At 32.9% G+C, this 102,554-nt stretch overlaps 1 protein-coding gene and 1 pseudogene across 2 annotated transcripts; one reads left to right on the plus strand and one right to left on the minus strand.

Annotated features, from left to right (window-relative positions):
• Nucleotides 1-373: 373 nt before the first annotated feature.
• On the minus strand, nucleotides 374-59,653 carry LOC143250427 (putative ATP-dependent RNA helicase DDX60). Its single transcript, XM_076500903.1, is given in 10 exon segments — nucleotides 374-1,057; nucleotides 3,921-4,054; nucleotides 5,891-6,038; nucleotides 10,603-10,761; nucleotides 24,394-24,531; nucleotides 29,123-29,228; nucleotides 34,358-37,856; nucleotides 37,859-38,431; nucleotides 52,682-52,859; nucleotides 59,532-59,653. Coding segments are annotated over 9 exon segments (5,205 nt in total). The 5' UTR covers nucleotides 52,842-52,859; nucleotides 59,532-59,653; the 3' UTR covers nucleotides 374-769.
• Nucleotides 59,654-63,211: 3,558 nt separating this feature from the next.
• On the plus strand, nucleotides 63,212-100,259 carry LOC143250428 (protein FAM76A-like; annotated as a pseudogene). Its single transcript, XR_013028186.1, has 10 exons — nucleotides 63,212-63,436; nucleotides 64,028-64,111; nucleotides 84,041-84,105; nucleotides 84,381-84,459; nucleotides 84,794-84,949; nucleotides 85,077-85,250; nucleotides 85,551-85,625; nucleotides 85,968-86,103; nucleotides 94,103-94,204; nucleotides 99,228-100,259. The product of XR_013028186.1 is annotated as a protein FAM76A-like (transcript).
• Nucleotides 100,260-102,554: the final 2,295 nt, after the last annotated feature.

Genomic DNA, 102,554 nt, shown 5'->3' on the forward strand with positions numbered 1-102,554 from the left:
TTTTGTTGAAACTATAAAGTCCTTATAAAAAAAAAAAAACTCAACATGTTTGGGTTCATTCTCGTAATCTTTTAACTTGTTTCTGTAAATTATGTTGAAAAGAAAATCTAACTTTACAGTTATATAAATATCACTTGCTAGCTTTTTTAGAAAATATACAATATTTGAAAATAATCATGTAACATGGGTGAAGTGCCCTAACTTTAGTGATTTCTACTGATTTGGTCCATTTAACCAAGCTATTATATACAATACCTACGAATTAGTAAACATACATCCTCTCCAAGAATAATGAACTGTCATTAGAAGATGAACAAATCTAAACCATATTTAAGGTGCAAACTTGCATACATATCTCAAAGTAAGGATGGCTGTGAATTCAATCCTTTTATAATTATTTCAAAATATACCTATTCAGCTACAGCAATAAATCCTTTTCAAATTGACAACAATGTCTACTTCAACTTTAGACACAAACTCTTTCACCCTGGTAATAATAATAAACATCTTTAGACTGATGACAATTAGGAAAGTGTCACCATTATAAAAACTTAGAATACTTCATCTTGGTAAAGAAACCAGTAAGTGTAACACCTTACTCAACAGATACTATATACATCAGAATAATGTGAAAATTAACATTATACATAAGTTTTATAAACAACAGTATAATCAGATACATTTTTAAAATAATCATAACATTAAAGACCCACATTATTACACATCAGTGATTCTTAAGCAACCGTTGAAATGGTTACTCATTCCACATTTATTGAGGGAATTCTTTTTTAAACTTCTCAGAATATTCTTCATCTAACTGAGCAAAAGCTTTAACAACATCATCGTTCACCATATCATCTGCAAGTTCACTTAGGGCTATACTGATGGACTTTATAGTGAGGTTGAAGTCTTTAAGCAAAGTCCAAACAACTCCTTCCATTATTCCATTTTCTCTGATAATGCATTTTTTTGATCCATGAAGAAAAAAATCAGAAGCATAAGCATTTAAGATGCAATCGTCTTTGAAGATTGGCAGTGTTTTGCTGTCAGTATATATCTGTAAGGAACAAATAATACAGGTAATTATATAACAAAATGAGTGAAATCAAGTCTTAAAAAACTGTTATTAGGTTTAGCTGATTTTGAAGATTGGCAGTGTTTTGCTGTCAGTATATATCTGTAAGGAACAAATAATGCAGGTAATTATACAACAAAATGAGTGAAATCAAGTCTTAAAAAAACTGTTATTAGGTTTAACTGATTTTGAAGTAGAGGTATAGGAATAGATAGTAAAATTGGGTGAAAGAAAAAAGGTTATCAAAATCCTTGTGGACACAGAAAGGTTTGGCATGGTTAGGTGAAGCAGGTTGAATAATATGGTAAGTCTCATAGCCATTAAGTTCATGGTGAAGTTAACACTACGTGTAGCTTTGTGAGTGTGTTAGTATAAGATATGACCTGCAAAGTGGTCACATGTACCTTGGAATTTGTCATGTAACAATAAGTCATCAAACACAACTGTCTGATGAAAAAATGAGAAACTGGAAAAATAAATCATCAGAAAATTTGATGAAATTTTTTTGATGAAACTTTTGGAAAAAATAAAACAAATACACTTATAAATTAACATTAAAATTGATTTATGTTGAACAGAAACCTTAATTGAAGAGCACAAAAAATGTCTTGACACGAGTATTGCAAACAAACAGTGATAGTTTTGTAGAATCAAATTGTAGGAGTCACTTATGTCAGGAGTGTGTACCACACTCCCATTGGTCAAGGGTTGTCACGTCATGATTTAAATATGAGACACAGTTGAACAATTTGATTGTAAGGTATGGAAAAGTTCAGAGCTTGTAGTAAGTTAAAAACCTTTTGTTTCTAGATGGAAGCACTAAATAAGAATAGCTATTCTTGTCACATGATTGAGGGTAATGAACCATATTAGAAAATAGTTTTGTATTTAGGTGACACAGGAAAAACATGATCTCAGATAATTTGGTTGTAAAAAGTATATGTAATACAGCTTGAAACCAGTTCCTTATATGTAATACACTTAAAATCCAGTTCTTTATATGTGATACAGCTTGAAACCAGAAAGCTTGTAATACAGCCTGATATCAGTTCTTATTTATATCCAATACAGCCTGAAATCAGTTCTTTATTATAAAATACAGCTTGAAACCAGTTCTTTATATGTAATACAGCCTAACACCAGTTTTTATGGTATTGTTAATAAAATATACTGTGATGTCTTGAAGTTTCATGAAGTTTGGGTTTCAAGTATTACTGTCTTAAATTAGAGATAAATATATGAACCACCAGAGTGAATGTGTGAAGGATTATTTGTAAATATATGAACCACCAGAGTGAATGTGTGAAGGATTATTTGTAAATATATGAGCCACCAGAGTGAATGTGTGAAGGATTACTTGTAAATATATGAACCACCAGAGTGAATGTGTGAAGGATTATTTGTAAATATATGAACCACCAGAGTGAATGTGTGAAGGATTATTTGTAAATATATGAACCACCAGAGTGAATGTGTGAAGGATTATTTGGACAATGAGCCAGAGAATAACTGAGTTAAACTGAATTAATTAATTCACTGAGTTTACTAACTAGTTACTAAGTCAGTGAATATGTTACCATGTTAGTGATTGATCACTGACATGTCATTTGATTTATGTTGTAATTACAAAAGAAACTTTTGTAATTGATTTGAGGTTATTGTTTGAATTACACATATCACTAGTTTTAAAATTTTATTGAAAAAGTATTTGTAAGGTCATACCTATCAGTAAGTGAAGCCTCAAAAAATTGTACCTTACAGCAGAAAAAATAAATGGTTTATTAATTGGAATGGATTTGTCATTATTTTTAATGATTTGTAATAAAAATGAAGTAGCCCAGTGACAGAAACCATTAAAATACTATAATGGATGGTAACTGTCTGCTCAAGAAACAGAAGATTTTTAAATGTCATCCTCTGCACTTGTGTTTCTAAAACAAGCAGCTGTTGTCTGTTCACCAAATTTCATCATGAATATTCAGCCTAAACAATCTATCATATTTACTGACATGTTTTAGAAAACCAGTACCATGAAAGAAACAAACGTTTGGATGAAGTGCTTGGTCTTAGGAACACAAGTTTTGAAACAATCCATAAAACACAGCAGTTTGTGTATACTGAATGTATCTAATTAAAATAAAGATTGAAACATAAACACTTTCATAAGAACATTTCAAAGTTTTCATAAAAGAAACCAGTAATTTATAAAATATTCAATCTGCTCTGATTAACCTAATATTCAAAAATAACAGTTGGTCAACAGTAAATGATCAGAGTTTATATAATAACGGGTCATCAGTAAACATGTTTGGATTTAATGTTAAAGAAAAATCGTTATCTACATGTGTAAAACATTTTTTTCAATTTTTATTTATGAAAAATTATGTAACAGTTTTCAAAAGAATGTTAATAAGATTATATTTATTTACAGTTAGCAAAAATGTTAGGTCTGGTAAGAAGGTAAAGTCCTAAACCCACTGACCATTTGAGAAATCCAAAAATCACATGATTTTTTGTATACACAGTCACAGTTTTGTTTCTTTTCTTTACATTTTGTACCAAGCTACAGGAGAGCTATGGGAACTCATTCACAGATTTTCCTCAGAACAACAAATCAGACGTTTTTGTTAAATACTAAAAACTAGTTTTTATCAGTTATGTACTTATCTTTTATTGTAACTTGTTAACAATGTTTTCAAAGCCACACAGACTATTATCAGGATATTCTGATGTATAAACAAAACCAGAATAAAATTTTATCAGGGTTTTCTCATACATCAACAACAACAAAGCTGACTTATTCTAACTGCTATGAACAAATAACTTTATTGAAGTGACTACATACCCTCTGTTGTAGTTTACTAACAGTGTTTTCATGATCGTATAGATTTTCATCATTATGTCCTGATGTAGCAACAAAAGCAGAACAAACTTTGTTCTGGTAAGCACTGCGAACTAACTCTCCTTCAATTGTTTCATCTGAAAGGAATGAAATAGTAACACAATATACATATATTGAATCTTGGTTAATAGAGGATTTCAAATTTTCAAAAACAGTTAATACCTGTATTTATGTGAACTTACATAAAACAATCAAATTTGTTTATTAAATGGAAGACAGACCAATTTCAAGTTCAGTTTAAAAACATAAAATATTTATTTCTAATTTATATTATTTTTGAAATGCATTCATTTATAAAAGGTTTCCTAAAACTGTAATACTTAAGAAACAGTTAGGGGTATGGTAAATCCAAAAAATAATCTCAGAAATTCTTAATTAAGATAATTACAAATTATAATAAAAAATAATATTCAGGAGGAAAGAAAGAGTTCTATTGTCCTTCATCAAAGGGCATACAAGGATGTCAGTTGTAACAGAACACAAAAAAAAACTTGTTACTCAGCAAATACCAAGCAACTAATGACCCTAAAGAGAACAAAAACAACTCTATGTACCTTGAGGCTCTGAAGTCTAACATAGCACAGCAACAAAAACACAATTAAATACATCTTTTTGGGCTCTTTACTCTAACACATTGGACAAATCAACACACCATGTGCCCTCTTGTAGTAGATTCCAACGTTTTAAACAATCAACAAAAGCTGGTATCTAGAAGACCATTACAAACATATTTGTAACAGAACAACCATACAATAAAAAGTAACAACTCTAAAATAGGTATAAATAATGTGTAAACACAAAAAAACAAAACACAACACTCAGTTCTAAACATAGAAGTCAGGAAAAAACTGGATATTCCTTTTGAAGTAATTGAAATATTTGGCTAATTCAATTCTTAATGAGGAGACCCTAGCTATATGTATAGTACACCAGTCTTTCTACCAGTAGGTACATGATAAACACATTACTGTACTTACTACCATACACAGGCCTCACCTGCAGTTACATCAAAACAGTATCAGTGTAAAAACTGAGGTGAAAGACATAAACCACTTGGTAATAAGTGCCAAGTTACCAAATACATGTAGAGTCCTCATCAGTATTTACATGTGAACATTATCAGTTTGACAAGTGAGATGTAAGACAAAACCCACTTGGTAGTAAGTGTCCAGTTACCCAATACATGTACAGTCCTCATCAGTATTTACATGTGAGCATTATCAGTTTAACAAGTGAGATGTAAGACAAAACCCACTTGGTAGTAAGTGTCTATTTACCAAATACATGTACAGTCCTCATCAGTACTTACATCTGAATATTATCAGTTTAACAAGTGAGATGTAAGACAAAACCTACTTGGTAGTTATTGTCTAGTTACCAAATACATGTACAGTCCTCATCAGTATTTACATCTGAATATTATCAGTTTAACAAGTGAGGTGTAAGACAAAACTCACTTGGTAGTAAGTGTCTTGTTACCAAATACATGTACAGTCCTCATCAGTATTTACATGTGAACATTATCAGTTTAACAAGTGAGATGTAAGACAAAACCCACTTGGAAGTTAGTGTTTAGTTACCCAATACATAAACAGACCTCATCAGTATTTACATCTAAACAATATCAGTTTAATAACTGGAGTGCAGGATATAAAGCACTTCGTAGTTAGTGTGTATTTACCCAATAAAGATACAGGCATCATCAGTACTTACGTCAAGAGAGTATTAGTTTAACAAGTGAAATACTGAGTATTTAGCCAAGGAACAAAACTTATTAATTCTCTAAAGGTTAGACGAAGGTGACTGTGTTCAGTAGTAGTTACAACATATCCGGTGTAGACCTAACACATGTACTGAAGACAAGTTTATTATGTCTTTTCTTGAAGGTTATTATAGAAGTACTTTAAATTTACCATCCTCTCCAATATTTTCTTCTCCATCAAAAATCACTCGTGAAAGTGGTAACATTATATCTTCTTCTGTTTCAGTTAGGCAGGATCCAATATTTCTTAGATACATATCAAAAACATTTAGAACACGCTTGTTGTATTCATCTTTAAGCTAGAAAAAATATATATATATATATATATATATGTACACACACACTCACATATATAGCAATGAAGAAACAAATACAGTGTTCAAGTTTTAATATTTCTAACTGATTTCATAGAAAAATCATGAAATTCTACTGTTATTATAATTATGATAAACATGAAACATTTAAAATAATTATATCTATATTGTTTCATCAGTATTAAAATAGCAGAACAATTACATAAACACTGTTCAAGTTCACCTTCAATAAACGTAAACACTGTTCAAGTTCACCTTCAATAAACATAAACACTGTTCAAGTTCACCTTCAATAACCATAAACACACTGTTCAAGTTCACCTTCAATAAACATAAACACACTGTTCAAGTTCATGTTGAAGCAACAAATATAGTGTTCAAGTTTACCTTCAATAAACAAATACACTGTTCAAGTTCACCTTCAATAAACATGTACACTGTTCAAGTTCACCTTCAATAAACATATATAGTGTTCAAGTTCACCTTCAATAAACATAAACACTGTTCAAGTTCACTTTCAATAAACATACATAGTGTTCAAGTTCACCTTCAATAAACATAAACACACTGTTCAAGTTCACCTTCAATAAACATGAACACACTGTTCAAGTTCACCTTCAATAAACATAAACACTGTTCAAGTTCACTTTCAATAAACATAAACACTGTTCAAGTTCACCTTCAAAAAACATAAACACTGTTCAAGTTCACTTTCAATAAACATATATAGTGTTCAAGTTCACCTTCAATAAACATAAACACTGTTCAAGTTCACTTTCAATAAACATATATAGTGTTCAAGTTCACCTTCAATAAACATATATAGTGTTCAAGTTCACCTTCAATAAACATAAACACTGTTCAAGTTCACTTTCAATAAACATAAACACTGTTCAAGTTCACTTTCAATAAACATATTTAGTGTTCAAGTTCACCTTCAATAAACATACATAGTGTTCAAGTTCACCTTCAATAAACATATATAGTGTTCAAGTTCACCTTCAATAAACAAACACTGTTCAAGTTCACCTTCAATAAACATAAACACTGTTCAAGTTCACCTTCAATAAACATAAACACTGTTCAAGTTCACTTTCAATAAACATATATAGTGTTCAAGTTCACCTTCAATAAACAAAGACTGTTCAAGTTCACCTTCAATAAACATATATAGTGTTCAAGTTCACCTTCAATAAACATAAACACACTGTTCAAGTTCACCTTCAGTAAACAAATACACTGTTCAAGTTCACCATCAATAAACAAATAGTGTTCAAGTTTACCTTCAATAAACAAATACACTGTTCAAGTTCACCTTCAATAAACAAGTACATTGTTCAAGTTCACCTTCAATAAACAAATACACTGTTCAAGTCCACCTTCAATAAACAAGTACACTGTTCAAGTTCACCATCAATAAACAAATAGTGTTCAAGTTTACCTTCAATAAACAAATACACTGTTCAAGTTCACCTTCAATAAACAAATACACTGTTCAAGTTCACCTTCAATAAACAAATACACTGTTCAAGTTCACCTTCAATAAACAAGTACACTGTTCAAGTTCACCTTCAATAAACAAATACACTGTTCAAGTTCACCTTCAATAAACAAATACACTGTTCAAGTTCACCTTCAATAAACAAGTACACTGTTCAAGTTCACCATCAATAAACAAATAGTGTTCAAGTTTACCTTGAAACACAAGCAATCAACACAACATTATATTAACCACTATACTGGTACAGATATGTAGATGACACGGTTGCGGGATTCACATCTACAGAACACATACTTAATTTTTCTATCACATCAACTCTATATATCCCAACATTAACTTCACATGTAAACAGGAAGAAAGCAATCAAATATCATTTCTTAATCTCAAAATTACAAGAACCGATACACAATTTAAACAGAAATCCACTGAAAAGTCACCCATACTGGACTCTACATTCCTTGGGACTCAGCACATGAAACAAAACAAAAACTCAACATACTAAGAAACCAAATAAACACAGCCATAAAACTATGCTCACCAGATAAAAATTAATGATGCATTAGACAAAATAAAACAATACTTCATCAACATCAACAGGTTTCCTCCACAAATTGTAGAAAACATTATATGCACAAACCTAGACAAAAAGAAAAATCAATTAACAAAAGTAAATATACCCCATGATTTAAAAAATCACGAAACCATATACTGCTGCAAACCATATATTCCTGACATCAGCAGAAAAATAACCAACATTTGGCAAAAACTAGAAACAAAGTATGACTTTGTTAATATCCAGTTAATGTCAAAAATATTCAAATCCCAGGCACAAAACTAAGGTCTATACTGTGTGAAAACTACACTGACAAACACAACAACAACATTATTTATAAAATACAATGTGGTAACTGCCACAACTTCTATACTGGAGAAACAAGTAGAAAAATGGAAACCAGATTCAAAGAACATAAAAAGTCACCTTCACATGTTTTCTAACACTGCAAGTCAAACAAACACAACCATAGAAAACACCGAAATACTAAATAAAGAAACAAACATAAACAAATGCAAATTTAAAGAAGTTTTCCTAGTACAACAACTCAAGCCAAAAATAAACCAATACAAAGGAACACCTTTATACCTATATTAATAAACATAATCCAACATCTGAGCATGCCCTCTACATTCCTACACTGAATTGCACAACTGCCTTCAAACATGTGGTCAGCTACTGGTCAGTAACCCTTTCTTTATGAACATGATGATGACTGAAGAATTTTGAAATGTTGTTCGCTCCTCTACATAGTGCTTTCTCTATCCATACCAGCTGTTTTTATATATAAACAAATATAGTGTTACATTTAATCTAAATATAAAGAAAGAGCATCCTTCTTAGAGCCAGCAACACCTAAAACCTTAATATTGTCTGCACATTTAATGTTGTTTTGACAATTCCTTCATCTATGTCACCGATATAAATGAAGAAATTTGTAAGAATGAGTCCTGGTTATTGTTAACTTTATTGTTGAATTTTACGCAAAGCTACTTCTGGGTTATATGTACCCAGCATCCCAAATGTGAAGAGGCAGACTAGAGTAAATAAATCTAGTAAATACCACCCTTGGTAAATTCTTTTATTGACAAATACTGGTATCAACTGTAACATTTTATGGGGCCTACATGGCTGAACAGAAAAGATCATTCAAGAAAGAGACTGAAATTTGAGACACATGGATTACTAATCAAGTGCCATAGCCAACAGGTAATTCCAAGCCCAGATATTTATATATTTCTTTAACCTACCAGTTATTATCAGAAATAATGTGATCTTCTTGTTTCCATCTAGCTGTTGTTTAGTATCAGTAATATTACTTAAATCTTCATTTGTAAAAGTTGAAGAAAAATTAGAACTTAAAGAAGATATTATTCCAACTCTAAAATTAGAACTTAATTAAGGCATTATTCCAGCTCTGAAATTAGAACTTAATGAAGGTATTATTTCAGCTCTAAAATTAGAACATAATGAAGGCATTATTCCAACTTTAAAATTAGAATTTAATCAAGGCATTATTCAAGGTCTAAAATTAGAATTTAATTAAGGTATTATTCCAGCTCTAAAATAAGAACATAATGAAGGCATTATTCAACCTCTAGAATTAGACCTTAATGAAGGTATTATTCCAGCTCTGAAATTAGAACTTAAAGAAGGCATTATTCCAACTCCAAAATTAGAGCATAATGAAGGCATTATTCCAATTCTAAAATTAGAACTTAATGAAGGCATTATTCCAGCTGTAAAATTAGATCATAATGAAGGCATTATTCCAATTCTAAAATTAGAACTTAATGAAGGCATTATTCCAGCTCTAAAATAAGAGCATTATGAAGGCATTATTCCACCTCTGACGTTTTACTCATTCTTAATGTAGATAAACATATCTTTAAGTTCATTTAACATTTTAAAAAACATTTTCATTATTTTCTAGATCAAAGCAGTCAATTTAAACTTCTTAAATTTATAAAATTTTTACCCTTTACACAATTTGTGAGCCAAGCTGCTTCTTTCACTTCTAGTAACCACTTGTTTATTTAAAAAATAACATTTAATCAGTATTTTCAATAAGATCAGTTACTCAATAGTGTATAGATAATTCTTGTAACATCCATTTAAATTTTAAACATCATAACTCATATGTAATCATTACTGATCCTCTTACACTGTAAAACCTGCAGGATGAATTATCTTGCTCCCCACTTGAGTCATTTTTGTCATAGAAGTGAATAATAAGTGTAGGTTTTCTGAGCAGTTGGTAAAGAAAAACCATCCTGAATGGGTTTTAATCTGAACATTGAAATTGAAATTCACGGTATATAAGATATCATCATTTTCATCTAGTCTCCTTCCACTTTATCCACTGATTGAAAACTAAATGGATTCAATCTCCTTCGTATTATTGTGTTTGATGTTTTCAACTTTAACAAGATGTAACTGTGTAAGGACTCTCTAATTCTGTCTAATAAGTGAGCTGATTTTATGTGACCACATACCTGTCTGAATGGCTCTGGCAATTCATCAAGCACAACCTTTGAACTTGGAGTATACAGATGCTTTAGTCGGTTTTGATAGACAGGAACATTGGTAAAAAGATGACACAGTATCAGAACAAGTTCTTTCATACATTCTGAACTATACTTTCCTGATTTTTTCTGAAATGAGAGTTAACATTTCAGTTAGTTTACAAAATGTCATTAAAGATAATTTTAGCAGTTTGGTGAGATGCAAAAAATACATTTAACACACGATTTAAAATATTTCAACACGTTTTACCACACGATTTAACACTTCCTGTCCTACTTTCTCTCTTTTTTCATAGTATACATGTTTCTTTTATAAGTAGTTAAAACAGTGTAAACAACATATTTGTTTCTGTTACAAGTAGCTAAACCAGTGTAAACAACATATTTGTTTCTGTTATAAGTAGTTAAAACAGTGCAAACAACATTTGTCTCAGTTACAAGTAGTTTAAACAGTGTAGACAACATTTGTTTCTGTTACAAGTAGTTAAAACAGTGCAGACAACATATTTGTTTCTGTTATAAGTAGTTAAAACATTGTAAACAACATATTTGTTTCTGTTACAAGCATTTAAACCGTGTAAACATTTCTTTTTGTTACAAGTAGTTAAAAGTGTAAAAAAACATTTGTTTCTTTTGCAAGTACTTAAAAGTACAAACATATTTGTTTCTGCTAAACGTAGTTAAAACAGTGTAGGCAACATATTTCTTTCTCTTATAAGCAGATAAAACAGTGTAAACAACATTTGATTCTGTTACAAATAGTTAAAACACTGTAGAAACATGTCTCTGTTATAAGTAGTTAAAACAGTGTACACAATATATTTGTTTGTTATAAGTAGTTAAAACACTGAAAACATCATGTTTGTTTCTGATACAAGTAGTTAAAACAGTGTAAACACCATTTGTTTCTGTTACAAGTAGTTAAAACAGTGTAAACAAGTTATTTGTTTTTGTGACAAGAAGTCAAAACACTGTAAACAGCATACTCTCTTTCCATTACAAGTAGTTAAAACAGTGTAAACAACATTTGTTTCTGTTAAAAGTAGTTAAAACAGTGTAAACATCATTTGTTTCTGTTACAAGTAGTTAAAACAGTAAACTACATATTTGTTTCTCTTATAAATTGTTAAAAGAGTAAAGATATTTGTTTCTGTTACAAGTAGTTAAAACAGTGTAAACAACATTGTTTCTGTTACAAGCAGTTAAAATAGTGTAAAGAACATTTGTTTCTGATTACAAGCAGTTTAAACGTTTGTTTCTGTCATAAGTGGTTAAAACAGTGTAAAGAACATATTTGTTTCTGTTACAAACTGTGTAAACAACATAATTTGTTTCCGTTACAACTAGTTAAAACAGTTTAAACATTTGTTTTGTTACAAGGAATTAAAACAGTTTAAAAAAATTGTTTTGTTATAAATAGTTAAAACAGTTTAAATAACATTTGCTTTTGTTACAAGTAGTTAAAACAGTGTAAACAACATATTTGTTTCTCTTAAAAGTAGTTAAACCAGTTTAAACAACATTTGTTTTTCTTACAAGTAGTTAAAACAGTGTAAACAACATATTCGTTTCTGTTAGAACATTTAAAACAGTGTAAACAACATATTTGTTTCTCTTAGTAGTAGTAAAAACAGTGTAGACAACACATGTTTCTCTTACAAGTAGTTAAAACAGTATAAACAACATACATGTTTCTGTTATAAGTAGTTAAAACAATGTAAAGAACATTTGTTTCTGTTGCAAGTAGTTAAAACAGTAAAAAGAACATTTGTTTCTGTTACAAGTAGTTAAAACAGTGTAAACAACATTTCTTTCTGATACAAGTAGTTAAAACAGTGAAAAAACCATGTTTCTGTTACAATTGTTCAAACAGTGTAAACAACATTTATTTCTGTTACCATTAGTTAAAACAGTGTAGACAACATATTTGTTTCTGCTATAAGTCATTAAAAGTGTAGATAACATATTTGTTTCTGTTACAAACAGTTAAAACAGTGTAAACAACATATTTCTTTGTGTTGCAAGTAATTAAAACTGTGCAGACAACATATTTCTTTCTGTGATAAGTAGTTAAAACAATGTAAACACCCCTTGGTGTGGAATTCTGTACATCCACCCACATGTCTGTCATGTGTGGCAGCCTGTGAAGTGGAGAAGAGGATCCTGCTGTTTGAGGGGTCCAACCCTAACACACAACTTTTGCCTTCAGTTCCTGTAGAGGAACTGCCTTGGGGTGGCCCCACTTGGGCCAGAGTCAACAAAGTACCAATGTTTGATGTTCTCAGCAGGTATTGTGGGCATTGTATCTGATGCTCGTGTTTGGGTATAGTGCTCACAAAACTCTAGCGTTGCTGTAGGGTCCTTGTTTGACATTGTTGTGCGTCCTCTCATAGGGCTCCATGGTAGGGCCAGTGGGCACTGAAATTTCTCCTTCTTTGTTATGGATACTCCAATTAAAAATCTTAATAAAATAGTGAAAAAACAGTCTATAGGTAAATGACCACATCTTTAAGATTCTGAGCAGTAATCCTCACCATCTGTACCACCTGTTGTACCTCATTTCTTATTTTGCATTCACTTTCAGACAAACCTTTAGGGCAAATGTCTCCCTTTTTTATTCATAAGGGACCAGAGGAACTTGCTGACTATCCAAAGTCAGTATAGAAACTTCGATTTGGTGACATATTGGTGGAAACATCCACATCTCAATACAGTGAATTCCTCTTGCATTCAAAGGCAATTAGGAATACACCTATTGAGGTTACACCTCATGCTACTTTGAATTCATCACAAGGAGTTATTGTTGAGAGGGATTTGAAGAACAGAGATTCTCACTGGTTTCTCCACTGTAGGAGTTTCTACAGTGAGGTATATATCCACTCACAAAGGTAGAATTGCAATGCTGCCAACATCTTCATTCTGACATTCACATCACCACGTCCACCTGCCACCACCACCATCAGAGCAGGTTATCTTAATTGCAGGGAACGGCCATACATTCCAAAACCTCTCCAATGTTTCCGGTATCAGTGATTCAGTCACTCAAAGTCATCATGTCTTGGTTCCTTGATGTATGCTCGTTACAGTAGCAAGGACCACAATGTCTGTAAGTGTAAAAATGACCCTCATTGCATCAATTGCAACAGCTCTCATCCATCCTACTTTTCTTCTTGCCCTGAACTGTGGAAGAGAAAGAGGTGAGGCTCATAATTTTCTGTCCACCACTTCATCTCAGATGTACGCTGCTGCACTTCATTCCACTACTACAGAGGGAATGCAGACAGATCTCTCTGTGCTTCCAAATGAATCTTTCTCAAACCAGCTAAAAAGTGTTTTGACCCTCATGGTTAACAAAGTTGATGAATCAACGTCAACACCCATCTCTGCCCCTAACATACATTCCAGCAAGCTCCAAGATCCACTTCCTTTGATTCCAGGTATGGGCATTTCCTTGAGTACATCTTCTTCTCTAAACCCCAAGATGTGAAACGATCATTCATTCACGTCCCCAGTTGCTGAAATCCTCATCCCACAGCAAAGACCTGCCCAATTGACCCAGGGCAAGATACATGGAGGGCAACACACCTCCCTTGAATAAAGACAGTAAAGAAAAAAAGATGTGGTCATAAACAGAAGGACTCTCTGCCCAATTTGCCTACACATAAAAATGTCTGCCTTGATACAGTGGAACTGCTGAGGTTTACATTCTAATCTGGATGGCATCAAAACACTGATTGCTTCCTACCATCCTGTTTGTCTTTCCTTACATGAAACATTTCTGAAACCTGCCAACAGTCATCTTTCATCAGTTTTCTTTGTACAGAACTGGCAGGCTCTGTGATGGAGGGGTGGTACTGTTGGTTGATCAGTATGTGCCCACCCTGTCTTTGCCACTCGATACACCTTTGGAAGCTATAGCTGACCGTGTTTTTTGGGTTATACCATCACTGTTTGTTCTCTCTACCTGTCACTTGGAGACACCTACGATCAATCAGACCTTGATCCTCTCATTGAACAGTTGCCGTCTCCCTTTTTATTCCTGTGGGACTTTAATGGACATCATCCCCTCTGGGGAAGTGCTGATATTGGAAGGAGGGGTCAATCTGTAGAGCATATGCTCTCTGATCACAACCTCTCTTTTCAATACTAGTTCTTCTACTTATTTTCATGCACCTTGAACACACTGTGCTGTGTTCGTTAAGGGTATCGGAACCCATTTTTTTTCTTTTGGTTATTTTAGCCTTAAGACTTACTGCTGGGACACTCGAGGACGGTCATGAGCAATATGTTTGTGTACAATTGATAACATGAGTTAGAATTTAATAATATATATCCCTTTACTGTGACTTAACAACTATTACTTCTTATTACATCGACCACAAGAAATTGTTTATCAATTAAATATCTAGTACTAAACTATTCATAAGGTAAATTATTTTAGGTTTATTACCTTTGTATATATATATATTTGTATATATATATATACAAAGTCCTTTACTGCTATTGATCTCTCACTTTGCTCCCCTTCATTATTTTCCCATTTTTCATGGAGAGTTGACAATAACCCACGAGGCAGTGAGAGTGAGCATTTTCATATAATTTTGATAGATACTGGCCATGGTCGATACCACCCAACCCACATGCACCGGTGGAAGATGGATCAAGCAAACTGGCCCTTTTTCACTGCTCTTGCAGAACATGATCCTGCCATTGTCTGTAAGCCATTAATAGATGACTGTGTGGCAGCAATAACTGACTTTATAATACAAGAATCTGCTCAATGTATTCCTAAAACCTTGACACGTTTTCCATGATATCCTCATCCGTAGTGGAATCCTGCCTGCCACATGGCACAGAAGTCTCAAAAACGGGCCTGGAATACTTTCCATAGATATCCAAAATTCTTCAACTGCATCGCTTCCAGCAGGCTCACACAAATGCTCTGTGGGCAAGACGTCAAAGCCAGAAGAAATCTAGGATTAAGTTCACACCCAGCATATCTTCTTCCACCAGTTCCAAAGTCATATGAGATAAGATTTGAAAGATCCGTGAATATAATTTTGTCCCTCTTTTGAACTTGGTCTCTGATGGAGAAGAAGTAGCTGATACCCAGAGCATTACTGATACAATAGGTGAAAGCTTTTGATGGATATCATGTACTTCTGCTTCTTCCTTTACCTTCACATCCATCAAGACTCGAGCAAAGGGATCACCTCTTTCCTTTCAAGCTGATCATCCCTTTACACTAGTGGAACTCAAACTGGCCCTTCATCGGTCTGGCAGTACATTGGTTGGACCTGATGATCTACGCTATGACATGCTGTACTATATATCTCTTGCTATCCTTCTAATTATCTTTAACCAGATCTGGCAGGAGAATGCTTTTCCTGATGCCTGGCACCAGGCTATTGTCCAACCTTTCTCTTTGTCTGAGAAGGATCCTAAGATTCCTTGTAACTACCATCGAATTGCTTTGATGAGTTGTCTCTGTAAGACCTTAAGGAGGATAATTAATGTTTGTCTTGCTTGGTTCCTCAAATCAAACAACCTCCTCTGTGGGTTCTGAAGACACAACAACATCTTGTATCAATATTCTTTGACATTGAGAACGCTTATGATACTATGGAGGTATGGCATTTTGCGAGACCTCCATATATATCGGTAATGTGGCCATTTACCCAGGTTTATTAAAAATTTTTTAATGGAGAGGAGATTCAAAGTTTGTGTGGGTCCGACACTTTCCTGTTCTTTTCTACAGGAACTTGCAGTACCTCCGGACTGTGTTTTGAGTGTCACACTTTTCAGTATAAAATTAATGCCATCACTGAACAACTCCCTCTTACTGTTGCAAACTGGCTATATGTCAACTACTTTCACATCTCATGTCAGTCGTCAAACAAGAGGTATATTGAGTGGCAGCTACAGACTGCTCTCAATCGTTTACTGAAGGGAACCACAGCAAATGGCTTTAACTTCTCTCTCTCTAAAACAGTTTGCATGCACTTTTGCCATCAGCAGGGTATTCACCTTGATTGTGAACTCTATGTTGGTGAAATTGTAGTGCCAGTGGTCCTTGAGACAAAATCCTTAGGGCTTATCTTTGACCACAGGCTGAACTTTATACCACACACAAAGCAGGTACGGGACAAATGTACAAGAGTACTGAACATCATCCGTGTTCTCTCTTCCACCACTTGGAGAGCAGATTGATGTTCTAAACTAAAAACATATCGTGCTCTTATTTGATTGAAACTTGACTATGGATCACTGGTCTATGGCTCTGTCAGGATCTCAGCCTTAAAGATGTTGGACCCCATTCATCATCAAGGACTTTGGTTCTGCACTGTGGCTTTCTGCACTTCCCCAGTTCAGAGCTTATACATAGAGTCTCAGGAACTTTCTTTGCACCTTTGCCATTTGCAACTGTCTTCACTATATGCTTTGAAACTTCATTCCTTATCAAACCATCCTACATGGTGTTGTGTTTTTCTTCTTTGGTGGGTGATACTTTTTCAGAATAGATGATCTGCCATTGCACCTTTTGGACTTTGTATCCAGGCACAGTTGAATGAATTTGGTCTGTTTTTGGATAACATTGCTCTATGCACTGGTCAGCCCATCTCACCATGACTTACAGTTCCCAAATGTGACCTATCTTTAAGTCATCTGAGAAAAGGAGACACTCCTGGTTGGAAATACAGTCTGTTGTTTGCTGAATTTCTTTCAAACCATCCTTCCATTCCTTTTTACACAGATGGTTCAAAATCAGGTAACTCTGTGGGCTCTGCCATGGTTTGTTGTGGTTTGGTGGTAGCTTGTAGAATTCCCTCTACAGCCTCTGTGTTCACTGCTGAACTATACGCCATATCTCTTGTCCTGGATCATATTGAAGCAAAGCAGTACTCAAACTGCACTATTTATACTGAATTACTTAGTTCTCTACTGACCCCAGACTCGCTTCACGTTGGTTCACGCCCTGTTCTCACCGATAGTTAAAAGTAACTTGCCCATTTCTCTTTAGCATCTACTTCTATCAAGTGTTTCTGAATACCGGACCACATTGGTATTTCCGGGAATAAGCTCACCACACTGCAGCTAAATCTATTTGCTCTGGCACAACCACAGCTGTGTCTGTTCCATACATGGACTTTGGTCCTGTATTCAAGACTCGGCTCCGTGCCAGCTGGCAGTCGACTTGGAATGAGTAATGCGAAAACAAGCTTTTCCAAATAAAACCCTATATTGGATTTTGGCCGTCTTGCTTCCGTAAGGATCATAAAGAAGAAGTTGTTCTAACTAGATTATGCATTGGTCAGTATTTTAACTCACTGTTTTCTTTTATCTGGAACTGATGCATCAGTGTGTAATCTGTGTAACACTCAGTTCACAATAAGCTGCATTTTACTTTCTTGTCATCGTTACAACTCTCAATGACGACACCATTTTAAACATGTTCTGTCCCAAGGTTTGTTCATAACATTAGACAGTGTTATTGGTGATGGTGAAACTGTCCACCTTGGTAATGTTTTTAGTTTTTAATGGCCATTAATCTTTTTCATGCCATTTAAGTTTTTTAATTTATACATTACACCTTTTTAATGTGGCTCCCTTTTAAAAATCACAGTTCATCTAGTTTGATTTGAAATTAGAACCTGGCCATAACATTAAAAAATTTGAAACCAGAACTGGAAAGACCAACTTCAGGTGACTGATGGTGGTTATTTTACTTACCTGTTAGTCTTCCTGGCAAGTTATTATAATTACAGTTATACCTCAGAAAGCACTTTACAACTAGTATTACTGTAGTTTTTCTCTTAACATTATAGACTAGATGTAAGCATTGGTTTTATGCTATTTATGTGTTTTTTAATCTTTGTTTAAACTTAATTTCTAATTTCCTTTTATGAATTTTATTAAATTTACTTTAATTTTAACTTTTTAACAGATGTTTGGCATAGATAGCTTAGCTGCTTTGTGTCATAAAACACCAAATCAACCAACCAGTGTAAACAACATATTTGTTTCTGTTATAAGTAGTTAAGACAGTGTAAACAACAAAGGAGTTGGATATGCTTTTAAGCTGCACATCCAAGTACTTTATTAACTTTGTACCATGTATCAAGTACAAATAATCAGTGTAACAGAGTATGAATCAGTGGATCAAGAACAAATATTAAGTGTAACAGAGTAGGGATCATTGGGTCAAAAACAAATAAACAGTGTAAGAGAGTATCAATCAGTGGATAAAGAACAAATAATCAATGTAACAGAGTATGGATCAGTTGGTCAAGAACAATAATCAATGTAACAAAGTATGGATCAATTGGTCAAGAATAAGTAATCAATGAAACAAGAGTATGGATCAATTGGTGAAGAAGAAATAATTAATGAAAGAAGAGTATGGATCAATTGGTCAAGAACAAATAATCAGTGTAACAGAGTATGGATCAATTGGTCAAGAACAAATAATCAATGTAATAAGAGTATGGATTAATTGGTCAAGAACAAATAATCAATGTAATAAGAATATGGATCAATTGGTCAAGAACAAATAATCAATGAAACAAGAATATAAATCAGTTGGTTGACAACAAATAATCAATGTAACAAGAGTATGGATCAATTGGTCAAGAACAAATAATCAATGAAACAAGAGAATGGATCAATTGGTCGAGAACAAATAATTAATGAAACAAGAGTATGGATTAGTTGTTCAAGAACAAATAATCAGTGTAATAGAGTATGGATCAGTGGATTAAGAACTTATATTCAGTGTAACAGAGTATGGATCAGTTGATCAAAAACAAATAATCAGTGTAACAAAGTTTGAATCAGTGGATCAAGAACAAATAATCAATGAAACAAGAATATGGATCAGTTAGTCAAGAACAAATAATTAATGAAACAAGAGTATGGATCAATTGGTCGAGAAGAAATAATCAGTGCAGCAAAGTATGGATTAGTGGATCAAAAACAAATAATCAATGTAACAGTACATGGATCAGTAGATCAAGAACAAATAATCAGTGTCACAGAGTATGGATCAGTGGATTAAGAACTTATAATCAGTGTAACAGAGTATGGATCAGTGGATTAAGAACTTATAATCAGTGTAACAGAGTATGGATCAGTGGATCGAGAACAAATAACTAGTGTAACAGAGTATGGATCAGTGGATGAGAAACAAATAACTAGTGTAACAGAGTATCAATCAGTGAATCAGAAACAAATAATCAATGTAACAAGAGAATGGATCAATTGGTCAAGAACAAATAATTAATGAAACAATAGTATGGATCAATTGGTCGAGAAGAAATAATCAGTATAACAGAGTATAAATCAATGGACCAAAAACTTAAAATCAGTGTAACAGTATGGATCATTGGATCAAGGACATATAATCCATGTAAAAAAGTATGGATCATTGGATAAAGAACAAATAATCATTGTAACAGAGTATGAGTCAGTGGATCAAAAACAAATTATCAGTGTAACAGAGTATGGATCAATTGGTCAAGAACAAATAATCAATGAAACAAAAGTGTGGATCAGTGGGTGAAGAACTTATAATCAGCATAACAGAGTATGGATCAAGAACTTATAATCAGTGTAACAGGATCTTATCCAGGAGACACTGATTGGTAGTCTCGTAATGTAATTCTTACCTACAGGATCTTATCCAGGAGACAATGATTGGTAGTCTCGGAATGTAATTCTTACCTACAGGATCTTATCCAGGAGACACTAATTGGTAGTCACGTAATGTAATTCTTACCTACAGGATCTTATCCAGGAGACAATGATTGGTAGTCACGTAATGTAATTCTTACCTACAGGATCTTATCCAGGAGACACTGATTGGTAGTCACGTAATGTAATTCTTACCTACAGGATCTTATCCAGGAGTCACTGATTGGTAGTCACAGAATGTAATTCTTACCTACAGGATCTTATCCAGGAGACACTGATTGGTAGTCACGTAATGTAATTCTTACCTACAGGATCTTATCCAGGAGACAATGATTGGTAGTCACGTAATGTAATTCTTACCTACAGGATCTTATCCAGGAGACACTGATTGGTAGTCACGTAATGTAATTCTTACCTACAGGATCTTATCCAGGAGACACTGATTGGTAGTCACGTAATGTAATTCTTACCTACAGGATCTTATCCAGGAGACACTGATTGGTAGTCACGTAATGTAATTCTTACCTACAGGATCTTATCCAGGAGACACTGATTGGTAGTCACGTAATGTAATTCTTACCTACAGGATCTTATCCAGGAGACACTGATTGGTAGTCACGTAATGTAATTCTTACCTACAGGATCTTATCCAGGAGACACTGATTGGTAGTCACGTAATGTAATTCTTACCTACAGGATCTTATCCAGGAGACACTGATTGGTAGTCACGTAATGTAATTCTTACCTACAGGATCTTATCCAGGAGACACTGATTGGTAGTCACGTAATGTAATTCTTACCTACAGGATCTTATCCAGGAGACACTGATTGGTAGTCACGTAATGTAATTCTTACCTACAGGATCTTATCCAGGAGACACTGATTGGTAGTCACGTAATGTAATTCTTACCTACAGGATCTTATCCAGGAGACACTGATTGGTAGTCACGTAATGTAATTCTTACCTACAGGATCTTATCCAGGAGACACTGATTGGTAGTCACGTAATGTAATTCTTACCTACAGGATCTTATCCAGGATTCTTACTGATTGGTAGTCACGTAATGTAATTCTTACCTACAGGATCTTATCCAGGAGACACTGATTGGTAGTCACGTAATGTAATTCTTACCTACAGGATCTTATCCAGGAGACACTGATTGGTAGTCACGTAATGTAATTCTTACCTACAGGATCTTATCCAGGAGACACTGATTGGTAGTCACGTAATGTAATTCTTACCTACAGGATCTTATCCAGGAGACACTGATTGGTAGTCACGTAATGTAATTCTTACCTACAGGATCTTATCCAGGAGACACTGATTGGTAGTCACGTAATGTAATTCTTACCTACAGGATCTTATCCAGGAGACACTGATTGGTAGTCACGTAATGTAATTCTTACCTACAGGATCTTATCCAGAAGAAACTGATTGGTAGTCACGCAATGTAATTCTTATCTACAGGATCTTATCCAGACACTGATTGGTAGTCACGTAATGCAATTCTTACCTACAGGATCTTATCCAGAAGAAACTGATTGGTAATCACGCAATGTAATTCTTATCTACAGGATCTTATGCAGGAGATTCTGATTGGTAGTCACATGATGTACTTTTCACCTGCAGGATCTTATCCAGCAGAGACTGATTGCCAGTCATGTTACATACTTTTCACCTATTGTCTACCATAATGGAACAAACAAGCCAGTTGAGTCACTTCCTGATAACATCCAGTAAAGAGTGAAAGTATATATATCTCTAGAATGACAGGGATCCATGACTTGAAAAGATAACTTTGAAAACATCGAAACAGAGCTGTATGAGATATGTAAAATATAATAATGAAACATGAGATTCTATTCAGACCCCAGGCTTTTGATAGACAGAATGGGGAAGTAAATAATGTAAGGATTTTAAAGTCATGATAGCATTGTCTGGTACTTGATCATTAGCTGATCAACTGATGTATCCATTCTCCTCATGATAGCATCGTCTGGTATGTGATCATTAGCTGATATAACCATTCTCATCATGATAGCATCGTCTGGTATGTGATCATTAGCTGATAAATCCATTCTCATCATGATAGCATCATCTGGTATGTGATCATTAGCTGATATATCCATTCTCATCATGATAGCATCGTCTGGTATGTGATCATTAGCTGATAAATCCATTCTCATCATGATAGCATCATCTGGTATGTGATCATTAGCTGATATATCCATTCTCATCATGATAGCATTGTCTGGAATGTGATCATTAGCTGATGTATCCATTCTCATCATGATAGCATCGTCTGCTATGTGTTCATTAGCTGATATAACCGTTCTCATCATGACAGCATCATCTGGTATGTGATCATTAGCTGATAAATCCATTCTCATCATGATAGCATCGTCTGGTATGTGATCATTAGCTGATATATCCATTCTTATCATGATAGCATCATCTGGTATGTGATCATTAGCTGATATATCCATTCTCATCATGATAGCATTGTCTGGTATGTGATCATTAGCTGATGTATCCATTCTCATCATGATAGCATCGTCTGCTATGTGTTCATTAGCTGATATAATCGTTCTCATCATGATAGCATCGTCTGCTATGTGATCATTAGCTGATGTATTCATTCTTATCATGATAGCATTGTCTGGTATGTGATCATTAGCTGATAAATCCATTGTCATCATGATAGCATCATCTGGTATGTGATCATTAGCTGATAAATCCATTCTCATCATGATAGCATCGTCTGGTATGTGATCATTAGCTGATAAATCCATTCTCATCATGAGAACATCGTCTGGTATGTGATCATTAGCTGATATATCCATTCTCATCATGATAGCATCGTCTGGTATGAGATTATTAGCTGATATAACCATTCTCATCATGATAGCATCGTCTGGTATGTGATCATTAGCTGATAAATCCTTTCTCATCATGATAGCATTGTCTGGTGTGTGATCATTAGCTGATAAATCCATTCTTATCATGATAGCATCATCTGGTATGTGATCATTAGCTGATATATCCATTCTCATCATGATAGCATCGTCTGCTATGTGATCATTAGCTGATATATCCATTCTCATCATGATAGCATTGTCTGGAATGTGATCATTAGCTGATGTATCCGTTCTCATCATGATAGCATCGTCTGCTATGTGTTCATTAGCTGATATAACCGTTCTCATCATGACAGCATTGTCTAGTATGTGATCATTAGCTGATATATCCATTCTCATCATGATAGCATCATCTGGTATGTGATCATTAGCTGATATATCCATTCTCATCATGATAGCATCGTCTGGTACGTGATCATTACCTGATATATCCATTCTCATCACGATAGCATCGTCTGGTATGTGATCATTAGCTGATATATCCATTCTCATCACCATCTTGATTATCACCAGTTTTTTTTAAATTCAGTAGCTAAATCTACTTAGTTTTTATTTAGTGATGTTTTCCTTTATATTCGTGTGTGTGTATGTATATATATATATATATCAATGATATAAAATAAACAGCAACTGACAAGGGTAGAAAATTTAAGAAACATGGAAGGAGACATGTTATGAGTCTGTTTAATATTCAGACATATACATATACATCTCTAGGTAATCACTCAGTGTAGCCATGCACATATACAAAGCAACACTCACCACTCAATGTAGCCACACATAAACATCTCTAGATCATCACTCAGTGTAGCCATGCACATATACAAAGCAACACTCATCACTCAGTGTAGCCATGCACATATACATCTCTAGATCATTACTCAGTGTAGCCGAGCACATATACAAAGCAACACTCATCACTCAGTGTAGCCATGCACATATACAAAGGAACACTCATCACTCAGTGTAGCCGTGCACATATACAAAGCAACACTGATCACTTAGTGTAGCCATGCACATATACAAAGGAACACTCATCTCTCAGTGTAGTCATGCACGTATACATCTCTAGATAATCACTCAGTGTAGCCATGTACATATACAAACAACACCCATATTTCTCTTCTTCTCATTCTAATAGAGTCCACATACCTTACTATTCTTGCAGAGTGTGTGTAGAGCTTTTGACTTCAGAAAATACACAAACAAAAAATTCCCAGGTTCCTTGTAATGTAGATGAATTGCTAGTCTTGCTAAACCCTGAGGTACACCTTTAGAATCCAGCAGGCACTAAATCATATGAATTCAGGGTTCAGTACTTGCTACTAAAAGCATGCTACAATTTTAAACCAAAGTGTACACAGACTAGAACTACATAAATACAAAACTGTACACAGATAAGAAATATATAAATACAAAACTATACACAGAACAACCTATATAAATACAAAACTGTAAACAGATAGAACAAGATAAATACAAAACTGTACACAGATAAGAAATATATAAATACAAAACTATACACAGAACAACCTATATAAATACAAAACTGTAAACAGATAGAACAAGATAAATACAAAACTGTACACAGATAAGAAATATATAAATACAAAACTATACACAGAACAACCTAGATAAATACAAAACTGTAAACAGATAGAACAAGATAAATACAAAACTGTAAACAGATCGCAACAAGATAAAAAACTGTAGACAGTTAGGAACAAGATAAATACAAAACTGTAGACAGATAGAAACTAGATAAATAAAAAACTATACACAGATCAAACCTAGATAAATACAAATTGTAAACAGATAGGAACTAGATAAATACAAAACTGAAAACAGAAAGTAGATAAATACAAAACTGTACACAGAAAGAAACTAGATAAATACAAAACTGCAGACAGATAGGAACTAGATAAATACAAAACTCTGCACAGACTGGAACTAGATAAATACAAAAGTGTACACAGATAGGAACAAGATAAATACAAATCTGTACACAGATAGAAACTTGAGAAATGCGAAACTGTAGACAGAAAGCAACTAGATAAATACAAAACTGTAAAAGATTGGAACTAGATAAATACAAAACTATATACAGATAGAACAAGGTAAATATAAAACTGTACACAGATAGAACTAGATAAATACAAAACTGTAAAAAGATAAGAATTAGATAAATACAAAACTGTACACAGATTCCAGCAAGATAAATACTAACTGTACACAGATATAAACCAGATAAATACTAAACTGTACACAGATTCAAGCAAGATAAATACAAATCTGTACACAGATAGGAACTAGATAAATATCTACTGTACACAGATAAGAACTACATAAATGCTCAACTGTACACAGATAGGAACGAGATAGATACAAAACTGTAAACAGATAGGAACTTGATAAATACAAAACTGTTCACATATAGGAACTAGATAAATACAAAACTGTACACAGAAAGGAACTAGATAAATTGTAAACAGATAGGAACTAGATAAATACAAAACTGTAAAGAGACAGGAATTAGATAAATACAAAACTGTAAAAAGATAGGAATTAGAGAAATACAAAATGGTACACAGATTCGAGCAAGATAAATACAAATGTGTACACAGATAGGAACTAAATCAATACAAAACTGTACACATGGAAACTAAATTAAAACTAAACTGTACACAGTTAGGATCAAGATAAATACAATACTGTACACAGATAGGAAAGAGATAAATACAAAACTTTAAGCAGATAGGAACTAGATAAATACTAAACTGTAGACAGATAGGAACTAGATAAATACAAAACTGCACACAGAAAGGAACTAGATGAATACAAAACCATACACAGATAGGAACTAGATAAATACAAAAGTGTACACAGATAGGAACAAGATAAATACAAATCTGTACACAGATAGAAACTTGAGAAATGCAAAACTGTAGACAGAAAGCAACTAGATAAATACAAAACTGTAAACAGATTGGAACTAGATAAATACTAAACTGTAGACAGATAGAACTAGATAAATACAAAACTGCACACAGAAAGGAACTAGATAAATACAAAACCATACACAGATAGGAACTAGATAAATACAAAAGTGTACACAGATAGGAACAAGATAAATACAAATCTGTACACAGATAGAAACTTGAGAAATGCAAAACTGTAGACAGAAAGCAACTAGATAAATACAAAACTGTAAACAGATTGGAACTAGATAAATACTAAACTGTAGACAGATAGGAACTAGATAAATACAAAACTGCACACAGAAAGGAACTAGATAAATACAAAACCATACACAGATAGGAACTAGATAAATACAAAAGTGTACACAGATAGGAACAAGATAAATACAAATCTGTACACAGATAGAAACTTGAGAAATGCAAAACTGTAGACAGAAAGCAACTAGATAAATACAAAACTGTAAACAGATTGGAACTAGATAAATACAAAACTGAACACAGATATGAACTTGATAAATACAAAATCCTACACAGACTGAAACTAGATAAATACTAAACTTTACACAGATAGGAATTAGATAAATACAAAACTGTAAACAGATAGGAACTAGATAAATACAAAACTGTAAACAGATAGGAATTAGATAAATACAAAATTGTAAACAGATATGAAATAGATAAATACAAAATTGTAAACAGATAGGAAATAGATAAATACAAAACTGTAGACAGATTTGAACTAGATAAATACAAATCTGTACACAGATAGGGATAAGATAAATACAGAATTGTAAACAGATAAGTACATAAGTACAAAACTCTACACAGACTGGAACTAGATAAATACAAATTTGTACACACACTGGGTGTGAGAAATTCAACACTGTACACAGATTGGTACCAGATAAATGACAAAATTAGAAGAGTGTTACGGAATGTTTCTTTTCTTCTATAAAACAATTTATTCTCATATTAATTGGAAAACTAACAAAACTAAACAAACATTTAAATATTACAAATTTTTAAATATAACTATTTTTTTAAATATAACAAATGTTTTAAATATAAGAAACATTTAAATATGAGAAATATTTAAATATAACAAACTTTTAAATGTAACAATTTTTTAAATATAACAAACTTTTCACTCAGTGAAAATTAATAAAATAAATCCAGAAAGAAAATTTTCTAATCCTAGACAACAAACTATTTAAACTTGTTAAAAAGTTTCCTAATACTATAAAACAATTAACTTAGATAACATTGTACTTGTTTATCTCACATGTTATTATTGAAAACTGATGTTTTAGGCTCATTGTATTAAAATTACTGTTACAAAAACCTGAACAATTATCTCTACACTATGATACTAACAGACCAATATTACTACACCACAGTATTTACAAAACAATTATCCCTACACCGCAATTTTTAAAGACTAAAATTACTAGACTGCTGTGTTTACAGAACAACTATCTCTACACCGTGATACTTACAGACCAATATTATTACATCACCTTGTCTACAGAACGACTATCACTTCACCATGATATTTACAGACCAATGATACAACACTACCATGTTTATATACCAATATTACAACACTACCATGTTTATATACCAATATTACAACACTACCATGTTTATATACTAATATTACAACACTACCATGTTTATGTACTAATATTATTACACTACCATACTTATATACCAATATCACTACCCTACCACGTTTATACACCAATATCACTACACTAACATGTTTATATGCCAATATCACTACACTAACATGTTTATGTACCAATATTACTACATTAACATGTTTATATACCAATATTACTACACTAACATGTTTACACACCAATATCACTACACTAACATGTTTATATACCAATATTACTACATTACCATGTTTATATACCAATATCACTACTGCATTTTACACTTATAGATATAGACTATATTAAGGGTATAAAATGTGAGGGGCACTTGAAGGGTGATATCTGATCATTATGGGAAAGCTGTGATATTAAATAATATTTTTCCTTCAGTTTTTACTTTTGAAACTAAAGCATTATTCTTCATTGTGAACAGTTGATATCACAAGACTAGACAACAAGGTCTTATTAACTCTGATGTTGTTTTGAAAAATTAAATTTAATTGAATAATATGGCTCTTGTGCTGAATACTATTTACCAGTATGTTTTGAGAAAACCTGGACAACAAACATATAAGATAATGTTTCAGGATGTCAAAACCTAGCTGTTGGTCCATCTTGCCACTTCATCCTCTAAATGAAACTAAAAATATTAACTAATACATTTTTAAAAAATCTTAAAATCACATTTTTTCCCATAATTTATTATCAAACATTCTATTAAACTAAATTAAATTTACTGTTTTCACAGCCCATTCTTAAGGACAACTATCCTGTTTTAACAATAAAAACACTTAGCTGAAGATGAATCCGACATTTCTAAAATTTGTGTTGGTGGTCTCAATATTAGGAATTAGGAATAATTCTCATTATTAAAACTACATATAAACGTTGTCCTTTATTTTTACAATTATAAGAACAGGTTTATTGAAAACTACATAAATCCTTATATTTTTCTTTAACTTACAGATATACATCTGATAGATGATTTAATTAATACAAATAATACTGAAATAAATGATGTTAATAACACTATTTACCCTGTAGCTAAAACTATTAAAAAAACAGAGAATTGTTGTTCAGTTGTTTTTCTATATTTGATGATATTTCTGTTAACTTCCCTAAAAAACAACTGAACAGAAAACACAAATAATGTTTCATTGTTTTCATATGAGCAAAAATTCCTATTAATTCCTATTAATGTTGTTTAACTGTTTGTTTACATGGGCAAAAATTCCTGCTTACCTCCCTTATCAAGAACTGTACAGAAAACATGAAATGTTGTTTAAGCTGTTCCTTTAGCTGTGAATTACTCTGACAAATAAGTGGATGCTTCAGCAGGTTGAGAGCTCTACAAAAAAAATATTTCAACAACAATATTAATTCAAACACATTACATATACCAAACAAAAGACCATGCTTACTGTAATTCTACTAGCTTGCAAAATAAGTTTTCAGTTTCAAACACTGAAAATGCAACATATAATAAATTTAACAATTTTTTGTCTTGTGTGTAAGTATGCTAATATAACAGGGTAAGGACTTCTTAGTAAAACTCACATATAGAAAATATTTTGAATAAAACCAATTTTTCCAAAAACATAATGAAGAAAAACGATAATCTTAACAGTTCCATTTCTTGGACACTTCAAAACAGCAATAAATCAAATACTAGTTTTAATTACATGACATTTCTCAAGGCTGATACATTAATGAATATATTAATTAATAGAGTACATCAATTTCAAATATTATGTAACCAACAACATAAAATATCGAATATGACAATCTATCAGGGTATAAAAAAATTACACCTCCTTCATACAATAACAGTATCTTTCTCCATACAATAATATCAACAGCACTCTTCTCTCTACAATAACAACAACAGTACCCTTCTCTTTACAATAACAAGAACAGTACTATTACCTGTACAGTAACTAGAACAGTATCCTTCTTGGTACAATAACTAAAACAGTACCCTTCTCAGTACAATAAAAAAGCAGTACTCTTCTCTGTACAATACTCTTTACAATTACAAGAAGAGTACTCTATTCTCTACAACAACAAGAACAGAACAATTATCTGTAAAATAACAAGTACTCTTATCTCTACAACAACAAGAACAGCACCCATCTCTCTACAATAACAAGAGTATACTTATCTGTACAATAATAAGAAAAGAACTCTTATCTGTGCAATAATAAGAACAGTACCATTCTCTCTACAATAACAACAGTACTCTTCTCTCAATAATAACAAGAAGAGCATCTTTCTCACTACAATAACAACAGTATCCTTCTCTGTACAGTAAAAATAACAGTACCCGTTTCTGAACAATAACTAAAACAGTACTTTTAACCGTAGAATAACAACAGTGCTTTTTTCTATACAACAAGAATAGTACCATTCTCTGTACAATACAGGAGTACATTTGTCTATACTGTAAAAAGAACAGTATTCTTCTCTGCACAAGAACAAAAAAGTACCCTTTTCTGTACAATAACAAGAACAGTTCTCTTATCTGTACAATAACTAAAACAGTACCCTTCTCTCTACAGTAAGAAGAACAGTACTCTTCTCTGTGCAATAATAACAGTAATCTTATCTGTACAATAGCAAGAACAGTAGATTTCTCTGAACTATAACAACAGTAACCATCCCCACAAGAAATAAAACAGTACTATTCTCTCTATAATAATAATAAGAGCATCCTAGTCTCTACAATAACAACAGTACTCTTCTCTGTACAATAACAAGAACAGTATCCTTTTCTGTACAATAACAACATTACACTTTTTTGTACAATAACAAGAACAGTACTCTTTTCTCTACAATAACATAAACAGTATCATCCTCTGTAGAATAACAAGAACAAAACTCATCTGTACAATAACTAGAACAATACCCTTCTCAATTTGATAACATGAACAGCACTCTTCTTTCTACAATAACAACAATACTCTTATATGTACAATAACTAAAACAGTACTCATCTCTGTACAACAACTGGAACAGTCCAATTCACTGTAAACAACATGAACAGTACATTTATCTGAAGTATAACAGGAACAGTACCCTTCTGTCTACAATAACAACAGTGCTATTCTCTCTTTTACAACAAAAACAGTATCCTGTTTTCTACAATAACAACAACAGTATCTTTCTCTGTACAGTAACAAGAACAGTACTCTACTCTCTGCAATAACAAGGACAGTACCCTTCTCTCTGCAATAATAAAAACAATAAACTTCTCTCTACATTAATATAAACAGTACCCTTCTCTGTACAATAACAAGAACAGAGGCATTCTCTCTATAATAACAAGAACAATACTCTGTTCAATAACAAGAAGAGTACTCTTATCTTTACAATAACTAAAACAGTACTCTTCTCTGTGCAATAACTATATCAGTACCATTCACTGTTCAATAACGAGAATGGTACCCTTCACTGTACAATAACAATAACAGTACCCTTCTCTCTACAGTAACAAGAACAGTATTCTTCTCTGTACAATAACAAAAACAGTACCCTTCTTTCTACTATAACAATAGTACTCTTATCTGTATAATAACAAAAACAATACTGTTATCTCTACAATAACCAGAACAGTACTCTTCTCTGTACAGTAGTTATAACAGAACCATTCTTTCTATAATAACAACAGTATCCTTCTCTCTACAATAACAAGACAGTACTCTTATCTGTGATATAAAAAGAACAGTATCCTTCTCTGTACAATAATAGGAACAGTACCCTTTCTGTACAGTAACTAAAACAATACTTTTCTTTGTACAATAACAAAAAAGTACCCTTTTCTGTACTGTAACAAAAACAGTACTCTTTTTGTATAATAACTAAAACACTACCCTTCACTGTACATTAACAAGAACAGTGCCATTCTCTTTCACAACAAGAACAGTTTCCTTATCTCTACAATAACAAGAACAGTATCCTTCTCTGTGCAATAAAAATAACAGTACCCATTTCTGTATAATAACTAAAACAGTACCCTTCACTGTACATTAACAAGAACAGTGCCATTCTCTTTCACAACAAGAACAGTATCCTTATCTCTACAATAACAAGAACAGTACTCTTATCTGTGATATAACAAGAACAGTATCCTCCTCTGTGCAATAAAAATAACAGTACCCATTTCTGTATAATAACTAAAACAGTACCCTTAACTGTAGAATAACAACAACAGCATTTTTCTCTGTACAATAACAAAAGCAGTACCCTTTTCTGTACAATAACTAGAACAGTATCTTTCACAGTACAATAACAACAGTACTCTTATCTGTACAATAAGAATAGTACCATTCTCAGTACAACAAGAACAGTACATTTATCTGAAGTACAACAGGAACAGTACCCTTCTGTCTACAATAACAACAGTGCTATTCTCTGTATAACAACAAGAACAGTATCCTTTTCTCTACAATAACAACAACAGTATTCTTCTCAGTGCGATAACAAGAACAGTGTCCTTTTCTCTACAATAACAAGAACAGTATTCTTCTCAGTGCAATAACAAGAACAGTATCCTTCTCTCTACAATAACTAAAACAATACCCTTCACTGTGCATTAATAAAAACAGTGTCATTCTCTATAACAACAAGAACAGCACCCCTCTATCCAAATTAACAACACTATTCTTCTTTGTGCAATCACAAGAACAGTATTCTTCTCTGTATAATAACAAAAATAAAACTCTTATCTGTACAATAACAAGAAAAGTACCTTCTCTCCACAGTAACAATAACAATACTCTTATCTGTACAATAACTAGAACAGTACTATTCTCTCTATAATAACCATAACAGTACCCTTCTCTCTACAATAACAAGAACAGTACTCTTCTCTGTGATATAACAAGAACAATATCCTTCTTTGTACAATAACAAAAAGTACCCTTTTCTGTACAATAACAAGAACAGTACTCTTCTCTATGCAATAAAAACAGTATCTTTCTCTGTACAATAACATCAGTACCCTTTTTTATAAAATAACAGGAACAGTACCCTGCTCTATACAATAACTAGAACAGTACCCTTCACTGTACAATAACAATCGTACTCCTATCTGTACAACAAGAAGAACAGTATATTTTTCTGTACTATAACAACAGTAACCATCTCTCTACAATAACAACAATACTCTTCTCTGTGCGATAACAACAGTATCCTTTTCTGTACAGTAACAACATTACAATTTTCTGTACAATAACAAGAACAGTACTCTTTTCTCTACAATAACATGAACAGTATCATTCTTTGTAGAATAACAAGAACAAAACTCTTATCTGTACGATAACTAGAAAAATACCCTTCTGAGTACAATAACATGAACAGTACTCTTCTCTCTACAATAACAACAATACTTTAATCTGTACAATAACTAAAACAGTACTCGTCTCTGTACAATAACTGGAACAGCGTAATTCACTGTAAAACAACAAGAACAGTACTCTTATCTGTGCAATAACAAAAACAGTTCCATACTCAGTGCAATAACAAGAACAGTACATTTATCTGTAGAATAACAAGAACAGTGCATTTATCTGTAGAATAACAAGAACAGTACTCTTCTCTGTAAAATAACAATAATAGTCTCCTTCTAGCAACTTACTTAATACAATAGTTAAATAACTAAACAAGTACTGTCACTGTCTAACATCTTACTTAATACAGAAGTTAAACAACTAAACAAGAACTGTCACTGTCTAACATCTTACTTAATACAGTAGTTAAACAACGAAACAAGTACTGTCACAGTCTAACATCTTACTTAATACAGTAGTTATATAAGTAAACAAGTACTGTCACTGTCTAAAATCTGACTTAATACAGTAGTTAAACAACTAAACAAGTACTGTTACTGTCTAACATCTTACTTAATACAATAGTTAAACAACTAAACAAGTTCTGTCACTGTCTAACATCTTACTTAACACAATAGTTAAACAACTAAACAAGAACTGTCACTGTCTAACATCTTACTTAATACAGTAAATAACTAAACAACACACACTATCACTGTATAACAATTTACTTAATACAATAAATAAGTAAACAACACATACTGTCACTGTGTAACAACTTCCTTTATACAGTAGGTTAATAACTAAACAAAACATACTGTCACTGTCTTGCAACAAACTTAACAATGTACTAGTTGAATACAACAATCTAATACCAAAACAACATAAAATAGTATTTCAAAGCCTGACCTTACAACAGAATTAATGATACAGTGTTCTTGTAAAGATGTCTTAGGTAAATAAGTAATACAGAATGATCACTGATGAAAAGAAGAAACTTTAACTTTTAAACTTTAACTATATAAATTAAGAAGAAAAATATTTGGGATATAAGAAGTTTAGCTTATAATTATATAGATACATTTATATGTATTTTTCAGATTTATTGCTTGATCTCTAGTGGATGACAATTGTTTTACATCACAAATACCTGTGTAATGCATCCTGTGTATCTTCACTTTTAGCAACCATTAACAGAAGCCGTAAGACAAGTGTCACAGAAACAGGAAAGTTTCCAATAAGTTTTGGCAAGTCAGCACTCATTAACTGTGCTATTTTATCAGATGGCAGTCCAAAGAAAATGACTTCTCCTTTAAAGTCAAACCCTCTTCTTCCTGCTCGTCCTGACATCTGACGGTAATTCAAAGGAGTAAGAAACTGACTGTTTCCGAGAAATACAACTGTTTTACAAGGCATGTGTATTCCTAATGCAAGTGTTCCTGTAGCAATGACAATATTAAGAAATTTAGCTCGAAACAACATCTCAACGGTACTTCTACGTTTGTTATCAACTCCACCATGATGGTAAGAGATGCCTCTGCAAACACTGCTAGCAAATTTATTTAGACTTTTGGTATCAAGTGCATTAGAAAGCCTTTTGTGCATAAATTGTGTTTTTTTTCTATCTATAACACAGTAGTTTGCATAAGTGAAATCAGGCAAAGGTTTCTTCTCAAATAGAAAGTGCTTTTTTTCATGTTCAATTGATTCAGCAACTAGATCTTCAAAAGAGTTTAATCTATCACCAGCATAATTAGCAGATAAAGCAGCTTTCAATTCTTTTGTTTTGTCTCTTCTACGTCTAACTTCCTTCAGTTTTTGTTTCTTAATTTTTTCAGAATGTTTCATTAACTTTGACTGTTTATATTGCTCTTCTTTAGCATTGAACATTTTTGCAACGTAAGAAGTCAACCATTCGCATAATTTGCGATCATAGCAAAAAAAGATAGCTGGAAATTTATCTGTATTTTTCATTTTTTCAAGCAGAGGAACTAAATACTGTCCAATACGATGACGATTAATTTCATTGGCTGGATTAAATGAAAAACTTTCCTGTTTGTCACTTGTTCCCTTGAGGTTAACTATAACCTTTTCTGCCAAACTACTTTTTCCACTTCTTATCCACTTAATGAAAAGATCCTTCAGTTTGTTCTCATACTTCCTACAATCTTCTTTAGATAAAAAAGTCTTGGCTCTGAATTCAGTACCTGGCTCCAGCCTCTCTAATTCATTATCCTTTGAACAAATATTTTTCATGGCATCATAAAGCTGGAGAACTTCATCAGGAGACAAAGTAAAATGTTCAGGAAAACGTGTACGAATCTGTAGATCTCTCAGTTTGAAGAGAGATACTGGATGCACATGTTGCAAGTAACCAGTTTCAGGAATATATCGATAGTTTATGAGATCATTATGTCTTTCTTTATAAGTTATGAGAGCAACTTTATATTCAATGGCACGTTTCACCAAACCATTTTGTTTATCACAAACTTGTTTGTAGTCTTCTATCTTCTGCAACCAAGCACATAAACCTTCTGGGTTCTGTATTGTTGCAGAAAGTGCCAAGAATGGACAGTAAATAAGTAAAATCAAATGTTCCCAGACTTCAGCTGCATGTTCTGAATCTAAGCAATGAATTTCGTCAAATATTACAAAGCGAATTTTCTTTGCCCAGTCTTGTCTCTGAGGACCCAAGAGTAGAATTTCAAAACACTGTGGCACAGTTACAAGTACCTGACATGTTAATGCGTGGTGACGATAGTCTCTTGTGAAAATCCCACAAACAGCTCTTCCAGCTGGCATCTTTTTGTGTCCAAATCTGGCATAAACAGTGGCATGAATTTGGTTCACTAAGGCTTTTGTTGGAGCTACATACACAATAACTCCATCATTACTTTCTCTTAAGACTTTTTCTATACAGTAGTATGAAGCATAAGTCTTTCCCGAAGAAGTTGGAGCTACAATGAGTGTTGTTCGATTAGTGTCAATTGCATCAAACATTTCTCGTTGCCAGGTGTCTGGGATAAAATGGTCAACTCTAGGATCAGGGTCAGTCCTGCATTCTCTTGAAAGTAACGCTCCCATGTGTTCTAGCTGAAACCTAGCTGTTTCAATAGAAGTTAGAAAATTATCTTTCTTTTTATATTTTTCTTTTACAGAAAGCCCTTCTTTCTCAATAATCTCACCTAAGCCTACTTGGAGACAGCATTTAGTTATTTTATTTTTATCATAATCTGAAAGCTCCTTTTTAAAATCTGTCAGCAACACTTTGAGATCTTCTATAAAAATTACAAAATCATTTGAATCCTGAGTATTACATTCTTTATGTTTCTGTAGAATTAATCCAACTTGGACTTGAAGACTTAGTAACAGAATCTTCTTTTTAATTACTTGATCTACAGTATTACTCAGTAGTTGTTTTATATGGTACAGTGATCCTTTGTAGTCCTTCTTTTTCTTTAAATCTTTAATAATTTTCAAATTATCATCAAAAATCTTTTTGTCTTTTTCCTTTGTTTCGTTCTGCCTTCTGTTTATATTATTTTCTATTATCCTTTGTGCACTTTTAGAAACTTTTATAAAACTCTCCTTTTCTTTCTTCTGTACAATAATTGGCCTACATTTAGGATCACTTGTTCCTTCTAATGAATGGCCATAATACTCCAAGTAACTAACATATTTTTGTTTTGTTTTTTCCAATCTCTTTTTAAGAAAGGGATCATTACAAGGTTTTTCTGTAAACATATCTTTAGTTTTATTATAATCATCAGAAAGAAGCTTCTTGCAGTGCCAATGAGTGATTTCTTCAAAATCATAACCATGGAGCACATTTTCTTTAACCCATTTGTCATTAATATCTTTGACCAATAAATTTTTAGAACTCAAGATATCACCGACATACTGATCCATCAAAACAGAAGAAACATTAATAATAAAGTCATCATCATTATTAATACTTCTTTCCTTAGATTTAGCAATCTTCAACTCTCCCTTTGTACAAAGTTTCTCATTCTGCTTTCCTATTACAGGTAGTGTGTTGTTAAATTCATCTAGATTCAACCCTTTTACTAGTACCATATATAACAGCTCTGTTTTTTTGTTTAGTTGTACCTTCATCTCCTTCTTGCAAAGGTAAAATATTTTAACAAAAAGTCGACCGTCAAACAAATCTCCAATCTTAGAGAAACTTCCTGAAGATGATGGTGCAAGATTTGTTAAACAGTATTTCAAACAGCTACACATATAGTTCCAGAACTTCTTCAACTCTATTTTTTCCATTTCGGGTAACTCAGGTAATTCTTGTGCACGATACTTTAAAGGTAATGTTAAAAGAATAGCTAAATGCAAAGCATACACTTGAATAAAAAATGCCATATTTGCTTGCATTTTCATAACATTATTAAGTGCCTGACAGGTTAGTAAAATCCTAACATCCTTGTTATTAAAGTTTTTTAATTCTCCAAACTGTTTAGGGACAAAAGACAAATCTTCATAAGTTGGTGAAAACATATTTCTGTATACATTTTGTAAACTACTGTCCTTACAAATTGATCTTTCAACCTTGTCATAGAGTTTTTGATATTTTGCATCAGAATTATTAAAGTAACAGTTTACCTTTCGAACATCAAACACAATTCCACTTATGAAAGCACAACTACAACCCAAAGATAGACATTTGAGTTCTCCAAAAAAAAAGACACAACCAGATTCTCTTTCAAATCTTCATGGAAGATATCTTTCAAATTAAGTAGGAATGAATCATCTGAGGTAAGCATGAATGATGGACTCTCATCAGTTAAATACTGTTGAAACATAGGATCAAATACATCCATGAACTCATATATAACAGTGATATTTGTATTTCTCTGAAAATGTTCAATCAGTAACATTCTTGTAACTGCAACAGAAGGTACACATTTCCATATACTGTCAAAACCTTTGAAGAACAAAAGCTTAAAATTTGCTTCTTTTTCCAAAAACTTATGTAAGAACCTCTCATACAAGTACAATAGGTGTAATGGTTGACCTCCAAACTCCCAAGAAAGGTCAGGGTGGGTTAGGGTTTCAACAAACAAACCTTCACCATCAATGAGAAAATGAACATCTGCAAAGTGATTTCGAAGATCTAAATGTTCAATAGAATAACAATCACGAATCTTGTTCAACATCTTGTGTATTCTATTTTTGATGTTTGAAGATCCATGTGTAGAACTTTCTTTCCCATCTGAAAAAAAAACAAACACACTCATTCATAGATTGCAACATACAATCACCTTCTAATTACTTCATAAAAATGACAAGTAAAGTAAGTTAAGCAGTAGTTTCCATTCATTTCTTTAATACTTCACTTTATTTTATATTAATAGTGTAATGTGGTTCTGTCACATTCACTCAGATGTATCAGTGGGTCACTGTTCAGTTCTGGAAGTTAAAATATCTGTATAATTTTCTAAATCTTCTTAACATGTTAAATAAAAATGTTCAGAAAATTTTTATATTTGTGAATAAACTAAAGCTTCTATTAAACATTTTCATTTTGTGAAACATTGTCTTATTCTGGTGAGAAACAAACACACAACTGCTTACAAAACTTATTCTAATCACAAACAAACAACAACATACAAAACTTATCTTATTCTAGTCAGCAACAAACTTACAACAACTTACAAAGCTTATCTTATTCTTGTCAAAAACACACAACAACTTACAAGTATTATCTTATTCATACCAATGGACTAACCTCACAGTAACACATGTATTTCATACAAACAATGTGTCTTTATACTGATGGACTATCCTCAGCAAAACATAACTTCATATAAACAGTGTGCCTTTGTACTGATGGACTGTCTTCACTATAACATATCAAATTTATGTAAACAGTGTGTCTTTGTACTGATGGACTATCTTCAGGGTAACACATCAACTTTATAAAAGCAGTATCTTTATATTGATGGACTATCTTCACAATAATATTTCAACTTTATACAAATATCTTATCTTTATACAGAATGACTATCTTCACAATAACATATCAACTTTATATAAACAGTGTCTTTGTACTGATGGACTATCTTCACAGTAATATTTCAACTTCATTTGAACAATGTGTCTTTATACTGATGGACTATCTTCAGGGTAACATATCAACTTTATATAAACAGTTTAACTTTATAGTGATGATCTTTCTTCACAATTACATATCAACCTAAAATAAACATTGTATATTTATACTGATGGATTATCTTCACAAAAACACATAAACTTCATATAAACAGTGTATCTATATACTGATGGACTATCTTCAGAATAACATATCAACTTTATAAAACAGTATATCTTTACACTGATGAACTATATTTACAGTAACATATCAACTTTATATAAATGTTGTATCTTTGTACTGGTTGACTATCTTCACAGTAACATATCAACTTCATATAAAAAGCATATCTTTATACTGATGGATTATATTCAGGGTAATATATCAACTTATTATGATGTATCTCATCAGTGATATTATGATGTATCTTATCAATAATATTATGATGTATCCCATCAATAATATTATGATGTATCTCATCAATGATATTATGATGTATCTTATCAATAAAATTAAGACGTATCTCATCAATGATATTATGATGTACCTTATGCAAGAAAAGATGCACCAGAGATAGACAGGAAGTGTGAGAGAAGGAAGCATTTATCAGAAATATTTGTTATGTATTGGAAATTGTTAACTTACAGTATGATATCACTGAAACATTGGATGGACTAGTGCAAAAGTTACCAAGGTGAGCACTTTTTGGGAAGTCAGCCAAAAAGATACCCTATCACATAGGATCACATATATAGGAGAATGCACCACATTTTTACCACGTTATACACTTCATCTGCTGAGAGAATAAGTTTTATTAATCTGGGTTCAATCAAAATAAGAATGCACCAGGTGGTGTAAAGTGATATGTTAAACCATATTTGGTGAGACAACTCCACTTCAAAGTCAGGCAGCATTGGGTAAGAGTTTTTCAGTCTGTGTTAGGATGAGGGTCCTAACCAATTTCAACTCAAGTTCAGAAAGCATAAAGTAACAACTGGTCTGAAGTCGTTAAGGCAGGGCACATATGTGCAGATTTAGCATACCACCAAGCCCCCTGTAAAGTCAACATCTAGGGAATTGAAACAGAGTCGGGCAATACTGGTACAGTGCCAAGCGGTGTTGGGAACCTTTTGTCTAATCTGGGATGACAGAAGTGTGAAGACCAACTTTCTGTGTGAGGGCTTATGTTGGCTGGATCTATGCCAATCCAACACCAAATCATCGAGAAACTGACCTTCAGGCAGTGGTAGGAAGGAAGGAAGCCAATTGGAAGGATGAACTGCATATATGGTTCATTCATCCACACCAAAACTAGGCAGCATAAGTTTTTTTTGTCTGGTTCATAGTAAAAGGAGAGTAATCACTGTGTACACCAAACAGAACACCAGTGCTCCAGATTTGATTGAGATGAAGTGGTCACAGAAAGACTCCATGCTTCAACGTCTCAGCAGTTAGCAACTGGTCAATGACATGGACTCCTCCACTCTACAATAAGAGAAGAGAAATAATGCAATGGGGAGTACAAAAGAATATAGTGGGAAACCATAAAAACCCTATTTAGAAAAGCAGACCAATACAAGTTTATTCCACAAAAACTGGAGAAATGGATAGTAATCACAACATGACACTGCATTACTCATGATAGTTCATGAAGGGACTATATTTATGAAACAGTATACCATGAGGATCCTCAAGTGGTTTTGTAGAATGTGTCATTTTTTTAATGAGTGTTATAAATCCTGAATGGTGTGGATTTAAAGTTAAATACACAAAAACAGGCATAAGGCATTGCAGGATTCAGAGATGTTGAAATAGGCCACAGTAAAGATAAGATATATAAAAATAAATCTTCCCCATTTAGAGCCAGTACAGGGTATGTATAATGCCAAAATGAGTGGAGAACAGTATTCAGGTCTCAATCACAAATCAAGGAGGAAGAAGGTGGCAACCGAACACACTGCATAGGAAATGATAATAAAACTAAAAGTAGAGTTGCCTGGTAGACAGTAATGGTCAAAATCAGTTATTCCTGTTCAAACAATCAACAAAAAATTCAGAAAGATAGAAAGGATTGAAATAACACATGATGTAGATAATAACTGTGGAATGTCATGTGGTGGAAAGAAGGAAGACAACATGCAATGATACACCAACTATGGAATGTCATGTGGTGGAAAGAAGGAAGACTACATGCAATGATACATCAACTGTGGAATGTCATGTGGTGGAAAGAAGGGATACTACGTGCAATGATACATCAACTATGGAATATCATATGGTGGAAAGAAGGAAGACTACATGCAATGATACACCAACTATGGAATGTCATGTGGTGGAAAGAAGGAAGACAACATGCAATGATACACAATGATACATCAACTATGGAATGCAATGATACACCAACTATGGAATGCCATATGGTGGAAAGAAGGAAGACTACATGCAATGATTCATCAACTATGGAATGTCATGTGGTGGAAAGAAGGAAGACTACATGCAATGATACACCAACTATGGAATGTCATGTGGTGGAAAGAAGGAAGACTACATGCAATGATACACCAACTATGGAATGTCATGTGGTGGAAAGAAGGAAGACTACATGCAATGATACTACTGGATGAGATTAAGGAAAGTAATATGAGAAGGTGCAATAGAGAATCAATATCAGTATGGAATTATCAGGACTCTGCATGGAGTGTCCAGCATGAGGGAAACATGAAAGGGTGGGGAGGCATTGGAAAATTTGGATCAATCCCAACTGAATGCATTCCCAGCTAAAGCTAAGACAAGAGGAACAAGGGATTAAATAAGTGGAAATACAGAAGAGTGAAAAAACATCTAGAATAAGATGGTCAAGAGGAGAGAACAGTCATTTGAACACCAGAGAATGGATAGACCAACCTGTAAATAGTATCATGGTGGCTTTCAAGATATGATCAGAAACAAGATTCAGGGCACCAAGAATAGAATAAGTTATTAGACATGCTTATATTGAATTGGACCAAAAAAGGAGGTCAGTAATGTGGAAACAGGGAGAACAGGACAAAATGCCCCTGATGGTTGATAAAGAAGATAACCACATAGTGGACAGCACATTTTATCATGAGATATCTACAAAACCATGCTAAAAAAAGGAAACAGACCTTGATGTACCACCAGATGTTCCAAGATGGAACTGAAGTGGTAATATGTTGTGGTATCAGTAACTCAGAATCACATAAGAGTGAAGACATGCCCCCATCTCAACAAGGAAGCTTTTGTAAACAGAAGAGGACCTGGAAAAGATAAAGATAAACACCCACTATGGGACTAGATTGATGAAGTTACCATATAAAATATTTGAATAGCGAAGAAGAATGAATGAGGATAAGGGATCCCAAGTAAGGTTACCATGAGCATATAGTTTTTTGTAGATGTCAGAAGTGAATATGACTCAAGGATACAGAATTCCATGGAAGACCAAGTCCACAAAAGAGATATAACATCCTGCATAGCAAAGAAAAGAGAGGTTATGACATAGGAAACTAATCACTCTGTGACCCTCAAAGAAGATTGGAAAACTGTACTCTGGAGACATATGAATGAAAAATAACCAAACCAATAAAAAACAAAATGAGAGAGAGTTATGAACCCTCCAATTTAAACCAACAAATGTAAACACACCACCTCCCAAAGGAGGAGAATGTAATGGCTGTAGAGTGCTATTTGGGACAAAACCTAAGAAACAAAATCACCTGAAATATCCATCCTGGTTATTTCAAGATCTAGAGTAATAGACCACTATGGTGTAAGATATGTCTTGTGTGAAAGCAAGTGAGGATGCAAAAATGGCTGAGACATGAAAGATGTAAAATTCAACACCCATCATCAGATCCATTTGTAACAAGTAAAAGATGACAATTTATGCATGGAAAAAGATGAAAATCCAATCCAATAGCAATTGTAGCTATTAAGATCAACATTTCCATGGACCAATGTTGACAAGAAACAAGATCCTTGGGAGGATATAAAACAGTGTGAGCAGGAGAACAAAAACGAAAGTTAAGGCTTTCTTATAGAGATCCAAGCACTCAAATGACCACAAACATAAGGAAAAAGTCCATAAAGCAAATAAAATGGTACATGATGACCCTGAGGTTATAAAACAGTCACCACCAAAACTGACAGCACCAAAGTCTACAAGTGGTGGAAAGACTGATGGGAAAAGGAATGAGAAATGATGACAGAGAGAAAAAGAGGAAGTAAGAGGATAGTAGAGAGAGAGACAAAGAAGGAGCATGTCAGAGTCAGTAAACCAGTGAGGACAGGGAATAATATTGGTATAATGCCCCAACATATGACACTAAAGAAACAAGGAAGCAGAAGCAATTAAACAAAAAGAGCATCAAGGTTCAACAAACTCTAGTAATAGATCTATGAGATACCAAGTGAAAGTGCAGAGGAAGGTAAAACACCACTGTAGAAAAATAACTTGATGACCATCTAATAAGAAACTAACAAGGGAACCGGTGGTTTACCACAGAAGAAAGGAATAGGAATAGTGTATGTAAGATGAAGGTAGGAAAACCTAAGCCTAAGAACGACAAACAAATGACCAAGAATATGACTTCCAAATCTCAAGCATTCTAGAGTTTGAAAGACAAAGAAAACTAATACAGCATGAAGTCATGCCTAGTCATGTGAGATAATAAGTGGAAGAGGTATGTATGCTCTAACATAGTGGTAAAAATTTTAATACGTAAAAAAATACATTATTGTGAAACCTGCTCATGAAATTCTTCAAAAAACTCAGATAGAATCTACACAATGTGGGTATAAGATTAAGCCAAGGTAATTGAGAAATAACCCAGTAAAATATGATCAAACACAAATGAGAAACATAGGTAGAGATGTGTCAGGGACACAAGAAGACTCAGACAGGATAAGTGACCACTACCAATTGCACAAAGACAAACCCAATGTAGTTGATAGGCTAGCATGAACAAAGTTCTATTGTTTTATACCAGACAAAGATAAAATTCCTGATACATGTGAACCAATGTTTCTGTAAATAATTCCACTAAAAATGCCTGTATCTGAAACGTTCACAAATGAAAAAAATACATGTCGTTACACACGAGTGCTAATTCAATAATCTTCATCTACACGATGGTTCCCAAACTTTCAGCAAACACAGGCCAGTAAAATTCCAAAATTTTCCAGGATCGACACTCCAAATAAAACATTTGTATATATCATGCCATCCCTTAAGTAATGTCTGATTTTAGGTTCAGAAATAAGAAAAGATTTCAAATGCTTTTAATGTTATTTAATGAATAACGTATGTTTTGTTGTTATTAATTACTTCCTGCCAACAATTCCTAAATTTCTGAATGCCAATTCTATAAAATTCTTGGGATTTGGAGGAAAAGAATGTACAGAAAGTCGTTTTGACATCATCATGTGTTCCAAGATCTTTTCCATCAAGATAATTCTCCAAACTTCAGAAGAGGTGATAATCAGATAGGACAAAGTCTGGAGAATAAGGAGAATGTGGAAGTTTCCCCCAGTCTAGTTCTTCAATCTTTGCAGATGTGATCCTTGTTGTTTGGGGCCGTGCATTATCCTGGTGTAACAAAACATCTTTATGATTGATCAAAACAGGCCTCTTTTCTTTCATTGCAACATTCAAGAGATCCAGCTGTTGGCAACAACTCAAAGTGGATAACACCAACAATATCCCACCAAATGCTTAACAAGACTTTCCAAGATTGGAGGCCCATTTTGGGCTGTGCTTTAGTCAGTTTATCTGCACTGAGCCATTGTTTTCAGCATTTAACATTTTTATAAGATATCCATTTTTCATTTCCAGTCACTAACCTGTCCAAAAAAGGTGATTGATGTTCACAAGAGTACAGAGAAGTACAAATGCCTACTCTTGCTCTAAGGTTGGCCTCTGTCAAATCACGGGGAACTCATTTGCCAAGTTTTGACACCTTTCCAGGCTGTTGCAGATGACGTTGAACTGAAAAAGGGTTGAATTAAAGTTCTATGCTAGTTCTTCAACTGTTACAGCACAATCTTCATCAAGTGCAGCCAGCTGCAAGTCATCATTAAACTCAACAGGACGACCTGAATGTGGCACATCATTTAAGCTGTAGTCACCTGATCTGAACTTCTGAAACTTCCTTCAACATTTTCTTTCACTGAGAGACTCAGCACCTCGAATGTTTTGTATAGTTTCTGCTGCACTATTGCCTTTTTTAAACTTATAAAGCATTATATGCCTAATGTGTTTTATCTCATCACCACCAGAAGAAGATCTCTTTAGATTCCCAGCAAATGGATCCCCTTTTGTTCTAGGTTTGAGCCTTTGATCACATTAAACAGCTCACAGTTTTCTCAGACCTTCTGCAGAGTTGTTTGACCTTTTCCTCATCACCTGCATATCTTGGACCTGTGCATGCATCATATGGCTCTTTCTAATTCCTTCCTGCCAATTAGCAGAACATCACTCTCAGATTTTCAGAAGCCATAAAAGTGGGTTACGTCATGCCCCTATCATGCTGGAAGTCATGATAAGAGTTATCAGGCTTTCACTTCTGTCTGCACAAATGATTCTCTCTTTCTCTTGGAGAAGTGAACATCCATAGCGCCTCTTAATCCTTTGGGACAAGCACATGTGAGGTCTCTTTAGTGATCGCTGTGTGACCAATGGATTATGAATCCTAATCCTTTGGATCATCCTTTCTCAGTGCTCAGGTGCAACATCATCTACTGCAAGCAGTGGTTGGATTCAAACAGCAACACTTCATCCCAAAATCCATCTGTTCACAGATGCATCACTTCAATGATGGGAAGCTTATCTTCTAAATTAGAAGTTCCAAAATATTTACATGAAAGACGAGTCTACCCTCCACATCAACATTCTTGAACTCCTTGCAGTACACTGGGCAACAGTTGAAGATCTGTTTCTTTTGAAGGGAAAAACTGTCATGATACATTCCAACAATTCTACATTGGTAACTCACATTTCTTGTCAAGGAGGAACACATTATTGAGACCTTGGTTTCCATATCTTGGATCTTCTCTATTGGGCTCATTCCCATCATATGTCTTTTAGTATGTCATATTCCAGGAGTAATGAATTTAATTGCAAATCACTTGTCTCAACCAACTGGTTTCTTCTAATGGAATGGATGCCACAACAAATTTGCCCTCACTTTGGATCTCTAACAGTCAATGCCTTTGCAACTCATTGGTATTCTTAACTGCAGTTCTTTTAGTCTCTGATACCTCATCCTCAGGCATTTGTAAATATTCACTGAGTCAAGGCTGGTCAGGTTTACATCTGTCTGCCTTTCCTTCAATATAGCTATTGCTTCAGTTTCTGACTACAGTTTGTTCTACTCCCTGTCAAGTTCTTCTGGTTGCACCACATTGGCCAGATCAAACATGCTTCTTCAGTATCTGCAGGAATATCCTGCTCTACTTCTTCCACATTGGGAGTCTCTGTTGAGACAACTTCCATAAGATATTATCCACCCAGATTTTTAGAAACTCAATCTATTGAGGTTAAGCAGTTCTTCACCCAACATAAGGGTTTAACTTCTAAAGTTTCTCTGTATTTAACTAAATCTCTCCATAGGCCAACCACAACAATTCATCTATGGAAATGGAATTTTTATCATCAGTAGTTCAAACCTTCTTCATCCAAAAATACCTGCAATATCCTGTCTTATGACTTGAGTATCTGATAATGGTCTTGCTTTATCTTCCTGTCTTATGACTTGAGTATCTGAGAATGGTCTTGCTTTATCTTCCTGTCTTATGACTTGAGTATCTGAGAATGATCTTGCTTTACCTTCCTGTCTTATGACTTGAGTATCTGAGAATGGTCTTGCTTGACCTTCCTGGCTTATGACTTGAGTATCTGAGAATGGTCTTGCTATACCTTCCTGTCTTATGACTTGAATATATGAGAAGGGTATTGCTTTTTTTCCTGTCTTATGACTTGAATACATGAGAAGGGTCTTGCTTTATTTATGGTAACTTTATATAAGTTATCATTATCCACAATTTTTAGATATTCCAAATATAAGAAGGTTTTGAATCCCCAATTCTATTAGGTTTAATAAAATCCTTTGCTATTCTTTGGGCCAGTATTTTACAGTTGTTTTACATACACTATCTCATCCTCTTTTTAAGCTTTTAGCTTCATGTTTTTATTTCATCTTTTTCTTAAATTTTATTTTTTGTCATTGTTGGTTTTTATACATTGTCAGTGAGAGTTGTGTATAACCCATGTCCACAGGACTCTTTATCACTCCACATTTGTCTTGCTTTACAAGATAGGTCTTTCCTTCTCAAGACTCTGGCAGTCAGGAAAGGGGAAAATCCTTCTTGCCAATCCATTTGCCAGCCATTCTTACGTTTATGACCACTCCAATCATGATAGTTTGTAGTGACCTGTCAAGGGTTGTCACATACTATGTGGCTCGTACTAACTTATTTCAAGGCACTAGGAACCAACTGTTCATTCATTGGGATCTATAGCCCATGACTTACCACCTGTGTTTGGTTAATGCTTACTTCTCTGTAGGAATTACTGCTACAGATATGGAACAAATCTGACAGCCAATTTGTATATGAGTCCTTACAAGGCACTGAGTTACTGGACTTATACTCAGAAAATCTGAATAGCTGTAAACCACTGCTGAGAATCGTCTATTATAACGTAAAAGCTGTGATTAAAACACCCTAGTAATTTCAAAGGGTACACTTCTATATTACAATGCTGGCTGATAATGTTGGTACACTTCTATATGAGAATGTTAGTTGGAGATGTTAGTACACTTCTCTATAAGAATGTTAGTTGGAGATGTCAGTACACTTCTATATTAGAATGTTACCTGAAGATGTTGTTACACTTCTATATTAGAATGTTACCTGGAGATGTTGTTACACTTCTATATTAGAATGTTAACTGGAGATGTTAGTACACTTCTATATTAGAATGTTAACTGGAGATGTTAGTACACTTCTATATGACAATGTTAACTGGAGATGTTGGTACACTTCTATATAAGAATGTTACCTGGAGATGTTGTTACACTTCTCTATGACAATGTTAACTGGAGATGTTGGTACACTTCTATATGACAATGTTAACTGGAGATGTTGGTACACTTCTATATGACAATGTTAACTCCAGATGTTGGTACACTTCTATATGACAATGTTAACTCCAGATGTTGGTACACTTCTATATGACAATGTTAACTGGAGATGTTGGTACACTTCCATATGACAATGTTAACACTTCTATATGACAATGTTAACTGGAGATGTTGGTACACTTCTATATGACAATGTTAACTGGAGATGTTGGTACACTTCTATATGACAATGTTAACTGGAGATGTTGGTACACTTCTACATGACAATGTTAACTGGAGATGTTGTTACACTTCTACATGACAATGTTAACTGGAGATGTTGGTACACTTCTATATGACAATGTTAACTGCAGATGTTGATACACTTCTATATGACAATGTTAACTGCAGATGTTGATACACTTCTATATGACAATGTTAACTGCAGATGTTGATACACTTCTATATGACAATGTTAACTGCAGATGTTGATACACTTCTATATGACAATGTTAACTGGAGATGTTGGTACACTTCTATATTACAATACTTAAATACTTTTAGTTGTATTCAGTTTCTTCGTTATCATTCAGTCTATGATGAAAAGTTGAGGTGGTTTACAAGAAAGAGAGTCTGTTGTTTAGTAGTTATCTACTTTTTCTAAATGTTAAAATACTCATGGATTTTTTTAACCTTTAACAAAAGTTGAGGTGGTTTATAAGAAAGAGAATCTGTTGTTTAGTAGTTATCTACTTTTTCTAAATGTTAAAATACTCATGGATTTTTTTTAACCTTTAACAAAAGTTGAGGTGGTTTATAAGAAAGAAAGTCTGTTGTTTAGTAGTTATCTACTTTTTCTAAATGTTAAAATACTCATGGATTTTTTTAACCTTTAACAAAAGTTGAGGTGGTTTATAAGAAAGAGAGTCTGTTGTTTAGTAGTTATCTACTTTTTCTAAATGTTAAAATACTCATGGATTTTTTTTAACCTTTAACAAAAGTTGAGGTGGTTTATAAGAAAGAGAGTCTGTTGTTTAGTAGTTATCTACTTTTTCTAAATGTTAAAATACTCATGGATTTTTTTTAACCTTTACCAAATTTGAGGTGGTTTATAAGAAAGAGAGTCTGTTGTTTAGTAGTTATCTACTTTTTCTAAATGTTAAAATACTCATGGATTTTTTTTAACCTTTACCAAATTTGAGGTGGTTTATAAGAAAGAGAGTCTGTTGTTTAGTAGTTATCTACTTTTTCTAAATGTTAAAATACTCATGGATTTTTTTTAACCTTTAACAAAAGTTGAGGTGGTTTATAAGAAAGAGAGTCTGTTGTTTAGTAGTTATCTACTTTTTCTAAATGTTAAAATACTCATGGATATTTTTTAACCTTTAACAAAAATTCAGGTGGTTTATAAGAAAGAGAGTCTGTTTTTTAGTAGTTATCTACTTTTTGTAAATGTTAAAATACTCATGGATTTTTTAACCTTTAACAAAAGTTGAGGTGGTTTATAAGAAAGAGAGTCTGTTGTTTAGTAGTTATCTACTTTTCTAAATGTTAAAATACTCATGGATTTTTTTAATCTTTAACAAAAGTTGAGGTGGTTTATAAGAAAGAGAGTCTGTTGTTTAGTAGTTACCTACTTTTCTAAATGTTAAAATACTCATGGATTTTTTTAATCTTTAACAAAGTTGAGGTGGTTTATAAGAAAGAGAGTCTGTTGTTTAGTAGTTATCTACTTTTCTAAATGTTAAAATACTCATGGTTTTTTTTTAAATCTTTAACAAAAGTTGAGGTGGTTTATAAGAAAGAGAGTCTGTTGTTTAGTAGTTATCTACTTTTTCTAAATGTTAAAATACTCATGGATTTTTTTAATCTTTAACAAAAGTTGAGGTGGTTTATAAGAAAGAGAGTCTGTTGTTTAGTAGTTATCTACTTTTTCTAAATGTTAAAATACTCATGGATTTTTTTAAATCTTTAACAAAAGTTGAGGTGGTTTATAAGAAAGAGAGTCTGTTGTATTGTAGTTATCTACTTTTTCTAAATGTTAAAATACTCATGGATTTTTTTTAAATCTTTAACAAAAGTTGAGGTGGTTTATAAGAAAGACAGTCTGTTGTTTAGTAGTTATCTACTTTTTCTAAATGTTAAAATACTCATGGATTTTTTTTAAATCTTTAACAAAAGTTGAGGTGGTTTATAAGAAAGAGAGTCTGTTGTTTAGTAGTTATCTACTTTTTCTAAATGTTAAAATACTCATGGATTTTTTTTAATCTTTAACAAAAGTTGAGGTGGTTTATAAGAAAGAGAGTCTGTTGTTTAGTAGTTATCTACTTTTTCTAAATGTTAAAATACTCATGGATTTTTTTTAAATCTTTAACAAAAGTTGAGGTGGTTTATAAGAAAGAGAGTCTGTTGTATTGTAGTTATCTACTTTTTCTAAATGTTAAAATACTCATGGATTTTTTTTAAATCTTTAACAAAAGTTGAGGTGGTTTACTACTTAAGAAAGACAGTCTGTTGTTTAGTAGTTATCTACTTTTTCTAAATGTTAAAATACTCATGGATTTTTTTTTAATCTTTAACAAAAGTTGAGGTGGTTTATAAGAAAGAGAGTCTGTTGTTTAGTAGTTATCTACTTTTTCTAAATGTTAAAATACTCATGGATTTTTTTTAATCTTTAAGAAAAGTTGAGGTGGTTTATAAGAAAGAGAGTCTGTTGTTTAGTAGTTATCTACTTTTTCTAAATGTTAAAATACTCATGGATTTTTTTAAATCTTTAACAAAAGTTGAGGTGGTTTATAAAAAAGAGAGTCTGTTGTTTAGTAGTTATCTACTTTTTCTAAATGTTAAAATACTCATGGATTTTTTTTAAATCTTTAACAAAAGTTGAGGTGGTTTATAACAAAGAGAGTCTGTTGTATTGTAGTTATCTACTTTTTCTAAATGTTAAAATACTCATGGATTTTTTTTAAATCTTTAACAAAAGTTGAGGTGGTTTATAAGAAAGAGAGTCTGTTGTTTAGTAGTTATCTACTTTTTCTAAATGTTAAAATACTCATGGATTTTTTTTTAATCTTTAACAAAAGTTGAGGTGGTTTATAAGAAAGAGAGTCTGTTGTTTAGTAGTTATCTACTTTTCTAAATGTTAAAATACTCATGGATTTTTTAAAATCTTTAACAAAAGTTGAGGTGGTTTATAAGAAAGAGAGTCTGTTGTTTAGTAGTTATCTACTTTTCTAAATGTTAAAATACTCATGGATTTTTTTAATCTTTAACAAAAGTTGAGGTGGTTTATAAGAAAGAGAGTCTGTTGTTTAGTAGTTATCTACTTTTTCTAAATGTTAAAATACTCATGGATTTTTTTAAATCTTTAACAAAAGTTGATGTGGTTTATAAGAAAGAGAGTTGTTGTTTAGTAGTTATCTACTTTTTCTAAATGTTAAAATACTCATGGATTTTTTTTATTCTTTAAGAAAAGTTGAGGTGGTTTATAAGAAAGAGAGTCTGTTGTTTAGTAGTTATCTACTTTTTCTAAATGTTAAAATACTTATGGATTTTTTTAAAACCTTTAACAGAGAAATATACAACTTTTGAATTTTTCAAGGCCTCCATTTAAAAGATAAAAAGTAATTTCTCTCTGTTGATTAATACCACCATTAATTACACACTTGGTTCCAGTTGTGCATTGGTCATCACAGATGACCTGTGAATTCTGTATTATATCATAAAGAATGTGTCATTGTTGTTAACAGTAACGAGGCTATAAAACAGACAATTATTACAGAAATACATCCCCACCCTGGCAGGTATAACTGTTAGTATCTGACAGTTCTACACCAATGAACTCATACTTGACATTTAATAATCCATAAGAAAAAGCACTAAAGATGAGTTATAATCACAGCAGTACACCACAGAATAGATTTTATTGAGGTATTAGATTTTCACTAAATAAAAACAAATGGTTTTCTAAAGTTTTTAAAAGTGTTCTGTATTTAAAACTTTGTTTTCTTTTAACTTATTTACGTGAAGCTTAGCTACTGTCAAGTTATAAAAATGTTACCCAGTTATGATTAGTGTTGATCGGTGACATCACAAGCTCCATTATTATAAGATGCTTAGAATAATATACACTTAGCCATGTTATATTGTGAAATGCTGTATTTAATATGTACAAGCTTCTTAAGTTCCCAACTTTATAAAACAACAAATCAGAACAATACTCCTCACTTACCTTCTACTTGAAGATAATGTTGAAACTCCCCAAGTCTGTTTGTGGAATCAGAACTGTTTGACTCGCATTCTGATGATGACAGATAGTAGGAATCTTCATGATCAGAACAGACATCATCACTTTCTTCAGAACTTGTAAAAAGTTCATCCACATCAGCCATGATCATGCAAGATGTACTCTGGAACATAAAGTGGCTCAGAATGACTTTCTGGGGTTATAGGGTTTCTATTTCATTTTTATCAAGACTTTTTGGACCTACATGTTCTTAGAACATTATAAAAATTTCTAACAAATAGAAGGCTTTTATGATACTTTCACTGAAAAGTGTATGCTGGGATGTAATATCTCATGACACTCTGAAGTTCCAGATCAATAACAATGATTCTGTATTTTCTAAGTTGTTTCATATTGGATAAGAAAATATATTATAGTTAGTTTATACAATACAAAACATTGGTATTGAATTAACCATATGCTAACATTAATAGAAAGTTTTGAGTGCTAAACCATATTAGTAGTTCAGGAATTAAATTAAAACATACTTGTAAGAAATAACAAAAATCAGCTGTCATAAGGTTTAAAACTACAAATCAAATATGCAATACTTTAAGATAGAAACTCATAATTAAATAAACCTTCCTCGAACCAACAATCATCATGATGGTATTTAAATCAACTATCTGCAACATACGTAACAGAAAATAATACATAAATGAATTAATATGAGAAACTGCAAGGGAAACATTATCTTATATAATATGCAGTTTGTATAGAATTACCGTGTATGATATGTAGTTTATATAGAGTAACCTTGTATAATATGTAGCTTGTATAGAATGACCTCCTATGATATGTAGTTTGTATAGAATGACCTCCTATGATATGTAGCTTGTATAGAATGACTTGTACAATGTGTCGTTTGTATAGAATAACCTTCTATGATATGTAGTTTGTATAGAATTACCTTGTATGATATGTAGCTTGTACAGAATGACCTTGTATGACATGTAGCTTGTACAGAATGACTTGTACAATGTGTCGTTTGCATAGAATAACCTTCTATGATATGTAGTTTGTATAGAATTACCGTGTATGGTATGTAGTTTATATAGAATAACCTTGTATAATATGTAGCTTGTATAGAATAACCTTCTATGATATGTAGTTTGTATAGAATTACCTTGTATGATATGTAGCTTATATGGAATAACCTTGTATCATATGTAGCTTGTGTAGAATGACCTTCGCTCCAAAGATTGTCTTCTTTCTCTTCACATTTTTGTTTCACAAAAGACTGTCACAGTCCTCACTGGATCCTTACAAACTGACAAATACCTCAGGCAGACAGGCCACAACACTCACTGATCCTTACTATTTGACAAGTACCTCAAGCAGGCAGGTCACAGACCTCACTGGATCCTTTACCTACACAAATACCTTAACCAAGTAGATCACAGTCCTAACTGGATCCTTACTAATTGACAAGTACCTTAACCAAGCAGACAGGTTACAGTCCTCACTGGATCACCATTCAGACAAGTATTTTAAGTACAAACAATCATTCGACCTCAAGTGAAATCAGTATCATAAGAATGCAGGTCACAATACTCCCTGTATCATAAGTATGTAGGTTGCAACTCTCACTGTATCATAAGTATGTAGGTCGCAACACTCACTGTATGATAAGTATGTAGGTCACAACTCTCACTGTATCATAAGTATGTAGGTTGCAACTCTCACTGTATCATAACTATGTAGGTCACAACACTCACTGTATCTTAAGTATGTAGGTTGCAACACTCACTGGACCCTAATGATACAAATGTCTCCAGTGTGCAAGTCCTAACACTGACTGGAACCCTAATGAAACCAATATTACCAGTATGTAGATCACAACACTAACTGGACTACTATTGAGAACAATATTACCAGTATGCAAGTCATAACCCTCACAAGACCCAACTAAGACCAATATTTCAAATATGTATATAGTAGACAGCTATTGTTTTACAATATTATTTCCATTCTTTGATTACCATTTTGTACAGTTTAGTGTAAGTTTATTGGTAGTTTTTATTGTGAACACCTACATCTAACTTCTACATCAGTTAGGTTCACTAATATACTGCAAACATGTCCCTAAGATTAAGACCAACAGCTTAAATTCTTGCATCTTTTTATTTTTCATTATGTCAGACTTTCAACTGAAGTGATGAAAGAATCATTATATAACTTATTGGTTTTTCATTTTTTTAGTACCAATAATGTATTCTAATTAACTGAAGCAAAATTAATGTCACTTTACAGGAAAATTCTACCAAACACAACAACAGTTTTTACTAATATAAAAGCTGTCATTAAGTTAATGAAAACATGGATTAATGTTGTTCTTTATAAACATTCCTCACAAACTCCATCTTTAAATTTAAAGATCCAAGTACAATTTATAAACATGGAATATTTTCACTGACTTGGATGTGAAATAATTAGAATGTCATTTATCAAACAAACTGTCACATAATTTAGTAGTTTTTACTCATTTAATATGTGTCATAAAAATGGCCAGTCCAGAATGTAAACAATTATTTTCAAAACAAATTAATTGATTTGATAAATAATGAGGTGAAATATAAGATATTAGAGAGAGTGAGATGGAAGTGAAAAATCATGAATTTATTTCCAAAAGTACAAGAAAAATAAGTCGTGAAAGTGCTAGAAACAACAGGAATGTGCCTATCAAAAATAACTTTGACGGAAGTAGAAACGCTAAGCTTGGACATTGAAGACTGCTGTGGTCAGGTCTATGATGATAAGGGTTGAAGAACATGAGGCGAAATAAATGATGTAAAATATGAGATACTTCAAATTAATGTATGAGCTTTCTATTTCTATTGCTGTTCTTGTGAAAAAAACCTAACCTTAGCACACTTTACTTCATCAACACATGATTTCTATGGTTCTTCTTTCAACAACTTACCTAAGCACACATTACTTCATCAACACATGATTTCTGTGGCTGTTCTTGTTGGAACAACTAACCTTAGCACACGTTACTTCATCAACACATGATTTCTATAACTGTTCTTATTTGAACAACTAACATTAGTACAAGTAACTTTATCAACACAATTTCTGTGGCTGTTCTTGTTGGAATAACTAGCCTTAGCGCACGTTACTTCATCAATACATATTTCTATGGCTCTTCTTGTTGGAACAACTAACCTTAGCACAAGTTACTTTATCAACACATGATCTATGTGGTTCTCTTGTTGGAAAAACTAACCTCAGCACACATTACTTCATTAACACATGATTTCTATGTCTGTTCAAATGTAGACATTGCATTCTGTATATTTTTAACATTAATGGTCACAAATTCCACAACTAAGCATTCATTTTCTCAACTCAAGCATATTAAAAATCCCAACAGAACAACTATGAGATAAGACAGGCTGGATGCCTTGTCTCTGCTAAGTATAGAAGCAGATTCGTTACACCAAATGAGATTTGAGGACTTGATAAAAGACTTTGCAATTAAAAAACCTAGAAGAAAATGTTTTAAATTTAAATAAATATTAAGGTATAAGTAAATAAGTTGCTTACAGGGTTTTAAGTTCAAAGTGAGAAACTGTTAGCATCAAAATGAGAATTTTTTAATAAAAGGGTTTTGAGTAAATTTTTCATTTTTGTTAACATCAAAGTGTGAATTTGTTAATGTGAAAGTGAGAATTGTTAACTCAGAATGAAAACAAGTATACAGCAAAAATAATTCTTTTTAATTATCATTAATTAAAGAAGTGGTTTCCCTCATCATTTAAACCCGGCATGGCCAGGTGGGCTTAGGCTTTTGACTCGTAACCTGAGGATCACGGGTTCAAATCCCCGTCAAACCAAAGATGCTTGCCCTCTCAGCCGTAGGGGCATTATAATGTGACAATCAGTCCCACTGTTCATTCGTAAAAGAGTAGCCCAATAGTTGGGAATAGGTGGTGATGATTAGCTAACTTCCCTCTAGTCTTACACTGCTAAATTAGGGATGGCTAGCACAGATAGCCCTTGTGTAGCTTTGTGTGAAATTAAAAAAAAAGCCCTCATCATTTCTACATAAAAGGCCTCAGTCATTGATTTTGATCCATGTCCAATCTCTTAAATAAATAAAATAAAAAAGTATTTATTTAATATAGTTGTGAGAAAACTGAAGAAGGGTTATACATTTTCAAACTTTTATTTCACTTTCAGCACTTATTAAGTCTTAATGTCTTGTCAGTTGTGCAGTGGAGGGACTGAGGGGGACACCATTGTTGGGCTGTGCTTAGGGCATCATTTGCCCATAATCTGGCCCTGATACACCTAAATATACATGTTTAAACCAACAAAAACTAACACTACTATCTGCAATGTGTCTAACATTGCCTATTATATCCATTTCATAACAGATGGGAAATTGTTTCCAAAAATTAAAATGGACTGATGAAAAACCAAGAAGTTAAAGAAACACTGTGTTTAGGAAACTTACATGGAGGAAACATTGATATTAAAAACAGACTTCATATTCAAACAAAAATATATATGATTAGACTAGCCTTAAACAGTTTCACAATCAATAATCAAAACATCACAATGTACTAGAAAAATACTCTTAGAGAAACACAAGATAGTAAAGACAACTGACATAAAATACAAGAGAAAGAATTTAGGAAGACAGAGAGAATAAACAAAAAATAAATCCCTGAGAACTGTCTTTCCAAGACAGATAAAAGGTGATTCACCAAATACAGTCTTTGACAGACAGACAGAAAAAACAGAAGGTCATCCATGAGTACTGTCTTTGATAGACAGAAAAAACAAACAAAAGTTCATCCATGAGTATTGTCTTTTACAGACAGAAAAAACAAACAAAAGGTCATCCATTAGTACTATCTTTGACAGACAGAAAAAACAAACAAAAGCTCATCCATGAGTAGTGTTATTGAAAGACAGAAAGAACAAACAAAAGGTCATCCATGAGAAGTGTCATTGAAAGACAGAAAAAACAAACAAAAGCTCATCCATGAGTAGTGTTATTGAAAGACAGAAAGAACAAACAAAAGGTCATCCATGAGAACTGTCTTTGAAAGATAGACAGAACAAACAAAAGGTCATCCATAAGTAGTGTCACTGAAAGACAGACAAAACAAACAAAAGGCCATTCATGAGTAGTGTCATTGAAAGACAGAACAAACGTAAGGTCATCTATGAGTAGTGTCACTGAAAGACAGACAGAACAAACAAAAGGTCGCCCATGAGTATTGCCTTTGGAAAACAGAACAAATGAAAGGTTATCCCCTGAGTACTATCTTTATATAACATTATAAAACATTTCCAAAATGCTGCCCAATGGCATAGTTGTAAATGTGTTTACATGTTCATATCCCATACTGCATATTTCCAATGAACAAAAAAATAATTTAAACATGTTTTCACATATTTGATAGGGGATACAATAGTTCGTATAACTCATTTGAATTTTACACAACTGTATGATACCAAAAAAGTGTTTCAATTCTACATAATGAGAACGATTATCAGTGATGTCGAGAAACCCACTTGTAGAGAAAAATATGTATGTAAAAACGGTTCGTTTGGGTTGAGAAAAATTTTTTGTTCGCTCCTCTACGTAAAAAAATTTCTCAACCCAAACGAGCCGTTTTTACACATAATGAGAAAGATTGTGTCTACATGACAACTTACACCAAATTGGCCTTTTGTGTCGAATACATTTGTATTTTATATGTCTGTAAATCCGGGGCAGCAAGTGCCTTTATATTTTAAGAAGCTTTTAATGCTGAATAAAGTCCTATTTTAAGTTTTTAACTTGTATAGAATCGAATTGTCATGCGCTATCGACTTGTTAATGAAATTTTATTCCTTCCATCACCTAGTTATACACTATCCGAAGAAGTTATGCGAATTAAGCGATTAAAATATGCAAAATAATACATTCCTATTTGTCAGTGCCATCGAGCAGCTATTTCTCAGTTCATATGCTCCTACAGCAGTAAGTCTGACAGTTTAGATTATTATATAACGCTAAAATCTCGTTTCAATACTCTCGGTGGGGACACAACAGACAAACTCTTATGTAGCTTTGAGCATAACAACAAATATGAAAAGCTAAAAATTTATATACTTTTAAAACTGTGTGTAAAATCAGTATTTCGCCATAATTTGTCTGACAGTGTTTTCTTTGAATCCATGTAGTATTCTCATAATAATTAGGGACGGCTCGGTGCAGTGGGCTAACAACCTACTCACTTAAAACACCTGTTCATGAAACCGCAAGTGATTGCGGCCCAATGTTCCTTGATGGAATCGAGTGGTAGATGAATGAATGAATGAACGGTTGTTAGCCCGCTGTACCTCGCCGTCCCTAATTTAGCAGGGTCAGACTGGAGGGAAGGCAGCTAGTCATCACCACCCACTACCAACTCTTGGGCTACTCTTTTACCAACGAATAGTAGGATTGACCGTCACATTATACACCCCCACGGCTGGGAGGGCGAGCATGTTTAGCGCGACACGGGCGCGAACCCGCTACGCTCAGAGTACGAGTCGCATACCCTAACACGCTTGGCCATGCCGGGCAGAACTTTTACAACATACGTAAATGTGAAGTAAAGAAATTGTTAATCGAAAGATGATACCTAGTATCCTATCAATATCACAAAAATAATAAAACCAAAAGATTAAAAGAATGTTACATACCCAATATTTTGAAATTACGAAGTAGAAGTGTTTAAAATGCCACGTGTTTTTTTTTTAAGTTTAACAAATGACTATTCAAAAGTTATTAACTATTAATAATACTTACGTGAATTATTTCTTTCTTCCCAAAATTACGAAAGCTACTATAAAGATAAACCCAGTATGTCTACAAGTATAATAATAAAATATCCGAAACCAAAACCAACGTGACGTTTTTTCTTAGCTTCTATTGGTTCCTAAAATAAACGTTTCTTTCCTTATCTAATTGATTTAACAATTTGAACTACTGAGGTTCCTTTTGTTTTTTTGTTGTAAAGGGAAAGACCTATTTTTCTCTTTTTGCTGTTGTTTTGGAATTTCGCACAAAGCTACTCGAGGGCTATCTGTGCTAGCCGTCCCTAATTTAGCAGTGTAAGACTAGAGGGAAGGCAGCTAGTCATCACCACCCACCGCCAACTCTTGGGCTACTCTTTTACCAACGAATAGTGGGATTGACCGTCACATTATAACGCCACCACGGCTAGGAGGGCGAGCATGTTTGGCACGACTCGGGCGCGAACCCGCGACCCTCATATTACGAAGCGCACGTCTTAACGCGCTATGCCATGCCAGGCCCCTTTGCTTTTGTGATCTGAGTAATGGATTTTCAAATTTACTCATTTTACAGACCATTCCATGTAGATTCAGTTTTGAGTAGCTGACAGAGAACTTTCTCGAACTTACAAGAACCTTTTAAAATTTTCTAGAATTTTCCATTGTAATATATAAACAGGAGCTTACCACTCACCGCCTCAATTTAGTTCTAGCTGCCTAAGTAAATACATAAACCTATCTGATTTTATTAGAGGTGGCATCAAGAACCTGCAAGAATTATCCAGACGTATTCTGCTATGTATGTTGCAAATTTATCGAGACAAAAACAAATGGTACTCTGTGTTTGTTTGGAATTTCGCACAAAGCTACTCGAGGGCTATCTGTGCTAGCCGTCCCTAATTTAGCAGTGTAAGACAAGAGTGAAGGCAGCTAGTCATCACCACCCACCGCCAACCCTTGGGCTACTCTTTTACCAACGAATAGTGGGATTGACCGTCACATTATACACCCCCACGGCTGGGAGGGCGAGCCTGTTTAGCGCGACGCGGGTTCGAACCCGCGACCCTCGGATTACGAGTCGCACGCCTTACGCGCTCGGCCATGCCAGGCCGGTACTCTGTGACAGCATCTACTAAAATGTGTGAAGCCGACAATGCATATTTTGGCATGTCTGTCGGGATCAAGACAAATCCTGGACACCTCATTTTACTTGCAAGCACTGAAAAAAAACTCTAGAAGGTAAACGGACAATTTTTATTTGCTTGAATAGTTAAATTTTATACTATAAATTTTAGACCTTTTAAATTTTAAATATTTTTTTGATTTCCAATACTACAGAAAAATATCACATATAAAATATTTTGCATGAAACCCTTACACGTTATTTGTGGATGAAATAAATTTATTCTTCATAATAACAATTTTATTTTGGTCTTTGCAGGACGGTACAGAGGAAAAAAAGAGAGCCATGAAGTTTGCTCTTCCAAGAATTTGGCGTGAACCCACGGAACACTCAAACAATTGCTATTTCTGCATGGTGAACCCTTCCAGACGTCGGGCTGGCACGAATGCATCTGCTCTCATGTATCTGGATCTTCCATCATCCATTGCCCCAGTGCTACACTGCCTTGAGCTCTCTGTACCCACTCAACCAGAAAGAAAACAGCCATCTCGAAAAACTACTGATTTCTCAACGTTTTTGTTTATTTTTGTATAACTTTAGTATAAATACATGTAAATCTTGATTCATATGTTGTTTTATTCGGACCTTATGCAAATAGAAATGTGCAAATTTACCCGTTTTTACATATAAAATAGGTTAATTTTTAAATTTCATTATCCAGGTCAAAAAAGCAAAGTTTGAAAGGAATGATGGCCATTTTCTGTACTTTTACAACATAAGCAATTATGAAAGAACACATACTATCCACGAACAAAATTTGTGTTACATAGTGTAATGTTATAAAAACCACATAACTGTGATGCTGGGCTTAAAATCGAGAAACATCATGTCCTCAAATTTTGTTGGAAAAGGTTAATAATAATTATTACCGTTAGTTACTAAATTGTTATTTTCGAATTTACGAAGCCAAATCATTCGCAATATCAGCATCTGTTAATTTCCATGTTTGCGGGTAGGTATTTTCTGACAAAAGCAAAATGTTTCCATTTGGCACTTTATTATATCGCTTTATTTGCTCCAACTTAAAGTAATTTTCTCACAAGCAGTTATACAGTTTGTGCGAATATACGCTTATAAATTTATTTTGAAGTATAATAACCCTTATTAAAATAAATTTCTTGTATATTTCACTATTGGTTATTGCTTTGGCTAGTGTTAGTTGGCTCCAATATATACAAACAAACAAGCAAATAAAGTGGCTATTCAAACTTTCGGACCGGCATGGCCAAGCGTGTAAAGGCGTGCGACTTGTAATCTGAGGGTCGCGGGTTCGCGTCCGCGTCGCGCTAAACATGCTCGCCATCCCAGCCGTGGGGCGTTATAATGTGACGCTCAATCCCACTATTCTTTGGTAAAAGAGTACCCCAAGAGTTGGTGGTGGGTGGTGATGACTAGCTGCCTTCCCTCTAGTCTTACACTGCTAAATTAGGGACGGCTAGCACAGATAGCCCTCGAATAGCGTTGTGCGAAATTCAAAAACAAACAAAAATCAAACTTTAGACATACCAAGCTATCATAACATTAATATTTTTCATGAAATGGTGATAATTATTAACGACGAAGTTTGTTTGTAGTTAAGCACAAAATTACACACTGGGCTATCTGTGCTCTGCCCACCACGGGTATCGAATCCCAGTTTCTAGCGTAGTAAGTCCGCAGACATAACCCTGTGCCACTGAAGTCGTCATGCGATATAGAGAAGGTAAGTTTGGCATATATATACACCTTTTAAAATATTTACTATTACCTATTCGTATCAAAAGGGTTATGAGACAAATGAAAAATCATGGACAAGCATTTTCGAGTTAAATAGCTTTTAGGAATCTGCCCATTGAAATGGGCATTTGACGACCCCAAGTTTGTTCATAACTTTCATCGTGGTTTAGATTCATGTAGACCTGAATGGGTAAAGTGCAAACTTGACTTATTTTTTGTAAAAAGAGTTGTTTGTTTAATGGCAAGAGTAAGATACAGTACCCTTTTCTCACTATTTCTAATCATTCTCCTTGAATCCTATTCGTAAGCGCATTCAACAGCTTCTGTTTTCCTGCCAATTTAAAAATATAGTCATATCAAAAAGAGCGCATGATTTTCCTGACATATTTGGTAAATGGGGATTATAGCTGACAGTACCTCTATTAAGTAAATTTATGTCTCATGTAGGTGTAGGATTTCCTCGCAAAGGTTTTTTTTATACTAAAGCAAAAAGATACACAAAGGATTATATGTGTTATGCCCTTCACGGGGACATAAGCCCGGTTTCTAGCGTTTTACGTCTGCAGACATATCGCTATGCCACAGTAGAGCTTGCAAAAGAAAAGTGACATAATTTAATATATGTAATGAAATGTTCTTATTTTTTTATAATAATTATTTCTCAGGTTTTAGGAAAACCAAAAACAACGAAAACATATGTTGCATATTGAGGTCACTTCGCATCGAAAATGGTGAGGTTCGAATCCTTAGAATCATATTCCTGCATCCGCTACTGACACACATTTTCAGAGATATGACGTAGCTCTCGCATGCAAGAGAAATTTTGTTATTTTCTTGTCTCGTACAATTCTGGTCTCCCAATAATATTCTATTTAAGGGACCATAAGAAACTTTGTATACCCACCTATCAAGGAAGAACTTCTTCAGGAATAGCTAGTGACAACAAGAGACAAGCTGCCCTCTCATCCATATTCCATGGGTCTTGGAGGAGAAAGGCACAAAAAAAGACTTGCCATTTGGCAAGTTATTGCTGTGATTTTTTTATTTCTTGTGTTAAGTTTGTTCAAGGAACTTCATAATGAAAGAATGAAGCTGTGTTGTAAACTATATTTTAATACTATAATTTATTTGTTTGCTAAAAATTCTAAATTGAAAGTAACTGTATATGCTCGATATAATAGTTAGAGGCTAAATATTATATTCCTCTTACAATGAACATCTTCGACAACGAAACAAAAGTTTACGTATTTTTTACACCAGACGACTTCATGTATGGTTTTATGAGTTCGGGAATATCTTTTATTGAACCCTTTTTTGCTGTTTATCGTGTGTATATAGTCTTACTGAGGTATCAATAATAATAGGATCAGAGAAAGCACAATTCACTTACATGTTCAATATTTAACTAGTTTAAATTTTAAGGCCACAGGGTGGTTATTAGTTGTATTAGTATTATTAGGCTGAATTTACACGTAGCTTATTTTTGAATTTACAGTAGTAATACTACCTTTCGAAAATAGGCCTAACACTGTGTTTGTAACTACTTTTGAGCAGTTAACGTTAATTTTTGATTTATTTTAAGAACATAAAACATATTATCAAATTTTTAGATGGCTTCTGCCCTTTTCGCGTGCACAAAATGTAACAGTCGACATCCTTTTGAAGAACTCTCACAAGGACAGCAACTGTGTAAAGTGAGTACCTTAGTACGCTTACCATTTAGTACTGTGATAGTATTACTGCTAGTAATAGTTAAAGCCAGTTTTTATGTTCTGTATCTTTCACGTTTTCTACTTTATGTTTGATTTAAATTTACTTAAGTATAAATACTAGCATAAAAAAGAAAAAATGTTCTGAAGACATTAAAATTCTATTTTAGTATTTTATCAGTTATTTGCTTGTATTCAAAAGTTACTTAATGCTGAATTTACTCTGATTCCTAAGTGCTTGAGTTGTTGGAATTACACCATCACGAACTTTGATATAGCATTAACAATTTTTATTACAAAAGACAGAGCTCTAGGTAACTGTTCAGATAAACATTATACACAACATAAAACTCACAGAATTGGAAAAAAATGACATTATGTACTGACAGGTTATAACTTTAATGGTGATATCGAAATATACATCAATATAAGATTGTTTTTGGAGTTGCTGGTAAAAGGCCTCAGTTCAGTATTATGTGAATAGCTGCTCTACACTTATTCTCTTTTTCTATATATTCATGAAGTTGAGAATTTGAGAACTTTGCTCTCTCAGTGCAAGGTCTACATGGTAACTAAGGCAAAGAAACAGTTTGATGAAGGGAAAATTTTGTTCATTTCATATACCTGTTTAGACTTGTAATTACTATTTGTATCTGTGATGAACTTGTGTTATTCCAAACCTGTGAATGTGCTGAAGTGTTACTGTGTATTCTGTTGTGCCAATAAGTTTAAAAGAGCCGAATGTTCTTTCTATTTTGTAGGGAAGTTTCTAAACCATATTAAATACATTTTTATCACCAATAAAAAGAATAAAATTCAGTGTACCATCCTTCTACATTTGTTTGTTTAGTTTTGGCAGTGAGACTTAGTTTGACGTGCTGATTAAAATGGAATTTTTTAACATTTTCATAGCTTAGTTGGGAAGTCACATAAGTTATAATACTAGTAATTTTGGAATATAATTCCAGTGCCTGATATATTTTTTGTTCTAAAATACATCTAACTTTCAAAGAAACCATTAGTAGAATAAACATATTAAACTAAACAAACTGGCATAAGTATGATGACTAGTTTTGATATATTCCTGTGTTCTCTTCAGTCTTGTGTTTTCTGAAGAGGAAAGAAATTTAAGAGAGGATCTGATTGATGTGTTTTATGATTAAAAAAAGGGAATTTTTGGTGTGAATATTTCATTTGTTTATACTTAATGGTAAGAATAGAAGAACTAGGGAACACACATTAATTTAGCAGGGTAGGTGTTATCTTTAGGTAAGACAGTTTTATTTTTCTAATGGGATTATTGACCTGTGGAATTAGGTGCCTTTGGATGTTGTGCAGGCAGTAAATTGGAGTGAGTTTAAGAGAAAGCTTGATAAATATATAAATGATAAAGTCTCACATTAAGTTTGTTTCTTATTTATTTACAGGTGAAGAAATTTGGCTTAGCTGAGGTTATTAGGTTTATGTATATTTTCAACCTATTTTAATATAAAATTGTAACTTGTATCGTGTTGTTGTGAAGCAATATGACATAAAAGTCATTGTTGGAATGCATTGTTACAAAAATGCACTGACTTTTATATATACTAGAAGTTTATATATAAAGAACTACTTTCCCAGATGGAGTTTTGCTAGCTTGCCTGATTAAAAAGTAATTTTCAGTTCTTTTACTTCACTTGTTTATCATTTTGTTGGTTGAGCTTTATTGTGCAAAAGTTGTTTCACTTAGCTATCAAACATGAGATCAATTTAATAGACTATATGCAAATCACATAAGAGTTAAAACATTATAACATCACATAATAGTTTTTTACTAAGCAGTAATATATAGTGTACATCATTACCAAGAAATGAGTGAAGTGATTATGAAAGTATGACATCCCATTCTCTGCCTTTTTAAGAAGTGAGTGTAGAAGTGATTATGAAAGTATGACATCCCATTCTCTGTCTTTCTAAGAAGTGAGTGTAGAAGTGTTTATGACAGTATAACATCTCATTCTCTGCTTTTCTAAGAAGTGAGTGTAGAAGTGTTTATGACAGTATAACATCCCATTCTCTGTCTTTCTTAGAAGTAAGTGTAGAAGTGTTTATGACAGTATGACATCCCATTCTCTGCCTTTCTAAGAAGTGAGTGTAGAAGTGTTTATGACAGTATAACATCCCATTCTCTGCTTTTCTAAGAAGTGAGTGTAGAAGTGTTTATGACAGTATAACATCCCATTCTCTGCTTTTCTAAGAAGTAAGTGTAGAAGTGTTTATGACAGTATGACATCCCATTCTCTGCCTTTCATTTAGTCAATTTTCATTTCACAAAATTAATTTGTTTAAAATAACTAAGAAATCTGAGTTTAGAATTTACAATAGGATGGGGGTGGTAATATTTGCCACATCATTTTTGATTGGCTGTAAACTAGTAATAGTTAAAACAGTGTGATTGTTAACCACTATAACACTTCATTATAGTTCAGAATACCACTAACATCCTTTAGTAATTAAAACTGTTGTATAACATCATCTCTCATTGTGGTTAAAACTATTGTATAATAATCCATTATAGTTTAAAATACCACTACAACATCCTATCATAATTCTAACAAAAACCACTAATAATGCAAGGGTTTGTGTGCATACGTGTGTATGTGACTCTCATAATTTCAACAGAAAAGTGAAATGCAAAATTTTGCACCAATACTGAATGGACCTCAAGGATGTGAACCTGGATATTATTACTTATCCAATTCTTGTGTGATTTCTATGTTTAAGGAATCACTTCTTTCCAATGTAATCTTTTGTTACCATGCATCATTAAAAAGGTGTGCATGCACAAGCACACACATGTGGGTAAGATAATACCCAGGTGCACACCTTCAGGGTCCACTTAGTATGGATGCATATTGTAAGTTTCCAGGCACTTTGGAGGTATGACAGGTACACTTTTTTCTGTGAGGTTTTGTTTGCCTCATTAAAAAGATGTGTGTGTGGATAATCAATAATTACCCAGGTGTGCACCCTCACTGTTCACTTACAATGGGTACAAAATTTCATACTTCTGAATTTTTTCTTCTTGGAGTTACTGGCTATCAAACAAACTGCTCTTTTATTATTAGAGATATTACTAGTTTTACTTTAGAAGATGAGACAGATGGAACAGTACATCCCTGAACATTATTATATTAACTTTCTTTAATCTGTGTAAATTTGATGATAATATTCCAGTTTGCTGTGAAGAGGATGCTTCTGATTTATAAAGGAATTTAGATAATTTGTGAGTTGGACAAATAGGGTTCAATTATAATAAATGCAAGATTTTGGATGTGGGTTATTTTAATTTGGATGGGAATGACCTTAACAGTTTCATGAAGAAAAGGACATTGGTATAGTAGTAGTTAAGTCTCTAAAGCTATCCAAACAGTATGATGTTGCTAGTGGTAGGGCAAATAGCAAATACAAGTCTAAAGAGGTTATAATTTAATTATGCAGATCACTGGTTAGGCCATATTTGGTCCGTCATGGGCTCTTCACTTTAGGAAAGACATTGAACTGTTTGAAGGGGTTCAGAGAAGGGTTATTAGAATGGTAATTGGGACAGAGGAATTGACATAGAAGGTTGAAATCTTTATTTTTTTTAATATAAGAGTTTGTGATTGGGACTGAATGGAATTGTTGGTGCATCATCTGTTTTCATAGTTAAGTGATAACAATAGAACTAGGTGACCGGAGCATAACGTTTCTTAGTCATCTTCAACTAATAGTTTTTTTTCTAACGGAGTGATTGGCATTTGGAATGAGTTGCCTTTTGATGTTTTTATATTTGTGTTTTTAATTTATTTATTAATAGTTTTAGGTTAGTTTGGAGGATGGAACAACAGAGATGGACCAATAGGTACAGTTTGTTCTGAAACATTATGTTTACTGGATCTGTGAAATGATCATTGGCTCTACTCCCTCAAGACTTCCTGTTGATGTGGATTCCTGTATATAGTGAGGGGACCTTCCAGAGAAGGTTTTGTACTTTCAATTTACTTCCTCTGGGATCTGAACATCAACCTGCATGTTTGCTGTGTGTTGTAACCCATGAAGGGGAGGAGAGGATGCTGGTGGTTGAGAAGTCCTGCTCCAACACACCACTTTGGCATTGAATTCCTGTAGACAGGCAGTCTTAGTGCGGCCCTCCAAGATCAATTGGCTAGTCCATTTGGGCCAGGGTCAACTGAGTGCCAGCATAGGATGTTCTCAACAGGTGCAGTGGACATTGTCTGATACTGATGTTTGGGTAGTGTTCACGAAATCCTGGTGTCGCTGCAGTGACCTCTTATGACACTGTAGTGTGTCCTCTCGTAGGACTCTATGGTGGGTGGGGTCAGTGGGCACCAAAATATTCTTTTTTTTTTATTATTATGGATACTCCTCAAGTAAATAAAAAAAACAAAGCATGACAGCATAGAGGAAAATCCGCCTCCTGGCAAATGACTGCACATTGATGATGTTGTACAATAAAACTCGTAACTTGAATCACAACCTGTCTCTCTTCAATACTGGCTCTTACACTTATTTTCATGCATCCAGTCAGTCATTTACTGCTTTAGATCTTTATGTCTGTTCCCCTTTGCTTTTCACTTGCTTTTCTTAGGAAGTTGACATCAATCCATGGAGTAGTGATAATTTCCCTATGATATTAAGAGAGATTGGCTGTGGTCAGTGCTACTTGACCCGTGTATCTCAGTGGAAGTTGGACCAGGCCAACTGGCCCTCTTTTATTGCTCTCTTGGAACTTGATCCTGCCATCTTATGTAAATCATCGATAGATGATTGTGTAGCAGTGGTAACTAACTGTATTGTCCAAGCAGCTGCTGGGTGCATCCCAAAAACTTCTACATCTTTCCCATGGCATCCTCGACCTTGGCGGATTTATGCTTGCTTTATAACACGAAAAGCTCAGAAATGTGCTTGTAATAAATTTCATAGATATCCCACACTTACAAACTGCATTGCATTTCAGCAAGCCCGTCTACAGGCTCGGCTAGTTAGACGTAAATGCCAGAAGGAATTTTGTATTAAATATACCTCCAGCATTTCTTCAACCACCAGTCGACTTGGAGTGAGCAACACAAAAACAAGCTTTTCCAAATAAAACTCTATATTGGACTTTGGCTGTCTTGCTTCTGTAAGGATTGGAAAGAGGAAGTTGTTCTAACTAGACTAAGCATTGGTCACAGTTTTTTAACTCATTGTTTTCTTTTATCTGGAACTGATGCACCAGTGTGTAGTTTGTGTAATGCTCGGATCACAATAAGCTACGTTTTACTTTCTTGTCATCTTTACGACTCTCAACGATGGCACCATTTTGAGCATGTTCTGTTCCAAGGTTTGTCCATAATGTTAGACAATGTTATTGGTGATATGAAACTGTCCACCTTGGTAATGTTTTTAGTTTTTTAAAGGCCATTAATCTTTTTAATGCAATTTAAGTTTTTAATTTATACATCAGATCTTTTTGATGTGGTTCCCTTTTAAAAATCAAAGTTCATCTAGTTTGATTTGAAATTAGAAACTGGCCATAATGTTAAATAATTCAAAACCACGACTGGAAAGGCCAACTTCAGTTAACTAAAGCTGCTGTTTGAGCTACCTGTTAGTTATCCTCGCGAGTTATTATTATAACTTTGCTTCACGTCTTTTAAAACCTTTTTATTACTTTTTTTTTTGAAAATGACCATAACATCAAATAACTCAGAACCATGACTGGAAAGGCCAACTTAAGCTGACTGACGGTGGTTTTTATACTTACCTGTTAGTCTTCCTGGCGAGTTACGATTATTACAGTTATGCTACATAAAATCCTGTACAACGTGAATTACTCTAGTTTTTCTCTTAATGTTGTCCCCTCGGTGTGGATTCCTGTACGTGGTGAGGGGACCTCCCAGGGAAGGTTCTGTTCTATCTGGTTACCTTCTCTGGGATCTAAACATCCACCCACATGTTTGCCGTGCGTGGCGACCCGTGAAGGGGAGGAGAGGATCCTGGTGGTTGAGGGGTCCAACCCTAACACACCACTTTGGCCTCAATTCCTGTAGGCGGGCAGCCTTTGGGTAGCCCCTTGGGTCAATCGGCTGGTCCACTTGGGCTAGAGTCAACCAAGTACCAGTGTTGGAAGTTCTCAATGGGTGTTGTGGACATTGTGCCTGATGCTGGTGTTTGGGTATAGTGCTCACGAAACCCTGGCATTGCTGCATTGTCCTTGCGTGACTTTGTAGTGCGTCCCCTTGTAGGGCTCCATGGTGGGTGGGGTCAGTGGGTACTGAATTTTTTTCCTTTTCCTATGGATCCTCTAAAAAATTTAAATAAAATCATAAAAAAACAGTCAATTGGTAAGCAACCACATCTTGAATACTCAGAACAGCAATCTTCAACATCAGTGACACATGTATCTCATTTTCTTATATTACACTCTCTTTCGGAAAAACCTTTAGGGCAAATGTCCCCTTTTTTTATTCAAAAGGGACTTGCTGGCTCTCCAAAATCAGTAAAGAAACTTCAATCTTGTGACATATTGGTTGAAACATCCACATCCCAACACAGTGAACTCCTCTTGAATTCAAAGGCAATTGGGGATATACCTATTGAGGTTACACCCCATGCTACCTTGAATTCTTCACGAGGAGTTATTGTTGAGAGGGATTTGAAGAATGTCCCTGAGTCAGAGATTCTCGCTGGTCTCTCCACTCAAGGAGTTTATGCAGTGAGGCGCATCTCCACTCGCAAAGATGGAGTTACACTGCCAACAAATACCCTCGTTTTAACATTTACTTCACCACGTGCACTTGCCACCATCAAGGCAGGTTATCTCATTTGCAAGGTTCGGCCATACATACCAAACCCTCTTCGATGTTTCCAATGTCAGAGATTCGGCCACTCAAAGACATCTTGTCGTGGTTCCCTGACATGTGCTCGTTGTGGAGGCAAGGACCACGATGCCTTTGACTGTGACATGAACCCACATTGCGTAAACTGCAATGGTTCTCACCCCTCTTACTTCCATTCTTGCCCAAAATGGTTGGAGGATAAAGAGGTGCAGTGTTTGAAAACGACACATAACATTAGTTATCCTGAAGCTCGGAAATTGCTGTCCATAACTCCATCTCGGACATATGCTGCTGCACATTCCACAACTACAGTGGGAGTGCAGACAGATCTTTCTGTGCCTCCAAGAGAATCGTTTTCAAAACAAATAAAAAGCCTTTTGACCTCTGTGGTTAAAAAGGTTGATGAATCGACTTCCACACCCATCTCTGTTCCTCCCATACCTTCCAACAAACCTCAAGATCCAAGTCCTTCAGTTTCAAATACAGGCATTTCTTCTGATACATCTTTTTCTCCCACCACAAGAGACAAAACAATTATTTGTTTGCATCCTCAGTCACTGGATTCCCCTTTCAATAACAAAAACCTGCCCACCCGACCCAGAACAAGATCCATGGAGGTTGATAGACCTCCTCCGACTAAAGGCAGTAAAGAAAAAAGACGTGGTCGTAAACCGAAGGGTTCTCCAGCCACTTCACCTACCCGTTCTTAAAAATGGCCACCTTGATACAATGGAACTGTCGAGGTTTACGTTCTAATCTGGATATCAAAACGCTGATTGCTTCCTACCATCCTGTTTGTCTTTTTTTACAAGAAACATTTCTCAAAACTACTGATACTGTCTCCATTTGGCAGTTTTCTCTGTACAGAAATGACAGGTTGTGTGATGGTCGAGTACATGGAGGGGTGGCACTGTTGGTTGATCAGCATGTGCCCACCCTGTCTTTGTCACTCAACACACCCTTGGAGGCTGTAGCCATCCGTGTTTCCTTGGGTCATACCATCACTGTTTGTTCTCTGTACCTCTCCCCTGGAGAGACATATGATCAATCAGATCTTGATGCTCTCGTTGAACAATTGCCATCTCCATTTCTAATCCTAGGGGATTTTAATGGACATCATCCCCTCTGGGGAAGTGCTATTATTGATGGGAGGGGCCGATCTGTAGAGCGGATGCTCTCTGATCACAATCTTTCTCTTTACAATACTGGTTCTTCCACTTACTTTCATGCACCTAGTCAGTCCTTTACTGCTATTGATCTCTCAGTTTGCTCCCCTTCATTATTCTCCCATTTTCATGGAGGGTTGACAGTAATTCACTAGGCAGTGATCATTTTCCGATCCTTTGAGAGAGACTGGCGTGGTCGATGCCACCCTACCCACGCGTGCCCGGTGGAAGCTGGATCAGGCAGACTGGTCCATATTCACTGCACTTGCAGAACTTGATCCTGCCATCGTAAATCAGCCATCAATAGACGACTGTGTAGCAGCGGTAACTGACTGTATTACACATGCAGCTGCTCAGTGTATTCCTAAAACCTCGACACGTTTTCCACGATATCCTCGTCCGTGGTGGAATCCTGCTTGCCACTTAGCACGGAAGGCTCAAAAACGGGCCTAGGATACTTTTCGTAGATATCCCACACTTTCAAACCATGTTGCTTTCCAATGGGCCGTGCGTGCTAGGTGGGTAAGGCGTCAAAGCCAGAAGGAATCTTGGATTAAGTTCACAACCAGCATATCTTCTACCACCAGTTCCAAGATCATATGGGACAGGATTGAAGGTTAATGGACACTACAATTCTATCCCCTCTCAATCTTACTCTCTGATGGTCAGGAGGTGACTGATGTTGAAACATCGATAACACTCTAGGTGAAAGCTTTTGCGGGTATTTAGCACTTCTGCTTGTTCCTCCACCTTCTTGGCCATCAAGACTCGGGCAGAGCGATCACTTCTTTCCTTTCGAACTGACTGTTTCTTTGACTATAATTGTCCCTTTACACTGGTGGAACTAAAAATGGCCCTTCATCGGTCTGCCAGTACGTCTGTTGGACGTGATGATATTCATTATGACATGCTGCACCATCTATCTCCTGCTTCTCTTGATGTCCTTCTGATTGTTTTAACCTGATCTGGCAGGAGAATGTTTTCCTGATGCCTGGTGCCAGGCTATTATTTTACCTTTCTCTAAGCCAGGGAAAGATCCCAAGATTCCTTCAAACTACTGTCCATTTGCTTTAACGAGCTGTCTCTGTAAGACATTAGAAAGGATGGTTAATGCTCGTCTTGTTTGGTTCCTTGAATCAAACAACTTCCTTTCGCCCACCCAGCACTCCACCACAGACCACCTAATTCATCTTGAAACATCTATCAGAGAAGCCTTTCTCAACTGCCAACATCTTGTATCAATATTCTTTGACATAGAGAAGGCTTATGACACAACATGGAGGTATCGGCGTTTTCTTGAGACCTCCATACATTTAAGTTACGTGGCCATCTACCCATGTTTATTAAAAATTTTTTAATGGACAGGAGATTTCAAGTTCGTGTGGGTTCGACACTTTCCCATTCTTTTGTACAGGAACTTGGAGTCCCTCAAGGCTGTGTATTGAGTGTTACACTCTTCAGTATAAAGATAAATGCCATCACTGAACAACTCCCTATCACTATTGCAAATGGGCTGTATGTTGACGACTTTCACATCTCATGTCAGTCGTCAAACATGAGATATATTGGCGGCAACTACAAACCGCCCTCAATTGTGTACGGAAGTGGACTCTGGCGAACAGCTTTAATTTCTCTCTCTCCAAAACTGTATGCATGCACTTTTGCTATGGACGGGGTATTCACCCTGATCCTGAACTTCATATAGGTGAAGTTTTGCTGCCAGTGGTCCCGGAGACCAAGTTCTTGGGGCTTATCTTTGATCATAAACTGACCTTTATACCACACTTAAAGCAGCTTCGGGTCAAATGCACAAGAGCACTGAACATCCTCCGTGTTCTCTCTTCTACCAGTTGGGGGGGCAGATCGCTGTTCAATGTTAAAGGTATATCGTGCTCTTATTAGATCGATTATGGATCAATGGTCTATGGCTCTGCCAGACCCTCGGCCTTAAAGATGCTGGACCACATTCATCACCAAGGACTTTGACTCTGCACTGGGGCTTTCCGTACCTCTCCAGTTCGAAGTATATACATTGAATCTCATGAACCTTCTCTACACCTTCGCTGTTTGCAACTATCTTTACAATATACTTCGAAACTTCATTCCTTACCAAAGCATCCCACCTGGAAATGTTTTTTTCTTCCTCGATGGGCAGTACTTTTTCAGAACAGACGATCTGTCATTGCTCTGTTTGGCCTTCGCATCCGGGCGCAATTGGATGAGTTGGGTCTGTCCTTGGATAACATTGCAGATTCCACATGTTGGCCCATCCCACCATGGCTTATTACAGCCCCCAAATGTGACCTTTCTTTCAGTCACCTAAAAAAGGCAAATACTCCAGATTGGAAGTACCGTCTTTTATTCAATGAATATCTTTCAAACAATCATTCAGTTCCCATTTATACAGATGGTTCCAAATCAGGTAATTCAGTGGGCTCTGCTATGGTTTGCTATGGGTCAGTGGTTGCACGCAGAATCCCTTCTACAGCTTCTGTGTTCACTGCTGAACTGTATGCCATATCTCTTGCCCTGGATCATATTGCAGCTGAGCAGTACTCCAACTGCACTATTTATACTGATTCGCTTAGTTCTATACTTGCCTTGGAATCGCTACACGTTAGCTCACATCCTATTCTCGCTGATATTCGAAACCGACTAGCCCATTTCTCATTAGCAGCTACTTCAATCCAGTTTTTCTGGATACCAGGCCATGTTGATATTCACGGGAACAAGCTTGCAGACATGGCAGCTAAATATGTCTGCTTCAGCACCATCACTCCTATGCCTATTCCGTACATGGACTATGGTGTTGTCTTCAAAGCTCGGCTCCGTGCCAGCTGGCAGTCCACTTTGAGTGAGCAACGTGACAACAAGCTTTTCCAAATAAAACTCTATATTGGGCACAATCAGAAAAATTGGATGTATCTTTGAATAGCATAGTAGTATCAACATTTCAACCTCTTCCACCATGGCTAATTACTATCCCCAACTGTGACCTATCTTTAAGTCATCTTAGGAAAGCTGGTACTCCCAATTGGAAATATTGAGTCATCTGATGAAGGCTGGTACTCCCAATTGGAAATATTGAGTCATCTGAAGAAAGCTGGTACTCTCAATTGGAAATATTGAATCATCTGAGGAAGGCCAGTACTCCTGATTGGAAATATTGCTCTTTATTTGCTGAACATCTTTCATAGGATCCATCCATTCCGTATATACAGATGGTTCAGAAGTAGGTGACTCTGTGCCATGGTTTGTTATAGTTTGGTTGTAGCCCACAGAATCCCCTCTACAATTTCTGTGTTCATTGCTGAATTGTATACCATTTCTCTTGCCCTGAATCATATTGTAACTGTACAATATATGAATTGTAAGATCTATACTGATTCACTCATCTGTCTCTTGGCCCTGACATCATTCCATGTTAGTTACCATCCTATTCTTATCACTATCCAAAAAAAAAAAAAATTGGCCCATCTTTCTCTGTCATTTATCTCTGTCCAGTTTTTTTTGGATACATGTCATGTTGGTCATTCATGAGTAGTGTCATTGAAAGACAAACAGAACAAACAAAAGGTCATCCACGAGTAGTGTCATTGAAAGACTGACAGAACAAACAAAAGGTCATCCATGAGTGGTGTCATTGAAAGACAGACAGAAAAACAAAAGGTCATTCACGTGTACTGTCTTTGAAAGACAGACAGAACAAACAAAAGGCCATCCATGAGTATTGTTTTTGATAGACAGACAGAACAAACAAAAGGTCATCCACGTCTACTGTCTTTGAAAGACAGACAGAACAAACAAAAGGTCATCCACGAGTTGTGTCATTGAAAGACAGACAGAACAAACAAAAGGTCATCCACGAGTAGTGTCATTGAAAGACAGACAGAATAAACAAAAGGTCATCCATGAGTTCTGTCTTTGAAAGACAGACAGAACAAACAAAAGGTCATCCACGAGTTGTGTCATTGAAAGACAGACAGAACAAACAAAAGGTCATCCACAAGTAGTGTCACTGAAAGACAGAACAAACAAAAGGTCGTCCATGAGTATTGCTTTTGATAGACAGACAGAACAAACAAAAGGTCATCCACGTCTACTGTCTTTGAAAGACAGACAGAACAAACAAAAGGTCATCCACGAGTTGTGTCATTGAAAGACAGACAGAACAAACAAAAGGTCATCCACGAGTAGTGTCATTGAAAGACAGACAGAATAAACAAAAGGTCATCCATGAGTTCTGTCTTTGAAAGACAGACAGAACAAACAAAAGGTCATCCACGAGTTGTGTCATTGAAAGACAGACAGAACAAACAAAAGGTCATCCACAAGTAGTGTCACTGAAAGACAGAACAAACAAAAGGTCGTCCATGAGTATTGTCTTTGGAAAACAGAACAAATGAAAGGTTATCCCCTGAGTACTATCTTTATATAACATTATAAAACATTTCCAAAATGCTGCCCAATGGCATAGTTGTAAATGTGTTTACATGTTCATATCCCATACCGCATATTTCCAATGAACAAAAAATAATTTAAACGTGTTTTCACATATTTGATAGGGGATGCAATAGTTCGTATAACTCCTTTGAATTTTACACAACTGTATGGTACCAAAAAAGTGTTTCAATTTTACATGATGAGAACGATTATCAGTGATGTCGAGAAAACCCACTTGTAGAGAAAAATATATATATAAAAACGGTTCGTTTGGGTTGAGAAAAATTTTTTTATTCCCTCCTCTACGTAAAAAAATTCTCAACTCAAATGAGCCGTTTTTATATATAATGAGAATGATTGTGTTCTGCATGACAATTTACACCAAATTGGCCTTTTGTGTCAATTACATTTGTATTTTATATGTCTGTAAATTCGGGACAGCAAGTGCTAAAGTCCTATTTTAAGTTTTTAACTTGTATAGAATCGAATTGTCATGCACTATTGACTTGTTAATGAAATTTAATACCTTCCATCACCAAGTTATACAAAATCTGAAGAAGTTATGCGAAGTAAGCGATTAAAATATGCAAAATAATGCATTCCTATTTGTCAGTGTCATCAAGCAGCATATTTCTTAGTTCATATGCTCCAACAGCAGTAAGTCTGAAGGTTTATTGTATAACGCTAAAATCTCGTTTCAATACTCTCGGTGGGGACACAACAGACAGCCTCTTATGTAGCTTTGAGCATAACAACAAATATTAAAAGGTAAAAATTTATATACTTTTAAAACTGTGTGTAAAATCAGTATTTCGCCATAATTTGTCTGACAGTGTTTTCTTTGAATCCATGTAGTATTCTCATAATAAGCCAGAATGAATGTGTGTACAAATATTATTTCACCATTATTTAACTGTTAGTGTGATTTTTCGTTAAGCGATATTCAATCGATATAATATTCTGCAAAAGAGAAAAATAGAACTTTTACAACATATGAAAATGTGAAGTAAAGAAATTATTAATCGAAAGATGATACCTAGTATCCTATCAATATCACAAAAATAATAAAACCAAAAGATTAAAAGAATGTCACATACACAATATTTTGAAATTACGAAGTAGAAGTGTTTAAAATGCCACTTCTGTTTTTTTTAAGTTTAACAAATGACTATTCAAAAGTTATTAACTATTAATAATACTTACGTGAATTATTTCTTTCTTCCCAAAATTACGAAAGCTACTATAAAGATAAACCCAGTTTGTCTACAAGTATAATAATAAAATACCAGAAACCAAAACCAACGTGACGCTTTTTCTTAGCTTCTATTGGTTCCTAAAATAAACGTTTCTTTCCTTATGTAATTGCACTGAGGCTAAACTGCAAACTTTTATTGATAACTACGATGGTGACAAGTTACATGAACATGTGATTTAACAATTTGAATTACTTTTCGACGATAATACTATGTAACAAAATTTTTACTGTTTTTTGTTCTTTCGCAGAAAGTGTTTTTTCCCAATTGATAAATTGACAGCATGATGAACAAAATCTACACAATTCTTGTTGACAAGAAACCCACTTGAAGTAAAAATGTATCTCAGAACAGCTAATATGGGTATTGACACTTATTGACAAGGAGAGAACAATGTTTATACCTTCCTAAGTTATCTTATTAACCTGAAGATGACCTAGGAAGGTTGAGACATTGTTCTTTCAATAAGTGTTAATACCTATACCAGCCATTCTAAGATACAAAAAAATTATACATTCACAGAATAGGTAAAAAATATGTACTTGCATACCATAGTTTAATTTTAAGTAATTTTTGATTCTGTTGTAAGGATGAAGTTAAATGTCAAAATGACTGGAAAACCTTCTTAATGATATGATAAAATATTGACTAAAGATTTTAGTGTTAAGGTTTTACAATTAATGTATTACTTTAACTGTTGCATGTTAAGACTTGTCCATGAGAACTGTATTGTATGATCAAGTGATGTAGGTAAATGTACTTGAACAAACTGTTTAATGAGTTAACAGTTTCATTAATCCTTGTGTTACAGGGTTGGTATGATATATGCATTTGTTTAAACATTTGTACTCTAAAATTTGATACAACATGTATCTTCACAAAATTTGGTAGAATTTAGTGAAGATTACGAGTATTTCATATATAAAAAAAGTCAGATTTTTTAATTAAATATTTTTAGTAGAGATTTGTTCATAGAAATAGTCTGATTCATTACTAGGCTGAGGGCAAAGTGATTTCATGTTATGATTAAAAACCAATCTTTCATGTATTACCTGTGTAACTTTTAAAACCTCCTAAATATGTTTTAAATGTTTGTTTCACCAAAACTTTATATAATATGTTATTTTCTCTACTTTGTGTGGGGTATCCAATCTTGTAACCTTCATAAAAAAATTAGGAAATAAATATAAATTATATATTTTGTGCAAGAATGACTATATATTATAACATGAAAATACAACTGTTTAGTGTAAGTCGCTTAAGTTTCATAATCATATGTATGAATTTATTATTTTTATTATATTGACCTACAAGTCATGTCTTCCTAACTTGGATTGATGGCAGTGCATGTGCTCTAATGTTATGTATCCAGTAATACAAAACTGACCTTTGGTCTTCCCTATCTTAGCTGTGTTTCAGTGGACTAGTGTTTTGTAATATGCAGTCACATTTCAATTATTAATATCAGGAAATAAATTATTTTTCTTAAAATATAGAATAATAAACAATTATCTCTTCTTCCGATGATTTTTGAATTTTGTTCTTGTTGGACATGGTTGCTAAACCTTTCAAAAGAAAATTTTGCATATAGAAGATATCAAACAATAATTTTAGATTTGTTTTATACAGTTGATGAAAATAATAACTAACAATACTGATACCATAGAAGTTCACTGCATATTATTAAACTTGGTAACTAAGCTGTATATTGGTTAAAAACAATATTAAACTTTGAGCACACTATAAATACAATCTACCTTCTTGAAATCTTGCTTTGAAAGAATATGGTAACGTTTTCACAGATCAAAATCACTAAGAAAACCACTATGGGGACATTCTAAGCTGTTCATTGGTTATTTACATATCGTGTATTGAAGTAAGTGTACATAAGGGACCATTTCAAAGATGGGAAGACATGAACAGGGCCATTGTGTTTCATTCAGTACATAAGCCATATCTCAACAAATATAAAGATACCAAGTTCCTTTTTTACAGTTTAGGTTGTTAATATTAGTAAGTTGAGTTCCTAATTTGTATGAAACTATAGACTTAGTATTCTGACATCAGAAACATTTACTTTTTAAACAGTGCTACACTTAACATGCCATGTGACTCACTAATATATATTTGTTATTTTAATATTTACTTTTAAATTAAGAAATTAACTAATATACAATATTAACGTTTGAATTACAATCTACAATTTGATTCCAAACTTACTGACATTAGTTTAATAAAAGTTTGAATGCAAATCAACAAACATGATGACATGACCTTTGACCTATCATAAAAGAATTAAAAGACTTGTAAATGATATCTCAATCATCTCCACCAACAGAATTAAAATAAAGTTTTTCAATAAGCCAGATGGCAGTTGAACAGTAAAAACATTTCTAACAAAGTGTTTTAAAATTCTCTAGTGCATTCCTACATGTGTTTGAGCATTATATGCGTAAATAAATGTTGGCTACTTTACTGTCTAATACAAAGGTTTGGGGAACTTAGGTTTACTACATCAAGACATTTTGTATCATAGTTATTAGAATCTGATAATAAATTTGCAATACCTTTTAATAATAATAATAAGAGATTTTGGAATTTTTCTTACTGAATGTCAAGGCAAATTTTTTGTCTCTCACATTTGTTGGAGTGTGACAGTCAATTATGAGTTCATATTATTTATAAAGACATTACGAAGTTAGGCACCTCTTATGTCAATAAATTAGAGGATGCTTCATGTTGTTGCTAGGGTTTCTCATATGCTTTATTATAAATATCGTCAAGATGTTTGACAAACTGAAGTATGTTTTTCTTTGACATAGAGTTTGAAGAAAAACATTACAATTTAAGAAATTGTGTTGCGAGGTAATTTTTTCCTGAATTAAAAAACAACAAATGAGAAACTTGTTTCATTGAATTCTCTTGGTGTTCCAAACATGTGTTTTTCTTATAGATTAAAAGAAGAGAAAGAGTTTTTTTTATTTAGTGTAGGATAACATAGTGATAACATGTTATTCACATTTTAAAACCAGGAAAAGTAAAACCTGAACTTGTTTATAGAAACTTGTAAATGAGTACATATGATAAGGATAACATATTATTGACACTTTAAAACCAGGAAAAGTAAAACCTGAACTTGTTTATAGAAACGTGTAAATGAGTACATATGATAAGGATAACATATTATTGACACTTTAAAACCAGGAAAAGTAAAACCTGAACTTGTTTGTGGAAACTTGTAAATGAGTACATATGATAAGGATAACATATTATTGACATTTTAAAACCAGTGAGAGTAAAACCTGAGCTTGTTTGTAGAAACTTGTAAATGAGTACATATGATAAGGATAACATATTATTGACACTTTAAAACCAGTGAGAGTAAAACCTGAACTTGTTTGTAGAAACTTGTAAATGAGTACATATGATAAGGATAACATATTATTGACATTTTAAAACCAGTGAGAGTAAAACTTGTTTGTAGAAACAGGTGTAAATGATGATAACATATTATTGACACTTGGTGAAAACTGTGTGTAAATGATGATAACATGTTATTGACACTTGGTGAAAACTGTGTGTAAATGATGATAACATATTATTGACACTTGGTGAAAACTGTGTGTAAATGATGATAACATATTATTGACACTTGGTGAAAACTGTGTGTAAATGATGATAACATATTATTGACACTTGGTGAAAACTGTGTAAATGATGATAACATATTATTGACACTTGGTGAAAACTGTGTGTAAATGATGATAACATATTATTGACACTTGGTGAAAACTGTGTGTAAATGATGATAACATATTATTGACACTTGGTGAAAACTGTGTGTAAATGATGATAACATATTATTGACACTTGGTGAAAACTGTGTAAATGATGATAACATATTATTGACACTTGGTGAAAACTGTAAATGATGATAATATATTATTGACACTTGGTGAAAACTGTGTAAATGATGATAACATATTATTGACACTTGGTGAAAACTGTGTAAATGATGATAACATATTATTGACACTTGGTGAAAACTGTGTAAATGATGATAACATATTATTGACACTTGGTGAAAACTGTGTAAATGATGATAACATATTATTGACACTTGGTGAAAACTGTGTAAATGATGATAACATATTATTGACACTTGGTGAAAACTGTGTGTAAATGATGATAACATATTATTGACACTTGGTGAAAACTGTGTGTAAATGATGATAACATATTATTGACACTTGGTGAAAACTGTGTGTAAATGATGATAACATATTATTGACACTTGGTGAAAACTGTGTGTAAATGATGATAACATATTATTGACACTTGGTGAAAACTGTGTGTAAATGATGATAACATATTATTGACACTTGGTGAAAACTGTATAAATGATGATAACATATTATTGACACTTGGTGAAAACTGTGTGTAAATGATGATAACATATTATTGACACTTGGTGAAAACTGTGTGTAAATGATGATAACATATTATTGACACTTGGTGAAAACTGTGTAAATGATGATAACATATTATTGACACTTGGTGAAAACTGTGTGTAAATGATGATAACATGTTATTGACACTTGGTGAAAACTGTGTGTAAATGATGATAAGATATTATTGACACTTGGTGAAAACTGTGTCTTACTTTTAAGTTTCACAGATTTTTTTTACACTTGACAATTTGTCATGTATCTTGAGTAAGACTTTATTTGAAGTATTTAAACTGGCCAAACTTATCAAATATATCGTGAGATGTTTATAAAGTAATGAAAGTTGTATAATATTCACAGTAGTACCAAACAATATTGCTTTGTGTATAAATGTGGGCTGTTGGAGCACCAATGATCATTAGGTTTCTAAAACTATATGACTGTTGTTTACAGGGCTCATAATGAGCCAAACACAAAATGCTTAAAAATATACCATGAATATCTTAATTAATCCAATTTATGCATATAGAATATGTAATGTTTTGATCATTTCTTAACAGTGGGTGTTGTAGAGTTATTTGTGTAATATAATGTTAATACTCTGAAAGTGTCTGTGTCCAAGAATCCTTATTAACTTGTTTTAAACAGGTTAAATTTTTTTGCAGGTAAACAGTACTTGTTTAATTAGATGTTGCTAAATGTTGAAGTTCTTTGTTTGGATGGTATCGGTACAAACTGTGTGGATGTCCCACTACCATTTAACTTGTTTCTTTGTTTGGATGGTATCAGTACAAACTGTGTGGATGTACCACTACCATTTAACTTGTTTCTTTGTTTGGATGGTATCGGTACAAACTGTGTGGATGTACCACTACCATTTAACTTGTTTCTTTGTTTGGATGGTATCGGTACAAACTCTGTGGATGTACCACTACCATTTAACTTGTTTCTTTGTTTGGATGGTATCGGTACAAACTGTGTGGATGTACCACTACCATTTAACTTGTTCCTTTGTTTGGATGGTATTGGTACAAACTGTGTGGATGTACCACTACCATTTAACTTGTTTCTTTGTTTGGATGGTATTGGTACAAACTTTGTGGATGTACCACTACCATTTAACTTGTTTCTTTGTTTGGATGGTATCGGTACAAACTTTGTGGATGTACCACTACCATTTAACTTGTTTCTTTGTTTGGATGGCATCAGTACAAACTCTGTGGATGTACCACTTCCACTTAACTTGTTTCTTTGTTTGGATGGTATCAGTACAAACTGTGTGGATGTACCACTACCATTTAACTTGTTTCTTTGTTTGGATGGTATCAGTACAAACTCTGTGGATGTGCCACTACCATTTAACTTGTTTCATTGTTTGGATGGTATGGTACAAATTGTGTGGATGTACCACCACCATTTAACTTGTTTCTTTGGTTGGATGGTACTGGTACAAACTGTGTGGATGTACCACTACCATTTAACTTGTTTTTTTGTTTGAAAGGTATCGGTACAAACTCTGTGGATGTACTGATGTTTCACATTGAACATGAGAATGTGAACTAATGTGTTTTTAGTAATTGTACACATATGAAATATCTTAGTCATAAATTAATGATTGTTTTGTTGTCTTTTAATTTATAGAATCATCACCATATGCATTCATTTGTAAATTTGCATAAATTTATTTTGTGATTAAAAAAAAATTCAACATTAATTTTTAATGATGTCTTTATTTCCTCAGGATTGTCGTGGGACTTTTCCATTGGTTAAATGTACCTATTGCAGGACTGAATTTCAGCAGGATAGGTGAGATGAATACTTTGTAAGATACGTGAGTGTATTTTTATTACATTGTTAAATCCTCTTAAGTAATAGAATATTCAGCAAATTATTATGGCCTAAGTACCTTGCATACAACTATTTACAATTTCCTTGTATTTTAGCAAATGTGTACCTCACATACAACTTTTTCTAAGTACTTTATATTTGGTATATTTATAACTTAAGAATTATTGTATGTACTTACATTTTGTACTTGGTGTATTAAAATTCTGCTAACAGTTTGGTTTCTTTGGTAACAGCAAAGGAAGTACAACATCTGTGTGCAAGAAATGTGAACAGAATGTGAAACTATACGGAAGGTATCAACACTCAATAACAGTTATTTCTGTACAATTTTTTATCAGTGAAACAACATTTTATATTTTAAGCATATATAATTATAACAGTTTGATATCCTGTTAAAAATTTAAATTGTAATAATGTTAGGGATGTAACTAAAAATGTGGCTGCTATTTAAAATTAATAGTAACAGTGTATGTTTGTAGAAGATTTCTTAAGATGATTTTGGTTATTTATTTATTTCTGCCTGTACTTTGAGTGTATCTCATTATATATTGTTTGTTCTATGGTCCTCAAAATGTAAGATGACTTTGGTTATTTTATTTCTGTCTGTACATTGAGTGTAGTTTATTAGTTATTATTTGTTTTATAGCCCTCAGCCTGTGAGTACTGTAATATTATCGCTGCTTTTATTGGTACAAAATGTCAACGCTGTACGAACTCAGAAAAGAAATACGGACCTCCGATGACTTGTGAACAGTGCAAACAAAGATGTGCATTTGATCGCAAGGACGAGAGCCGGAAAAAGGTATTGTCACTAATAAACAGAGATATTTTTAAACAGTAAGTGATACTTAGACTGTCTAGTTGTGATCAGTGTTTACCAGTTGATTGTTGAAATCAATTATTTGTGTGATTTCTTCCACCTGTTACAGGTTGATGGAAAACTTCTCTGCTGGTTGTGTACTCTTTCTTACAAGAGAGCTTTGGCTAAAGCCAAACAAAATGATCATGCAAGACACTCAAAGTTCTATTCACAAGAGTCATCGCCGTTCAAGCTCAAGTTCTCATAACCGCAAACACAATTTAACTCGTACGTCCAACACCAAGTAAGGTTTGGGTCAGATGTTTTGCGGCATAAATTTTAATTTCTGTTGAATTTTTACTTGCAGTTTGTAGTTGTTTTAAGAAATTCTAACATAAATTCAGGTGTTAGAGACGTGTTCAGAAACGTCTCTATTTCTTCAACCATGTCTTTTAAGCTTGCTATTTATGGTTTACTAGTGAAAAACGTGTTGTCTGCAAGTTTGAATTGTGTCACAAACAAGTAAAATTAGCATATACTGAATTTTTTTTAATGTTGTAGGATTGTTGTGACCATTTTTAATTTTTAAATATTTTACTTTCAGAAGCTCAGATAATTCGAGTTCAAAAAAACAAAGATTGGACTTGAAAAAATCTGCCAATGGTACACTTCCTCCAAGGTATTTTTTATACCAAACATGTGTTTATTAGCTGTGGAAAGAACTGTCAACCTGTATTTTATTATAGTTCCTTATAAGAGTCATTTTTAAATAATGCGTTTGTTGTCAGCATAAAAGTCAAATTAACGAAGAATCAGTTGTTAGATGTGTTACTTGTAGAAAAGGATCATTTTCATTAAACAAAAACTGGCTTGTTACTTGTGAGCTTCAAAACAGATTATAATGTCAGACAAAAAATAACTTGTATGTATATCACATTTACTCATAAGTACTTTCTTAAACATTAGATTGTCTATTTCCGTATATTAATCTGGTACAAAATGATTACAACAATGTTTTTAGTGCCACCGAAAGTGCCCTGCTGGATCCTAATAGCAGTGACCATGTGGTTGCCATCACCCAGTTAAAGGAACAAGTAGCTATGCTTCAAAAACAGTTGTTGCAGAAAGATCAGCTACTTCTAAACAAAGAAAAACAGGTATGTACATACTTATGTGTTTATGTGGGAGATGTACATGGTTGTGTGTTTGTGTGATAGATATACAGGTATGTACATGTGTGTTTATGTCAGTTTGCTGAAATTGTAAAGGGATAAATCTCTGATATATGATGTACTTTTATGGATGCTACAAGTTTACTGTATAGAATCTACTATAGAATCTTTGTGGATAATACACTATTTACCATGTACCATTTAGTGTAGTATCTTTGTGGTTGATACACTTTACCATGTAGTGTCAAGTGTAGTATCTTTGTGGGTGGTACACTGTTTACCATGTACCATCTTGTATAGTATCTTTGTGGAAGAGAAACTGTGAACCATGTAGCATCTGGTATAGAATCTTTGTGGATGATACACTGTGAACCATGTAGCATCTAGTATAGAATCTTTGTGGATGATAATGCTGTGAACCATGTAGGGTCTAGTATAGAATCTTTGTGGATGATACACTGTTAGCCATGTAGGGTCTAGTATAGAATCTTTGTGGATGATACACTGTTAACCATGTAGGGTCTAGTATAGAATCTTTGTGGATGATACACTGTTAACCATGTAGCATCTGGTATAGAATCTTTGTGGATGATACACTGTTAACCATGTAGCATCTGGTATAGAATCTTTGTGGATGGTACACTGTTTACCATGTAGCATCTGGTATAGAATCTTTGTGGATGGTAGACTGTGAACTATGTAGCATCTGGTATAGAATCTTTGTGGATGGTACACTGTGAACCATGTAGCATCTGGTATAGAATCTTTGTGGATGGTACACTGTGAACCATGTAGCATCTGGTATAGAATCTTTGTGGATGGTACACTGTGAACCATGTAGCATCTGGTATAGAATCTTTGTGGATAATACATTGTGAGCCATGTAGCATCTGGTATAGTATTTATGTTGAATCCTTTCTCAGTAGGTGGGACTATGTATGCCATGGTCTTTTGGGGATTTTTTTTAACTTTAATAAAAAACTATTATTTATATATATAACAATGAAATTGCTATCACAAATGGTTTATACTTGAAATTATAATATTGTGTGTTTTAATTTTTTAATATCTAAGGATGTGTGTGTGTTTTGTATAAAAAGCAAAATATCAGTATGTGTGTGTTACATAACACTTCCTCGTGTTTTGTTGCACTGTGTATATTTTTAAACATCTACACAAAAGTTAGAATATAAATTTAGATTCTGTCATTGTGTGTTTATCAAATCAACTAGTTCAGTGCTTTCTCCTACTTCAGTTGTTATGTGCCTCTTCTGTAGTGTTACTTACTTTTATTAAGTGTGTTTTTATAGCCAATAAAATCAACTAGTTCAGTGCTTTCTCCTACTTCAGTCGTTATGTGCCTCTTCTGTAGTGTTACTTACGTTTATTAAGGGTGTTTTTATAGCCAATAAAAAGTACAAATTGTACTTTACGTGATTCCAAAAGTTATCTGTAAAGATCTTGGAAGATAAAGTAATAATTTTGTTGAATTGTGACGATCAACTTGTTGCTCTGAGCGAATTTTAATTTTTTAACACAAAATATTTTTATTTATAAACTAAAGCAAGCTTCAGCCTTGTCTTTATGTAGAATTAAAGTTGTTTAATTTTTTCTTTCTAAAACATATGTTTCAAGCTTACAAAAGTTATATTCATTCACCATCCCCTCATAAAACAAAAATGAGTCTTAGCTACAACAGCATGTGACAGAAAAATATATTCCTATCACCATAATTTTGGGTATGTACTAGAAATTATTGTTTTCTGTGTCTTAAGAAAAATAACTGAATTTTAACATTTAAAAGTAAATATGTAATGTATTTAAAATGTTATTGTAGATAGCAAATAATTACAGTGGATTCGGTCACCCCTTGAAAGCGGTCATTCAATCACAGTCCCTTTTTTTGTTTACATAATCCATAATTACGTACAGTGGAACTCCTCTAATCAGGCCAGTTTGTCTCAGTTCTGAAGGTGGCTGCTTTAGAGGGGTTCCATTGTATTACAGTTACATTGTAGGATTGTCTAGCTAAGCCTAAGAGAGCTTGTGTTTTTCTGTCTAAAACTGAGGTAAGATAAAAGTAAATGATTCAACATTAGAAACTTCATAACTTGTTTAACCCTAACATTTATAAATGTACAGTAAGAGAAATCAATGAAAAGTTGTATGAACTTGTTTATATAAAGGTATGCAACTGTTTACAATGTTCATTTATGTAAAGTTTGTATAGAGTTGTTCAAGAATCTGAACAACTTTCATAAAACACATAAAGTTGTAAGATTTTGTAGTTATGAAGTCAGTCAAATTGACCTATTTAATTTTATTAATTTAGATTTTGTAGTTATGAAGTCAGTCAAATTGACCTATTTCATTTTATTAACTTAGATTTTGTAGTTATGAAGTCAGTCAAATTGATCTGTTTCATTTTATTAATTTAGATTTTGTAGTTATGAAGTCAGTCAAATTGATCTGTTTCATTTTATTAATTTAGGTTTTGTAGTTATGAAGTCAGTCAAATTGACCTATTTCATTTTATTAATTTAGATTTTGTAGTTATGAAGTCAGTCAAATTGACCTATTTCATTTTATTAATTTAGATTTTGTAGTTATGAAGTCAGTCAAATTGACCTATTTCATTTTATTAATTTAGATTTTGTAGTTATGAAGTCAGTCAAATTGACCTATTTCATTTTATTAATTTAGATTTTGTAGTTATGAAGTCAGTTAAATTGATCTGTTTCATTTTATTTAGATTTTGTAGTTATGAAGTCAGTCAAATTGATCTGTTTCATTTTATTAATTTAGGTTTCATAGTTATGAAGTCAGTCAAATTGATCTGTTTCATTTTATTAATTTAGGTTTTAGTAGTTATGAAGTCAGTCAAATTGATCTGTTTCATTTTATTAATTTAGGTTTTGTAGTTATGAAGTCAGTCAAATTGACCTATTTCATTTTATTAATTTAGATTTTGTAGTTATGAAGTCAGTCAAATTGATCTGTTTCATTTTATTAATTTAGGTTTTAGTAGTTATGAAATCAGTCAAATTGAGCTGTTTCATTTTATTAATTTAGGTTTCGTAGTTATGAAGTCAGTCGAATTGACCTATTTCATTTTATTAATTTAGATTTTGTAGTAATGAAGTCAGTCGAATTGACCTATTTCATTTTATTAATTTAGATTTTGTAGTAATGAAGTCAGTCAAATTGACCTATTTCATTTTATTAATTTAGATTTTGTAGTCGTGAAGTCGGTCAAGTTGACCTATTTCATTTTATTAATTTAGATTTTTTTAGTCGTGAAGTCGCTCAAGTTGACCTATTTTATTTTATTAATTTCGATTTTGTAGTTGTGAAGTCGGTCAAATTGACCTATTTCAGTTTATTAATTTAGATTTTGTAGTTATGAAGTCAGTCAAATTGACCTATTTCATTTTATTAATTTAGATTTTGTAGTTATGAAGTCAGTCAAATTGACCTATTTCATTTTATTAATTTAGATTTTGTAGTTATGAAGTCAGTCAAATTGATCTGTTTCATTTTATTAATTTAGATTTTGTAGTTATGAAGTCAGTCAAATTGATCTGTTTCATTTTATTAATTTAGGTTTCATAGTTATGAAGTCAGTCAAATTGATCTGTTTCATTTTATTAATTTAGGTTTCGTAGTTATGAAGTCAGTCAAATTGATCTGTTTCATTTTATTAATTTAGGTTTTGTAGTTATGAAGTCAGTCACATTGACCTATTTCATTTTATTAATTTAGATTTTGTAGTTATGAAGTCAGTCAAATTGATCTGTTTCATTTTATTAATTTAGGTTTCGTACTTATGAAATCAGTCAAATTGAGCTGTTTCATTTTATTAATTTAGGTTTTGTAGTTATGAAGTCAGTCGAATTGACCTATTTCATTTTATTAATTTAGATTTTGTAGTAATGAAGTCAGTCGAATTGACCTATTTCATTTTATTAATTTAGATTTTGTAGTTATGAAGTCAGTCAAATTGACCTATTTCATTTTATTAATTTAGATTTTGTAGTCGTGAAGTCGGTCAAGTTGACCTATTTCATTTTATTAATTTAGATTTTTTAGTCGTGAAGTTGCTCAAGTTGACCTATTTTATTTTATTAATTTCGATTTTGTAGTTGTGAAGTCGGTCAAATTGACCTATTTCAGTTTATTAATTTAGATTTTGTAGTTATGAAGTCAGTCAAATTGACCTATTTCATTTTATTAATTTAGATTTTGTAGTTATGAAGTCAGTCAAATTGACCTATTTCATTTTATTAATTTAGATTTTGTAGTTATGAAGTCAGTCAAATTGATCTGTTTCATTTTATTAATTTAGATTTTGTAGTTGTGAAGTCAGTCAAATTGATCTGTTTCATTTTATTAATTTAGATTTTGTAGTTGTGAAGTCAGTCAAATTGATCTGTTTCATTTTATTAATTTAGGTTTTGTAGTTATGAAGTCAGTCAAATTGATCTGTTTCATTTTATTAATTTAGATTTTGTAGTTGTGAAGTCAGTCAAATTGATCTGTTTCATTTTATTAATTTAGGTTTTGTAGTTATGAAGTCAGTCAAATTGACCTATTTCATTTTATTAATTTAGATTTTGTAGTTATGAAGTCAGTCAAATTGACCTATTTCATTTTATTAATTTAGATTTTGTAGTTATGAAGTCAGTCAAATTGACCTATTTCATTTTATTAATTTAGATTTTGTAGTTATGAAGTCAGTCAAATTGACCTATTTCATTTTATTAATTTAGATTTTGTAGTTATGAAGTCAGTTAAATTGATCTGTTTCATTTTATTTAGATTTTGTAGTTATGAAGTAATTTTTAACTTTAATAAAAAACTATTATTTATATATATAACAATGAAATTGCTATCACAAATGGTTTATACTTGAAATTATAATATTGTGTGTTTTAATTTTTTAATATCTAAGGATGTGTGTGTGTTTTGTATAAAAAGCAAAATATCAGTATGTGTGTGTTACATAACACTTCCTCGTGTTTTGTTGCACTGTGTATATTTTTAAACATCTACACAAAAGTTAGAATATAAATTTAGATTCTGTCATTGTGTGTTTATCAAATCAACTAGTTCAGTGCTTTCTCCTACTTCAGTTGTTATGTGCCTCTTCTGTAGTGTTACTTACTTTTTTATTAAGTGTGTTTTATAGCCAATAAAATCAACTAGTTCAGTGCTTTCTCCTACTTCAGTCGTTATGTGCCTCTTCTGTAGTGTTACTTACGTTTATTAAGGGTGTTTTTATAGCCAATAAAAAGTACAAATTGTACTTTACGTGATTCCAAAAGTTATCTGTAAAGATCTTGGAAGATAAAGTAATAATTTTGTTGAATTGTGACGATCAACTTGTTGCTCTGATTAATTTTAATTTTTTAACACAAAATATTTTTATTTATAAACTAAAGCAAGCTTCAGCCTTGTCTTTATGTAGAATTAAAGTTGTTTAATTTTTTCTTTCTAAAACATATGTTTCAAGCTTACAAAAGTTATATTCATTCACCATCCCTCATAAAACAAAAAATGAGTCTTAGCTACAACAGCATGTGACAGAAAAATATATTCCTATCACCATAATTTTGGGTATGTACTAGAAATTATTGTTTTCTGTGTCTTAAGAAAAAATAACTGAATTTTAACATTTAAAAGTAAATATGTAATGTATTTAAAATGTTATTGTAGATAGCAAATAATTACAGTGGATTGGTCACCCCTTGAAAGCGGTCATTCAATCACAGTCCCTTTTTTTTGTTTACATAATCCATAATTAGATTGCAGTGGAACTCCTCTAATCAGGCCAGTTTGTCTCAGTTCTGAAGGTGGCTGCTTTAGAGGGTTCCATTTATTACAGTTACATTGTAGGATTGTCTAGCTAAGCCTAAGAGAGCTTGTGTTTTTCTGTCTAAAACTGAGGTAAGATAAAAGTAAATGATTCAACATTAGAAACTTCATAACTTGTTTAACCCTAACATTTATAAATGTACAGTAAGAGAAATCAATGAAAAGTTGTATGAACTTGTTTATATAAAGGTATGCAACTGTTTACAATGTTCATTTATGTAAAGTTTGTATAGAGTTGTTCAAGAATCTGAACAACTTTCATAAAACACATAAAGTTGTAAGATTTTGTAGTTATGAAGTCAGTCAAATTGACCTATTTAATTTTATTAATTTAGATTTTGTAGTTATGAAGTCAGTCAAATTGACCTATTTCATTTTATTAATTTAGATTTTGTAGTTATGAAGTCAGTCAAATTGATCTGTTTCATTTTATTAATTTAGATTTTGTAGTTATGAAGTCAGTCAAATTGATCTGTTTCATTTTATTAATTTAGGTTTTGTAGTTATGAAGTCAGTCAAATTGACCTATTTCATTTTATTAATTTAGATTTTGTAGTTATGAAGTCAGTCAAATTGACCTATTTCATTTTATTAATTTAGATTTTGTAGTTATGAAGTCAGTCAAATTGACCTATTTCATTTTATTAATTTAGATTTTGTAGTTATGAAGTCAGTCAAATTGACCTATTTCATTTTATTAATTTAGATTTTGTAGTTATGAAGTAAGTTAAATTGATTTGTTTCATTTTATTTAGATTTTGTAGTTATGAAGTCAGTCAAATTGATCTGTTTCATTTTATTAATTTAGGTTTCATAGTTATGAAGTCAGTCAAATTGATCTGTTTCATTTTATTAATTTAGGTTTCGTAGTTATGAAGTCAGTCAAATTGATCTGTTTCATTTTATTAATTTAGGTTTTGTAGTTATGAAGTCAGTCACATTGACCTATTTCATTTTATTAATTTAGATTTTGTAGTTATGAAGTCAGTCAAATTGATCTGTTTCATTTTATTAATTTAGGTTTCGTACTTATGAAATCAGTCAAATTGAGCTGTTTCATTTTATTAATTTAGGTTTTGTAGTTATGAAGTCAGTCGAATTGACCTATTTCATTTTATTAATTTAGATTTTGTAGTAATGAAGTCAGTCGAATTGACCTATTTCATTTTATTAATTTAGATTTTGTAGTTATGAAGTCAGTCAAATTGACCTATTTCATTTTATTAATTTAGATTTTGTAGTCGTGAAGTCGGTCAAGTTGACCTATTTCATTTTATTAATTTAGATTTTTTAGTCTTGAAGTCGCTCAAGTTGACCTATTTCATTTTATTAATTTCGATTTTGTAGTTGTGAAGTCAGTTAAATTGACCTATTTCATTTTATTAATTTAGATTTTGTAGTTATGAAGTTGGTCAAATTGACCTATTTTATTTTATTAATTTAGATTTTGTAGTTATGAAGTCAGTCAAATTGATCTATTTTATTTTGAGATAGGCGATAGAAAATAAAATTTCATTGAAAAAACATTTGAAATGTATTTAGGAGTTCTAAGAAAATATTTTTAAATTTAACATGAAAATTACTGTGGAAATGGACTGTTTGAAACAAACGGACTGTTTGAAACAAATTGACTGTTCAAAACAAATTATTATTTTATTAAAATATTTCACTAAAAATATGACTTTCTGTATGTTAACTTATTAACTGAAAGATTGCCAAATTTTGTGAAGATGATATATATATACACTGTGTTTAAAAGGATTGCTGTTAATGGAAGGTATGTGTATTCCTTAAAGTTACTATAAATCACCATAATGTAATATAGTATATTTCATATGTTTGAGGATATCAAGATTCTCAGTAGATTGTCTTTTTTTTTAATACAGTAATTGTTATATATTATGGCAAAAACAATTTTTTCATTATATTTTCCTTGGACAAAACCATTTAATAACTAGAAATTAAAGCTACACGTGTTGATGTAGTAATAGTGATTATGAAACACAGGAAATACGATAATGTGAAAATGACCTCAGCGGTGATTACACTTAAAAGTTCTATAGTTTTTCAGAAGGAGAAACAAGATTTTTGTGTATCTTTTATATTTTAGATTACAGAACTAAAGGCCAAGCAGTCGACTTCTGAGAAAGAAGCACGAACAAGAGTACAGACGCTCCAGAAGAAAAATAATGAACAAATTCAAGAGTTACAGGTAAAAACTTTACTCTGTTCTGATGGCACATTTATAACTTGAGAAATGTACTCAGAATCTCATTATTACATAGTATCTTCTGTTCTGATGGCACATTTATAACTTGAGAAATGTACTCAGAATCTCATTATTACGTAGTATCTTCTGTTCTGATGGCACATTTATAACTTGAGAAATGTACTCAGAATCTCATTATTATGTAGTATCTTCTGTTCTGATGGCACATTTATAACTTGTGAAATGTACTCAGAATCTCGTTATTACATAGTATCTTCTGTTCTGATGGCACATTTATAACTTGAGAAATGTACTCAGAATCTCATTATTACGTAGTATCTTCTGTTCTGATGGCACATTTATAACTTGTGAAATGTACTCAGAATCTCAATTATTACGTAGTATCTTCTGTTCTGATGGCACATTTATAACTTGAGAAATGCACTCAGAATCTCATTATTACGTAGTATCTTCTGTTCTGATGACACATTTATAACGTGAGAAATATACTCAGAATCTCGTTATTACGTAGTATCTTCTGTTCTGATGGCACATTTATAACTTGAGAAATATACTCAGAATCTCGTTATTACGTAGTATCTTCTGTTCTGATGGCACATTTATAACTTGAGAAATATACTCAGAATCTCGTTATTACATAGTATCTTCTGTTCTGATGGCACATTTATAACTTGAGAAATACACTCAGAATCTCGTTATTACGTAGTATCTTCTGTTCTGATGGCACATTTATAACTTGAGAAATGTACTCAGAATCTCATTATTACGTAGTATCTTCTGTTCTGATGGCACATTTATAACTTGAGAAATGTACTCAGAATCTCATTATTATGTAGTATCTTCTGTTCTGATGGCACATTTATAACTTGAGAAATGTACTCAGAATCTCGTTATTACATAGTATCTTCTGTTCTGATGGCACATTTATAACTTGAGAAATATACTCAGAATCTCATTATTACGTAGTATCTTCTGTTCTGATGGCACATTTATAACTTGTGAAATATACTCAGAATCTCGTTATTACATAGTATCTTCTGTTCTGATGGCACATTTATAACTTGAGAAATGTACTCAGAATCTCATTATTACGTAGTATCTTCTGTTCTGATGGCACATTTATAACTTGTGAAATGTACTCAGAATCTCGTTATTACGTAGTATCTTCTGTTCTGATGGCACATTTATAACTTGAGAAATGTACTCAGAATCTCATTATTACGTAGTATCTTCTGTTCTGATGGCACATTTATAACTTGTGAAATGTACTCAGAATCTCGTTATTACATAGTATCTTCTGTTCTGATGGCACATTTATAACTTGAGAAATATACTCAGAATCTCGTTATTACATAGTATCTTCTGTTCTGATGGCACATTTATAACGTGAGAAATATACTCAGAATCTCGTTATAACGTAGTATCTTCTGTTCTGATGGCACATTTATAATTTGAGAAATATACTCAGAATCTCGTTATTACATAGTATCTTCTGTTCTGATGGCACATTTATAACTTGAGAAATATACTCAGAATCTCGTTATTACGTAGTATCTTCTGTTCTGATGGCACATTTATAACTTGAGAAATATACTCAGAATCTCGTTATTACGTAGTATCTTCTGTTCTGATGGCACATTTATAACTTGAGAAATATACTCAGAATCTCGTTATTACATAGTATCTTCTGTTCTGATGGCACATTTATAACTTGAGAAATATACTCAGAATCTCGTTATTACGTAGTATCTTCTGTTCTGATGGCACATTTATAACTTGAGAAATGTACTCAGAATCTTGTTATTACATAGTATCTTCTGTTCTGATGGCACATTTATAACTTGAGAAATATACTCAGAATCTCGTTATTATGTAGTATCTTCTGTTCTGATGGCACATTTATAACGTGAGAAATGTACTCAGAATCTTGTTATTACATAGTATATTCTGTTCTGATGGCACATTTATAACTTGAGAAATATACTCAGAATCTCGTTATTATGTAGTATCTTCTGTTCTGATGGCACATTTATAACGTGAGAAATGTACTCAGAATCTTGTTATTACGTAGTATCTTCTGTTCTGATGGCACATTTATAACTTGAGAAATGTACTCAGAATCTTGTTATTACATAGTATCTTCTGTTCTGATGGCACATTTATAACTTGAGAAATATACTCAGAATCTCGTTATTATGTAGTATCTTCTGTTCTGATGGCACATTTATAACGTGAAATATACTCAGAATCTCGTTATTACGTAGTATCTTCTGTGTAGTTAAACATGTTGTGACTTTCATTTCTGCTCCTCTTTGTGAGCAATCCATTTGTCAGTTTGAATTGTTTTTCTGCCTATTCTGAAGTATAGGTTTCTATTTAACCTTTCTTATACATTAATGATATGTTAGTACAACTTTACCTTGACATGGTAATTACTAGTGAAGACAAGCTTTAAATATAACCAAATATCACTGATGGGAAGTAGTGAGTTTTGGTTTCTTGAGATACTGTGAAAGCACAGCTTCTGTTGGGAAACTTAGATGTAAGGACAAACCACAGATCTGTGAATAATTTATTAAGATATTGTTTTTATTCATGGTAAATTGTCTTGAAAGCTCACAGACATCAGGTAAATGTAGTTAAATTTATATAATGGCAAAATATTCCAGTAACTTAAACGTGGTATCTTGAATTATTACTGTTTGTAAATGTCATTCTGTCTTGTATGAGAAATGTTGATGGATGACATCACCATTAAATCTTTACAGGAATGTATATTTTATAACTAAAGTGGTGGCTAGTATCAACAAAATATGTTAACTCTATATATAAAATGGAAGAACAGTAATAAACACAACATTTTAGCAGCAGTATTTAACATTGTTTTTATGACAGTATTTAACATTTTTTAGCAACAGTATTTAACATTGTTTTTATGACAGTATTTGACATTTTTTAGCAACAGTATTTAACATTGTTTTTATGACAGTATTTAACATTTTTTTAGCAACAGTATTTCACAATGAAATTTCAGCAGTTTCACAATCTCATAAGATTATTATAAGAAATCTTATATGATTGTTCTTAAGACAAAAGTAGATGCTATGTAAATGCAGTGTGCATTTCATGATTTCTTAATATTTGATTATATGTAATTAATCATTACACAGATAAACTTAGTGCCAGAATTTTAGTTGATAGAACAAATGTTAATGTTATATAAGTTTTAAGTTCATACTCTTATAAGGAATTGTTTTTTTTTAAATCCTTTATCTCTCCTGGTGTGACAGTTGCTTCCTAGATCTTGTTTAATTACCACCAATCCAAGCAGAACATGATTCAGAGTTATAAACCATACAATCAGAGCATTTGTCACATCCTCACTTTCACAAGTAGTCAATAGTTTTGTCAGACACTTTGTACTGTATTGTTGATAGCCAGTAGAAAGCTAAACTTGCAATCTGCTAAATATATTACATTGGTTTCAGTACCAAGTATTGTATATCTTACCTTTAGTTTTATAGTTTCTCTTGGGGTGTTTAGATCACAACCTTAGCAAAATTTTTAAGATCCATTTGGCACCATAAGTTTTAATTGTTATATTACACTGTCGTATTATATTTATGTAAGTAGAAATTTAGTGTACTAGTATCATTAGTAGGCTTAAGTTTCATTGTCAGCAGATAGCACACAAACAGGACACATGTGAGTACTGTATTTCTTTTTATCATGTATATTATCTATTTATTAAGTGTTATAAAATAGGCTAAAATGTAAAAATTAGAACCTTATTAGGTTAGATTGAATAAGATAAAGAAAAAATTTCTTCATGAGGTTTGCTTGGTAACAACTTGTTACATCATTTAATACAGTTAACATATGTTAACAGATTTACAACTTGGGTGGTGCGATTATTTGTCAGATAATAAAATATAAAGATAACATTACAAAATAAGTACAAGCTGTTTGGGATAAACAAATGTAGTTTCCTGTTAGTTTGCAGTCAATTTAGAAAGATAGAAATGGGTAATTTATATTCATTTTGTGTTTTTATGGTAGCTACAAACTTGACTGAGTCTATGTAGAATTAGATAGGAAAAATAATAGATAAATTATAAAGTTTAACTGAAAAAAGAGGTTTGATATTATTTTAGGAGGTTATAAAAATGAAATATGAAAATTTTCAGATGAATAAAAGTATTGTTAATATTAACATGAATATCACTTTACACATGGAGTTGTCAGTATTACGACTCCATATATTCATGAACAAAACTTTAGTACTAATACTTCCTACAAAATACACGTGTAGTTGTCAGTATTACGATATATTCATGAACATAACTTTAGTACTAATACTTCAACAAAATGCACATGGAGTTGTCAGTATTACGATATATTCATGAACATAACTTTAGTACTAATACTTCCTACAAAATACACATGGAGTTGTCAGTATTACAACTCCTTATATTCATGAACATAACTTTAGTACTAATACTTCCTACAAAATACACATGGAGTTGTCAGTATTACGATATATTCATGAACATAACTTTAGTACTAATACTTCCTACAAAAATCAGGTTTTTTTGATGTACAAAAGATCTGTTTTACTGGAATATTTTCAAACTTTATGAAAATACAGATAAGATTTTGAAAGTATTAGTGTGGAAACTGATTTGCTTTGGGGTCACAAGGTTGGAAGAATTCATTAACCTTGTAGCAAGAGAGTTAATAAGTTTCATGGAAAATAAGAAGAAATTGGGGGATATCAGTGATTCCCTTCTGGTTTGGAAGAGGTTAAAGGTAAAATCTTTAAATGTAACATAGTGTTTTATTAAGTTATTGTAAGGTTTGTTTAAAGACTATTTTAATAATTAACATGTTTAACCTTCCCGTTAAAATTGTTAAGCCTTATTTGCTTTAGAAGTATTTACTTTTGTGTGTAATTTTTAATGTTTGTAATAATGTTTTTGATAGTGTGTAATATAATTTATTTCAGACCAAGCTAAGGTTCTTCCAAAAACAAGTGGTTATCCTTACAAAGGCAAACAAGAAAGGGAACACTGATAGTCCACAGACATCCTGATGAAAACTGGAGTTAAAAGAAGTTGAAATAAATTAATTGGAATAATAAACCACGTGAATGGTACCTTTGTACAACTTTAGTTGTGCATGTATTTGTTATTTCATAAGAAAAAAAAGTTAATTATGGTACTGTGTGTGAGAATACATACTGTCATGGGTTATTGGAAGAAAGTAATTTTAGATATTTGTAAAACTGTGAAAGAATACGTGTCCTGACATAGATCATCACCACACTCTAGTATGTGCATTATAGACAGACAGACTTTACAAACAGTGTTTACAATGACGCATTACATTATTAAGGCCTGAAACCCTTGTAAATCTGATTGTTTTAACTGTAAGTTTTTAACATTAATGTTGTAAGTCACTTTTAAAAAGGTTTTGTTAGCTAAATTTTGTCTTTCTTTTTGATATTACTTCAATATTAGAAAGCTTCATGTAAATATGTTTAAATTCATCTTACACTTCACAGTTAATAAGTATAGTTTCTCCCATTCATTGTAGACATCAAAATGTCCAGTTTTCACATCTATAATAAAAACTTTTTAATTATTTTAAACATTTCCATACTTGTGCATTTTTAACAGTTTTACCACAGGTGTTGATTAATATGTAGTTATTTGTAATAAGATGAGCAGTAGCAGTGAGTGATTGAAGTGATGGACACACCTTTTTTGGAATATTTAAGTTGTGAGTATTTACTGTGGATCAGACAAAAGTACAGATAGTGAAATGTCCTTTCTTAATACTGTATGATTCATGACTAAATTGGGAAAAACTTAACCAGATTGATCTTGTTTTTAACCATATCTAAGACAAAGTGTTTTGTAAATCAGACATTTCTTAGTGTAAACTATTTCTCACACCTAATATTATTATCCCTATTCGTACTTTTTTAGATTTTAAACTAATTATGAAAAAATAAAATATCCGTCAGTTTTTATCATCTCGTGTTTGTCTTGTGAATATTCCACTATTAGATACCTCAGAACATACAAAACAGTTCATTACATTCATTGATTGTATGAAAAACTGGTTATAAGAATGTTCACAAACAATCTTTATGATACATTCAGTGCTGTGGCAGAAATGTAACTTTATAGTAAGAAACTTATCTTTTCTCATATTTATTAAGTTTTCAGACACTGTTATCACAATAATGAATTAGGCACATCACCACAGAATCAAAATCTTGACTGTGGTAAATGTTGAATCTGTCAGCAACTAATCATGGAAACATTCAATAATTGATACTTTCATAGGTCTACGTTAATAATATTTATGTTGCCAAACAATAACTGGTTATAGTTTAGTTACACGGAACCAGTTGTCATCATCCATTGTTTTATAATCATTTCCTGCTACCACTGACTGCAAGTGTTAAAATATTTGGATACAAGTACACATCACAGGTTAAAAATAACAAACCTGTGTACAGACATTGTTATAAGATCCATAACCCTTCACTTGAATGGTTTATAGTTTTCTTCTGTAACCGATGTAGTACAGTATATTATAGTACTGTGAACATTACCATATATTCAGTTGTGTTTCTAGGATTACAGAATGTTTCATTTTAGCTATTATGATCATTGAGTAATTGTTTTATAAGATAGTTGTTTACACAGAACAGTCAGTCTTTGGCTTTAGGCGTAGTTTTCGTAATACTTGTAGGGTACTGTTTTTAAAACATCTCAGCTGGTAAGTGTACAGTATCTCAGGAGAAGAAAGGAATCTCTTTCAGTATGGGAACTGATAAGGTTGTTATTTATTCTGCTTAGTTCAAATATTCCCAAATTAAATAGATAAATGATATGATTGAACCAACTTGTTATAGATTTAATATTTTCAGCAGCTTTTATTTCACACACACCTTTAAGAAAAAGAACTAAGAAAATGGATGTATTGTTTACAGCATGTTTAAAATCCTTTTAGTTCTTTAGGTATGGATGTATTGTTTACAGCATGTTTAAAATCCTTTTAGTTCTTTAGGTATGGATGTATTGTTTACAGAATGTGTAAAATCCCTTTAGTTCTTTAGGTATCGATGTATTGTTTACAGCATGTTTAAAATTCTTTTAGTTCTTTATGTATCGATGTATTGTTTACAGCATGTTTAAAATCCTTTGTTTTTTTTGGTATGGATGTATTATTTACAAGACGTTTCAAATCCTTTCAGTTTTTTAGGTGTGAATATATTACTTATAAACAGTTGACGTTTATGTACTACAATAACTTTCAAATGGAATTTAAGGTTAATTACAGAGTGACCTAAGGTTTGGTCTCGTGTTTTATCTACAGTGAGTACATCATAAGATCATGTATTACTTTGGTGTAAAATATCTGCTTTTCCAAAGTTGTTACATATATGCATTAGTTCTTTATGTGAGGTTACTTCATTACAAATTATTACTGAGAGAGAACCTACTACCTGTTCAATAATAAATGGTTAATTTTATTATTAGTAGCTTTACACTAACCATTAAAACATTTTTTTGCATGTTAAAGTTTTTATAAAAGTAATTTATTTTTAAATGTTAAATTTTTAAAGTATCGATGGTCACTGGCAATTGGATATCAGTATTATTTGTGTACTTAATAAATACATAGAGGTTGTTACAATATGTAAATACACACAGAAGTATCTCCCAGTTTTTCTATAATTGGGTGTTAACAATATTTTGTGTTACTGTTGAAGAATGACTTTATCCTGAATGATATTTAATCATTATCAAACCATACCTGATTATAAACATTTTACTGGTGAAATATTGTTTACTTAAACATGTTTGATGTGTTAATTTATAAAACATTTGGTGGCACACTGAAGTGTGCAATAACATTAATCCTCTCTTAATGGGCATCTTTTTCTTTGTATGTCATGAAGTTTGAATTACATTTGAAATTTAATATTTTCTTTTCATGATATAACAAAAACAGAGCTAATAATTCATATTTTAATACAAGTTTTCTAAGGCAATATTTGAAAATAGTATTTCACCTTACTTTTGAGAATGGTGACATTTTCTCTCCTCTACAAAACTTAATGTGTGTTACTCATTATGTTGTTGTCTGGCAAAGCATAATTTTCATAGCCTTCAATCTTCTTTGGTCAGTGGCATTAAATATACTCTTGCCACCCTCATTTTGATTATTCTTTTCTCAGATTAGCAGCAGTTCTCTGGTATTGAAAGCTATGTTTATAATCTATAGGAAGTCAAGGTTTTAAATTACAAACTGA

This window comes from Tachypleus tridentatus, chromosome 5 (genome assembly GCF_004210375.1).
Source record: "Tachypleus tridentatus isolate NWPU-2018 chromosome 5, ASM421037v1, whole genome shotgun sequence".
Classification (NCBI taxonomy): domain Eukaryota; kingdom Metazoa; phylum Arthropoda; class Merostomata; order Xiphosura; family Limulidae; genus Tachypleus; species Tachypleus tridentatus.